Source organism: Ursus arctos, chromosome X, assembly GCF_023065955.2.
Source record: "Ursus arctos isolate Adak ecotype North America chromosome X, UrsArc2.0, whole genome shotgun sequence".
Taxonomy (NCBI): Eukaryota; Metazoa; Chordata; class Mammalia; order Carnivora; family Ursidae; genus Ursus; species Ursus arctos.
The window spans coordinates 79,412,666-79,556,844 of NC_079873.1; the positions used below are offsets into that span (position 1 = coordinate 79,412,666).

At 42.6% G+C, this 144,179-nt stretch overlaps 2 protein-coding genes, 1 long non-coding RNA gene and 1 other non-coding gene across 9 annotated transcripts in view; 2 read left to right on the plus strand and 2 right to left on the minus strand.

Annotated features, from left to right (window-relative positions):
* Window positions 1-32,294: 32,294 nt before the first annotated feature.
* Window positions 32,295-92,573, minus strand: NXF3 (nuclear RNA export factor 3). Its single transcript, XM_048213802.1, has 24 exons — window positions 92,526-92,573; window positions 92,146-92,249; window positions 89,852-89,992; window positions 59,955-60,134; window positions 58,475-58,550; window positions 46,742-46,897; window positions 42,540-42,693; window positions 39,279-39,453; window positions 38,904-39,057; window positions 38,145-38,228; window positions 37,946-38,050; window positions 37,753-37,833; window positions 37,563-37,632; window positions 37,319-37,407; window positions 36,814-36,923; window positions 34,983-35,019; window positions 34,593-34,661; window positions 34,452-34,507; window positions 34,205-34,312; window positions 34,026-34,084; window positions 33,800-33,915; window positions 33,662-33,704; window positions 33,027-33,099; window positions 32,295-32,481 (listed from the first exon to the last, which is right to left on the minus strand). Exons 1-24 carry the CDS (start codon window positions 92,571-92,573, stop codon window positions 32,295-32,297), a joined length of 2,475 nt encoding a protein of 824 aa, XP_048069759.1.
* A 17,652-nt stretch (window positions 92,574-110,225) lies between these two features.
* On the minus strand, window positions 110,226-119,440 carry LOC113248121 (uncharacterized). 6 transcript variants are annotated; one of them, XR_008959806.1, is made up of 6 exons: window positions 118,604-119,440; window positions 117,909-117,989; window positions 117,716-117,784; window positions 113,658-117,361; window positions 113,198-113,271; window positions 110,226-113,112 (listed from the first exon to the last, which is right to left on the minus strand). It is a non-coding gene; the product is annotated as an uncharacterized LOC113248121 (long non-coding RNA). The 6 variants fall into 6 exon arrangements; XR_006408484.3 differs by having other exon boundaries at window positions 113,222-113,271; window positions 113,658-117,569; XR_008959808.1 differs by having other exon boundaries at window positions 113,222-113,271; window positions 117,480-117,784.
* A 3,633-nt stretch (window positions 119,441-123,073) lies between these two features.
* Window positions 123,074-123,180, plus strand: LOC125281697 (U6 spliceosomal RNA). Its single transcript, XR_007188848.1, has one exon. It is a non-coding gene; the product is annotated as a U6 spliceosomal RNA (small nuclear RNA).
* Window positions 123,181-142,753: 19,573 nt separating this feature from the next.
* LOC113248108 (60S ribosomal protein L39-like) overlaps window positions 142,754-144,179 on the plus strand; it is a 3,093-nt gene continuing 1,667 nt past the window's right edge. The window contains exon 1 of the mRNA XM_026489504.1: window positions 142,754-142,901. Coding sequence (XP_026345289.1) covers window positions 142,754-142,901 — 148 coding nt within the window. The remainder of the gene's footprint in view (window positions 142,902-144,179) is intronic.

The following is a 144,179-nucleotide window of genomic DNA, read 5'->3' on the forward strand; positions in this document are numbered from 1 at the left end:
GGCTCTTGACCGTGCTTAATTCAAAGATACAGATGGACAAGTGACCAAAGTAGTGACAAGTAAATTCCTTTACTTTCTTCCCTCCGTTTCTCCCCCAGATTCCCACCTAGTGACTCGCCTCCCAGACAGATGGGGGAGATGTCTGTTGTCATACCTCTTCTACACCTCTGTGGTAGAAGATTTCAAGAATAGTAGAGAATTGATTGCTGTGGGGAGAGCCTCCCAAGTCAGCCTGTTGTCTCCTCTTTGTTACCTTGTCCAGATGGAAGCCTTGGTGGGACATTTCTGCTATCTCTCACCTGGGTTAGGAAGTGCAGGCTGCTGGGATCCTCACCCTATCCTCCCCACCTCCAGGGCACTCAGGAAGAACCCAGCCTTGCTGCAGGGTCACTAATCTGGCAGTCCATACTCACCCTCATTTATGTTGGGGCCCAAGGAACACTATCTACTGACCATCCTGAGTAAACTTAGATTAGTTATTCTTAACACAGAAATCTGTGGAACAGATATTCAAATATTATCTGTATATGTGAAAAGGTAGTAATATATTCACATTTTTGTGGGGAGAAGGGCCAAACTTCTTAGCTGATTCTCAAAAGAGGCCATGATTCCTTGCCCCTAAAAAAGTTTAAAAATCTCTATATATGCTGTCTCACTCTCTCTTTAGCCCTTTACTTTCACCTTAGACCCGCTTCTTTTTCAATTGTTTTCTGCCTTAGTATTCACCCATTGGCAAACCCAGAATCTGGGCATCATCCTTGAATCCCTCATCATTGTCCCTCATATTCAGTTAATAGCCAAATCTAGCTAAGACTGTCATATCTTTTAAAAACAGCAGTATGGAACTATAGTTTACATATCATAAGATTTGCCAACTTAAAGTGTACACTTTAATGGGTTTTAGTATATTTACAGATATGTGCAACCATCCCATAGTCAATTTAGAACATTTCATCTCTTCAAAAAGTACACTTTTGCTATCATTCCCCATCCTCCAGTTCTCTCCAGAACAAAGCACCACTAACATAATTTGTCTCTATCAATTTCCCTGTTCTGGATGTTGCATATAAATGAAATCATACAATATGTATTCTTTCAGGATTGACTTCTTCATTTAGCACAACGTTTTCAGAGTTCATGGCAACAATACAATAATCATTTGAGGAACTGCTAAACTTTTTTTCAGAAGTGGTTGATCATTTTAAACATTTCTACCAGCAGTAAATGAAGGTTTTGATATCTCCACATCCTTATCAGCCTTTGTTTTTTTCTGAAATTGTGATGCTAGTCATATTAGTGAAGATGAAGAAATACCTCATGATAGTTTTGATTAGCATTTCTTAGATGATTAATGATGTTGAGCATCTTTTCATGTTATAGTTCTGCTCCCATTCCAATGTGTGTTTTGTCCCCAAACCACCAAACAATTATCTGGTCTCAGCTGGGTGTCCTACAGTTAACTCAATTCTGACACTTTGGAGATAGTATCAGATTCCAGAGATTAAGTGTTCAGTTCTACGAGATTGCCCTCTAGTTCAGATGCCAATCACAAGTCCAGGTTGTTACTTGTGCTTCTGACTTACTGACTATAAATCAGAAATTCCTACACCCCCCTCCTTAGGTTTGATTAATTTGTTTGACAGGCTCACAGAACTCCAGAAACCAATTTACTCACTAGATTACTTGTTTATTACAAAGGATATAAATCAACAGGCAGATGAAGAAATACCTAGAGTGAGATCCTGAACAAAGGAGCTTCTGTCACCATGGAGTTTTCAATGCTGCATGGCAGCATGGGGAAGCATTCTGGCTCACCAACCTGGAAACTCTCTGAATCCCATCTTTTTTGGGTTTTTATTAGGCTGCATTACACAGGCATAATTGATTAAATCATTGGCTATTGAGGATTGATTCAATCTCCTGCCCATCTCCTCTCCTTGGAAATCAGGGAGTGGGACTGAAAGTTCCAACACTCTAATCATGGTTGTTTCTCCTGGCAGCCAGCCCCGCCCCGCCCCCATCTTTAGGGGATTTCCAAAGTCAGCTTATTAATAAATTCAGTTGTGGTTGAAAGAGACTTGTTATGTATAACAATGACACCCATTTTACCTTTTTCGCTCTGAAGTGACAAAAGACCAAGTATTATGACAAAAGATACTCTTATTGCTCATATCTCTTAGGAAATTCCATGGGTTTTGTGGCAGAGGCAAAGATCAAATATATTTCTTATTATAAAGCACAGTATCACATATGTGCTTCTCAGTCACTTGTATATATTTTTTGGAGAAATGTCCATTCTGACCTTTTGCTCATTACTTTTACAATTCTGCATCTTAAAAGTGTTCATTTTCCTACATCCTCACCAACCCAAGCATTATCAATCTTTTTCATCTTTTCAAATCTGGTAAATTAAATTAATTAATTAAATTAATTTAAAAATAAATAAATAAAAATCTCACCTTACTTTTCATTTCTTTGTTAATATACTTGAGACTCTTTTTTCACGGTTATTAGATATTCTTTTGGCGTGTGACTTGATTGTTTTTGTGTTCTTTGTTCATTGTTCTAGTAGTGTGTTTAGCATAATTTGAGTCCTTTTAGCTACACAATGGTTGGTGAAAGAATGCAAGAACCAAAAGATAGGGTTTGTATAATAAAAATCAAGTGGCCATCTTGGGTTTCTTATACATCCAATTATTCATTGAATTTACAACCATTGTTGCACACTGATTTCTCTGAACCAGGAGAAGACTGTTGCCATGTCACAGGACATCAGGATGATAAAAGTCTGGCAACAAGAGGTTATTTTTTGCAGAAGAAAAATGAACTTTATCTACATATGCCAAAACATTATAGTTTCTGTTCTTGCTGCCTTTGCATAAAAGTCATCCAGGATATTTCCCTCATACTCAATTTCAGTCCTTTTACTGTGAGCCTCAATTTTGGTCACAGCAATTTCAGAAGGTAAGAGAATAGGAGCATGAAGGTCATTTACTCACTGTCCATTTTTGATTGAAGTCCCAGTGGATGTAAGGAAACCCCTTGGTTTCTATAACATCCCCAAATCACAGAAGGCCCCAAAGGCATACTGGCTGTCAATATAAATATTAACAATTTGTCTTTTGATAATTGGCATTTTCTGGTAAGGGTGTAGAGCTCTGGTTGTTAAGCTGATTTAGCTTATGGAAGGTTTACCCTCTCAAGTGGTATATACTGGGGAGTAGCAGTATAGTCTGCCTGGAAATTCCAATTTTCATTTTTACAGTATGATCCATCAACAAACAAAATTACATCAGGATTAGTCAAAGGAGCATCTCAAAAACCAGGATGCAGTGTCATAAAATGCGACATTATTGCCTCAAAGTCATGGGCTTTGCCCTTGTCAGGTAGTAACAAGATTAAGAATGTTGCAGTGTTTAAGATAGAGGTTAGGTGGTAAAAGCAGGAGATTCTCATAGGAAGTTAGCTTGCTTGCAGAGAACTGCTGTATCAATTCAGAATTAAGAAGATATTGGAGAGCACGTGGAGTTTGTAAATAAATGCCATTTCTGGAGTTTGGGAAGATGGCAGAGTAGGAGGACCTAAGCTCACCCCATCCCATGTTTACAACTAGATATCACTCACAGCCAAGTAAATAAACTGGAGAGCAATGTGAAGACTGGCAGAACAAACTCCGCAACTAAATGTAGAGAAGAAGCCATATCTGGGAGGTTAGGAAGGGCAGAAATGGTGGTAGGGAGCTGCCTGCAGGAAGGAAGGAACTGCGGGCACGAGAGGAGAAAACACCAGGGAACCCATGGAGGTGGGGATGGAAAAGAAATCTCCATAATATCTGGCCTTGAAAACCAGAAGGGATGAATTCCATGAGTTTGTGTAACCAGTGGAACTTGGAGCCTGGAGTTTTAAAAGTAGGTGACTCAGCACTTGGGAGAGTCCAGAGGGCCCTCTGAGAGGCAACATAGAAGTGAGAGTTTGCAGAATATTTGGGGCAAACAGGAGAAAGATCTGTTTATACTGATTTCAGAGCTTGTTGAGGGACTTTTCCAGGAACAAAGGAGCTGGCAGACACCATTTTCCTTTCCTGCCCAATAGCATAAACACAGAGCCTCCTGCCGGAAGCAGCACTGCAGAGACACTCTCTACCTAACCTGCTAGCAGTGCACCCCACCCATGAGCTCTCCTGAGGACTCACCAGCCCTCTGGCCTCAGCCCTGGGCTCAGCGGAAATTTTGGTAATGCCTTGCACACCCCACCCAGCTGCTGTCTCCTGCATGGTGCCCATGGTGGTCACTGGGCTTCAGCTCCATGCAAATTTGCTACCTCCGCATGTACCCCACCTAACTGCTGCATATACAGACACCACCTGCTGTACTCAGCTGCCACACGCATGGATGCTGGGCACCCCCAGTCACTACCACTGTTGTGCACCTCACCCGTGGCTGCTGCTTTGCTTTGGGGGATCCGGCCTAGGACTAGTGGCTCAGCATAAAGTTTGCTAACACTGCTGTTCTGCCCCCAAGTCCTTCTGTGGTCATACCCCCTCAGAGCCTTCCTGCCTGGGTCCCAGTAACATCGCACAATGCAAGCAGATCCCACCTCAGGCAGAGAGTCAGTGCAGATGTCTGGACTGAAAGGCAAAGCTACTCAGACACAATAGCAGGACTCAAACAGCATGCATAGGAGACTCCCTTGAATTGTCAGGTTCTGGTGAACAGGGGACACTGCACTTCAGGGCACTATTGAACCTCTTCTCCGTAAACCCACTACTTTCAAGAGCAAAAGATGTAGCTGACATTCCTAACACACAGAAACAGACACAGAGAGGTAGACAAAATGAGGAGACAGAAAATATGTCCCAAATGAAAGAACAGGACAAAGTTACAGCAAGAGATCTAAGCAAAACAGAAATAAGCAATATGCCTGATAGAGAATTTAATGATCATAAAGATACTCACTGGACTTCAGAAAAGGGTGGAAAACATCAGTGAGAGCCTTGACAAAGAGATAAAAATAGCATATCAGATATGAAGAACTCAATATATAAAATTAAAAGTACAAAAGATGGAATAAAGAGCAACACAAGAAGCAGAGGAATGTTTCAGTGACCTGGAGAATAGAGAAATGGAAAGCAATCAAGCTGAAGAGGTAAGAGACAGACAAATACTGCATAATGAGAATAGAGTTAGAGAACTCAGTGACTTCATCAAGCATGATAACATGTGCACTATAGGTATTCCAGAAGGAGAAGAGAGAGAAGGGGAGCAGAAAATGTATTCAAAGAAATAATATCTGAAATCTTCCTGAATCTGGGGAGGGAAACACAGATCCAGATTCAGGAGGCACAGAGATTCCCCAACAAATTCAACCCAAGGAGGTCCACACCAAGACACATAGTAATTAAAATGTCAAAAAATAGTGATAAAGAATTTTAAAGTTTGCAAGAGGAAAGAAGACAGTTACATAAAAGGAAAACCCCATAAGGCTATCAGCTGATTTTTCAGCAGAAATTTTACAGCCAGAAGAGAGTGACACACTATATTCAAAGTGTTGAAAGGGGAAAATCTGCAGCCATGAATATTCAATCCAGCAAGGCTATCATTCAGAACAGAAGGAGAGAAGTTTCCCAGACAAACAGAAATTAAAAGAATTCATTAACACTAAGCCAGCCCTACAAGAAATGTTAAGGGGAACTCTGACTGGAAAACAAAAAAGATTAGTAAGAGTAAGAAAAATAGGAAGCACAAAAACAATAAATGAGCAAACAAACAAACATATCTGTAAAAATCAGTCAAGAGAAGAACAAAATAAAAGGATGGAAAATATGATACCAAATATCTGAAATGTGAAGGGTAGAGGAGTATAGAATGGATTCAAAACTGAACGACCATAAACAATATAGATTGCTATATACAGAAAATATATATAAACAAAATGGTAATCACAAGTAAAAAAAAAACAGTGATACATATGCAAAAAATAGAGTAAGGAATCCAAGTATATCGATAAAATAAAATCAGCAAACCATGAAAGAAAGAGAAGAAAAGATCAGAGAAAAACTACAAAACAACCACAAAACAAGTAATAAAATGACAATAAATACATATCTATCAATAATCACTTTGAATATAAATGGACCAAATACTTCAATCAAAAGACACGGGATGACAGAATGGATTGAAAAAACCCAAGACCAATCTATGCTGTCTACAAGAGACTCATTTGAGACCTAAAGACACCTGTAGATTGAAAGTGAGGGGATGGAGAAATATTTATCATGCAAATGGATGTCAAAACAAAGCCAGAGTAGCAATACTTATATTGCACAAAATAGACATTTAAACAAAGTCTGTAAGAAGAGACAAAGAAGGACACTATATCATAATAAAGGGGACAATTCAACAAGAAGCTATAAGAGCTGTAAATATTTATACATCCAACATGGAAGCACCCAAATACCTAAAACAGTTAATAACAAACCGAAATGATAGTAGCACAATAATAGTAGGGGCTCTGATACCTACTTACATTGATGGACAGATCATCCAAAGAGAAAATCAACAAGAAGACGGTGCTTTTAAATGACACACGGGACTAGATGGATTTAACAGAAATATTCAGAACATTTCACCCTAAAACAGCAGAATACACATTCTTCTTTTTTAAAAAGTTTTTATTATGTTATGTTTGTCACCATACAGTACATCATTAGTTTTTGATGTAGTGTTCCATGATTCATTGTTTGCGCATAACACCCAGTGCTCCATGCAGTATGTGCCCTCCTTAATACCCATCACCGGAATAACCCATCCTCCACCCCCCTCCTCTAAAAGCCTCAGTTTGTTTCCCAGAGTCCATAGTCTGTCATGGTCCGCCTCCCCTTCTGATTTTCCCCCCTTCATTTTTCCCTTCCTTCTCCTACTGATCTCCCTGCTATTCCTTATGTTCCACAAATGAGTGAAACCATATAATAATTGTCTTTCTCTGCTTGACTTATTTCACTTAGCATAATCTCCTCCAGTTCCATCCATGTTGTTGCAAATGTTGGGTAATCGTTCTTTCTGACGGCTGAGTAAGATTCCATTGTATATATGGACCACATCTTCTTTATCCATTCGTCTGTTGAAGGGCATCTCGGCCCCTTCCACAGTTTGACTATTGTGGCCATTGCTGCTATGAACATTGAGGTGCAGGTGCCACTTCTTTTCACTACCTCTGTATCTTTGGGGTAAATACCCAATAGTGCAATTGCTGGGTCATAGGGTAGCTCTATTTTTAACTTTTTGAGGGACCTCAACACTGTTTTCCAAAGTGGCTGTACCAACTTGCATTCCTACCAACAGTAGAATACACATTCTTCTCAAGTGCACACAAAACATTCTCCAGAATAGATCACATACTAGGTCACAAACCAGGCCTCAAGAAATACAAAAAGATTGAGCACGTACCATGCATCTTTTCTGACGACAACACTATGAAACCTATCATGATAAAGACTGAGTAATGCATAGAATTGTTGAATTACACCTGAAATTAATAGAACAGAACACTGTATATTAACAATGCTGGAATTAAAATAAAATTCAGAAAGGGAGACAAACCATAAGAGACTCTTAACTCTGGGAAACAAACTGAGGGTTGTGGAAAGGGAGGTGGGTGGGGGGATGGGGTAAACGGGTGATGGGCATTAAGAAGGCCACGTGGTGTGATGAGCACTGGTTATACACAACTAACGAATCATTCAACACTGCGTCAAAAACTAATGATGTACTATATGTTGGCTAATTGAATTGAAATAAGATTAAAAAAATAAATGCCATTTCCTAGGATTAAACCTGCTGAGATTTCTACTAACTTTGCAGCTACAGCTATACCATTAAAGCAGTTGGGATCCACATGAACTACTGAATCAAGTTGTATGCTATAGTAAGAAACAGCCCTATGTCCCTGCTCAGTGGGAAGCCTGCTTCTCCTTCTCCCACTCCCCCTGCTTGTGTTCCCTTTCTCGCTGCCTCTCTCTCTGTCAAGTAAGTAAATAAAATCTTAAAAAAAAAAAGAAATAGCCCTATGTTTATTGCCATGTTCTTGTGTGAGCATTCCCAGGGCCTGCTTACTCTCATGAACAAGTAAGGTGAAGGGGTTTCAATAGCCAGGTAATCCTACTTCAGGCAGTTCTTTCAGCACTTGTTTTAATCCTATAAATTCCTGCTTACATTTACATTCCCAAGGAAAGGGTATAACCTTCCAAATTTTCTTTGCCAGCTCATAATAGTATTTGTTTTATCCAAATGAAAAACCAGAAGAGCAATAAAAAACACTATTGAATGATGAAGAAAGAAACTACATACCCTGGGTAGATTGAAACATTAGAATGGAGTATATTTGAGGTATTGGAGACACCTAAAGAAGTATCTTTGAGGTGTTGGAGAGAACCTAAAGGATTTCAGGGCTGCTTCCACTTCACACTCCCATTTTTCCTTCCCTCTCCTATCCAGGGGACAACAAGTACAGCAATGATGTGACCCTTGATTCATCAGCAGTGTAACTGGGGAGGGGGTTACAGAATCTACCAGGGAAATTAGGAGTTGAAAAAAGGTGGAAAATTACTGTCTTAAGTGAAAAAATAAAAAAAAAATCAGGATTTAGAACAAATTCCTGGGTGTCTCAAAAATACTGAACACAGTTCCAAGAAGATCTAATGTCGGGGTCTTGATTTGGGCTACCAGTATTTGATACGCAGTAGGTGCTGCATAAATGCACAGTAAATAGATGAATGAGTGAATGGTTTCAGGATACACCAGCCAATGAAAAACATTAAAGTATAACCTCCCACAGTTTTTTTTTTAATTCCCTCTGTGTGTGTATAGTTCAAACAGAAGTAGGTTCATTTGGTATATACTGTGTCAAAATCTTCCAATATGAATTAAGCAGATTGTTGTGTTGTTGATGACGTTGTTTTTCGTCTTCCCAGAATAAAAGTACACCTTTCAACTTTGGGTTTCCAGTTCAGTATGTAAGGAGCTTGGAAGTCATCACGACCATTCTCATAGCAACAACAACAACAAAAAGCTGACCGACCAAAAATCAACAATTCTTAGACCACTGGACAATTGAAGTCACAGAGCAAACTACTGCCCTCACAAACTGGAGAGAGCGACTGTTGTATATAGAGAATCACAGCTTACTGGAGCAGAAATTCAGGAGCAAATCACTGCTGAAGCCAGTACCATCGTAGGAAAATAAACTATAATTGATGAATTATTAGAGGCTTACTGTGTACAAGCTTAAGAATTAAAAATTCTAGGTGGATCCAGTCCTAAGAGGCACTCCACGTTTTCATGAGTTTTGCCTCCAAGAGCCCCACCAGCTTCTCACAATGAAGATCAGAGTATAATATCCTTCTGTTTCCAGCAAGAAGAAGGAAAATGTACCCATTTAAAAATACACCCAGAGCATTCTGTTCTTTTTAAAAAGAGCTACCCTCAGAAGAACATAACCAACTGGATGAAAGAAGATACTCAACTCCAGCTACTCTAGACTTCCATGTGGGGGAAGAGAAATGCTCCGCTCCAGTTGTCTCCAGTCTACGAGGTAGAGAAATGAAAATATCCATCTCTAGTCTTCCTGGTTCACCTAATCATGGAGGGAGAACTGAGAAGCACTTTTGAAGGTCACAGCCTATTGCACAAGCTCAAAATGGATCAAAGACCTAAATGTGAGCTCTAAAACAATAAAACTCTCAAAAGAAAACAAAATCTTCACAACATTGGATTTGGCAATGGTTTCCTGGATCTGACACCAAAGACCCAGGTAACAAAAAAAATTAAACAAATTGGACTTCATAAACATTTAAAAAATGTGTACGTCAAAGACACTAAAAAGGCAACTCACAGAATGAGAGAAAATATTTGCAAATCATATTTTAATAAAGGATTAATATCCAGATTATATAGAGGACTCCTAAAACTCAACAACAAAAAACAAACAACTTGATCCAAAATTGAGTGAATAGACATTTCTCCAAAGAAGATATACAAATGGCCAACAAGCTCATAAAAAATGCTCAACATCACTATTCACTAGGGAAGTGCAAATTAAAACTATTATGAGATACCACCTCTCACCTTTCAGGATAGCTACTATTAGAAAAATAAAACAAAAGAAAACAACATATCAGAAAAATAAAACAAAAGAAAACAACACATGATGGTGAGGTTGTGGACCCTTGTGCACTGTCGATGAGAATGTAAAATGATACAGCCTCTGTGGAAAGCAGTATGGTGGCTCCGTAAAATTTTTGAAATAGAATTACCATACTATTCATTAATTATATTTCTGGGTATATACTCAAAAGAATATAAAGCAGGGTCTCAGAGAGATATTTGTACCCCATATTTATAGCGGTATTATTCACGATAGCTAAAATGTGGAAGCAACCTAAGTGTTCCTTGACAAATGAATGGATAAGCAAACTGTGCTATATACATACAATGGAATGTTATTCAGCCTTAAAAAGGAAGGAAATTCTGGGATGCCTGGGTGGCTCAGTCGGTTAAGCATTCAACTCTTGATTTTGACTCAGGTCGTGATCTCAGGGTTGTGAGATGGAGCCCCACATGGGGCTCCATGCTCAGCGGGAAGTCTGCTTGAGATTTTCTCTCTCCCTCTCCCTCTGCCCCTCCCCGCTCTCTAAAATAAATAAATAAATATTTTTTAAAAATAAAAAAATACAAAGGAAGGAAACTCTGACATGTACTACAGCATAGATGAATCCAGAGGATATTATGCTAAGTGAAGTAAGCCAGTCACAGAAGGACAAATACTGTATGAGTCCACTTATATGAAGCACTTAGAATAGTCAAAATTATACAGACAACAAGTAGAATGGTGGTTGCTGGGGGCTGGTGTGAGGAGAAAATGGGAAGTTATTATTTAATGGGGATAGGGTTTCAGTCATATAAGAAGAAAAGAATTCTGGAGTTGAAGGTGGTGATGATTGTACAACATTATGAATGTATTTAATACCACTGAAGTGTACACTTAAAAATGATGATGGTAAATTTTATGTTCTTTGTGTTTTACCACAATAAAAAAAATTAAAATTCATTTAAAAATATGGGTACACAAATATAGGGCATGGAAAGTAAAATCCTTTGGTATTCCACTCATCCTATGACAACTGTTGTTAAAGTTCTCATGTCGTGCTTATATTTTGTCTGTACATATTTTAGTACTCGTTATGTAGTAATTATTCTTTTAAAAAAGATGTCACAATATACATAAAGTCGTTCAATCTGCTTTATTTAATTAAAATTAGTATACACAAATATGCCCACCCAATGCTCTAAATTTGTCCCTCTCCATAGAAATGTACAGCAAAACAAGACAAAAACTGGAGCATAAAGCATAAAGATGCTAAAACAAATATCTATTAAAACGCCACAAAAATGTTCTGGAAAAAGTAGTCTATAGTTTTCCACCCTGGTGAAATCCATCTTCTTAGCCATATAATTGTACATAAAAGGTATATTCTTGCTGGTAAGCTTACTCTCAATCTCCCTGCACCTCTCATCTGTTGTCTGAATAATTTCCTAATCAACATTACCTCAGAGCACAGCCTGCCTCATTTCTGTCCTTTTGGCTCCCATTTATAATTTATGAACATTGTATACACGTACAAATATAATGAAAGCACCAGATCACCAATAGCCCAACCACCTGCTGACAGCTACTGTTAACATTGTGCAGTGTTTCCCCCTGTAGGTTTTTCTATAGGAGATAGAAGAGACAGAAATAGTGCTTGTTTCTCAACCACTTCACCTTTAGGACTGGAAGGGTGTCTGTGTATTGGGAGAACTTTGTCATGTGACAAACAAGCCAGATTTTGAAGGGCAGGGGTAAGGGGATATAAGAATTTAGTCCCACCACTCTTTGATAAGGACCACAGTCGCATTTCCTTGAAAATGAGGTAAGACCAACTTGTGCGTTCTGGGTTCAGAGGAGACAGAACTATTCTCATGAAGTCTGAAGACAGGTGTTGGGGTGGAGCATGCCTCCAAGGATGGACACAAACGTACCTATCCCAGAAAATGTTGACGCCTTACCACCCTCTCACAGAGGATCTGTGGGGAAGATGGTTGTAAAGGGCACCATTTGAAAGATCAGGGTACAGTCTGACAGCCCTGTGGCCCATGAATGACTGGCCTGGGTGGAAGAAAGGGAAACTTTCTCAGCTTGATAAATAACATCTCACCAAAACTGCCCTCAACTAGGTTACTATCCTTTCCCCTTATCCATCCCCCCAAAGTGGAAAATTGTCTGGCTCCTTCCCCAGCAGGAGGCTGGCCATGCAGTATTTCGAATTAAAATCCAACTGGGTCTTCAAACACCCTCTCCCCAGTCTCAGACATATTTTTTGGTCATCCCTCCTAAAAGCAATTTTATTTTATTTTATTTATTTTATTTTATTTTGTTTAAGATTTTTATTTATTTGACAGAGATAGAGACAGCCAGCAGAGAGGGAACACAAGCAGGGGGAGTGGGAGAGGAAGAAGCCGGCTTCCAGCGGAGGAGCCCGATGTGGGACTCGATCCCAGAACGCCGGGATCACGCCCTGAGCCGAAGGCAGACGCTTAATGACTGAGCCACCCAGGTGCCCCCTAAAAGCAATTTTAGTGCTGGAACTTAAGATAAATTTTTTTTACCTTTTTACATACGGAAAATATAGTCAGATATAAGTAATCAAATGCAAATAATAATTCTACCACTCACTGATAACCGTTGTACTATATATATATATGTCATATTAATATTTCTGTCCCTTTATTGTTTAAAAAAATCTCCTGCCATATAGGATGGTTGTGAGCATACATATTTAACATAAGCACATCATCGTCATCATCATAATGCATAAACATATGTATATCAAGTATATAAGCCTATATATTAATATAGAAAGATATAGATAACTACATTAAATATCACATATGTGTGTATATGATTGGCAAGGAGAAAATGCTTCAATAGTTACTATCATTATCTTTGACTATTATTCAGTTGCATTGTTTCTCTATATATGTGCATAGATACACATACGTATGTATTACACATCCGATAAAAAAAATTAAATGGAACTATACTGCAGATGCTTTAACATACAACTTTGTTCTTTTCTAAATACTTTACCAGATGACCCAGGACCATTTATCTCTTCACTCATCTCAGATGACATCTTTATGACCCAGTCATGAAAAGAATTTTAGTAACCATTGGGAAGATAACGTATTCTCCCCTTTACATGGAGAAGGAGGCTTCTGGGGATGCTGGTAGTGTGTATATTTCAATCAAGTATAAGGAAGAAAGTGCATATAATCAGGGATTCCCACTAACCACTGACAACTAGTATAATAAATAGGTGTGATATCAATATTTCTGCATTTTGGTTTCTTCATTGGCTTGAAAAAAAGGTACCCTATAAGGCTTTTATAAGGATTGAATGAGTTTATATAAATGAGGCACTTTAGAAGTGTGTCTGGCATAGAGCAAGTGCTCAATCAATATTGCCACTACTAACAGGTCCATATTCCTTATATATATGCGTATATATGCACACATACATAAATTGCCTATAAATTTTTGGCCAAATTGAATCATACTGCATATGCTGTGAGAAAAAAGATAGCATCTTACTTTATCCAAATGGCTACATAGCATATAAAAATGCTGCTCAACATCATTGTTCATTGGGAAAATCCAAACTAAAACCATAATACAATGTCCTCAGCAATGGCTGAAACTAAAACTAACAAAACCAGCTGTTGATGAGGATGTGAAGTAGGTGGAAACTCTACACTGCTGATAGGGTATGAATTGATACAAGCCCTTTGTTAAACAGTCAGTGTCTACTAAGGCTGAACTTGCACACATCTGATAGCCTACCAACAACTACACCCATAGGTATATTCTCAATGACAAATAATTTTTTGTGCACCAAAAATATATGCAGAAAAAATGTTCATAGCAGCACCATTCACAATAACCCAAGGCTGAAAACAACCTACTGCCCATCAACAAGAATGGATAAATTAAATTTTGTGAAGTCAAAGAATGGACTACTGTAGAGCAATGAAAATAAACTATTGCAAAATGTGATAATTTTAATAACTCTAACAGACCTAAAGAAGCCAGACACAAAAGAGTTCATACTGCATGATTTACTTTTTGTAAAGATCGAAAACAGGCAAACTAATCTATGACATTAGCAACCAGGATAGTAGTGAACTTTGCATAGAGGCAAAGTAGTAATGGCAATAATGGCTTGGAGGAGGACGTGGAGGAGCCCTGTGGGGGTACGGATAATGTTCTGTATCCGGATTGGAGTGGTGGTTATATGGTGGTGTTTATGAAAACTAATGCTGTTGGACTCAGGCCCTGTACAGCCCTGATACCCTATGTTTCTGAGATTAAGGGTTTGACTAAGGATTTTTATTTTATAGAGTGAGTGGAAACTTCCTCGTGTTAATGGTGTGCATCTTCAGCAGACATCTGTGGAGATTTCAGGTAAAACCTGTAGATCCTCTCCACATTTAGATCCTAAGTTTGACGGACAGAGTTAATCATCTCAAGACAAAAACTGTAGGCATTGACTGTCCAGGCCTAATGGTAGGTTAAGAAGTTAACTTGGAGGAATCCAGCTCAGATCTGGATGTTTGTTCCCCTTACCTATCCCCAACACCAAAATTAAACAACAAACGAGCAAACAAAGATACAGAGGTTCTGTTGCTCAGTCAGGCTTGGAAACAAACAGCCTATAGGGAAGTATCCTGATTCTGTGGCCACAGTGTTTGAGGCTCTCAGAGACTTGGCTGGCCTTATCTTTCCATAATTTCTCCATTTATCCATCCGAGTGTCTTACACTGAAGCAATACTGGATTGTCTATGTAACCACCAAGTGTACCTTTGCACATTCTTTCATCTGTACCATGGATCAGACCTGGAATGCCCCCTTGGAGGACTTCCCTTGACTATTTATCCTTTCTCAGCTCAAACGGCACCTCTTTCTTGATGCTTCACTGACAATCCCATCTCACCATTTGAAGGTACCACCCCCACAGCATGCCACTTGTCCTTCTAGTATGTTGCTCTGATGCAGGTAGCGTGAGGACTACCAGGAAAGAATGCTAAATATCAGAAGGTGGTAAATTTAGGTAGTGAGTACTTTCGTGTCTGTAAAGTTATTCTTTGTACTTCATTGCACATGTATAGATATTTGCCCTATTACATTTTTAAATAACTGTTCGTGAAAGTGTGGGCATTATTTTTAATACACCATGTATGAGAATCTAAATTTCACAATCTTTCTGGAGAGCAAATGACATTCACAGAGCTTCATGGAAGTGATGTGATGATTGTAAAACTTTGTAAAGAATCCAAAATTTGCAGTGCTTTTCAACAGGAGCTATGTTGGTGCTTTGTGGGTGAAGCAATCTTCTGTGTGAGGCATCAACCACACTTGTCATTTGACAACTTTTGGTACACCAGTACACTGGAATTTTGTGGACCCTAAAATGTTCCTATATGTACATATAACTTACGTGTGATTCTGTGCGATGGAGGTATAAATAAAGCAGACAATCTTTTGCATTTTATTTAAGACTTAGGGAAACTATCCCACTCGTGTTGATTTCTGTCTCAATTGGCATTTTTAAAACTAATTCTTTCTGACATCATCAGGATGAACTGGCTTTTGTAGAGGAGGAACAAAGGTCTTTTAAAAAAAATCTTATCAAGCTCTGAACTGGATATGTTACATTAACTGTCACATATCTTCTTTAACTGTTACATATTTTAAAACGTCAATAATTTTCACAATCAGTATTGTCCTGTGACTTGTGTTATCATATTGAAAAATGTTTTGATTTGAAACAAATGCAACAAAAAGTCTTTAATGACCATGAACAGAACAGTAACACAACTTTCAGCATTAGGACAATTCTTATCTATCACATAAGGGTTACGTGGTCAGGGAAGAATGGTTTCTTGTATAAGGGATACTTTACTTAGAAGTTATGTACCGTTCTAGGGGTGCCTGGGTGGCTCAGTTGGGTGTTAGACTCTTGACCTCAGCTTAGGTCTTGATCTCAGGGTTGTGAGTTCAAGCCCCCCATTGGGCTCCTCGCTGAGTATGGAGTTACCAAAAAAGAAGAAGGAGAAGGAGAAGGAGAAGGAGAAGGAGAAGGAGAAGGAGAAGGAGAAGGAGAAGGAGAAGGAGAAGGAGAAAGAGAAGAAGAAGAAGAAGAGGAAGAAGAAATGTACCATTCCAAACGATTATTGTATTTTTGCTTGGGCTATTAAAGTTGTCTTTTCTGTATATACTTGCATAGTAAAAATCAATAAGGATGTTTATCAAATTTGTTAAATTGCTACATTATGCAGGTCTATATTTTTAAATTTTTAACCTGATCATTAAAGACAATGGAGATCTAAAAACACAAGTCAAACTAAAAATTTAAAAAAAGCAACCTAAGAATTTAATGAGGTGATTTCTTGTTAACTGATCAAAGAGCTTCCCCGACTTAGCCTGATGTTTGGAAATGCTTGAGGCTCTACTGAAAAACAGAAGCTTCTAGACCCCTTAACTGACCTGATGAATTAGAAATTTGAGGACGTGGAGCTGGGATCCTGTTTGTTTAGCAAACACCTTGAACGATGGTTATGTAATGGCAGATTTGAGAAAACAGGGCCAGACAAGATTGATAAAACATTGAAACATTTGTTGGGACAGGGAGGGAAAGAACTAGGAACAATGATACCCATTCACTCTAATACTCTATAAAACAAAAATAATTATGAGAAATAAAGGTAAAAATAATAGCAACAAACAGACATAAAAAACCTCGCATTCCCATCAATAGGAAAACAGACGGATTGTGGTGCATTTATACAATGGGACACTATGCTTCAGTTAAAATAAAAGACCTATAGGGGCACCTGGGTGGCTCAGTTGGTTAAGTGTCTGACTCTCGGTTTTGGCTCAGGTCATGATCTCAGGATCCCCATGTAGGGCTCCCCGCTCAGTGGGGAGTCTGCTTCCCCTTCCTCTCTCCCTCTGCGACCCCCCCCACTCGTGCACTCTCTCTCTCTAAAATAAATAAGTAAATCTTTTTTTAAAAGATTTTATTTATTTATTTGACAGAGAGACAGCCATCGAGAGAGGGAACACAAGCAGGGGGACTGGGAGAGGAAGAAGCAGGCTCCTAGCAGAGAAGCCTGATGTGGGGCTTGATCCCAGAACGCCGGGATCATGCGCTGAGCCGAAGGCAGATGCTTAAGGACTGCGCCACCCAGGTGCCCCAAATAAGTAAATCTTTAATAAAAAATAAAATAAAAGACCTATAACTCTATATATCAATATGTATGAATAACAAAACATAATATTATGCACAAAAAGTGTGTTTCAAAAGCAAACATTTCTTATAGGACCATTCTCAACCATTCTTACGTCTCCAAATTGATGTTGTATATTACCTATGGCTATAAAAATATCTAGTAAAAGTATAAAAACATACATAAGGGCACATCAGCCTTAAATTGCAGTTGCCTCTGGGGAGAGAATGGAATGAAAGAAAAGTGAGATGGGGGGCGCCTGGGTGGCTCAGTCGTTAAGCGTCCACCTTCGGCTCAGGGTGTGATCCCAGGGTCCTGGCCTTCTGGGATCGAGCCCCACATCAGGCTCCTTCACTGGGAGCCTGCTTCTTCCTCTCCCACTCCCCCTGCTTGTGTTCCCTCTCTCGCTGGCTGTCTCTCTCTCTCTCTCTCTGTTAAATAAAGAAATAAAATCTTAAAAAAAAAAAAAAGTGAGGTGGACTGAGGCATATCCATAACGTTTAAAAAAAATATATAGATCACACACAATAAAATGCCAATATGTTATAAATGGGTTGATGAGTACATTTGTGTCTGTTATGTATTTCTATCTACATTTTTGTATGTTTAGGTATTTAGAAATGATTGTGTCTCGGGGCGCCTGGGTGGCTCAGTCGTTAAGCGTCTGCCTTCGGCTCAGGTCGTGATCCCAGCGTTCTGGGATCGAGCCCCGCATTGGGCTCCTTGCTCAGCGGGAAGCCTGCTTCTCCCTCTCCCATTCCCCCTGCTTGTGTTCCCTCTCTCGCTGTCTCTCTCTGTCAAACAAATACATAAAATCTTAAAAAAAAAAAAAAAAGAAATGATTATGTCTTGTGTTCATCAGAGTCAAATATCGTGATATAATCAGTGTAGGTGGGAGTATAAATTGGCACATATTTTATGGAAGACTATATGCATAAGGTGTTACTGGTGCAACATTGGTAATAAACAAAGTTTGGAAAAAATTAGAATATGTCAACTAGGGATTGATTGAATAAACTATAGTATAACTTCAAAAGATGTGTTTTCAGGAATTTCAAAGAATGAATACTTGTAGAACTGAACATCAGCATCATGGCAGCATAAGACGTCCTTCCTTTTGCTCCCCCCTTTTTGACAACTAACTAGAAATCCATCCACAAACACATGTACCTCTGTGTGAGTTGTGGGACCTAGCACCAAACACCGAGGGACCTGGGAGGGGTCTTGCCCACATCTGGATCTGGTAATAGGCTAATAGGCTGACAAACCTCTGAACAGGCTGTGAAATCAGCAGGAACCTACAAACCTGTTCTAACCCCTCTTCGCCATAATAGGGAAAAACCTGGAGAATACCGGCTTTGGCAGACACACCCACAGACATGGGAGACTTTGTAGAAGTGCAGCTTTCCTGAGCAGAGATTTCACCTCTCTGTTGGAACAACAACAACAAAATATGAGTCTGGATGCATTGAAGAGGGTAAGAGGAACTTTGCCAGTGCTGCCCATCCAAGGCAAAACAGCATGATGCTGAACTAGCTGGCAGTGACCTCTCATGCAGAAAAAGGAGAAAGTGAATGAGTGCTTGGCTACCTCAGCTTTGTTGGATGCTGCTGGACAAACTCATTCCTCTCCAGCAGCACCCAGAGCACTAAGGCAGGACTTCCATGGCTTGGGTGAGGGTAGGGGCGGCGGAAGATACTGGGAAAGAGGCAGATAAGAATATCAAGGGGCATTAAAGGGACGTGATACTTGCTGACTATGCACAGGACTTTAGCAGGAAGTTGGCCCACAAGCCACTGGGAGAACTTCACTAAAGGATCCCCCACAGTGGGCCTGCAGGCACTCCCAACACCCTGAGGGCTAAACCCACACCCCCCCCCACTGTTGGGCAGGCTCCCAGTGTGCACTCCCAGGTGCAGCGGTAAGAGAAAGCTCCAATAAACAGAATGCTTCCAGAAACCAGACCAGATCTCTGGGCAGGCAAGAAAACACAAACGTGAACTATAGTGCCACCTCACGGAAAACAAAAGAGGTTTTTGGCAACCCGCCTGGGGAGTTGTAAGAACCAGAGAAGAAATAAAAGCTTAAGAATTCCACAACAACACAGGCAGTAATTTCCCTGACGTCAGCCATAGCAACATTCTTCTAGATATGTCTCCTAAGGCAAGGGAAACAAAAGCAAAAGTAAACTCTTGGGACTACATCGAAATAAAAAGCTTTTGCACAGCAAAGGAAACAATCAACAAAACTAACAGACAACCTACTGCTGGAGGGAACATACCTGAACATAATAAAGGCCATATCTGAAAAACCCACAGCTAATATCATCTTCAATGGGCAAAAACTGAGAGCTTTTTCCCTAAGGTCAGGAACGAGACAAGGATGTCCACTCTTAACCACTGTTATTCAACACAGTTCTGGAAGTCCTAGCCACAAAAATCAGATGACGACAACAACAACAACAACAAGGCATCCAAAACAACAAGGAAGAAATCAAACTTCCACTCTTTACAGGTAACATGATACTGTATACATAAAACCTTACAGAGTCCACTGAAAAACTACTAAAACTACCCAGAGCAATCTACACATTTAGTGTAATCCTTATCAAAACACCAACAGCATTTTTCACAGAAATCGAACAAACAATCCTAGAATTTGTATGGAATCACAAAAGACCCTGAATAGCAAAAGCAATCTTGAAAAAGAAAAAACAAAAAAAAACGGGGGTATCACAATTCCAGACTTCAAGTTATATTAATAAGCTGTGGTAATCAAGAGTATGGTACCGGCACAAGTATAGATGCATAGGTCAATAAAACACAACAGAAAGTCCAAAAATAAACCCACCATTATATGGTCAATTAATCTTTGACAAAGGAAGAAAGAATATGCAGTGGGGAAAAGACAGTCTCTTCAACAAAAGGTGCTGGGAAAACTGGACCACTTTTGTATACCATACACCAAGATGAACTCAAAATGGGTTAAGGATTTAAATGTGAGACTAGAAACCATAAAAATTCTAGAAGAGAGCACAGGCAATAATTTCTCTGACATTGGCCATAACAACATCTTTCTTAGAGAGGTCTCCTGAGGCAAGGGAAACAAAAGCAAAACTGACTATGGGGACTACATCAAAATAAAAAGCTTCTGAACAGCATAGGAAACAACCAACAAAACTAAAAGACGGCCTACTGAATGGGAGAAGATATTTGCAAATGACATGTCTGATAAAGGCTTGGTATCCAAAAAATATAAAGAACTTATACAACTCAACACCAAAAAGTCCCAAATAATCCAAATAAAAATGGGCAGAAGACATGAACAGACATTTCTCCAAAGAAGACATCCAGATGGCTAACAGACACATGAAAAGATGCTCATCATCACTTACCATCAGGGAAATGCAAATCAAAACCACAATGAAATGTCACCTGAAACCTGTCAGAATGGTTAAAATAAAAAACACAAGAAATGACAACTGTTGGTGAGGATGTGGAGAAAAAGGAACCCTCCTGCACTGCTGGTGGGGATGCAGTCTGGTGCAGCCACTGTAAAAAACAATATGGAGTTTCCTCAAAAAGTTAAAAATAGAACTACTCTATGATTCAGCAACTGCACTACTGGGTATTTACACAAAGAATACAAAAACACTAATTCGAATGGATACATGCACTCCTATTTTTATTGCTGCATCATTTACAGTAGCCAAATTATGGAAGGAGCCCCAGTGTCCATGGATAAAGGAACGGATTAAGAAGAAGTGATATGTAGATATAGAGATAGAGATAGATACAGAGATAGAGATATATATTATTCAGCCATAAAAAAAGAACAAAATCTTACCATTTGCAACAACGTGGATGGAGCTAGAAGGTGTAATGCTAAGTGAAGTAAGTCAGAGAGAGACAGATACCAGGTGATTTCACTCACATGTGGAATTCAAGAAGGAAAACAAACGAAGAGGGAAAAAAGAGACAAACAAAAAAAGAAACTCTTAACTATAGTGAACAAACAGATGGTTATTAGAGAGAAGGTGGATGGGGGCATTGGTGAAATAGGTGAAGGGAATTAAAAGTACCCTTATCTTGATGAACACTGAGGAATATACGGAATTGTTGAATCATTATATTATATGCCTGAAATGAAAATAACACTGTATGTCAACTACACTGGAATGAAAATTAAAAATAAATAAATAAACAAATCAACAAGCAAAAGCAAAATAATACAAAAACATGTAGTGTATTTCTAGAGGTGCAGTTACATTCAATTGGCCTATATGTCTGGCATTACGCCAATACCCTTAGCTTTGTAGTAATTTTTGAAATTGAAAAATGTGAGTCATTCAACTTTGTTTTGCTTTCTCAAGATTGATTTGGCTATTCTGGGCCCCTTGCATTTCCATATGGATTTTTTAAATCAGCTTTTCATTTCCGTAAAAAAGCAGCTTGGATTTTAATGGGATTATGCTGAATCTGTATGTACATTTGAATAGTATTGCTATCTTTTTTTTTTTTTAAAGGTTTTATTTATTTATTTGACAGAGATAGAGACAGCCAGCGAGAGAGGGAACACAAGCAGGGGGAGTGGGAGAGGAAGAAGCAGGCTCATAGCGGAGGAGCCTGATGTGGGGCTCGATCCCATAACGCCGGGATCACGCCCTGAGCCGAAGGCAGACGCTTAACCGCTGTGCCACCCAGGCGCCCCTGAATAGTATTGCTATCTTAACAATAGTAAGTACTCCAGTTCATGACCACAGATGTCTCTCCATTTATTTTTTCTTATTTAAATTCAATTAGCCAACACATAGTACATCAATAGTTTCAGACGTAGTGTTCAAGAATTCATCAGTTGCCTGTAATACCCAGTGTTCTTCACACCATGTGCCCTCCTTAATGCCCATCACCCAGTTACCCAATCCCCCCCCACCGACCTCCCCCTTCAGCAGCCCTCAGTTTGTTTCCCATAGTTAAGAATCTCTCATAGTTTGTCTCCCTCTTTGATTTCTCCCCATTCAGTTTTCCCTCCCTTCCCTTATGGTCCTCTGCACTGTTTCTTATATTCCACATATGAGTGAAACCATATGATAATTGTCTTTCTCCGACTGACTTACTTCACTTAGCACAATACCCTCCAGTTCCCTCCATGTGGACGTAAATGGTTAAGTATCCGTCCATCTCGGCTCCTTCCAGAGTTTGGCTATTGTGGACATTGCTGCTATGAACCCTGGGGTGCGGGTGCCCCTTCATTTCACTACATCTGTACCTTTGGGGTAAATACCTAGTAGTGCAATTGCTGGGTCGTAGGGTAGCTCTATTTTTGACTTTTTGAGGAACCTCCACACTGTTTTCCAGAGTGGCTGTACCAGCTTGCATTCCCACCAACAGGGTAAGAGGGTTCCCCTTTCTCCACATTCTTGCCAACATTTGTTTTTTCCTGTCTTGTTAATTTTCGCCATTCTGACTGGTGTAAGGTGGTATTCCATTGTGGTTTTGACTTGTATTTCCCTGATGTCAAGTAATGCTGAGCATTTTTTCATGTGTCTTAGCCATTTGTATGTGCGCTTTGGAGAAATGTCTGTTCATGTCTTCTGCCCATTTCTTGACTGGATTATTTGTTCTTCGGGGTGTTGCATTTGATAAGTTCTTTATAGATTTTGGACACTAGCCCTTTATCTGATATGTCATTTGCAAATATCTTCTCCCATTCCATAGGTTGCCTTTTAGTTTGGTTGACTGCTTCCTTTGCTGTGCAGAAGCTTTTTATCTTGAGGAAGTCCCAATAGTTCATTTTTGCTTTTGCTTCCTTCGCCTTTGGGGGCATGTCTACCAAGAAGTTGCTGCGGCCGAGGTCCAAGAGCTTGCTGCCTGTGTTCTCCTCTAAGATGTTGATGGATTCCTGTCTCACATTAAGGTCTTTCATCCGTTTTGAGTTTATCTTTGTGTATGGTGTAAGAGAATGGTCCCGTTTCATTCTTCTGCATGTGGCTGTCCAATTTTCCAGCACCAATTTATCCATGTGCTTTTCCACTAGATATCCTTTCTTGCTTTGTCAAAGACTAGTTGACCATAGAGTTGAGGGTCCATTTCTGGATTCCTTTTTGTTCCATTGATCTATGTGTCTGTTTTTGTGCTGGTACCATGCTGTCTTGAAGATCACAACTTTGTAGTATAGTCTAAAGTTTGGAATTGTGATGCTGCCAGCTTTGGCTTTCTTTTTCAATAACCCCCTGATTATTTGGGGTCTTTTCTGGTTCCATACAAATTTTAGGATTATTTGTTCCAGCTCTGTGAAAAAATGTCGATGGTATTTTGATAGGGATTGCATTGAATGTGTAAATTGCTCTGGGTAGCAAAGACATTTTAAAAATATTTATTCTTCCAATCCAAGGGCATGGAATGTTTTTCCATCTCTTTGCGTCTTCCTCAATTTCTTTCATAAGTGCTCTATAGTTTTTAGAGTACAGGTCTTTTACCTCTCTGGTTAGGTTTATTCCCAGGCATCTTATGGCTTTTGGTGCAATTGTAAATGGCTTCGATTCCTTAATTTCTCTTTCTTCTGTCTCATTGTTAGTGTATAGAAATACAACTGATTTCTGTGCATTGATTTTGTATCCTGCCACGTTGCTGAATTGCTGTTTGAGTTCTAGCAATTTTGGGGTAGAGTCTTCTGGGTTTTCCACATAAAGTATCATATCATCTGCAAAGAGTGAGAGTTTGACTTCTTCATTGCCAACTTGAATGCCTTTTATTTCTTTTTGTTGTTTGATTGCTGAGGCTAGGACTTCTAGTATTTTGTGGAACAACAGTGGTGAGGGTGGGCATCCCTGTCATGTTCTTGACCTTAGGGGAAAGGCTCTCGGTTTTTCCCCATTGAGAATGATATTCACTGTGGGCTTTTTGTAGATGGCTTTTATGATTTTTGAGATATGTTCCCTCTATCCCTACAGTGTGGAGAGTTTTAATCAAGAAAGGATGTTGTGTTTTGTCAAATGCCTTTTCTGCAGCAGTTGAGAAGATCATATGATTCTTGTCCTTTCTTTTATTAATGTGATGTATCACGTTGATTGATTTGTGAATGTCGAACCACCCTTGCAGTCCAGGAATAAATCCCACTTGGTCCTGGTGAATAATCCTTTTAATGTACTCTTGGATCCTATTGGCTAGTATCTTGGTGAGTGTTTTGGCATCCATATTCATCTGTAATTCTCCTTGTCGGTGGGGTCTTTGTCTGGTTTGGGGAACAAGATAATGCTGGCCTCATCAAGTGAGTTTGGAAGTTTTCCCTTCCATTTCTGTTTTTTGAAACAGCTTCAGTAGAATAGGTATTATTTCTTCTTTAAATGTTTGGTAGAAATCCCCTGGGAAGCCTTTCGGCCCTGGACTCTTGTTTTGGGGGAGGTTTTTGATTAACGCTTCAATTTACTTGCTGGTTATTGGTCTGTTCAGGTTGTCTATTTCTTCCTGTTTCCGTTTTGGTAGTTTATACGTCTCTAGGAATGCATCCATTTCTTCCAGATTGCCTAATTTCTCGGCATATAGTTACTCATAATATGTCCTTAAAACTTTTTGTCTTTCCTCGGTGTGGGTCGTGTTCTCTCCCCTTTCCTTCACGATTTTATTAATTTGGGTCCTTTCTCTTTTCTTTTCAATAAGTCTGATGAGGGGTTTATCGATCTTATTAATTCTTTAGAAGAACCAGCTTCTAGTTTCGTTGATCTGGTCTACTGGTCTGGTTTCTAGTTCATTGATTTCTGCTCTCATTTACCCCAGTTGTTAGAGCACCCAATTTAGACTGCATCTCATTTAGAACATTTTTTAATTTTGGCCTGATTAGATCTCATTTCTGCCCTAAGAGATTCTCTAGTGTCTTTTAGGCTTTTTTCAAGTCCAACTAGTAACTTTTTAATTGTTGCCCTGAATTCCAGCTCTGGCATTTTACTTATAACTGTATTGATTAGATCTGTGTCAGAGCTTTTCCAATGAAGACATACAAATGGCTAACAGACACATGAAAAAATGTTCAAAATCATTAGCCATCAGGGAAATTCAAATCAAAACCACACTGAGATACCACCTTATGCCAGTTAGAATGGCAAAAATTGACAAGGCAAGAAATAACAATTGTTGGAGAGGATGTGGAGAAAGGGGATCCCTTCTACATTGTTGATGGAAATGCAAGTTGGTACAGCCACTCTGGAAAACAGTGTGGAGGTCCCTTAAAAAGTTAAAAATTGAGCCATCCTATGATCCAGCCATTGCACTACTGGGTGTTTACCCCAAAGATACAGACATAGTGAAGAGAAGGGCTATATGCACCCCAGTGTTCATAGCAGCATTGTCCACAATAGCTAAATCGTGTAAGGAGCCGAGATGCCCTTCAACAGATGACTGGATTAAGAAGCTGTGGTCCATATATACAATGGAATATTACTCAGCTATCAGAAAGAACGAGTTCTCAACATTTGCTGCAACATGGACGGCACTGGAGAAGATAATGCCAAGTGAAATAAGTCAAGCAGAGAAAGACAACTATCATATGATTTCTCTCATCTATGGAACATAAGAACTAGGATGATCAGTAGGGGAAGAAAGGGATAAAGAAAGGGGGGGTAATCAGAAGGGGGAATGAAGCATGAGAGACTATGGACTATGAGAAACAAACTGAGGGCCTCAGAGGGCAGGGGGGTGGGGGAATGGGATAGACCGGTGATGGGTAGTAAGGAGGGCACGTATTGCATGGTGCACTGGGTGTTATACGCAACTAACGAATCATCGAGCCTTACATCGGAAACCAGGGATGTACTGTATGGTGACTAACATAATATAATAAAAAATCATTAAAAAAAAAAAAAGATCTGTGTCAGAGAGTATTACCTCTGGTTCTTTCTTTTGTTGTGAAGTCCTCTGTCTAGTCATTTTGTCCAGAGAAGCATGGACGATTGAGTGAGCAGAATCAAAAATATCAACCACGAGCTAAGCAAAATGCACACTAGACAAATCTGAAGAGATCAGACACCAAAAACGAAAAGCAAAAGCAAAAGACAAAGAACAAAAAGGAGGGAGGGAGGGAATATACTCTCACAGGGTGGACAAAACCGGGTGATCTAGCTGGTCCTGCGTGTATTTTGGTCTGTGTGTTAGAAGACACTAAATCCCGAAATTGTAAAGAAAACAGAACTTATATATATATATATATATATACAAAAATAAAATTGAATAGAGTGAAAGGAAGCCAAATATGAAAAATGTATCCATAAAATGTAAATGTAAAAAATGGAAGTTAACAAAAGACTTAAAAACAAGGGTTGATAAAATAAGTAGTTTAAAAGGGAAAAAAGAAGAAAAACGGAAAAATTTAAACTGAAAGATGAACGAATCATGAGGAAACACCTCAAATTCTACATACGATTTTCCCCTAGTGCTGGAGTTTACAGTCTTGTGTGGTCCATAAATTTGCTGCGCACCTGTTCTTCTGGTTGGTCTTCTGGGGGAGGGGCTTGCCACGCTGTTTCTCAGGTGCCTTTGCTTGGGCAGAGTTGCTCCCCCCCCCCCTAGCAGGGGCAGGGGGGGCCAGGCTCGGTGTAAGCTGGTCCTCTGTGTGGCTTTTGTTCCTGGAAGGCTCTCTGCACTTCTTCACAGAATCAAAATAAAAATGGCCACGCCCGATCTCCAGCCCGAGAGCCGAAAGATCGTGATCCCCTCTCTTCAGTAAACCCTCAGGGATAAATGGTCTTCACTTTTGTGTGTGCCAAACTCTGCAGACTTGTACAGTGCGTGTCCACACTGATCCTCCTGGGGGGCAGGTGGAGGTCCCTGCACATTGTAGGGCCCTGGCACAGAGAGTGGTCTCCAAAGCCTTCACGCACCTGCTCTGTCCCTCCGGGGGGGGGGGGGGCGGTAAGCAGAGGGTTGCCTGCTACTGTCTTTTACAGGGTTCCTGCCCTGAGAGCTGTTGCCCTGCCATGCGCACACCCACTCAGCCCCTGGTGGGGGGGGGGAGGTGCAGGGCCGCCACATTCCTGTTTATTGCAGGGCACTGCGAGCTGTCCCCAGGGTCTGCGCGCACCCACCCCGCCCCTCCCAAGGGAAGGCAGAGGGGGTCCCAAGTTCTTGTCACTTGCATGGTCCCCACACGGAGAGCACTCGCCCAATCCAGCTGTAGCTCGCAGTTTATGGTAAACTGAGCTGAGAGCCCCCTCCCAGGCTCACTGACCCTGACCAGTTTCCCTGCTCCAATGCTTGGGAACTCTACTGGCTCAGGCACCCCGGTTATTTCTGTGACTCCAGGGATCCTGAGACCACACACAGTCCCATCTAGAAATTTGCCCCTTTTCACCACCCGAGCTCCATTCAGTCAGGGTTGTCTCTCACTGGAGCAGATTTCTAAGGGTTCTGTTTTTGCCCACTTGTGCTATATCACTTTCTGGTAGCCAGCTTACTGAGGTTCCCTCCCCCCACTGTTTATCTTCCCATATATCCCCTCAGATTCACTTCTCTGCAGCTCCTACCTTGCAGAAAGTGGTCGCTTTTCTACTTGTAGAGTCCCAGATTTTTTTTTCTCTTACATCTCAGGTTGAATTCGTGGGTGTTCAGAATGATTTGATAGTTATCTAGCTAAATTCAAGGGACCAGATGAAACTAGGTCCCCTATTCCTCCGCCACCTTGCCTCCTCCTCCATCTTTCCGTTTAAGTAGGTCTTGATTGATTTCTTTCAATGAAACTTTGTGGCTTTCAGAATATAAGTTTTGCATTTTCCCAGTTAAATTTATTCATGTGTTTTCTTCTCTTTGATGCTACTGTAGTTGAAATTGTCTTCCTAATTTCATTTTGAGATTGTTCTGTGATGACGCATAAAAATGCATTTTTTTGGTATTTTGGTATTGTATCCTGCAACATTGCTAAATTCACTTTTGTATTTTGATATTGTATCCTGCAACATTGCTAAATTCAGTTATTAGCTCTAATAGATTTTCTCTTTTGAAATAAAGGCAAACTTCTTCAACTTAATAAAGAGCATCTACAAAAAACCTACAGCAAAATTATATTTAATGATGGTAGACTGAATGGCTTCCTACCTACTAATATCTGGAAAAAGGGGAAAATGTACACTCTCACTACTTTTATTGAACATGACGTGGACATTTCAGCAGGGACAACGGGTGAAAAAGAAAGAAAGAAAGAAGAAAGAAAGAAAGAAAGAAAGAAAGAAAGAAAGAAAGAAAGAAAGAAGAAAGAAAGAAAGAAAAAGAAAGAAGAAAGAAAGAAAGAAAGAAAAAGAAAAGAAAAAAGAAAAAAGAAAAGAAAGGAAGGAAGGAAGGAAGGAAGGAAGGAAGGAAGGAAGGAAATTAAAAAAAAAACAGAAATAAAAGGCATACAGATTTGAGAGGAACGAAAAAAAGTCTCCTTATTTGCAGTTGACATAATTATCTAGGTAGAAAATCCCAAGGATGGGGCGCCTGGGTGGCTCAGCTGTTAAGCGTCTGCCTTCGGCTCAGGGTCCTGGGATCAAGCCTGGCATCGGGCTCCCTGCTCGACAAGAAGCCTGCTTCTCCCTCTCCCACTCCCCTTGCTTGTGTTCCCTCTCTCGCTGTCTCTCTCTGTCAAATAAATAAATAAAATCTTTAAAAAAAGAAAATCCCAAGGAACACACACACACACACACACACACACACACACTTCCTAAAACTAGTAAGTGAGTTCAACAAGGTAATAGGATACAAGATGAGTGGAAAAATCAATTGCATGCCTATAAAGTAGCAATGAACACATAGACATTCTAATTTGAACCGGAAAGCACAATGTAATTTGGAACCACTCAAAAATATTTGGGTGTAATTTTAAGGACTTGTGTGCTGAAAACTACAAAACAGTGATGAAATCTAAATACATGATGAGACATGCCATGTTCGTTGATGAGAACATACATATACACACATAGAGATATCGAGTGGTGGAAAGAAAGCTAACTGAATCACACAGAAAATTCTAACATCAAATGTGGATGGCTGTGGCTGATAACACTTAACTGTGAACTGAGGGAGCTGGCAGATATTTGAGGTTTGTGGCTTGGTTCAGTTGGGTCTAAGAATCCTCTGTTATCTAGTGTTTCCCTCAGATAAACTCAATAGAATTCGAACAAATTTGCATTTTCAAAATCAAGTGTGTTTTCAAAACAATGTGAGCATAACAGCCTCATTGTTAAAATTACTATAGTAATTTCTATTTTAGTAATTTTAAAAAAATGATAGTTATTGACTTGATAAGATTAGGTGTGGAAATATATATGTATACACATACATATTTATAATATTTATATTGTTAATATATATTTGTCACTGGCTTTCAAAAGGAAGGTGATTTTGTCACTACACCCATTCAGAAATCTTCCTTAAGTCCCCATTACATACAAAATTAAGCTTAGGGGAACATTCCTACTTCTCAACCATAGACAGCCGCAACCTAGAGGCTGCCCAGGAGGTGCAGGTCTGAAGGGCTGTTTACTTATCTGCTCATGAAGGCACACAAGGTCTGCCCCTACATTTGAACCCCCTCCTTCCACTATGCTCCTAGGCCTCAAGGGAGGGTCCACCTGTGAACACCTTCCAGAACTGACTCTGAGGGGCCGTCCTCATATCAATAATTCTCCATCTCCTCCAGACCCCAATAGGTACCCTACACACCAAAGGTGGGGGGATCTCTGACCTAAAGAAAAAAAATCCTGCCTCTAAGAGATTATGTCTTTTCCAAGTATTTTTACCTGGCACAATGTACTTTTATAATTAATGAGTTTTCTACATATCCTATACAGTATATCATTACAGACAGATACACACACACACACACACACACACACACACACACACACACAATGTATTTTCCTGGAAATAAAAGTCTTTAGCTTTCTTTTCTCATTTAGTATCTCATCTCAATGTTTGCAAATGTGTTTTTATTATTACGATGTTTGGATAAACTTTCCTAGGCTTTTTGCACATTACCATTCTTTTAATAAGAATTTTAGGTTGATCTCAGTATCTGATCTCTCCACTGATTTTTTTTTTATATATATATCAAGGACATTTTATATCAGTTTTACATGAGGACAATTTTTTATCCCAAGATTTTCATGTGCTTTTTAATGCTGTTTTTCTTCAAACAGGTTGCTTTTCAATAGATGTAGATGGCTAAGAAGGTAACAGTATTCTATGTGTAAAAATATCTGACTAGAACCCTGGGGACAGAGAACACCAGCCTCCAGGTCAGCTTTATTTTCTCATTTAGTAGCTTGTCTAAACATTTGCAGTTGTGTTTTTGTAGGTTATTATGGTTGGATGGATTTCATACATATCTTGGGTATCCCTATTGATTTTAGTAACAATTCTTTTTTTTTTAAAGGTTTTATTTATTTATTCAACAGAGATAGAGATAGCCAGCGAGAGAGGGAACACAAGCAGGGGGAGTGGGAGAGGAAGAAGCAGGCTCATAGCGGAGGAGCCTGAAGTGGGGCTGGATCCCATAACGCCGGGATCACGCCCTGAGCCGAAGGCAGACGCTTAACCTCTGTGCCACCCAGGCGCCCCCTTTAATAACAATTCTTGATTGATATCTATTTCCCCTCTTTCTAGTGATTCCTTTATATGTCAAGGATATTAATACAATGTAAGTCGTATATGAGGGCAATTTATTCTTCCCAGGTTCTCTTGTGCTCTTTAATGCTGTTTTTCCCTAAATGGATTGCTTTTAAATTTGAATGGATTTGTATGGCTAAGAAAGAACACGGTTCTCTGCCTACAAATATTTGACAAATACGCTAGGGGCACAGAACACTATCCCCAAGGTATAACAGAATAAGAGAACAACAGCCACACAGCCATGGGGCACACACACAGCCTGGGAGTGGTCTAGTATTTGAGTCTCTACCCTGCTGTTCTCCAAGAGTCACTGACCCTCTTTGGCTCTCCTTTTCTTTCTCTGTAAACCAGGGATCACAATACAGGCCTTGAAGGGATTTTGCACAGATTCAACATAACATGCAATGTCACTATTTATTAAGAAGAGAATCAGGGATCCTGCGTGGGAAAATACACAATTGGTCTTGGAGCGGATTAGTGTCAGTTAAAAGTTGGCTACCCAGCTCCCAGCAAACCTCTCGCTCAGGCAGAAATGAACTCAGGCTAGAGAAAAAAGACAACAAAGATGATGAAGGTGAAGATGGCCACAAAAACAGTTTCTTGTCAGGGCTGTGTTCTCAGGACCCTGGATGAGTCTGGATGAAGGTCTCCTCTGGGATCATGTGCTTGGCCTGAAGGAAGTGAAGAGAGGGAGTTGGGAGATCAGCAGAGTCAGGAGCCCTGAGTCTCCTTCCCAGGCCACCCAGTTTCCGCTCATTTGGCCTAAATTCCTGAACCTCACCTTGGGCCAAGTGAGAACCAATGTAGTCCCACTGGCTGTCATGAAGTCACCTAGTGTGGAGAAAGCACAGGTGATATCTGTTAAAACTAAAGCCAGAGACAATCTGACTGCACAGTACCATTTCCCAATCTATGGAAAAGAAACACGCCACCACATTTATCACAACTTAGGCAATGGAATGAGCCCTGTGGCACAATGTGTACTGGGAAAAACTCCTGAAACCAAAATGTCTGTCACTAAAGGTACAAGTCCATGGACTTAGGGAAGTAATGAACAACTGTTTAAAAAACCAGGCTAGCTAAAAATAAGTAAGTAAGTAAGTAAGTAAGTAAATAAATAAATAAATAATAAAAAACTGCTTAGCTTATAAGTAATGAAAGGATAATGTTCAGGGTGATAATGAGTGAAGTAAGTAAGCAAAACAAATTACCTGCAAGTTAACATGATTCAATCTTGGTTCCTCCCAGCTCCCTCCTATCCCCATGCACCCCCAGCACTCACTTCTGAAACCACTGGAGATTCATCCCAGACTGGGTGGAGAAAGTCTGCCCCATTTCCTGCCGCTTCTGGCAAAGGGTGGGCCAGGAGCTGCAGGAGGGTGTAGGCACTGGGATAGAGACTGTGCTCGGGGTCTCCTTGGGGCTGGCGTCCCTCACAAACAAATCATCGTTCACGATGCATAGACTGAAGGGAAAAAATGGGACCTCGGAAACTGGACAGAGAGACAACCCCACGCCTCAACAACGATCCGGCTCCCACTGCCACTCAGCAACCAAGTTGTCTCCATACCCCTACTGTGCCTGCCACCCAGGTTCCTTGGCTGGTACCTCTACTTGCCCTTCACCCCTCACAGAGCCAAACTTTGGAGAGACTGTCTAACCAATTTCACTCCATTTAAAGGTTTGTCCCCAAACCACGGACAATTTTACATCCATATTCACACTGCCAAGGAGTGGACAGTCTAATCTGCATTTTCAGAGGAAGTCACTGTGTCACAAAGAGATCATGTGACTTGACAAAGGTCACAAAGCTAGTGAGTGTTGGGATCAGGGAAAGAACCCATTATCTGATTCCAGAGCCGAAGCTCTTAATCACTACGAAACATGATTTCTTGGATGTACCTGTTGGCTTTTCACAATATTGAGAACACCCCAAAGACTGTACCTCCCCATTCCCATACCCCTGAACTCATACTGAACTGCGTGCTCCACCCACAACAAAGCACTCACCTGTACTTGCTGACAGGGGTAGTGATGAAGGTCCGGGTGAAGGCACGAACAGAATCCTGAGACATGCCTACCGCTGCAACAACGAGCAACAAACAACAATACCCCCTCAGCATTCCACACGCTTTCCGTACCCACACAGCATTCCCCAGTCAGGGTCTGACTTGATATTCATGCTGAAGGGGACAGTTGTTCTCTGGGGAGTCAAGGTGTTCTGAATGGGAAAGGCAATCTGTTCCCAGTGGCAGGGACCCTACCACGTGCTGGGACCAGTAAAAAACACTTCAGAAGTGCATTTGATGCATTTTTCACAGCTGCTCAAGAGATGGACATCATTAGCTCCATTAGCAAATGAGGAAACTTACAGGTTAAGAGCCCGAGGTCACAGAGTAAGGATCTAGGGTGAGAGCTGTCCAACTCCACAGACTGCATCCCTAATGCCCAAGCTGTGTGGGGCAGGCAGGCATAGCCCTAGTTCAGACCAGGATGATCTGAGGGCAGAGTAGAGATGGGAGAACACAGGGGGAATAGGAAGAGAAGGGAAGGCACCAGGGAAGCTGGGACAGTTCTGAGAGGGAGCCCAGCTAGCAGGGAGAGAGCAGAGGAGCATCTGGGGAGGAGGCTCTACACACACGCACCTTCCTTGAACACCCCGTTGACAGAGAAGCAGAGCATCATCTCCTGAAAGGGAAGAGCCCAGGTGCTACGTCACCTAAACTTCTTCCTACCCACCCGTGGCTTCCCGGGTCTGCCTGAGGGAGGAAGCCAGTGCTCACCGTCTGGAACCACATGTCCACCACGAAGGAGCTGAGGTCATGCTGAGTTTTGGGCAGCACACAGAGGGAGCGCATGATGTCACATTTTGTACGCTTCAGCAGCTGAACACGCAGGGCTATGGGGGGAGGAGAAGCAAGCGAAGGTTGGGGGTTGCCACACCCTGGGCCCTGTAATTACCCCTGCACACCCCCTTTCCCTGCCCAGTCTTCTCCATCACACACGCACAGGGGTCCTTGAGCTTCTTCATATTCCTGTTTTCCTTGAAGTATTCGCACAAGCTGCTTCTAGGAGAGACAGAGGAACAGGAGGTGGTGGTCTGGGCAGTGGGGGTGTTTCCAGGAGCTGCCCTGTGTCTGCTGGGGAGCCACAGGGCCCAGGAGCAGAGTCTGAGCTTTGCTACTCACGCGGCTGGCTCCCCGGGGTTGAAGGGAATGGCCAGGGAGAAGCAGGCCTCATTGTGGTAGGCACCGAGGAGACCCTGACGGTCTCCAGAGTCGTAGATCAAGTAGTACCTGTGGGAGAGCAATGAGGTCAGTCTGTCTCTGTGATCTGGACCCCAAATGAGGTTTCAAGACACAGTCAGCGGTCTTGAGCTCAGGTGGCCTCACCCATCCTAGGCATCCCCTTCCCCAGATTCCCTGGAGCACTTACTGCTGCAGGAATCGCAGGACTAGACTCTTCAGCGCATCAGATCCAAAGAAGCTTCCCTGAAATCACAAAAGTCCCCAAGACCACGGCGGATACCCCCTCCTCACGCACCACCCAAAGCCCTGCTTGATCCGCCCTCCTCACCTTGCAGGTTGGTAACCTCTTGTGGGCAGCAATACCAACGCTCGTTGGCGAGGGTGACTCCTGGCTGTCCTGGGGAGAGGAAAAGGCAGTGGGCAGTGCAGACCAGGAGCTGGTGCTGGACAATCAGGGAAAGGATGGGCCCCGGAGAGGGTGAGGGTCAGAGGCCAGGTGCAAAAGGGCCCTGGAAATTACATGGCCAAGACTGATGCCCCTGGAGAACGTGGCTGGAGGACATCTGGAGCCCTTGTTGGGTTTCCACGTGGATTTGGACCTCCATGAGTTTTAAGGGTCATGAAAATTTTAACTTCTGCAAGACCTAAATGGCTTCAGGGCAGGTTTGGGGCAGCATCAGTGCCAGGAGAGGAGTCAGTGATCAAGGAATACACCTACCAGGCGTAATAACTTGGGAAACAGTTCCAGGATGGAGCTGCAGAAATCCAGACAAAACAGAAAAGTCAGCGAAATTTTGCAGGTGTCCTTCATCATGGGAGCAAGCACACTTACACCTGACACACAGCCCAGTATGTCCCACCTACACTACAGTGTCCCAGCCTCCTGGGGCCCTTGGCACCTCCCTTGTGGATGGACCTAGAGGGAAAGCACGCACTCCCTTCCCCTCCTCTCTCTATCTGATTCCACTCCTCCGCCCCACCCCCTCTTCCCTCTCCCCCTGCGTGGATCCCACCTAGACTGCCCTGACTCCCATCTCCAGTGCCACCAGAAGCAACATTTGGAGCCCAGGCTCCAGGGCTGCCTTCCCCTTCCAGCCTCCCTTCCTTCCTTCAGGTCCCCACCAAAGGCTCCAGACAGAAGAGGGAATGGGGTGGGAGCCCAGGGCTCTGCTACCTCACTAGGGGTCCAGCACTCTGCAGGACCATGACACCCCTCAGGAGTGGTCCAGGATGCTGGGGCAGGGAGGTGAGTGAGGCAAGACCCAGGAGGCAGGGAGGGAGAGGGAGGCGGATGAAGACAGAAGAGGGGTTGACGGTAGGAAGGGAGAGGTGAGGGAGACATAGGGGAATAGAGACAAAGGAGGGAGAGAACGCAAAGCAAAGGGAAGGGAAAGAAGCTCTACCATGGTGGTGGGGGTCAGGCAGGAAGAGAGAAGAAGGGGGAAACGGCCCTCTGCCTGCAGTCCTTTCCTTCATCTCCCTGGCTGGCCCTGGCACCCGAGGTAGGAATGGAAAACATGCAGGTGTTAGGGCTGGGGGCCCACTGCCTGCCGGTTGAACCTTTGTCACCTGTGTGAGCTCAGTCTGAGCCCGACATGGGGAACGAGGCAGCCACGGGGGCAGGAGACCTACCCCAGAAGGAGTAGTGGGCCAAACCCCAGGTCAGCGTGGAGCCGAGGGTCTGTGGTCCCCTCCTATGATCACCGCCTTCCCTCCTGATGGCCCCAGTGCACCTGTGCCCGTCTCAGTCGGTTCCTTGCCTGAGGGATTATACCCGTGTCGGGCTACCCAGGGCTCCGCCGAAGGACCATTCGGGATGATGTGACGTGTGGAGGGAGGGGAGGGGGCGGAGCCTCTGAGAGGCCTGTCCTTCTGTCCTCTCAGGCACCTCTGCCCTCTGTCCTCCATTCCTGCCTCAGGAAGCCCTCTGCTCACTGGCGGTCACCCACTTCTGGCCCCCCGACTCAGGGAACCCTGGTTTCTCCCAGGGAGGGCCCAGCTCCTGGCAGCGGGTCAAAGGAATGGATGTCATGTTGGCAGTCCCCCAGGACCTCGGCCCTCAACGTGGGGCAGGAAAGCCGCCAAGGCAGCCTGGAATTGGAGTGGGGATACATTTGGTTCAAGGAAAGGAGGGTCCCTCTCAGAACAAGGGAGGGAAGCCCTGTTTCGGCAGGGAGGCAGGAAGGCCTGTCTCAGCATGAGGCCCTGGGCTGGAGGACCCTTGTCAGTCCAGGTCACAGCATGTGGTTCAAGGTGGTCACTCTGGCCCTAGTGAGGAAGGGGAGCCCTGCTTCGTGGATCACACTTTGGGCAGGGCACGCTAGAGAAGGCTGGGTGCAGAGAGCCTGCAAACGGACCTCAGACCAGACAAACGGGTGAGCAGGTCAGAGGAAGGGAAGGAGACGTCTAAGCACAGGCGAGGGACACGGAGAGGAGAGCATAGAGCCTCTGGTCCCCCCCCGCCAAAGGCACAGAGCTGCTGCCTCCTCCAAACAGGCACCGTCAGGCAGAGTTCAGAGTCCCACGGGGTGACACAGTGTACAACTGACCTTATGTTGGTTGATTTATCAGGGAAGGCGGTGCATGGGGGGCTTCCGCCGGCACTCATCTCTTCTGGCTGCAGACTTTTGCCCTGGTCCAACTCCCCTGCAGACTTCACCTACAATTACGGGGAGGAAACACACGGAGCAGAGAAAGATGGCCCGGATGACCCTGCACCCCCAGCCCTTCCCTTTTCCAACAAATCCACTTCCCTGACTCTTGTCACCACCCCGTGAGCTCTCCCCACCTTCCTTTCAAAGAAGGACCTGGGTACCACACCTCACCTCACTGTTGGAGAGGTTCAAGTTCTTGATGCTGGCGGCATTCTGCAGAGTGTTGCACAGGCTGTCCAGCTGGCAGGGGGTCTTGTTGCTCGGGTTCGAGGGCAAAAGCTATGATGAGGGAAGAGTTACAGTGAGGACCCCAACAGGGGATATCTGAGACCAATCTGCCTCTGCTACCTAATCTCTCCCACCTTCACCATCAGTCTCAGCACTGGGCCTGAGTCCTCACCTCGGGCATGTTCTTTTCATGGGTCTGCAGGGTGGCAGCCATGCTGTTTCTAAGACTCGGTACCATTTCAATATCATGGGTGATCAAGTCTCCGAGAAGGCGAGAGGAAGGAATCAGAAGGCTGAGAGAGGCCCGGCTGGCACAGCTCCAGCACCAACCCCTCCCCACGTTAGCATCCGTAAGGCTCCTTCCCAGACAGGCTCCTCTGCCCTCACCTGCCCTAGAATTACTGATGGAGACATACCAGGGCCAAAGTGGACTCTCTGGATGTTAAGAGCTTGCTGGGAGACTACATATCGTTTGTTCATGGGCAGCTGCAGAGTTAGAGATGGGGTCAGTGGCTCTGAGTTTGAGGTGGAGATGGGGGGCAATAGGTGTGGGAAGAAGGTGCGGGCCTGGATGTGGATGCACAACCAGTCTTGAGTCTGCATTACCTTTGTCTGCTCCACCTTTTCTGACTTCAGCTCCTTCTGCACAGAGTGGGGTGTGCCAGAGGGGTAGATAAAGATAGAGATCTGTAGGGAACACAAGAGGGGCTGGGTAAGTACCAGGAAATCTGACACAAGACCTTGCCCCTGTCCTGCCCTCTTGCCCCTAACTAGCCCCAGCCATGCCCTTGACACGCACCCTTTCGTTAGCCTCATCCCAGATCTTGCCGTTGACACCCTTCAATGCAAAGGCAACGCTGGCATCCTCAACAAAGAACTGGGCCTGCATTCTCTCATAGTGAAACTGTAGGGAGAATGGCAAGAGAAAGAGAATATGAGACCCGAGCCACTGCTCATCTGCCCTGTTTCTTCTCATCTGCTTCACTGTTTTCTCTTACCTCGATGGGGGTGAATGGGACACTGCATTGTCCCTGAATCAGATCCAGCAGCCACTTCTCATCATATTTGATGCCGAATGGAATCTAGGAGGCAGGGAGGTGGGAGAGATGGGAGAAGAGATTGACACAATGGAATCCAAGGTTAAGATAAGACCCAACCATGTCTTCCTTTCATACCCTTAGGTGGGTGGGTGGGGGGCTTTAAAATAATTTCTTATGAGAAGACATTATCCATTATTGCAAACTTTTGTACCAGACATGGATTTCCCAAATAACCTTTCCTTCCATTCAAACACTTTTCTTCAAATAATCGACTTAAGATGTTTAACATGTACTTCCTTTTATAAAGGTCCAAGTGATCCTAGCTCAGGGCAGGGTGCCTTAGCCCGCTTCTCCAACAGACCCCAGAGACTCAACCTCCTCCCACAGTCGGCTAGAGCTAAACTGAGCCTTCCGGTGTGGAGTTGCTCCATTTCCTTGGCTGTAGTTTCCTCTGCTCTTAGACGACTTACCTGATTCTCCCTGTAGTCAGTCTGTCCCCTTTGTATTGCTTCTCTGAGTCTGCCCTTACCTGATCTAGGATGTTAACTAGGATGTTAACATATGTAATGTAGCAAATGTGATGATGCTAGTAATAAAAAGACCGATTACTCACTCCTCTGCCCCCCAAAAAGTACCTAGCATCTCTACGCGAGTCCAACACAGTTCCCTCTGTTCACTTTCTTCTACCTATTAGGTCCATTTTGCCAGGACACTCACAATGATCTTGTACCATTTCCCCATGGTCTCATCCTGCCTCTCCTGCTCCACTCTTCTCTCTGGAGGCTTTTGCTTTCCCTCCACGTTAGCTTGGGTTTGGTCTTGTTTCTGAAAATTGCCTCTCCGATGACGCGGTGGAATGGCATAGGGAGCGCTGTGGGGAAGTGGAGAGAAGGAAGTAGTCCACACGTGCTCAGAAAGTCTTCCATTACACGTTTGCCCACTGATACCAGGGTACAATAAAGTTTGCTCAACCATTAACCTGATTCTATCACTCTTCACTCTTCCAGGTTGGAGAAGGGAATGACATATTCAACTACAGGGCTATGTATTCCACTGGCTGGTACACTTCAGCTATGCTGACTGGTCACTTACTATCTCACTCGGGTGCTTGTGTGAGCGCCATTTGTTGCTGGATCTCCATCTTGTTGCTGGTGGGACGAAGAATGACCGCCAGAACTGACTTGTTCAGACCAGTTGTTGTATCTCCTTCGGTAAATACCCCAGCATCTTGTTCTTCTTTGTAAGGAGTTACCTACGTCATTATGCCCTGAAATTGAGAACAACACATCAGTGGTCCCAATACCACAAACGGTTCTGGGGAAAGATCATGGCTAATGAAGAACTATCACTGGCTTTATCATCTACAATGAAATAGAGCACGGTGCCAAAAAGGTTGAAAAACTTCGCTGTGTTTCCATTTCCCGGGAGATGAGAGGTGGGGCTCGCTTGCAGCCAAGAAGAAAACGAGCGCAAAGGAAAGGGTTTGGGCCTAGGGTTTAATCTGTGATGTTAGCCCTTGCTCTGCCCTTTTCGGGCTGGGTGACCTGGGGCAAGTTGCCTGTCATCTCTAACTCACAGCTCCCTCCTCTGCCCTGGGGGGGGGGATAACAAAATCCACCCTGAAAGTTTGGTGTTATGGTTCAAGGGTCAAAGGTGAGTTCCCGCCTGAAGAAAGAATTAGAGAAGTGAAAGTTAGATCTGATGACAATATCCAGAAAAGCCCGGAGAGACAAAATATGGAAGATACCAAAAGAGAGAGGGAGAGAATTAAGGGAGATGTTGTGAGCATATCTAACACATGCTTCATTTGAGTCCCAGAATGAAAGAGAGGGAAACGTGGAGAAGTGGCATTTGAAGAGCTCTTGCTTGAGAACTTTCCCAAAGTAACAGGATAATCAAGTCAGTATGACAATACTAATAGGAGACAAAGTATGCTTTAAGGAAAAACATTCCTAAAGAAAAGATGTACATTTCACAGCGATGTTAATGTAGCAAAACTGGGGAAATTTGTGACCCGAAGACTCAAACTAAAGGAAATATTAAAGGTTCTTCTTCAGGCAGAAGAAATACAATCCCAGATGGAGGCACAAAGATGCAGGAAAGAAAGACTAATGGCATTTGTGAATATGTAGGCAAGTCTAACTAAGTATTGACTATATAGCACCAGGACACTAATTTCTTCTAGGGGTTTAAATATACATAGAATTAAAATTCATGGCAATACACTGGGAGAGTGTGAGTGGAATCATGGAACATTGCATCTAAAACTGGGGATGTACTATATGGTGACTAATATAACAAAATAAAAATTATTAAAAAAAAAAGGAATCAAAGTGTTCCAAAGTTCTTTCACCGTCTGAAGAGCTTTAAAGAAGGAATTTACATAAGACCATGAAAAGGTAAAAAAAAGTATATCATAGTCTTAAGGGTCAATGCTACAAGAATGGCTAAAGAATGTTTAACTGTCCAGCCAAATGAGGTAACAATTTTTTTTTAAAGATTTTATTTATTTATTTGACAGAGATAGAGACAGCCAGCGAGAGAGGGAACACAAGCAGGGGGAGTGGGAGAGGATGAAACAGGCTCACAGCGGAGGAGCCTGATGTGGGGCTCGATCCCGTAACGCCGGGATCACGCCCTGAGCCGAAGGCAGACGCCTAACGACTGCGCCACCCAGGCGCCCCATGAGGTAACAATTTAATACTAAAGAAAAAAAAAAAAAATATATATATATATATATATATATATATATATTTGGGCGCCTGGGTGGCTTAGTCGATTAGGTGTCCAACTTTCTTTTAAAGATTTTATTTATCTATTTATTTGAGAGAGAGAGAGACAGAGAGGCAGAGAGATGGAGGAGGGGGAGGGGAGGGCAGAGTAGGAGGGGGAGGGGAGGGCAGAGTAGGAGGGGGAGGGGAGGGCAGAGTAGGAGGGAGAGGGAGAGGGAGAGGGAGATAATCTCAAGCTGACTCCACGCTGAGCAAGGAGCCCAACTCTGGGCTCTGTCTCACAATCCCGAGGCCATGACCCCGAGATCATGACCTGAGCCAAAACCAAGAGCTGCCGCTTAACTGACTGAGCCACCCAGGCACCCCAAGGGTCCGACTCTTGGTTTCGGCTCAGGTCATGATCTCAGGGTTGTGAGATCAAGCCATTCTCTCTCTCCCTCTCCCCCTGCCCCTCCCCACCCCTCTCTCCCTCTAAAAGAAAATATTAAATCATTTCAGGGAAAGGAGAGGAAAGGGGCCTAACAACAGGCAGAAATAAATGTGCAGTTAATATGGTATACAGAAACCAAGTTGTATCTGTATTTACATTGAAAGTTTCAGACTGGATATTCCAAAGAGAAAGACGGATATTACGAGACTGGAATGAAACCATTCCATCAAATGCTCCTTAAAGGAGACACATGCAAGATTTAAATGATTTAGAAAATTTGAAAATAAAAATAAAATTTGGCAAAATGTATACCATTTACACGTTAACCTACTGAAACCTGGTATACCCATATTACTAAAGGGAAAGGTAGTCCTTCAAGAAAAAACAAAACAAAACAAAAAACCGTTACTAGAGAAAAGAGGGAGATTTCTTTATGATAAAAGGTTCAATGGAAAAAGAAGCCATTAATACAAAATGCTAAATTTGTGTGCATATCTTAACACAGAGCCAAAACATGCAAAGCAAACAATGACAGCAAAAGGAGAAATGGATAAACTCACGATTACAGTGGGAACACACCTCCTTGAGTGACACACAAAATGGCAGACATAAGTTCCACTAGGTGGAGATTTTAAAATGAGAATTAAGTAAATTAACAAATTTACTTAATTGGCATGGAACAGTGCACATAGCCACTACACATGGAACATTCCAGAATCGGTCATATGCTGGGCTGTAAGGCCAACCTCAAGAAACGTCTATGGGGGTAATGCAATATACCCTGAGTAGTTGATGTAAGCGTCAAGGGTAATGGTGGGGTCTCTGCCCCTCCCCCACCTCTAGTAGGCATCCAAAGAATGTTAATTTACACCAACCCCCTTCCCTTTGCCTCCCACCCAGCCAACCTTGGGGACCCTCCCCACTCTCCAAAGTCTGGACCTGTGAGGACCACATAAGTCAGGTCTATCCCCTCAACCAGTGAAAAAAAATTCTCCTCAGCCTTGACCACTTCCATAGGAGAGGAGGTTTTCCCTGTGGAACCAGGATGGGAATGTCAGGGCCCACTTGGCCCATTTCCTCCAGAGAGTGCAGAAGTAGTCAGCCTGGGTCCTCTCCCCCGCTCCTCTAAACGGGGGTTGGCTGGGTGGCCGGTGGGGTGGGGTGGGGGAAGGGACCCAGAACCCCTCATACCTTCTGGGGATCTGAGGCCAAGGCCTCGTGCTGACCAACTCACCCATGGTGTGGACTGAAGGCAGTGACCTGTCACCAGTGTCCTCCCAGGTTGCTTGTGAAGAGAATCCGTGGGGTCTGGAGCTGGAGGTTTGGAGACAACCAGGGACAGCTGCTGAGGAAGGTGAGAGCAGGCCACAAACCACTTTGTCAGCGTCACACAAACAAGATGGAATCCTTACAGGAAGTCCCTTCCTCAAAGGCATAGAGAAGAGAGCCTCAGCTGCCAGAGGAGACTTCACTTCGTACAAATACTGCCCCCTGAGTTTGTTACCAGCCTGCCAGGGAGCTGTTTCCAACTGGTTCAGCCCTGCAGAAAAGGCCAGCTAGAATCAAGAGGGGTGGGACCCAGGTATTTGCAGCTACAAACACAGGGAGCTCTGCATGCCTCTGTATCCACTGCAATACATCTTGTTCCCTCATTCTGCAAACCCAGAGAACTCTGAGTGCCAGCTATAGGCCAGGCTCTGGACTTGCTACATTGCATCTGCTCTGTCATGGATTCCTCACAAGGGGAGTCTGATATCACAGTCACCAGCTTTGCAAGGTTGCTGCAGCTTAATGAGGTGCTGGAGCTTGTTTGGAGTCATTCAGATGCTACCTGGAGAAACAGAGACTACAACTGAGCTCCATGGAACGGCGGTGACATGTCCATGCACATGTAGCCGAACTAAATTCTTGCTGCAATATGTGGGATTTTTTTAAGTTAGAGCAAAATAACAGAATGTTCTGAAAATAATCACACGGCTGGCATTATCTCCAGCTCCTTCCAGAGAGATAATAGCAAACAAACAAATTTACCCTCCCCCACCGAAACAAGCAAACAAAAACAGAAACAACACTCTCTCTCTTTCTCTCTCTCTCCACCCCATCCCGCTCTCTCTCTCTCGCTCTCTCTCTCTCTCTCTCTCTCTCACACACACACACACACACACACACACACACACACACACAGAGCAGACCTGGAAACTAAAAAGGAAATAGCAAACAGAGTTTGGTGGGTCACTGTAATGAGATAGAATAAAACAAATCATGCCTTTTTCTTCACCAAAAAATACAGTCAGCATAGGTAGATGCCCCTTAGTGGTCAGAGACAGAACTGTAGCTCTGAAAGTCTCAGACCAGAGGGCTTTACATGGGGAAAAGAAGGAGGGAGGCGCCTGGGCTCCAGTGCATTAGCCAGAACTTGCTGGAATTTTCCACTACTTTCTGGAATTTTCTACTCTTTGCCCACAATCCCTTCCTGGATCTCCATGCCCTGAGAGAGAAAATTCAGTCCCTGAGAGAGGTGAAGAAAACTCTGCACATGAGGGTGTGAACATTTGGGGGGAAGGGAAGTGTAAGACACACACACACACACACACACACACACACACACACAGTAAACTGTCAGGTCAAGAGCTGAAGTTTGTATTTGCTAATTAAACAGTATCATGTGAACATTTTCATAACATGGTAAGTATATGTGAACTTTGCTTGTGAATTGGCTATTAGATATTTTCAAGTGTTTCTCTCAGCAAATTAGCCTAATGGCAAAATGCTAAACATTAAAAACGTATACTTAGAAAATGAAATCATTCTGCACCTTTCATCTGTATGATCCCCTCACCCCAACTCACAGATATCCAAGATACCTGATGTGAATAGATTGGTGCACATTTTCCAGGGGGTGTTTCTCTTTAGGTAATGTGTACACTTACCTTAAAATATTTGTGTAGTTATGTGGTTATAGATACACACTTTCAAAAAAATTTGCAATCACATAAATAATTTTCCACAAATTGGTGTTTTCACTTACTTATTACAACATCTCCAGATTGCCATTTCTTCAGTTAATGCAGTGTGGCACCTTTCCAGATGTGTACTGGAGAAGCATTCTGCTTTTTATGTAAATTATTTGTTATCGTTTGCCCCTTTCTCCACTGATAAACAAAAGTCCTTCATCTTCTAGCCCAGTAGCACGAATTCTGTAATATTGTTTGCAAATATTTACTCCCTTCTTTTCAAACTTTTATTTTTTTTTTCTTTTGATAGTACAGAAATTGCTTTAATTTTCATGGGTTTTCTTCATTTAAAAATAATACAGCTACGACAGAAAACAAAACAAGAAACACCTAGGGTTGCATCAAATACTAGCCCAGTGAGAATTCGTCATTCAAAGCATTGAGGGCTTCAGGGCACAATGGAAAAGAGCTTTACACCTCATTCTACATGTGTAAATAATGGGCAAAATAACTGAATACTTGTAAGGTCATTGGAGATACCATGTAAAGTGCCTCTGGCTTAAAATAATTCTGTAAATGATCATTTCCTCCCCTCCTTGGAGGTTACTTTTCCTCTGCTCCTGGTTGGGCCACACACACCACCCCCAGGACAGTGCTATCCATGTGGCCCCCTATTCAGGCCTCCAGGCCTGAGGAATGGGATTTCATCTCCACCATCATCTCCAAGACAAAGACATTGAGGAAAAGGTTGTTTGAGTACCCTGCCAGCATGACATGAACACCTGGGGCATTCAAAACCAGATATGTGACCCAAGAAAAACTTTTAACTCTGTTGCAAACTTAATTGGACAAATTAAAGGGAAGTTAAAGAAAAAAAATAACTTTCTCTATCCCAAACAGAAATGTCACATATAAAGAAATGCAAATTATTGGGAAAAACGCATGGAATGTGTTTTAAAGGCAAATGTTTAGTATTCTATTATATAAATGAATCTGATTAATAAAAGATTGTCGCTCGAAGTCCACTGAAACAATTCAAATAAGAACTATACATTACAAACTTATAAGATTAAACATGTACAAAACAATTACACATGCATGTATGTATGTTTGTGTGTGCATGTATTTCCATATATGTATATACATACACACACACACATATATATATAACATATGGAGAATAGTATACACATATTGTGAGCAAAATTTGGAAGAATATATATGTCCATGTAAATGTACTTATATATTACTGTGCACAGGGAAGTATATCTGGGGGATATAAATGAAATTACCACGGAAATACATCTTGCTGTGTAACAAGATAAAAAATACAGACAAAAATATTTTTCTAATAAATACACATTCCTACACTGCATTTGATTTTGAAATAAATACATCAACTTGAAATCCAAAAAATAACCGATATAAGATTTTATAGCATTGTAGTATATACCTGGTTGGAAATTTCATTACGAAAATCATACGTATGTGTGTGGCTTAACTGTATATATCTAAATCTATATATTTTTTTCACATTATTTTTGTCTCTCAATCACACGCTTATTGGTTTCCTGTTATAGTTGGGAGGGGCTGAAGAAAAGTTCTTGCTACTGGATTTAATGTACACGGGCTCTGACTCACCCTTAATGCTTCATTTCCCACAAAATCTCCCAGAAGTTTCCCTCTGGGGAGGGACCTCCCTCCCTTCCTCCTTCCAAGGATCCCTGCTAAGTGATGTCTAAGCTGCCATTCTAGACATGTTCATCAGATGGCATGGACCTCCAATTCCTGAATTTTCTCCAGTGAAAAATATTATCTGGGATAAGGAGAGAAGCAGCAATTAAAAGTTATATTTTGCACTGCGAGTGATAAAACGGCATGCAAATTAAAATCATGCTCAAACGGCTTTACCAAACGATTTTCTTTCTTCTTTATAAGGATTTCACAGAGAGAAATCATAGTAATAAGATCACACACCCCTTAGAGGGCTGGTGGATATTATAGGCCTGAGGTGGGAGCAGAGAGGGCAGAAAGGGTTCAGGAACTTTCTATAGTCTTGTTAAGTATCACAAAGTTTTTCTCAGCATGCCAAACTGCTGGGTAAGGGATTTCCACACTGGGTCTCCCAAGAGATGAGCCAGGTTACCAGGTATTTCCTTCCTGCTATATCTGGTTAGTCTCCACCCTCTCTTTATTCTGCTGGTTAATTCCTCCTTGCCTCCAATCTCAGTTGAAGCATTCACTTCCTGTGAGAAGTCTCAGACACTCAAACCCTAACTGGTTTGATTACCTTTAGGCATCTACTCACCCCATCACCTTTACCATCTCCAGATACACTTTTCATGTGAAAGGGGACGAAAGACTGTGAGCTCAAACGTTCTGATGGGCTGTGGCTCCACAGGGTAGACTAAAGATTCTGAAGTTTTTCAAATATCTTACCTGAAGATTTGCCACAGATTTGCCTCTTCTACTTTTGAGGGGGATGTGCAGGACACAGGTCAGTTTAGAAATTGGACTGTAGAGCTGTTCCACAGACAACAATGAGGGCGTGTACTTCAGAGAAGCTGTTGCAGCTCCAGATTGATGCTTCCTTCTCTAAAGGATCCAATGAAAGTACTGTAATGACAGTCTGTGATTTTTAGGAGATACGGTTTTGCATCGCAGAGAACAAACGAAACTTCCAGAGGTAGAACTGTAAGTTAGAAAGTCATTCGTGGTGGTGGTGGTATTTTCTTCAAAGTGAAGCACAATTAGCATACAGCATTATATTAGATTCATGTGTACAATATAATGATTCGACAATTCTGTACATTACTTAGTGCTCCTCACAATAAGTGAACTCTTAATGCCCTTTATCTATTTCACCCATCCCTCCACCCATCTCCCCTCTGGTAACCACCAATTTGTTTTCTTTATTTAAGAGTCTGGGTTTTTTTCTTTCTTTTTCTTTCTTTCCTTCCTTCCTTCCTTCCTTCCTTCCTTCCTTTCCCTTCCTTTTCCTTCCTTCCTTCCTTCCTTCCTTCCTTCCTTCCTTCCTTCCTTTCCCTTTCTTTCTTTTCTTTCTTTTCTTTCTTTTCTTTCTTTCTTTCTTTCTTTCTTTCTTTCTTTCTTTCTTTCTTTCTCTTTCCTCTAGTCATTTGTTTTGTTTCTTAAGTTCCACCTATGAGTGAAATAATGTTATTTGTCTTTCTTTGACTGATTTATTTCACTTTGCATTGTAACCTCTAGGTCCGTCCATGTTGTTGCAAATGGCAAGATCTCACTCTTTTTTATGGCTGAGTGATATTCCATTACACACACACCCCACACACACACACACCATGTTATATATACCATATATACACTGTGTGTGTGTGTGTGTGTGTGTGTGTGCGTGTGTAACTTAGCTTTTGGAAATAATGCTGCAATAAATGTAGGGGTGCATATATCTATTCGAATTAGTGTCTTCATTTTCTTTGGCTTTTATTTTCTTTCTTCTCAAATTAGTGTTTTCGTTTTCTACTGGCTACCAGTAGTAGAATGACTGGATCATACGTGGTAATTCTATTTTTAATTTTCTGAGGAAGCTCCATACTGTTTTCCACAGTGGCTGCACCAGTTTGCATTCCTACCAACAGTGCCCTTTTTTCTCTACATCCTCGCCAACAAGTTTTGGGCGTTTTTAAATAATTCGCTTTATGGAATGCTCTTAAATATATTTCAGAATTTCAAAAGTCATTAAAAAAAACCTAAAAAAGGAAGCAAAAATTTCCATTAACCCCTGAGGAGATCTCAGCTTTCTTTATATTCTCACTAATTATATATGTAATATGACACCGACTTATATTTTAATCTACATAATAACATTTAATCCCTTTGATGTAACCACAAAGTCCACATGGTGATTCCTTCTTTACGGATGAGGAAACTGAGCCTCAGATTCCAGGCATGGCTGAGGCTAAAGCACCTGTGTGACCTTCACTGCCTTGTGATTCCAATAAATTCTGGCAAAGACCCTATGAGGAAGAGAATCCTCACTCCCTGAACAGGGAAGCTGGTGCCTGGGGCCTTAATGTCCCACACGGTCACATGTCATGCTCCTAGTCATTGGCTGAGCCCAGAATGGAATCCACATCTTCTGAAGCCAAAGCCTTTTCATGATTCCTACTGCTTCACCTGGTCTTGCATTAATTATCGGAGATACTTTTATAGGCTTTGTTTATGAACATAATGGGAATTCCCACTCAGTTTAGACAGTGTGGAAAATACATTCAAGGATGGAGGGAGAAATGCAAATAACTAGCAACGCCACAAAACACTCACATAGTAAACCTTTGGGGTTCCCTTCCTGACACCTGAAAACTATTTAAAATTTTAGCTTCAATTTACTGTGACTATTTGAGACAATTCTTTGTTTCTGTTTCTACCGTTTATCACCCAGACATCTGTTACCCAGATATTGCTTTTAACAGAGAAGGAAAGCTATATATCCTTTCCCAGTGAAAACGAATTAACAATTGTAAGAATGCCATTGGCAAGGCTTGAAGGAATATGTGTTTCTCAAAAAGAACTTGTTTTCTCGAAATTAAAGAGTTTCATTTTTAAGCATTACAATTAAAATCTGCATTACGACATGTTTGCTAATAGGTAACACAAACTACAGAATTTGAGGTTAAGATGAAGATGCCTTCATACATATTCATGGGCACTTTGAATGAAACCCTCGAATCTGACTAATTTGGCAGTGCACCAAAACCTAGTTTAAGTACCATCCATTACTTTCTCAAAACAAATATGGCTGAATACAAAGCAGTCCTTGACCGCCCATTGAGACAATCCATTTTCAGGAGCTGGGAAAAGAAATTATTAGGCAGAAGGCATGAGCATAGGGTGTTTGTTTAAAGTGTAGAGGTGAATGTCCACAATGGAAAGGAAATTGACTTTCTACTGGTGAAAGTGCAATGTACACATTAAACAGTATATTGAGCATCAAACTGAATATGAGAAGAAAATGGTTGAAAACCTCAAACATGACAAGCTTTCCCCTGTAGAAACGTCAAGGGTATATGATAGTGCATTGTATGAGAATAAACAGCCACACCTCACTTCTTTCAACCTGGTCTTCACCCTTAACTGGCTGCCACAGCGTAGGATCTGCCTGTTGCCTCACTTCCTTATGTGAAAATGGTCCCCAGGACAAGTTCGTCTCTTCCCCCGTGCTGGCCTCCTCTCTAAGAGAGGGTAGTACCAAATCTCACTGGTTATAGACCTGTGAACAGGAGTGAGGCAGATCTGGATTTGAGCCCCGTTTCCATTACCTTCTAGCATAGTGGTGCCCAAGTTTGCTCATCATGCACTCAGATGAAAAAAAAAAATGTAGAGCCTTTACCTCTGTATAACAGGTCTGGTTGTCTTCAGTGGTTCCGTCTATACCTGGCTTTGTCCACACCAGCAATCTCTATCTCTCTCATTGAGAATATGCAGTCTCTCAAATTTTTCTTGCTGTCTACCCAACCATTCTCCATCATGAAATCACCTGACACTCACAGCTAGGTTATATTGTCCTCCTGTTGATTGTCACCCATCACACAGAACACCAACATCAGACTAAGTCACTCTGTGATCATGATAAAATGAGATAAAAAAAAAAAAACCAACAAGATCACAGTGAATACAGTAAAGTTGCAGGATGCACATTCAGCATACAGAAATTAGTCACACATCTACACACTGACAGTGAACCACTGAAAAAAAAGATACCAAGAAAATAATCCCATTTACACTAGCATCAAAAACAATAAAATACTTACAAATCAATTTAACCAAGAAGGTGAAATATCTATATGCTGAACTGACGAGAGAACCTGGAGAAGACACAAATAAATGGAATGATACTCCATGTTCACGGATGGAAGGAATTAATATTGTTAAAGTATCCATACTACCGCCAAGTAATCTGTAGATTCAGTGCGATCCCTATCAAAACACCACTGCCATTTTCCACACAAGCAGAACCGAAAAAAGGCTTTACATTTATATGGAACCACAAAAGACCCAGAATTGCCAAAGCAATGTGAGAAAGAAGAACAAAGCTGGAGGCATCACGCCTCCTGCTTTTAAACTACATTACAAAGCCATCAATGATCAAACGGTATGGTACTGGCATAAAAACATACACGTGGACCAGTGGAACAGAGCAGAGAGCCCAGAAATAGACCCATGCATAACCCGTCAGCTAATACTTCCTAAGAGAGCCAAGAATATTCAACGGGGAAAGGATAGTCAGTTCAAGAAACGGTGCTAGGGGGGCACCTGGGTGGCACAGCGGTTGGGCGTCTGCCTTCGGCTCAGGGCGTGATCCCGGCGTTCTGGGATCGAGCCCCACATCAGGCTCCTCTGCTGGGAGCCTGCTTCTTCCTCTCCCACTCCCCCCGCTTGTGTTCCCTCTCTCGCTGGCTGTCTCTGTCTCTGTCGAATAAATAAATAAAATGTTTAAAAAAAAAAAAAGAAATGGTGCTAGGAAAACTGGACATTCACATGCAAAAGAATGAAACTGGACCCCTATCTTAACACCACTTACAAAAATTTACTCAAAATGAATCAAAGATTTAAATGTAAGTCCTGGAACCATAAAACTCCCAGAAGAAAATATAAGGGGAAAGCTCCTTGGCGATGTTCTTGGCAATGATTTTTTTGCATATGACACAAAGACACAGAAGCAATGAAAGCGAAAATCAGTAAGTGGGGCCACATGAACCTAAAAAGCTTTTGCACAGCAAGAGAAATAATCAACAAAATTAAAAGGCAACCTACGGAGTGGGAGAAAATATTTGCAAACCATCTATCTGCTAAAGGGTTAATGTCCAAACTATATAAGGAACTCATACACCTCAATAACATAAAAATAATAATCTGATCAAAAAATGGTCAAAGGACCTGAATAGACATTATTCCAAAGGTGATATACAAATGACCAACAGGTATATGAAAAGGTGCTCGGGGTGCCTGGGTGGCTCAGTCGTTAAGCGCCTGCCTTCGGCTCAGGTCATGATCCCAGGGTCCTGGGACTGAGCCCCAGTCAGTCTCACTGCTCAGGGGGGAGCCTGCTTCTCCCTCTCCCTCTGCCGTTTCCCCTGCTTGTGCTCTCTCCCTCGTGTGCTCTCTCTCTCTCTCTCTGTCAAAAAAATAAAATTAAAAAAAAAAAAAAAGAAAGAAAAGAAAAGGTGTTCAACATCATTAGCCATCAGGGAAATGCAAATCAAAACCACAATGAGATTGGGGCGCCTGGGTGGCTCAGCCATTAAGGGCCTGCCTTCAGCTCAGGTCCTGATCCCAGGGTCCTGGGATCGAGCCCCGTGTCTGGCTCCCTGCTCAGCGGGAAGCCTGCTTCTCCCTCTCCCACTCCCCCTGCTTGTGTTCCCTCTCCCGCTTGTGTCTCTCTCTGTCAAATAAATACAGTCTCTAAAAAAAAAAAAAAAACACAACGAGATATCATTTCACACGAGTCAGAATGGCTAAAATCAGAAACATAAGAAACAACAACTGTTGGCGGGGATGTGCAGTAAAGGGAACCCCGTTTATGGGAATGTAAACTTGTGCAGCCGCTCTGGAAAACAGTATAGAGGTTCCTCAAAAAGTCAAAAATACAACTACCCTACGATCCAGTAATCGCACCACAGGCTATGTACACACCGAAAAAATACAAAAACACAAATTCAAAGGGATATGCGAACCCCTATGTTTATGGCAGTATTATTTACAACAGCCAGAATACGGAAGCAGCCCAAGTGTCCATCAGTAGATGAATGGATAAAGAAGATGTGTTATATATACATATGTACGTGTGTGTGTGTGTGTGTGTGTGTGTGTGTGTGTGTGTGTGTTATGGAATATCACTCAGCCACAAAAAAGAATGAAATCTTATTTGCAATGACATGGATGGAGCTAGAGAGTATAGTTCTAAGTGAAATAAATCAATCAGAGAATGACAAATACCGTGTCATCCCGCTCATATGTGAAATTAGGAAACAAAACAAACAAGCAAGGGGAGAGAGAGAGAGAGAGAGAGAGAGAGAGGGAGATTGAGAGAAAGAGAGAAATGAAGAATCAGACTCTTAACTGTGGAGGACAAACAGATGGTTATGGGGGGGGGTTGAAAGAGGTGATGGGGATTAAGTAGTGCACTTGTCGTGATGAGCACCGGGTGATGTATGGAATTTTTGAATCGCTGTATCATATACCTGAAACTAACAGAACACTGTATGTTAACTATACTGGAATTAAACTAAAACTTAATTTTAAAAAGGAAACTACATAGCATATAAACCATCCCTCAAGCAACATCTTCTTTTATTAAGATAGAACTGTTTTTAAACTTATGTTTAGGATGCAGATTTTCCTATGTCTTTTATCGCTCCTTATTTCCACAGTCTCCATGCTGATCAAACATCTGTGACGGGCAGAGTCCACTGTAGATGCCTGTACCAAGGAACGGGTGGATTGTCTGTGATACGGTTATGGAGTATGAGGTGGAAAGACTGTTTAGGACGGAGGGTAGCAATGGGAGCCTGGACAGGAAGGTTCCAGCAGCAGCTGCTCTGTTCACTTCCCCATGCGCTGGCTCACTCTGCTTCAGGGGAGGGTGGCAGAGAGGCTGGGGCTGTGGAATTCCATGTGGGCTTAGCTCATGAAATAATAAAAGAGGCATTATTTCCCATAGGCTGCTTCTCTTCCTGCCCATCAAGCACAAAGGCATCAAGTACCCGGACCACCTCCAACGAGGTGTGTTTCTCACAAAGGCTGCTGCTGGTGGGGGTGGGGGGTGGACCCCTCCCTATCCCCCATCAGGGCCCAGGAGCCTCTGTGCGGAAGGAGGCCCAGAAGCAGCTGCAGGAACTCCAGGAGGGAGTGGCCTGGCGATGCCCTTTTCCATCCCTCATCTCCAACTAACTTGGGTGCCTTCACTCAGAATACCTCCAGATCCTGTGTGTTACTCTCTGCTCCCAATACTTTGTCTCAGAACCTATCCCTGACTGATCAGATACCCTTAGCCCTGGGATCCCTGCCTGTGGTCCCTAGCCCCAGTGCCAGCTCATAACTGCTACTTATCTTCTTCCTAAACGTGGATTCCATTGATCCCACGTGGCTTCTCATTTAGTGACATCGTGCCTTTAGTGATCCCAGAATCCCCCTCCATTCACAGCCCTTTGTCATACCGTCATCCTATAAGTCTTGTGCTGAAGAAAGCCGGTGGTTGGATGTGAATAGTTTATACCCCTTCAATGGCCATATCCAAAGGCAGGAACGTCAGACCTAGAGCAGACAAGGTTAGACACTGTCCGCACCCCTCCAGAATAGAATAAAGTGGGAAGAAGTGATGCCTGGCTGCTCTTAGTGCCCTAGCTTGCATCAGAAAAGGTGGTGGTGAGGTAGTGGTAGGAGGACACACCTCTAACCAAGTATCTTTTAGGTCAGGCAAGGCTGTGATCTCGCCCAGACTTCCTAGAAGATTGTGTAAGATCACAAAGAAGCAAATACGTAATAATCCTGCAATTGCTCCTGAGCCAGGATGGTCTCAGCCCCCTGGAGTGTGCAATCAGTTACCTCTGAGCCATGTCTGCTTCCCTGGGAGCCCCCACTCTTCACCAGTCAGGCTGGACTCCCCATCCCTTCCCTCTCATCCAGCCTCCATTAGCCCTGCCCACTGTGTCAGGCCCAGCTCATCTTCGGGGAGTCTCTGAGCGACTCCAGTGAGCCCTTCCTCCTCTTTACACATTAAGGAGGTTCTACAGAGGTTACCACAAGTTCCACAAGGACCTGGACCCTGTGAAACCACTACCATGACCTCTGCAGCCCCTGGGCCACCAAAGGTGTGAAGAGTGACAGATGCTCAGTGAACACCCATGGGACAGTGTAGGACATGCAGGGCAAGGAACTTACCCTGGGATGGCTCAGGCATTGAGTCCCAGGAAGAGCTCCTGACCCGCATTCCAGCGTCCCTCCCAGTAGATCCCCAGTCACCTCTTCCTGGGCGTCAAGGTCTTCCCAGAAGCCCAGGTCATGCGCAGTCCTGATGCGCACATAGAGGGTACCGACTGAGGACAGGAAAAGCAGAATTGTTCCACGGAAAGGATAAGGACTTTGCCCCAGCGCAGCTCCACAAAATGCTGCACGTCACAGAGATGGCACTGAAATACCTACGTTAAACAGATGAGTACGTGTGTTTCCCTTCCTCTTACATTGGCAAATACTCGCTAAAACGTGGTGCTGCTATTGAGGGAAGAAACTTCATCCCGGTCAAAGATTGGAGCAGTTGGGATGGGAAGGCAGCAAACATTGGCATTGTGGATGATGCACCAAATATCATGCTAGGATCCTTAGGGCGGTTTCCCCTTGAACTCCTCACAATGTCCCCTTCAGGTAGGAGTCAGGATTTCCATTTACACACCACAAAGGTGAGGCTCTAGGAGCTTAAGTGTTTCTAGGTTCACACAGCTACTGGGAGATAGAGCCAGTATCATCTGGCCTGTTTGTCTGACACCGACGAGGCCCGTGTTTAGAACCAGACATGCAACCTTCCCTTTAGATGCGTGATTTGGGCAAGGGGAACTGACAGGTGCCGCTGGTGAGTGTACAGCCACTCTGGAGAGCGGTACGGCAGCACTGAGTAAGTATGTAGTAGAGTTGAAAGCGACTAGCTTGCAATATGAAGCACATGTATTAACCAACAAAGAGATAGATATAGGACTGCTACAGAGAACTCACTGAAAAATGTACACACACAAAAACATTTTTAAATGCCAAAACCGCAGCAACCAGTGAAATGCATGTGATAACCGAGATGAATAACACTAATTGGGGAAGCAAGCTACAGATGTGTACATATAATGTAATTATGATTTTGAAAAACATGTGAATGGGAATATATATTTGTTTATCTGTAAATACAAGTTAATTCTCTACCTATAGATAACCGCATCTGGAGAAGAAGCACCAGTCTATTGACAGAGGCCCCTTTTGTTCAGAGGATGAGGATCAGAAAATGACAGATACCAAGTAACATTATTTTATAAATACACACTCACTCACTGTTTGAAATGTTACATCAGGAAAATCATCAAGGTCATAATTTGGAGAGAAGGAATTTGTAACTGGATTGACCAAAACGGACACATATACTTACTATTTTTGAAATATGTATGAAATAGACTGCTCGTGGGAGGAAAAGCAAGTTCAAAATTAATTGCTTACACGTGGTAGGGGTGTGTGTGTGTGTGTGTGTGTGTGTGTGTGTATGGCTGAAACACAACATTCTGCATGTCTGTGTTTTTATGTCTCAAGCTCTATCATTCCATATGCACGCTCCAAGTGCAGCTTTCTCTCCATCTCAGGCAGGCGTGGGCTTTCTGTCTTGGGACTTAGAGATGCCAAAAAGTGATGGATGCAGAGGGACTTCTGCCAGTGGGTAGAAACTTCCAGAAGGCTCTTTCTGGTCCCATCAAGCCCAGGTCCTTTCCTTCCTCCTTCCCACCACTCTCGCTGTGTCCCCATCCAAGATTTTTAGAACTGCAATTCTCCATGTGACCAGCAAAGGGACATCTATCCCCATTGTGCTTTCTGCTTTCTTTAATACTAAAATTCCTGATTTTTGAAATGAAAAAAAACATGTGTTATTCATTAGAATAATTCATGAAACAGTACGGAGAGTGTGTCCCCAATTCTGTTTGGAATAGTCCTGTGTATGTGGAAAGACTGAACATAAGCTTTCTTTGGCGTTCACCCCACATCCGTATTTGGCTCATTGATGCATCCCTTTTACTCACACTGTCTTCCCTCAGTGGTGTTACCTGATGTGTCCACACTGTGGAGTGGGCCCCTCTGAGAGAGCAGGCTGCTCCAGAACCCAGGATCCCACCCCTGCAAAGGCTTCCCAGACTTGCGCCCACCCCCTCCCCGTCTTCCCCTCTCCAGGACGCTATGGACACAGCTAACCAGAGCAGTGTCCCTGAGTCCTGCTGTGATCTCAGAAGCAGACTGTTGCATAGCAGCAGAGGCTGAGAGCCAAATATATCCCCTGGAAGGAATAGCAGTGCCTGTTAATGCTGGAGCTCCTAGGAAAGTGGATAAAGACAATCATTCCTTCAAAACACCCTCAAAGGCAGCCCACCTTCTCTTCCTGCCAAGGCTCCACATCCTATGGATCCAGCCTGTATTTCTAGCCCTGTGTGCCAAGCCCTCCGTGCCCTAGGCAAACTGCACCATTGGCTGATCCCTCTATGTTCCAGTCACCCCAGTGTCTCATTAACAGGAAGGGGTTATATTTGCACAGGCCTTGTTTAATGCACACACAGGATGGCGTTACGTCTTCAGATCTACCCAGCAAGGGAGTGGCGTCCATCCCCCCTTTTTGGTGAGGAAACTGTGTCTTCAAACCAGTAAGAACCAGGACTGGCCTTTGTATCTTTTTTTTTTTTCAATTTCTTTATATTTGACACATTAAAAACTATATGTATTTAGGGTGTGAAACCTGACGTTTTGGTACACGCGTGCACTGCGAAATGATTGCCACAATAAAACTAGTTAACCTATCCATCTATCCCATACTTACCACTTTTCCTGTGTGTTTGGTGATTACACTTGAGATCTACTCTCTCAGCAAATTTCAAGTATACGATATACTACTGTTAATTATAGTCGCTACGCTGTACATTAGATCTCCAGAATGTATTCATCTTATAACTGAAAGTTTGTACCCTCTGATCAGTGTCTCCCCTCTCCTCCCATTCCCAGACCCTGGTAATCACCATTCTACTCTCTGTTACTAATCGTTTGACCTTTTCAAAAAGTTTTCCACATATAAGTGAGTGTATGTGTATTTGTACGCATATATGGATATGTATATGTGTGTGTACACAACACACACACACACACACACACACACAACGGAATACTATTCAGCCTGAAGAAAAGAAGGAAACCTTGGAAATCTTGCATGTCCTTTGAAGGGCAGCTCTGCAGTACTTCATGAAGGGAGCACAGAGCTGGGAATCAGCAAACCTGAGCTCTAGTTCAAGTTTATGAAACATGTAAGAGTGCTCAAAAATCCTCAGGCCAGCACCTCACTCAGCCAGAGTTGATGATCCTGGTTCTCATTTTAACAGTGGTTGCTTTTTTCTTTAAGAGACACCTACCAAACAATACAAATATTCCTACAGCCATACTAAAGCAGTATTTTATTAAGCTATATTTTGTTTTACAAACTAGGAATAGGAGCGGGATATTATTCTGTCATCATCGTATCTCTGAAATTAATTGTGTGACTTTGGTCTCTTACTAGAATTATATATTAGATTTTTCTTTTCTTTTTATTTGTGTATAGGAGGTGCCCAGATTAATGTGTTGAGCAGTATTACTACATGAATATGCAAGTCTAATAAGAAAGAGATGAGCAACGAACCTTAGTTATCCTTAGGGAAAAGGGAGAGAGAGAGAGAGGGAGAGAGAGAGAGAGAGAGAAGGAGAGAGAGAGAGAGAGACCTATGTCCACCTAGCTTTCTCTCCTGTCCTCCTCTCGGCAGCTGGAAGAAGCTGTCCTGTCCACAGGCAGTGGGGTCTCAAAAATAGCTCTGACCGTCTGTGTCTTTCAGAGGAGTCCACCTCCCAACAGTGCCCCTACCGTGCCATTTGAGGACATACCAGGGACTGCCTTCAGAATTAGGTTCCAAGTCACACAAAGACAGAAGTATCATCCCCACACAGGGATTTCCCATGCCTCTGAGAAGGGAGCATGTGCCATTCTTATTATTAGGCACCACATTCATAGCCGGCCAACCTGATTTAGGGCCCTGATTTTCACTCATTTCTTACATCAGCATCCCCTATGCTCAGGGCTTCCCTAACAGCTGACACCTTTCTAGCACTCCTCCCTCTCCCTACTGCCCAGAAGCACATGCCCTCAGAGCCTCACAGAACACAGCCTCATCCACACAAAATAGATCAGGGAGTGAGAGAAGTAGAGGCAGCCCCTGGAGCCCACGCTGAAGTCACCGTCCCCAGTTGACGGCGTCTCTTTACAAGTAGGGCATCATCAGTCGTTTGCCATCTCTTCTCCTGACCCGTGAAATTTGGGATCACGGATTAAAATCAACACCCCATTTCCACTTAAGTAAGGTCTTTTGTGTCCTCTCATTTTACCTGCAGGTTAACATCAAAGAAGCACGTTTTCTCTTTGAGCTCTTGGAGATTCTGCAGAGGAACAAGAGCTGCGAATCTGTAAGTTTAACGACCATCTCAGAGGACTCTCCCATGAGGCACATCTAGGGAATATGAGCAGATCGGATGGGCAATAAGAACAAAAGCTGGTAATACCTGGCATTGCTGGAATGAAGGGGAGGGGCACTCCCATACGCCGTTGGTGCCAAATGGTGCTTTATTTGGTCTCCGGAGCCCATCCGGTTACGGCTTGTAACCTGAACGGCCTTCCATAGATATGTCCACCTTTTCGGGAGTTTCAGGCAAGGGTTGAGAAAAGAATCAGCAAAGTGATTCTGAAGCGTGCAGGTTAAGGGGCCCTGGCTGAGGGAGCAGGACAAGTTGCCCCAGGAATTCCCAGCTCCGGGGGGGAAAGACAGCTACTCTCTATGAAGGAAAATGCTTGCAAGGGATCCAACTCCTGTTTTTCATTCGGTGGCTGGATTGAATCACAGGATAACCCTGGTAGTGAGGTATGGCTATCCTCCCTTTGCAGGTGTGTGTGACTCCAAAGTACATGTTCCTGAGCACAGACACACATGGCAAAGAGATTACGCTTCTTTCTCCAGATCTCTGCAAAGAATGGATTTGACAACATTATTAATATTAATCCCTAATGTAATACCACCTCGTTAGAATGTTAAGATGATTTTCGTTTTTCCCTATCTCACTTCTCTCCTAATGACGTATTTTTCACACGCGTTTCCAAATGGCTAGCTAATGGTCCCATCGTATGCCTCACAATATGTCCTACAATAATTCTAGAGTTTGAAAAGCAAACCTGCTCAGTGAGTTTCTGTTCATGCAGCATCCTGTTTAAATGGAAATTGGTTGGATTGGGGCAACGAGAACTCCATATACTGCTGGAGAAGAACTAATTTGGTACAACCTCTTTGCAGAGACCTTAGGCAACACCTATCAGAGTGAAAAGTGGAGTCCTGTCAGCAGCCCCACCCTTATTTCTGGCCTGCAGAGAACTTCAGAACCAGTGCCCCAGGAAGCACATGTCAGAATGGCCATGGCAACATGGCTGGTCATATCAAAATGGCCCCAAAGTTACCTTATTAGAGAAATCTCAGAAACACTATTTTCAGAAAAAAAACAGGTTGTCAAGGGGCCCTTACACTACGATATCACTTATATGTTTATAGCTGAAACATGCACACAATTAGATATGTGCAGTGTTCTCTCTCACAGCATCTCTGTGAGGATGGCATCATTATACCCCTTTGACAGATGACAAACTCAGACTCATCACGATGGAAAATCCATCTTCCAGAGTCATCTAGGCAGGGACAGGAATGGGATTTACCTCTCACACTCCCCCAAAGGGCAACCAACGGTCTCCTTGATAGATGATAACCTTCTAGGACTTGAAAACGTGTAGGTTTACACATTTCTAGTATTGTGCCCATGTGGGTACAGAGCTCCCCAGCCCTTCTCTTTGAAGAAGCTGATGGTACAGATGAAATTCCCGTGCGTGGTCCTGTAGGGGGTAACGGGGTCTGGTGTCAGGGTCAAGGGCCTGTGATTCTTGCCTCCTTTTATCTGCACTCTCTCTTCATTTGGGAGCTCAATGGTAAACCGCTTTTCCAATACCGATCTAGAAGATAAACAAAGAAACAGGATAGGACAAGGAATTAAAGGACACGGTTTGATGATCCTCTTTTCTCACCCCAAATCCCTCACCAAAGCCATCCTGCGACACAGAAATGGCCCCAAAGCTTCATTCATTATGTGAGTAGGGGCTACTTCTAACTGCCACGTTTCTGGATGATCTCTGTGGCAGATATGCTGCTTGGTTTTAGGTACCAGTCATCACTCTCTGGGAAGGAGGAGAAAGGTGGGCCAGGACTCACATTTCTTGAAGTCTCCCTATGTGCTGTGTACTCTGCACTGGGTTTCCCATTTACCCCCTCCCTACGGTTTCATAAGGAAGGCGTCGTGGGTCCCCTTTTACAGACGACCAAGGGTACGCCAACAGAGCCTAAGGAAGAGTTCTACATATCATACACCATATTATTGGGTTCCAGCTTTTGTGCTCATCACGATATTCAATGCATTCTTAACAGACATTACCCCCAAATGGGCTAAAAATGAGTTCTTGAAGGTAGGGAGTTGGTAACCTTTATATTCCAATGGTTCGTGGCAGTACAAAGGGCCACAAAACAGAAACACTTACCATTTCAGCTGTGGTACTGAAATTTCATGTTCTAAGCAAAAAGAGATTGATAAGGGAAAAAGTCTAAAAACCCTCTCTGGGGGAGAAGGGGCGAAGTGAAAGAAGGGTCAGGGATATTTCATATACCCAGCAATCTCTTATGTAGATGATGGGTCACCGGGGATTTATGACTGGTCATTTTACATTCCCCCGTGGGTGCTCACTCAACAACCACTCTTGGAGGTGATGATAATGATGATGATGACAATAATGGTCGTCCACGTGAAATTCTGCCCCAGGGGCCAAGAGACCTGGGAATGGGAACCACGCGAACTGATTGTTTTTTAAGGCAGTAGGCAGACAGGGAGGAGTCAGAGGAACAAGAATTTCCTCCAGGAAAGATGATCTGGAAGGAGGGAAAATCAAATTGGCAAAACTACTGTAAACAAGTAGTACTCAAAATTGTATCTCCTTTCATCCAAACCTTTATTCAACTAAACTATTATTCAATCCATAGTTTAGGTCAAGGTATAGGAAGTTAAGAAAGGCTAAGGAAATTGGAGAATTATGCTATGTGAATGTCTGCTCAGTCATGAAACCTGGAATTACTCTAATTTCCTCACTGTGTCCTGAAGCCTCCAGGGCTCCAGTTGCCCTAACTTTATTTTGGCACTGACATTTAACGCTTCCCAAGCCAATGGTTAATTTTCTTATAGTGACCTGTAGTACTTCCTGTTTTTTAAGTTGACACCACAATGTTACGTTAGTTTCAGGTGTAAGACATAGTGATTCAACAACTCTTATGCTATGCTCACGACAAGTGTAGCTACCATCTGTCACCAAACGACACTTTTACAATACCATTGACTATATTCCCTATGCTGTGCCTTTTATTCCTGTGACTTAGTGACCTATAGTACTTTTAAAGTACGATGTTATTGACATTTTTATAAGCACCGTGAATGGCGATTTCTTTTTTTTAATAATAATTTTTTTATTATATTATGTTAGTCACCATACAGTACATCCCTAGTTTTTGATGTCAAGTTCCATGATTCATTACTTGCGTATAACACCCAGTGCACCATGCAATACATGCCCTCCTTAATACCCATCACCAGCCTATCCCATTCCCCCCCGCTGCCCGAAGCCCTCAGTTTGTTTCCCAGAGTCCATAGTCTCTCGTGGTTCATTCCCCCTTCTGTTTACCCCCCCCCTTTCTTCTTCCCTTTCTTCTCCTAGTGAATGGCGATTTCTTATTATTACTGCCTGGTGTCCCCATTTGGAACTCGGGGGCCGTAGGTAGTAGGTGGCTGTCAGGATAGGGCTGAATGCATCTTTGAATGTGTCGGGAATGTTGGAGACCCACAGCTCTAGAAGACCACACCTTCTGCAGTTCTGAAACAGCCCCAAACTTCTTCCCTAATGTAAACCGTTAGTATTGGGCTATTGCAAGGGCCTTGAGGGGTTGAATCAAGGAAATAGAACCACTGTCTCTGCTTAAGAGAAAGAAGGATGTGGGGTACTCAGGGACTGAAACTGTTTGTGAGAAGGTAGTATCTTAAGGACTGGGAAACATTCCGTAGAACTGGGGGATTTCCCTCTTCATCCATGACCAAGACATATTGTAATTAAATTTGCAAAACGTAGTGATAAAGAAAAAAATATTAAAAGCAGCCAGACAAAAGAAGACCTTGACTTACAAGGGAAAAACCCATAAGCCTAGCTGGAGATGTCTCAACAGAAACCTGTCTAGATGATAACTATCCTACTACAGTCAAATACCACAGAGGAAAATGCAGCTCCGCTCCCACCGGGCCAGTAAAGTCTGAGTGGAGTGCACGGATTCCACACTCACCTGACTAACCAGGCACCCCTCCCCAACCTCTGGGGTGGTATCAGAGACCACATGGGGAACCTAAACTTGCATCCCCACCTGGCTGTTATGAGCTGACAACCTCCCTTTTCCGTTGGAATGGTATCACAGAAGGTTTGCTAAAACATACAACTTAAATAAGACGCAAAATTGCACAACATAAAGTCCTAAAGTCTTGAATACAATAAAAATCCTTCTTCTATGTACCAAATGTCAACTTGAAAAATAAATGAAAATCAACAGACAAGAATATCAAGATGGCACAGACGTTGGAGTTCTCTGACAAAGATTTTAAAATATCATCATAAAAAGGTTTCAATTAGTGAACATAAACATGTTTGAAACGAATGAAAAAAGAACAGAAAGTCTCAGCAGAAATATAGAAAATAGAAAGAGGAATAAACAAATGTAAATTTTAGAACCAAAGTGTATTAGGGTTCTTAGGGGGAAAGATGCACACACACACACACACACACACACACACACACACACACACACGGAGAGGGAGAGAGAGAGAGAGAGAGAGAGAGAGAGAGAGAGAGAGAGAGAGAGGTTCTCTTTAGGAATTGCTCAAGTGACAATTGGAAAGTCCAAACTCTACAATGGGCTGCCAGGTTTGGGACCCGGGGAAGAGTTGCAGTTCAAGCCCAAAAACAGTTTGCTGGCAGAATTCCTTCTTGCTCAGTGGAGGCCAGTCTTTGTTCTATTAAGGCCTTCAACTGATTAGATGATGCTCACTCACATTAGGCAAGGTAATCCGGTTTACTCAAAGTCCACTAATTTAAGTGATAATTTCACCCCCCCCAAACCAAACAAATTCACTGAAACATCTAGAATAATTTCTGACCAAATATCTGGGTAGTAAGGCTCAGACAAGTTGACCCATAAAATTAACCATCACACAAATCTTACAATAACTAAAATAAAAATGGAATGGATAAACTCAACAGAAGAATGGAGAAGAAAGAGAAAAGATTCAGTGAGCCTGTTGATAGAACAGTAGAAATTACCCAACCTGAAACAACAGAGGAAATAAACTAAGCTAAACAAACAAACAAGTAAATAAAACGAAGCCTCAAAGACCTGTGGGACTCTAACAAAATATCTAATATTCGTGTCATTGTTGTCCTGAATGGAGAGGAGAAAGAGTGCATGGGAGAAAAAGTATTGGAACAGATAATGGCTGATAGCCTTCAAATCTGGCCAAAGACTTACAGAGGCTAAGCAAATCCCAAAGAGAATCCATGAAAGGACACATCATCAAACTTCAGAAATCTAAAGACAAAGAAAAAGCTCTTCAAAGCAGGAAGAGGGGGGAAAACGCATTATCTATAGGAGGAGAACTATAGAATGAATAGCAAATTTCTCATCAGCAGCCATGTCGACCAGAAGGAAGTGGCACATCGTTCAAGTGCTAAAAGAACTGTCAATCTCGAATCTATATGCAGATAGATTATCCTTCAGGAATTAACAGGGATATAAATACATTTTCAGGTGAGGGAAAATGGTAAGAATTTGTCGCCAATAGATGTATCCTAAAGGAATGGCTAAAGAAATGTCTTTAAACACATGGATATTGGTAAAAGAAGGAATCTAGGAATATCTGGAAGGAAGAAAGAACACAGAAAGAACACAAACATGATTAAACAGAGTAGATTTTCCTTCTCCTCTTGAAACTTCTTTTTAAAAAGATTTTGTTTATTTCTTTCAGAGAGAAAAAGAGAGAGAGAGAGAGAGTGTGAGAGAGAGAGAGAGCACTAGATGGGGGAGGATCAGAGGGAGAAGCAGACTCCCTGCTGAGCAGGGAGCCTGATGTGGGACTCAATCCCAGGACCCTGGGATCATGAACTGAGCCGAAGGCAGACGCTTAACCTACTGAGCCGCCCAGGGGCCCATCCTCTTAAAACCTCTAAGTGCTTCTTAACGGTTGAAGCAGAAAGTATAACACTATCTGATATGTTTCTCAGTGTATGTAGAAGAAATATCGAAGACCATTCTAGTATAAGTGGTCAATAGTAAAGGGAGTTTATTGACCATGTCAGTGGAAGGAGTTGGACATGCAGGCACTCACCACTGTTCAGGGTCATTACCATGCATATAGAATGAATGAATGAGTGAATGAATGGTGGATATCCTGGAATACGAACACACACAGTTTCCCTATTTTATGAATACCCAAGATCAGAAATCACCCTCTTGGAACCTCAGTTACTTTAGTCTCAATGCTCTCTCCTCTTCCCTTACAAAATATCTCTATTGTAATATACTGCTTTGTATAAGCTTCGCTCTGCCCTAACACCTCCAGTTGCATTTTGTTGGATCCTCTCCCTGGGTATTAAATGCCTCTGCTCCAAAACGGAAGATGCAAAGCAGCCTAGGAATCATGCTCTGCACAGAAAATATAAAGAACACAGTAGAATAAGTCAGATAGTGTGGATGATAGTAAATTTTAAATTTAAACAAAGTATGCCAAGCCCATGTGTCTACACCAGCACAGAGTTGCGCAACCATAAAGGGTTGTTTGGTCAACAAATGCAGATCTGTTCTGAGGTGGTGGTCAGATTTTAACACTGCATAAATGATAATTGCACAGAAGCAACGTATAAAAGATAGTGAAGGTAAGTCTATTTGTCACGGTTCTCCAGAGAGACAGAACCAATAGTGCGTATGAATATAAATTCTAGTGGGTGTTTATGTTGCCATCTCGAGTCCAAAGGCAGTCTGGAGGCAGAAATCTTTCCTCCTCAGGGTACTTCAGTCTTTCCTCTTAAGGCCTTCAACTTATTCAGTGAGGCCCAGCCACATCATGGAGGTAATCTGCTGTACTCAAAGTCTACTGGTTTAAATATTAATCATATCCTTAAAATAGCTTCACAGCAGCCTCTAGACTAGTATTCGACCAAAACAACTGGGTACCAAATCTTAGCCAAGTTGACACATAAAATTAACCATCATAGGACGCCCCCCCTTGTTAACTTGGTACCCATACACAGCTCCTTGAATCATACTTAGTTCCCCCCAAAACCCACAATAACAAGGTCATATTTCTGCCTAACATATACACCTGTCCTGTATGCAAGTGAAAATGCACTGACCCATTCCCCTGAAGATGATGCAAAGTCCTTGGGTGATGTTTACTGTTCTCCCTGTCATCATGTGTAACTTACGTAACTTGTTATTATGTAACTACCAGGTAAACTTAACACTTAAACACTATGATGCCAAGCTAATACATCTAATGTTACATGATAAGAGGATAAGAGAGGAAAGAAAACAAATATGATGCATATATTATCATATATAGTAAACATACATTTACACACACATTCAACACAATTAGGAAGAACTCTTCAAAACAATTACAGTTGCATCTGGTCACGTGGTCGTAGCTAGTAGTTTTAAGTGCCATCTTCCACTAACCATTTTGTATTCCCTTTGCCTTCAACTCTTCTGGTGCTTTACTGGGTCGGGTACCCAATCCTTCACTCCTGAAGGATCTGAGCCACTAGTAGTCATTCCTGAATTTTGTTTTCCATTGACTTGAATCAACAGGGCATGATAGTACTGAGAGACACCCTAAGGGAGCTCCTGTATTCCAAACACCCCCTTCCTTACCACCACTGTGGAGGTGGTAAAATTAAAAGGGGGTAAAATCCCCCCCCTTTTAATTGGAATCAATCACCCTATCCTGTATAGTAACTCCCTTCTTTGCCTGTTGATTAAGAGACATGAGGAGCCCATAGTGACTGGGTGGCGGTCTTAACTTTCAGTTCAATGGAATCATTGTGTGTCTCTTGGTGGAAGAAATCCTCCCTTTGGAACAAAGACCTCTAGACCAGCAGAACATAAGGTGGCAGGAACAGAAAGCAAAAAATTTGCTGGCAGATTGCTAGAGGTAATAGCGAGTGGTGTCACACCCAGTTCCAGCCCATGATCCCTAGACCCATGAATCCTAGCAACGGGAGGATGTATATGGGGTGCTGATGTAGAACACAAACAGATTCCCAAAGCACCTTGCCTCACACCTGCAATGTATTGCCACCTAGCTGGCACTGGAACTAAGTCGTCAAAAAGCCGTTCCACCATTCCATCAAACCAGCTACTGCATGACGGTGGGGAACATGGTAAGACCAGTGAATTTCATGAGCATAGGCCCGTTGCCCCACTTCATGTGCTGTGAAGAGAGTTCCTTGGTCAGAAGCCATGCTACGTGGAATGCCATGGCAGGCAGGTAAGGTATTCTGCAAGTCCAAGGATGGTAGCATTGGCAGAAGCGTTGCATGCGGGGAAGGGAAATCCATATCCAGAGAATTCTAGTAACGACGTACTCCAGTAAGAACTTAATACTGCCCCTTCCATGATGGAAGTGACCCACCGTAATCAACCTGCCCCTGGTTAGCTGGCTGTTTGACCTCCTCCATTTACCTGAGCCAAGCATAATCTCCTTCCCTGCCACCCTGGCACCCACGTTGTTCATGAACACATCAGGCAATGACAGCAGGGAACTGGAAAAGAAGCTGACTGATACCCAGATAAAGAGCCATCCTATCCCTTTGTTAAGTAAAATTTCCTCCTCTGATGAGGCCACCCCTTGCTGACCCTTTGCATTCACATGGAACAAAAATAACTGCATGTTTTTTCACTCATTTAGAGTCTATCCACCCTATCTCTTCCCCAGACTTCCTTGACACCAACTTTCTAATTATGTTCCTTGCATGTCCTTGAACTTCCAGCCAAACCACTGCCTGCAGCCCATGACTTCCACTCACCAAGGCCGACCTGGCTATAGTTACTGTTGAGTGCCCAATCTGCCAGCATCTGAGACCAACAATGAGTCGCTGGATATGGCACCATTCCCTCGGGGAGAACAGCTAGTTACCTGAGGGCAGGATGACTACAGCGGATCCCTTCTGTCATGCAAGGGGCAGCATTTTGTTCTCACTAGAATGTGTTTTTACTGGAATCCTCTGGCTGTGGGTTTGACTTCCCCACACACATAGCTACTGCCCAAATTACCATCCCTGGGTGCAGAGAATGCCCTATCCACTATCATGGTATTCCACACAGCATTTGCTTCTGAAAAAAAAGTGAACTCACTTCACAGCAGATGAAGTGCAGCAATGAGTCTATGCTCCTGGAATGTACTGGTCTCCCCGTGTCCCCCACCACCGTACAGGGGCTGGTTTGATAGAACAACACCTGAACAGGGGATTCGATGTTGTCTGGTAAAATTACTGAGGTATTCACTCTTGCAACCAGCAATCTCTCTCCCAAGAATCTATCCAAAAGAACCGATGGAAAATGACAAAAGGGCATAAGCATAAAGCCACCTCACGTAAAACAATTCCTAGCAGCAGAAGACCAGAAACAAGGCTAAGGTCCAACAATAGTTGAATAATCTAATGTACATCCATGCTAGAGAGTACTATGTCACTATAAATGCAATAGGGACTCCCTCTCTTTACTGCTATGGAGTGCTCTCTAGGATATATTGTTAAGTGAAAAGAGAAAGGTGCAGAAATGTGTGTAGAGCTGCTGCATTCGAATAGGGTATCTGCTAGCCATGCATGGCTATTTATATTTAAATCAATTAAATTTAAAACAAATTCAAAATTCAGTTACACCAGGGTTGGAGGAACAGCAAGGATGGAAGCTGATGATGTATATTTTCTGAAAAATAGAATACATATAGAATACAATCTGCTTCAGATTCTCTCTCCCTCTCGCTCTGCTTGCTTCTTCCCCTGCTGGCGCTCTCTCTCTCTCTCTCTCTCTCTGTCATAAATAAATAAATAAATAAATAAATAAATAAATAAATATCTTTTTTTAAAAGAGCAACATTCAGAGGCCAACCTAAAGAGGCTCCCACTGGCCAGACATAGAACAATTTGAACATCAAATAAAATAATGACTACAATGGATCAAAACGCATCACACACACAAATACCTACGAACCCCAGATGACAGTCTAAAAGCAAAGCAAAGCAAAACAAAATAACAAAGCAAAATGAGCTCACTGCTCATCTTTGGAGGCTCCTAGAGAAACCACTCATTATTTTGAAAAGTAGAAATGTTGCCAGAGAATTAAGCAGTCATCCTACCCTGTGCATACCATACTCAGTGTAATCTAATAGCTGATGGAAGGAAGTTTCTTGTATATACGGATTCCAGCTAAAAAAAATGAAGAAGTATTTATAGAATTAGAATAGCACCCTTTTGGAACCTTTAATGAAATGCAATTCTGGCAACTGTCTTCAGACTGCACAAAACATGAGATGAAAAGCAGACAGAAATTTCATACTGGATGGATCAGGCTGAGAACACCTACAATCAACTTTAACCTCAGAGAAGAGACAAGATACAGTGAATCTCCTGGTGTAACTCTTTAGGAAGTACAAGTTCACTGTCAGAGGGCAAGAGCTGTAGATTACCTTGCTGGGTCTCTGTGTACTGATAATACTCTCATAGTGTCTCTTTTGTTTCTTTTTCCCCAGTTTTATTGAGATATGATTGACATACCACACTGTATAGGTTTGAGGCGTGCAGCATAGTGACTTGACATACATATACACTACAAAATGATCATCACAATAAGGTAACATTCATCAACTCATATAGTCACACAAAAATGTGTTTCTTTGTGATGAAAACTTTTAGGATTTATTCTCTTAGCAACTTTCAAATATACCATACAGCATTGCAAACTATAGTCACTATGCTATACATCACAGCACAAGACTTCTTTATTTTATAGCTGGAAATTTGTAGTTTTTGACCATCTTTATCCAATTCCTTCCCCCCCCATTCCTCCTCCCCCCCCCACCCCCGCCAACGCCGCCACTGTTTCTGTTAACCACTAATCTGTTCTTTGTATCTACAAGTTCAGGGTTGTTATTTTTTTTTTAGATGCCACATGTAAGTAAAATCATATGGTATTCGTCTTTGACTTATTTCATTTAGCATATCATAGTGTCTCTTTTTAAAGCGCACAAAATCCTTGACGACAGGGACACGTTTTGTTTCAAAACACTGAGCAGAGTTCTGCCAATTGTCTGGGTCCAAATCTAGTGCCTCTAGTATGCTTTCTCAGCCAGTGGTCTGAAGAGCCAAGATGTTTTGTTTTTGGCAAAAGGGCAATGCCAAGGTACTTCTGATACAGAGGACAAGCCAGTGCATTATGGTTGCCATAGAAAGCTAATGTTCTGATGGTGAACATGATGACTTTTTATCATAGACTTTACAGATAGACATAGCCGGGGAGAAGAGCAGTTCCCGCCTTCAGTTATCTGGATCTCATCAGAAAGTGTGTGGCGTACTGTGGAGGCTAAATCAACCTGGGCCGTGGGGAGACAAAGGGATCCCAGGTCCATTCACCTCTTGGCTGCTTTGAGACACAGTGTCCCAGCCATCTCTTAGATGGATGGGATTTTGGGGTCCCACCTGACCCTAGTGAGTGCGGTGTCCTGTTCCAGGGGTGTCCTGGGGCTACTTTCTTTTAAAAGGCAGGGGTGGCTGACCTCTCTCTGAACCTCAGCTTCTCCTTCCACAGAACAGGGATGAGAATGCTTCACCCACAGGATCGCTGAGAACGGTCAGTGATACACAGGAGCAAGCCCATGGCCCTGTGCTTGTTGCGGGGTTATGAATGCCTGTAGGAATTCAGGCCACTTCTTACTCCTTTTCACCTTTGTTGTCAGGAGCTAGACAGGGGAAGGAGAAGAAAAAGGCCCTGTGAGAAGTCCATTATAACGTGGCTGCTATGTTGTAATCAGTGTCATTGTCACTAGACCAGTGTTTCACACGGCTCCCGGCACAAAGTTACATCAGTAAAGCGTGGTGATTGCTGGATATGTCACTCCCAGCGCAGCTCTTGGTGTGGGCGGCCAAGCTCATATCAAGAGCCCAGAGGAGGCAGGTGCTGAGGTTCTGTGTCCTGATGGCTGCTGAACTTTCTACTCCAGATTCCAGGGCGGCAGTCCTCAGGAGATCCCAACATTTCACATGTTTATTGGCATATGAATCCTGGCTCAAGTGAGTTCATAGATCTGAAAAAAGCATGTTGTGGAATAGCTCCTGTGAGGTTCACACACCAGCCTCAAAGTAGAGAAACTACTTCGATCTCATCATGGGAAAAGAGGTTTAGCGGGTGGAATCTCATGCCACCAGCAGCTACAGGCTGCGTAGTCACCCTTGAGCCCCATTTTAGAGACGCCATCTTTTGATGAAAGCAATGAATTGTCCTGCTTGAGGAAGGAACTTGACCTTCAATATACATTTGGAATAAATATACCTAAATTGTTCTCACTTTATAAATATTATTCAGAGATTCCCATGTTTCTCTCAGATGGATGTAGATTTCTGCAGTTGGTTAGAATTTCTTCCTGGCAATTTGAGATTTTAGCATGGCAGCCACATTTTATCCATTTTACAATCAGTTGTTTAAATCCAGAAATTTTGCAAGTGTTATTTTGTATCGTCGCGCACTGAAATAAAGCTCTCAGACACCAATCTGAGCTGCCATGCAGGGCTGCCTCTGCAAGGGAGAGCAGCAGCAGCTGAATCCTGCACATAGCTTTTATTTTGGTTTTGTTTTTTGTTTTTTGTTGTTTTTTTTTTTTTATCAGAAAAGCAAGGACAGATGGCTCCAAGCGTGGGACAGGAGTACAAAGGGACGGCAAATATCTTGAAGCAGGCTTGCATTCTCCCCTACGCATAGGCACGCAGGGAGTCAGTCATGGGATAAGGAAGGAGCGAGATGTTTGGGCTAGCAATCGCCAGGTGCAGAAAGGGGAGAAAGGGTTACATTCTTTCATAGCTCCTAACTTTATGCCCTGCCCCTGGGGATCGTGGGATCCTGCTCCTACCGGGCCATTGCATTCAACAGCCCGAGAACAGGAACGCTGCTGACGTTACAGCTGCTGCCACAGTTCACTCCTTAGGGTTTACAATATGTTTTCTCTTAACCTATGCCTGGTCCCACGAGATCATGGGAACCTCCTCCTACCGGGCCATTGCATTCAATAGCCCCAGAGCAGGAACGCTGCTGACGTTTCAGCTGCTGGCACAATCACTCCTTTAGGGTTTACGATATGTTTTCTAAGAATAACTCCACAACTTAGAAATTGTCAGTTACAAGAATTTAATAATTTCTAAAATAATAAGTACCATAGAACTTACCCTGCTGTAGTATAACTCAGCCACATTCCGTAAAACAACCGGGCAGTCTTAAGGAACATTACGATTATTTTCCCAGGATATAACATTTTCAGTCCTGTGCTGTTAGGCTTCCTCGCCTTACTCCTCCACCCCACCTCACCCCTTGCTCTGTCCCCAGGCAACCACTGATATTCTACCACTATAGATTATTTTTCATTTCCTAGAATTCTGTTTAATTGGAATCAGTGGAACCGTAAAGGCTGTGTTACTTTGTTAGAGGAGGTGTTCCTTCTTTCCTTCAGCCTATTTGTTTTTAGATTTGTCTGTATTATTGTATGTATCAGTAGTTCCTTCATTTTTTATAGCTGAGTAGTATTCGAGTATATGACTATACCACAAATTGTTATATCCATTCACTTGTTGATAGATATTTGGTGGTGTCCCATTTGGGGCTCTGGTAAAAAAAAAAAAAAAAAAAGCTACTAAGAAAAACGCTACTAGGATTTGTGTGTGGGTCTTTACACGGACACATGCTTTCTTTCTCCAGGATAAGTGCTAGAAGTGCAATGGCCTGATAATATGGTAGATGCAAAGCTAACATTGTAAGAAACTGCCAAACAGCTTTCCAAAGTGGCTCTACCATTTTTCATTCTACAAGCAGCCTATGAGAGGTCTGTCCTCCACAACTGTGCTGATGTTTCCTGTGGTCGGTCTTTTTAATTGTAGCCATTTACAAGAGGTTGTAATGGTATCTCATTGCAGTTTTAATTTGCATTTCCCTAATGACTAACAATGTTGCATATATTTTCATGCGCTTATTTGTTATTCCTATGTCTTCTTTGATGGAGTGTATGTTCAAATCTTTTGCCCATTTATTTATTGAACTGTCTCTTCCTTACAGACATTTGTTTAATTGTGGTATAAAAACATAGCTTAAAATTTACCGTCTTATCATTTTAATTGTACAGTGCAATACCGTTGACCATATGAATCTTGTTGCACAACAGGCCTCTTGAAGTTGTCATCTTGCAAGACTACAGCTCTATGGCCATTGAACAACAGCTTCTCTTTTCTCCGTCCCCAAGCCCCTGGCAACTGCCATTCTACTTTCTGTTTCTAAGAGTTTGACTAGATACATCATATCAATGGAACCATGCATTTGTCCTTTTGTGACTGACATATTTAACTTAACATAATGTCCTCAAGGTCCATCTGTGCTGTAGCATATGACACGACAGAACTTCCTTTTTTTAAGGCTGAATAATAATCCAATGTAGGTATATCTCACTTTTTTAATCCATTTGTCCTGTGATGGACATTTGGGTCACTCCCACCTCCTTGTTATTAGGAATAATGCCGTGAGGAACATGAGCGTGCAAATATCTGAGACCCCACTTTCAATTCTTTTGGGTATACACCGGAAGTGGGATTGCTGGATCACATGATCATTCTATTTGTAGTTTGTTGAGGCACCTCCATATGGTTTTGCATAGTGACTGCACCAGTTCCCATTCCCACCAACAGTGCACAAAGGTTCCATTTTCTTTGCATCCTCGCCTACACTTGCTATTTTCTGTTTTATTTGAGATTGGCCATCCTAACGGTTGTGAAGCGGTATCACATTCAGCTTTGATTTGCACTTCCCTGGTGGTCAGAGATGTTACACGTATTTTCATAGGCTTCTTATACGTTTGTACATTTGCATAAGAGAAATGTCTGTACAAATCCTTTGCCCATACTTTAATGGGACCATTAAGGTTGTTGTTGTTGTTCACTTGTAGGACATCATATATATATATATATATATATATATATATATATATATATATGATAATATGGTAGATGCATATTCACCTCTTATATACGGTTTGCCAATATTTTCTCTGGATATTCACCTCTTATATACGGTTTGCCAATATTTTCTCCCATTCCGTAGCTTGCCTCTTCAATCCCTTGATTGTTTCCTTCTGTGCACAAGTTTTTAATTTTGATGTAGCCTTATTTGATGACTTTTGCTTTTGTTGCCAATGACTTTGGTGTCATAGACAAGAAATCATCGCCAAATCAAATGTCATGAAGATTCTCCCCTATGTTTTCTTCTAAGACTTTTATAATTTCAAATCTTAGATTTCAGTCTTTGATCCATTTTAAGTTAATTTTTGTATATGGTGGAAGGAAGGTACAGGTCTAGCTTCAGTCTTTTGCCTGTCGATACTCAGTTTGCCCAACACTGTGCACTGAAGAGACGATCCTTTCTGCATTGTGTAGCCTTGGTAACCTTGTCAGAGATCATTTCATCATACACACGAGGGTTTCTTTCTGGGTTATGTATTTATAAGTTTGTCTTCATGCCGTTACCATACTATTTTGATTACTGTGCCTTTGTCATATGCTATGGATTCAGGAAGTGTGAGGCCTGCGGCTTTGTACATCTGTTTCAAGACTGTTTTAGCTATTGGGGGTCCTTTGAAACTCCATATAAATTTTAGGATGATTTTTTTTCTATTTCTGCAAAAACATGCTATTTGAAAACTTGACATATAATTATGATACAGTAGTCTAAGTTGTACAGTGCAATGATTTAACAATTCTATACATTTCTCAGTGCTCATTAAGGTAAGTGAACTCTTAATCCCCATGACCTAGTTCACCCATCCCCCCTCCCACCTCACCTCTGGCAACCATCTGTTTGTTCTCTGTACTTAAGGGTCTGGATTTTTGTCTTTTTTTTTTCTTTGTGTGTTCCTTTGTTCTGCTTCTTAAATTCCACCTATGAGTGAAATCATATGTTATTTGTCTTTCTCCAAATGACTTATTTCACTGAGCATTATGCCCTCTAGGTCCACCCATGTTGTTGGAAATGGCAATATCTCATTCTTTTTTATGGCTGAATAATATTCCAGTGTGTGTGTGTGTGTGTGTGTGTGTGTGTGTGTGTGTGTGTGTGACTTTTTCTTTATCCATTCGTCTATCAATGGACACTCGGGTTGCTTCTAAATCTTGGCTATTGTAAATAATGCTGCAATAAACATAGGGGTACATATATCTTTTCCAGTTCCTGTTTTTGTATTCCTTAGGTAAACACCCAGCAGTGGAATTGCTGGATCATATAGTAATTCTATTTTTAATTTTTTGAGGCATGTCCATACTGCTTTCCACAGTGGCTGCACCAGTTTGCATTCCCACCAACAGTGCACGAGGGTTCCTCTTTCTCCACATCCTCGCCAACACCTATTGTTTCTTGTGTTTTTGATTGTAGCCATTCTGACGCGTATAAAGGGGATATCTCATTCTGGTTTTAATTTGCATTTCCATGATAATTACTGATGTTGAGCATCTTTTCACACACATGGGTTGGAAGAATCAATGTTGTTCAAATGTCCATACTACCCAAAACAATCTACAGACTTAATGCAATTCCTACCAAAATATCAACAACATTTTTTTTGTTTTACAGAACTAGAACAAACAATCCTAAAATCTGTATGGAATCACAAAAGACCCCAATTAGCCAAAACAATCTTGAAAAAGAAGAACCAAGTTGGAGATATCACGATCCCAGTTTTGAAGGTATTCTTCAGAGCTGCAGTAATCAAAGGAGTACAGCCATAGGGCTTTTGATAAGGGTTGCACTGAATCTGTAGGTCACTTTGGGTAGTGAGGACATTTCAACAGTTCATGTCTTCCAATCCACGCACATGGGATGCCTTTTCCTTCGTTAATGTCTTCTTTAATTTCTTTCAGCATGCTTTGGTAGTTTTCACTGTACAAGTCTTTTGCCCACTTGGTTAAGTTTAGTTCTAAATATCTTATTCTTTTTGATGAGATATAAAACGAGGCTTTTTTTTCTTAGTTTACTTTTTGGATTGTTCACTGATAGTACATAGAAGCACAACTGAGTGTTGGTTTTCTACCAGGCAACTTAGCGGAATGTGTTTGGTAGTTGTGGAATGTTTACAGTTTTCTACATACAAGATAATGTCACCTGTGAACAGAGATAATTTCACTTCTTCCTTTCCAAACTGGATGTCTTTCATTTCATTTTCTTTCCTAATTGCTTGGGCTAGGACTCCCAGTCCTCAGTTGAATAGAAGTAGCAAAAGAGGGTATCCTTTCTTTGTTCTTTCTCTTACAAGGAACACTTTTAGTTTTTCACTATTGAGAATAATGTTAGCTGCAGTCATTTCATATATGGTCTTATGTTGAAATAACTTCCTCCTACTCATAATTTTAGCATGGAGTGTTTTTTGACATGAAAGAGTGTTGAAATTTGAAAATGCATTTTCTGTATCAAGAAGGTCACGACTTTGGTCCCTCATTCTGTTCATATGGTGTATCATATTGATTGGTTTTCCTACTTTATTGTTTCCTACTGTATTGTTCAGGAATAAATCCCACTTTGTCAAAAAGTATAATCTTTTTAATGTGTTGTTGAATTGAGTTTGCTAATATTTTGTTGAGGATTATTCCATTGATATTCCTCAGGTATATTGGTCTCTAGTTTTCTTTTCTTGTAGAATTTTTGTCTAATTTTGGTATCAGGATAATGCCAACCTCAAAAAATGAGTTTTGAAGTGTCCTTTCCTCTTCAGTTTCTGGGGAGAGTTTTAGAAGGACTGATGTAAATTCTCCTTTAAATGATTGGTACAATTCTCCAGCAAAGCCATCTGATTCTGGGCTTTTCTTTTTTGAGAGCTTTTGATTACTGCTACAATCTCTTCACTAGTTCTAGATCTGCTCAGATTTCTTGTTTCTTCATGACTCGGTCAAGGTGGGTTGTATGCTTCTAGGTATTTATTCATCTCTTCTAGATTATCCCATGTGCTTATAATTGTTCATAGTCATTTCCTTCAGCACTTTTTTTTTTATTTCTGTTACATCACTTGTAATGTCTCCACAGCTGCATACTTTCTTCTGATTGTGGTGAGCTGTACTGGCCTCCATCTGTGGCGCTGCCAGTTTTCTGGTGCAGCTGAGTTCACTTTTTCTTCTCGGGGGCCCCTAGGCATCCAAAGTGTGCCAGTGCCTCCATCGAAGCTCCAAGTCAGGTGAGATAGCAACCAGTCCCCTGGGCAGTCCCTCAAAATGTCTGAACGTTGGAAGCATGTTCTACTCTTCTCTTTACCTCTTAATGGAGAAGCCAGGAGGTGGGCTTTTCCTCTCACTTATGCCAACCTGTGCTGGTTTGAGGGAAAAGACTGTCATCTTTGATTTAACACATCCCCCACCCTCTCCCCACCCCCATCTCAATGTGACTGTTCTTAACTTTGAGACTTCCTGGGGTTAATGTGACTTACTAATGGGTTTCTGGGGTTTCCACTAAGCCTCCGTTGACCATGTATGTTTATTAAATCATTGCCTCTGTGGAGGATGGAGTTCTATGGCTTCCTACTCTGCCATCTTGCTGGCATCAATCTCTTCTTACTGATGTTAGACAGATTTTCTATATTCTAGGTACAAGGTCTTTATCCCTATGTGATTAGCCAATATTTTCTCTCAGCCCATGGCTTTTCACTTCATTATCTCAACATTATCTTAGAAAGTGCAGAGGTTTTTAATTTTGAAGAGGTCCATTTTACCAATTTGTTCACTCACAGATGGTGCTTTTGGTGTGTCATACCCAGGAAATCTTCACCTAACTCAAGGTCAAAAGGGTTTTCTTCTAAAAGTTTTACAGTTTTAGGTACTATACTTAGACCTACGAGCCCATTTTAACTAACTTTTGTATAAGGTGCAAGACATGGGTCAAAATCCATTCCGATACAAGTAAATATCCACTTGTTCCAGCACCAGTTTTTGAAGACTATTTGTTGCACACCATCGACTTACCTGTGAACCTTTATCAAAAATCAGCTTTTCGTGTATGTGCAGGCTTATTTCTGGGTTCTTTCACCTGAGCCACTGACCTACTTCTTTCTCTTGATGTCAATAGCACACTCTCTTTATTACTTTGTTACAATGACTCTCTAAACCAGGTAGTGTGCTTCCTCTAACTTTGGGTTCTTCGTTTTCAAAGTTGTTTTCCTTAGTCTAGTTCCTTTGCACTGCCTCAAGAATTCTAGAGACAGATTGTTCACTTCTTTACGAATGTCTAGTAAGATTTTGACTGAGACTGCATCAAATGTGTAGATCAGTTTGGTGAGAATTTTCATCCTAACAATACTGAGTGAATCTTCAGACCCCCCCCCAAATGGTATGTCTCACCACTTATGTAGGTCTTTTTAAATTTTTCTCAGAAATATTATTTAATATTTATTAATAATTAAACATTTAAATTTAATATTTAATTTTCAGTGTACAGATCTTGCATATCTTTGGACAGATTTTCCCTAAGTATTTCATACCCTCCCACCCTTTATTGTCCAAACGTGAGTACTGTTGAGGCTCAGTGACTGCTTTGGGATTTGGTACAGACCAAGCATGCATTTATGATTCTTTCACGAATCCCTTATTCCTGTGGTAATTGTTGAATGCTGCTTTTCTAATTGTTCATTCCTTTCATGTTTATTATTGAGCATATGACCGTAAGGTAGAGCTTTACCTTCTCCTTTATTTAGTTACGTATGTATGTATGTATGTATGTATGTGCTTATCAATATCACATGACCCATTGATTCCTAGTTTGCTTTAGAGGTTACTATCTTTACTCTCATTTATTTTGATGCTCTGAATGCCTCAAAATTGGCCAGCAGAAACCCATTCAAGTTGGCCTCTGTGTCCGTTTTGAAACCTTCTTAGACCTCAATGAGCATTTGCTTTCTTCTGTGAGCCCCATCTGCCGAAAGGAAGTAATGAAGCCCACCTCATAGTAACATTTGGTGATTTTAAGGAAGAAGGCTGAAAATAACAACCTGCAGCATGTGATGCCTGGTAGGCCCTCAGCCAGTATTAGCTCCCCATTCCAACTCTCCCACCTTTATCCTGTCATTGCAATGCCTTTGACTTTAATACAATAGCATAACTACCAAAAAGACTACTTGGAAAAATAACAACAAGCAGGAGTAAGTTCACATTTACATGATGTGTGACCTTCCATGTCGCAAGAGTATGCAGGAAGGGATTTTGGAATAGTGCTTTCTTATCCTCGTATACATACTTTTGGTGTAACATCAGAGAAGGATGTGGATTCTGTACCCCAGAAACAGGGAATGATAAAGAAAAAGCAAGTGTGGTGTTGAGTTTGCCAGACATGTTATTGAAGCAAGAATGAAGAGATCAGGGTGTCATCCTCGAAACATGTTAGGGAAGTCACTACCCTCCTACCAGTTGGCTTTAAAATGTTGGTTTTATTATTCTTCAGATATGATGAGGCCAACAGATCAAGAGATGATTGCCAATGGAAATATAGTTTGTAATTCACCTTTGTTAAGAGGAAGGGTCATGCCACGCCATGCAGAGACCAACCACATGGGGAAGCACCAGGTTCCCTCAGGGGCAGAGAGAGAAGAAGAAATGAAGGGCAAGAATTTTCACCATGGTTTCTCTAAGAAGGAATAGGCAAGGCAGGATAAGCATGGGATTAGCTGGTTTGAATAATTTCAGTGGGATCTGGGGCATAAGATTTTGTCCCCCGTTGTCCAGTACCTGGGCCATGTGGTGATTAGGGCAGGGGGGGATATCGTTGATGAGTTTGAGAGCCCAGCAGAGGAGGTGGGGGCGGGGGGTGGGCTCCAGATGGTTGGTTTGCATATGGCCCAGTTGTTTACTATTTAGAGGGATCAGCTAGCCCTAGGAGGGACAGCCCTTCCAGTGGCAACAAGGCCTCAGATGTCAGAGCATATAAATAAAAATTCATGTTTAATATACTGCTCCATCTATACAGTAGGATAACAATACCCAATCCTCCTGACCACCCAGGAATGTTGCGGAGCGTAAGTGCGATCCCATCTGGGAAAGCAATCTGTGTTCTTAGGTGGGAAAGAAGTACCAGAGCACTTTTGAGTCATTACATGAATTGTGACAACCCAGATATCACAGAATTCTGCGTGCTAGACATTGAACGAATGGTACACAAATGTGAACTATTTAGGTCAGGATTTTTCCAACTGTGGTCCATGGACCTGTTCATCAAAATCATCAGGGAGTGCCTACTAAACTTCTGGATTCCAGGCCCACCCTAGCTCTGCTGAGCGGACACCAGGGAGGTGGGATGGGAAGTGTTTGCCCTCTGAGTAATTTCTTCAATTGCTTCTGGTATTCAACCAAGTTCGAAAAGTGTTGCTGTTAGATTTGCAACAAAGACTTAAAGTTTTTTGAATCCTCTGGTATCTAATTTTGTCGTCAGCTATTCCTGCCACTCAACTTTAAATGCCTATCTGCTCCAGTGTGTCAAATAGACAAGAAGTCCTTCATTTCAGTAATATTTTACTAATGATTTATGTGTTGCTGGGGACGCATCACAGAGAAAGTGACAGGCCGGGTCTCTGGAGTTTTCATTCTAGTTTGGGGAAGCTGGCAGTTAGTAGGCAAAGAAATTAATGAGCAGATTAATTTCATATGAGGAATTGTGCTTTGAAGACAATAAATACATAAGTAGAGTAGAAAGTGACTGGAACAGAGATTACTATAGATGGGGTTTTCAGTGAAGCTCTTTCTCAGGAAGTGATATGTGAGCTGAGTCCTGAACAGCAAGAAGAAGCCAGGCACAGGCAGGCCCCCTTAACTGGGGGAGGAGTCCTTACATGTCGCAGGAATCTCATGTCCTCTCAGATGGACCCTTTCATGGACTACATGGGAGAAACCACCCTCCTAGGAATAACGCAGACAGATATACGGTACAGAAATCTACCACTGTGAATAACAAAAGGGTAACGGGGAAAGCAAAACCTCTAGTTCAGGCCCACGAGAAGAACCAAGAGTGAAACCACACAATGGCTGCCTTGTCCTTCACTCTCGATTAAGAGAGATCCCATCAGGAAAAGGCAATAGTCTGTTAGCTCTACGCAAGAGAACAAATGTTTGGGTTACAAGTTGCCTCAGTTTCCCAACTTTGCAACTTCTCCCAACTCAGCTGTGTCATTTTCCATTTTGATGCTGGGATTTCAGGAGTCAGGGTCAAGCTTGGACTAAACTCGTTTGGAATGGGGTCCATTTGAGGTCATGCTTCTTTATGCCATGAGGTGGGTGGGCGCTAACATCCATCTTGCTCCCTGTGAACATTTCCAGTTAGGCAGGTCTAGAGATCAAGAGAGGGAAGGCTGGAATGCAGATAAGGAATGGACAACAGTGCCTGGCAGACAGTAAAATAACCCAATACATGTTAACAAAATAATGAAATGTAGATGCAGGAGAAAGCAGGAAACAAAACTAAGTATCTGTCCTCTCCGACTTTTCATAAACATGTGACTTCTTCAAAGAGAGTTGGACCAGAGTGTACTTACCGTTTCACCATGTACCTTGAAAGGAAATTTTTTGTTTCTGTGTCTAAAATCCATGCCTTCTCCGTGGGAAAAAGAGAACCCTGAGAAAATGGAGATAGATGGCACCAAATGATCATAGGGGATGTGGGGGGAGTGTGGGAAACGCACTGATTTCATCGTATAGGCCAAAGCTCTCTGGACTCTTCCACACAGAGGCACTTATCCTGCCTTCTCTCTCTCTCTCTCTCTCTCTCTCTGTATATATATATATATATATATATATATATATATATATATATATATCCTGCCCCCCCCCTCTCTCTATATATATAATATATCCATCATGGGATCTTCAAGCCCTGGGGCTGGAAGTCCAGCCTCTAAGTGAACTGAAGAGAAAGCTGCATGAGTTAATGTGCACAATTACTGTAAAGAAGCTGGAGACATAGAAACATGCATACAGTCACATGCACACTGACGTGCGCGCACACACATGCACGCACGCAAGCGCTGTCAAATAAATTGTTCTAATCTGTGCCTTTACCCATGAAACCTATACTGGGAAGATATTTCCAAGGCGATGAATATAAAAGCATCATATCTATTATCAGTGCACAATCCTCTTATATTTCCAATCTTTTATTCAGTAAAGTTTTCATATTTTAAACACTACAGAAATTGAAAATAAAAATATCCTCTAACCCTCACCAGCATGCATACATTGAATTGTTTGAATTATTTTCAAAGAATTCTTTTAATGTGCTATTTTTTGCAACAGTATATGAACATATGTCTGAGTCAATAAATGTATTCCTGCACTACCATTTTGTGACTCAATTTACAGATTTTCCCATTTTACTAAGCTTTATCTCATTAACATTGTCAGATTACCAATTAATAGCTTTCATTGTTTATCGAGTATGAAACAACATATAGATGTTGATTTAGAAACTGAAATTATTCTGCCCTTCCCTTCTCTCCCACCTTCTGCTCACCGCAATACACAGTCTCTGTTAATTTATCTGTGCCTGTTTCCCAGAATTTTCCTCTGTGTGTAATGCACCTACTTACAATCACACACATACTTGTACACTCATGTTGATACATATTATTTTGCAGAGCGCAATCATATTCTACATAACACTTAACAACCTCTATTTGGCTTAATAGGATTCATTTTCATTTCATTTCATTTGTTTCTTGGGGCATATTTCCAAGTGTTTATTGGCGATCTATATGGCTTTATACGTACATTCCCCCTTGATATTATTGTCCCATCTCTACCGTTGAAGAGTATTTCATACGTTGAGGATATAAACACTGTATCTGAATAGAAGTTGTAAATAGTTTCTCAGTGCTTTCCACATGCCTTTTGATTTTTAATTTTTGCTGCACAGACGGCATTCTATACTTTGTAATGATTTCTAGCGTTTAAGAAAGTACTTTAGCACATTGTTTTAAAAAGAGCAACTGAATAATAATGCTTCGAGGAATATCAAATGTCAGCTTACAGGACAGAGTAGCGAAAAGCTTAGTCCGTGCAGTTCCAGGTTTTGAGTTCTGGAGCAGTAATTTATAAGGTTGTTTCTTAGGTCATGTTGCTTACTCTTTTAACTTTAGTTCCATTGTCTGAGTAACAGGCATAATTGTTGCTCTTGAATGAAGCTATTAGGATTACACGAGATTGAACAGGGAACAAAAACAAACCAACCAACCAACCAGCATATGATAGTTATGTCCATGTTAAAATCCTACCACTCAGGTTCCCGTTCCAAAGGGCAACAGTTCGTGCTGCTTCCTTGGGTCCAGTTCAGCATCTCAGGAATCAGCCAGTCTATGTGTCCCCATGCCAAGGCCTGTTGGCCCATGGGGCAGGATTTTGTGCCCATCATCATCTTCATGCCCAATGTCATGGCATGACACCATGTCATGGCATGACATCACCCAGTTTCCATTTCAAGGAAGTTCCCACTATGGGGACTTAAGGCCTGGAAATCCATCGTCTAAATGGGAGGCTGCCAGTTGGCCCGTTTGAGGAACATTTACATAGCTCTGTGAGTCTGAGGTTGGTCTTCTCTAAAATGGGACTTTAAGGGTGCCTTCTTCACGGATTTGTTGTAAGAAAAAAATGGAGAAACTCTCAAAGAATGTCCGGTACACAGTAGGGCTTTGATAAATGTTACTCCCAGCTCACCCTGCCCCTTCTGTCCCATAAGATAGCAGAGTTGAAACAAGACCACATCTGGAAATGTAGCGGCAAGAAGTAGCCTCAGTCCCATCTCATCATTTCCTTTTTCCCACGTGCTTTCCTGTCTCCCTATTTTCCTTCTAGCTTGACTAGAAGCAATTTCCTACTGTGCTCCAGGAAGAAGAAATAGTACGGAAGAGCACAGAATAGGAACAGGTCAGCTAGACAGAAGATGGGAGTCGTCAAACATGCTTCTCAGTTGCCTGACTCATTAACTGACCACAGGACATTGGGTGCGTCCCTTCCCCTGTGCTGGCCTCTAGCCTAACACAGAAGAACTCTCAGTTATGAACAGGGGTCAGGGGCATCGAGTGTGGGATCAGAAATGACCAGGATTTGACCCTGGGAATCATTACTCGCTGGTTGTCTGATGCTAACCAAGAGTTTTATCTGTTAATCTACTACGTGCTCTATAATTATTGGTGTCTTTTTGTGATTGTCTATTCTTATTATTCCTAACACCCATCCAAACGGTGAATAAATAGGGGTGGGGATCCCTTTGCCGGGTGTTCTTTCCCAAGAATTTCCCAAGAATCTATGATTTTAAAACTGTTGGATAAAGTGGTTGATGTACAATATGATAGAACTCTGGTATTTAATTTAATTTAACATTATTTCATATGTAATGAATTTGGCATTTCCGATCAAATTCAGTACTCAAGAGTTGGACCTCAGTCACCTAAGAGTTCATTAACAAGTACAGTTAGATCACCTCTTATACACTGTCATTTAATCACAACTTTTTTTTTTTGAAACAGCATCAGAAGAATGGGTATTAAATCTTCTTTAAATGTTTGGTAGAATTCCCCTGGGGAGTCATCCAGCCCTGGACTCTTGCCTGTTGGGAGATTTTTGGTTACTGCTCCAATTTCCTTGCTGGTTATGGGTCTGTTAGGTTTTCTACATCTCCACTTCTGGCTTCAGCTGAGATGGCTGATTAAATCCACAAGTAATCTCTTCCTGGAGTGATTTCCCAGCCATACCCTTGGTGTTCTCTCCTGAACACGCTATCTTGCCTTTTATAATATAGATAAGCTCAGAACGTTCCAAATCTTCAAGGCCCAATTCTTTTTCTTTTTTTCTTTTCTTTCTTTCTTTTTTTCTTTCTTTTTTTTTTTTTTTTTTTGCTTAACAGCTCATTGGATTTATCTCTTCTCTCACATTTTATTATAAGCAGTAAGGAGAAACCAGTCCACACACTTCAACGCTTTGCCTAGAACCCTCCTCTGCTAAATACCCAAGGTGGTTACTCACTAGGAAAAACACTACTGGTGGATTCTGGTATGATGATAATCGTAAGAATAGTTAATAATACTGCTGGCTCCCTGTGCACCCCACCGTGTTGTATGTGCTAAACCTATACTTACTCATTTCATCCTCAGCAGAGCCTATGAGGAAGAGCTATTGTTGCCTGATTTTAAACTTTGGGAAACTGAGGCACAGCGAGGGAAGGCTAGCAAATCACAAGACAGAGATCTGAACGGATTCTGTGTGGCTGCTGTGCCCCACATCTCTCCAGTGTACACTACTGCTTCTCATCTGATAAGACCCTCAACCTCACCGTTTATTAAGGCACAGCAAAAAAAAAAATAAATGAATAAATAAAATCAAACTGAAGTACAACTTTTTACCCCTAGTTTAATAGGCAGGAATTTAAAATATTGATAACAAGCATTGTGGTTTGAAATTTGGAGGGAAATTATCTTGTTATATTGAGAAAGCAGCTTCCCAGGCATCTTGCCTTCCTTACTGTCCCTCAACTACGTTCCTATTCTAAAGGTTTGATTTTTTTTTTTCTCAGTAAATCGATAGACGTTTGTTAAGCAAAGATACAGAAAAAGCTCTAAGGAGTGAGAGGGGTCCTAATAGGGTTGCCAAGGGGGGCCTTCAGGGTCGGTCTCTTGCAGAAAGCTAACCAGGGAACTTAAGTCCTTTTAACATCTCTATTGATAACACCTTCAATGGCTTACTTCCCTCTTAGGGTCTGTTTATTCTTTGTTGGTCACAGGTGATTATCATAAAGACACCCACCCCACACGACCCTCCCCACACGCCTAGGGCAGGGGGGGTCATTCTGGAGGTTTCCCTGTGGGTGGGCTAAGAATGCACTTGCTTCCCTGTCGTTTTATTTATTTATTTTTCTAAATATGTAGTTGCAAGAGCAATTGGTATTTATTTTAGGTAAAGTAGATAATATAGAAGTGAGGGGGAGAAAACATCACCCCAAAACATACAACCCAAAGACAGCCTCTGAATGTTTCATTCTACATTATATTCTTCCCGAGCGCATTATCGTCTTTCTTACACAGGTATTTATGTGTTTATGCACATATGCATGTATTTGCATATTTCTTTTTTTTTTAATTCTTTTTTTTTAAGATTTTATTTACTTATTCGACAGAGATAGAGACAGCCAGCGAGAGAGGGAACACAAGCAGGGGGAGTGGGAGAGGAAGAAGCAGGCTCATAGCGGAGGAGCCTGACGTGGGGCTCGATCCCATAACGCCGGGATCACGCCCTGAGCCGAAGGCAGACGCTTAACCGCTGTGCCACCCAGGCGCCCCTTGCATATTTCTATACACAAGGTAATAGCTCATGTTAGTTGTTTTAACCTGCGTATCGCTGTAGTTGATTGATTTATGTCCAGAACAAGATATGTCCAAACCCCAAGCCCTGAACATATGGTGAGACCTTATTTGGAAACAAGGTCTGTGCGCATGTAGTTAAGGATCTTGAGATGAAATCATCTTGGGTTTAGAGTGGTCCCTAAATCCAATGACTGTCGTCCTTAGAAACAAGAGACAGGTTTCACACACAGGGAAGAAGGCCATGTGAAGACGGGGCAGAGGTTGGAGTTATGCTGCCACAGACCACAGAAAGCCAGGAGCCACCAGACACTGGAAGAGTTGAGAATGAATTTTGCCCTAGAGCCTTCAGAGGGAGGGCGTATGGCCCTGCCTGACACCTTGATTTTGGACTTCTGTTCTTCAGAACTATGAGAGGATACATTTTTGACATCTCAAACCACAGAATTTGTGGAGATTTGTTATGGGGTCCTAGGCAACTACCACACTCAGTACACCACACCCCATATGTCATTGTGAATAATCCTCAGACAATATCCTATCTTTTCTTCATGCCTGTGGATACAGTAATGTCAATAAAGATACGCGAAATGGAACAAATACAGCTAAAATTTCTTATCACCAAGATTTTTTTAATGTATTGTCAAATTCAGTGCTCACAGCACCATTATGAGGAGGTCAGTAAAATTAATAGTCAGTATGTTGATATATTTATACAATAATCTGGACCTAGTGAGAATAAGGTGGCTTGTGGCCTTAGTGAGAGTGAGTCATTGCAATCATGAGGACAGAAGTAGTCAGATAAGGATTCAGTGGGAAGTGAAGAATGTTACCAGGGAATGTAAAAATCTCTTTCTGGAACTTTGATTTTGAAGGGGAAGAGAGAGAGTGTGAGAGAGAGAGATGAAGAGAGAGAGAGATGGAGAGACAGAGAGATGGAGAGACAGAGTGAGCGGCTTATGCCTGCATGGGAATTAGGGGTCAGAGGAGGGATTATTTTTTAATCTTCAACGCCCTGAAGTCTGAGCAAGTTTAAAAGTTAATGTGAAGGAGTTATTTTGTCTCAGATTTAACCCTTGAATTTTCCAGATTTACGCTCTTTCCTTCTTACCCTCTTATTTACACTACAAAATTAGTGAAACGCTTTTCGATGGACGGTGTGGGTTCTAAGCCCAAATATATACGTACTTATTAGTGAATGAAAGAACGGGCAATTGTATGTTGAAGAAATGCTAGTAAATCTTGGTTTTCTCCCTCTCAGGGAGACAGCAGTTGGCTGAAATTCTGGTGTGACACGGTTGGATAATGCATGATCTGAAGACTCTTGCAGTGGTGACTCCAGGACTAGTCCAGAATACTCCTGTAAAATGTATTAACCTATGGAGCAGTCCAGGAGCAGCAGTTAGGCAAACACCACAACTTGCTGCCCTGATGTGCCCTATCGTTGAGGTCACCAGGTGAGTTAAAAACAGGCCTGTCTTACTGCATCATTAATTGTTAACAGGCAAGATATGGAAGCAACCCAAGTGTCCAGCGATAGATAAATGGATAAAGAAGATGTGACATACATGTGTGGGGGTGTATTACATGTATTGTGTATACACACACACACACACACACACACACGCGCACAATGGAATATTACTCAGCCACAAAAAGAGGATGAAATCTTGCCATTCACAATAACATGGGTGGACTTAGAGGGCATTATGCTAAGTACAACAAGTCAGACAAACAGACAGATGCCATACGATTTCACTTATATTTGGAATCTGAAAAATGAAAACAAATGAACAAACAAAGCAAGAGAGAAACAGACTCATAAATACAGAGAATAAACTGGTGGTTGCCAGAGGGGAGGGGTGGGAGGATGGGCAAAATACAGGAAGAGGATTAAGAGATACAAATTGGCAGTTATAAAACAAACAAGCCCTGGGGATGAAAAGTGTGGCACAGGGAACAGAGTCAATAATATTGTAATAACTGTGTATGGTGACAGAGGGTGACTACACTTACAGCGCTGAGCATTTTGTAATGTGCATAGTTGTTGAATCACTATGTTGTACACCTAAAACTACTGTAATATTGGGTGTCACTTGCACTTCAATAAAAAACAAAGGAACAAACACACAATAAACGAATAAGCAGGCCCGTCTTCCCAGCACAGGGAGCTGGTTTGGGGTCTGCCGAGAAGCTTGATGTTGAGCATTGCTTATAAGCTTCTGATTCACCCAAGAAACCAGGGATCCTTCTGTCTTTAAGACTTTAAACGCAAGGCATATCAGAGAAATATTTGCGTCCTTCCTAAAGATATCTATATTTTCATTAGGAGAAACGATGAGAAATACCTTTTCACCATGCCTGCCTTAGCCCTGAAGCTCAGCCAGCCCCTACTGCTACGTTTCAACTTCTAAAGGGCCCTTGAAGTCCCACTACATGCCACAGACCCTGAGCAGGTTCTCTCATTTTCCCCTTGGGACAGCTGTGTGACAAAGGTCTCCTGAGTCCCACGGCACAGGTGGCAAAGCTCAGGTTCACAGAACCTACATCACCTCTCCAGATAAATGGCAGGATGGGAATGAGGTTGCATCCTTCGCCCTCTCTAGAGGACACAGAGCAGGACTGCTTTTAGAAGACGAGTGTCTAGGGTCCCTGGGTAGCGCAGTCGTTAAAGCGTCTGCCTTTGGCTCAGGGTGTGATCCTGGCGTTCCGGGATCAAGTCCCACATCGGGCTCCTCTGCTGGGAGCCTGCTTCTTCCTCTCCCACTCTCCCTGCTGTGTTCCCTCTCTCGCTGGCTGTCTCTCTGTCACATAAATAAATAAAATCTTAAAAAAAAAAAAAAGAAAGAAGATGAGTTTCTAAGGCTTGAGAATTGAGCATTTTACACTCCCCTGATCCTGTAGCACCATGGGTATTCACCCAAAAGTCCCTTTTGACAATGAAGACAAGAGTGCACATGGATGTGCACATACATTCTTCACTTCATAGGCACTCATTATATTCAATGTTATAGGAGAACAAAGTAGATTTCAAAATTGAATTACTCTGTGTCTGTGTGTGTGTGTGTGTGTGTGTGTGTGTGTGTGTGTGTGTGTGTCTATGCCTCCTCTGGCTCAATCACCCCACCTCAAAAGTGTAGCTCTATCCTCAGTTCACACAGGGGATGGATTCTGATCTCAGATTTAGAGATCCCAGAAAATGATGCACACCGAGGAATTACTGCCACGAAGCGAAACATTCCCGAAAACTCTGGCTGAAACCACTCAACCAAGATCACAAACTTCGTCTTTCCCTCCTCCTTGCGGAGACCCCTGGTCCATGCCTCGGAGCTGCAATCCCAGCTCTGGCCACCAAGTGGCATCCATCTCCATTTTTCTTTCTCAGAGGAACCCAGCGCAGTTTGCAAAGAATAAGAAAATTTTTGGAATCGTTGGTTTACTGAGATACAGATTCTGTTGGGAAAATTCATATGTGCATTAAAGCAGTTCCAATTGCTGTTGGCCCCAAATCTATATCGCGTTTTTTATCGATGTATTTCTTCCTTCCTCATTGCAGGTTGACGTGTCCACACTGTGGGGAGTCCCTCCCAGAGATCAGGGCTTTCACCCTCCACCACCCCACGCCTGTACAGGCTGCCCAGACACTGCTCCTGCTCCCCATTCTCTCTCAGACACCTCCCACCTGTCCTGCCCTGCCCTTAGCCCACCTGCCGCCTACTGCCATAGTGCACCACTGTCACCCGTGTTTCATCTTATGCATGTCCTGGGGTATAGGTGTTGTTGTTGTTGTTGTTGTTGTAGTTGTTGTTGTTTTTACAGTCTTCTTTCACACCCATCAGTTCTATCAGACAGAATTTAAAATATTCTATTCGTTGGTTCACAGGCTGGGTCTTAAGGGTAGGTGTTGTGTTTTCTTGCTCCTTGAATAAACAAACCTCTTTGCAGAGAAATTGACGGTGGAAGTACGTCGATGCCACCTGGTGACAAAAGCCTGAACTGCAGCTTGAACATCGTTGAGCAGGAAGGCGGGAGGGAGGGGCTGTGGTGAAAACCCACCCAGGCAGCTTTCAGGACATCTGGGTAGAAAGCGGGAAGAAATCAGAAAGGGAGACAAACCATGAGAGACTCTGGATTCCGGGAAACAAACTGAGGGTTACAGGGGAGGGGGGGGTAACCAGGTGATGTGTATTAAGGAGGGCAGGTGTTGTGATGAGCGCTGGGTGGGATACGCAACTAATGAATCCTTGAACACTACTACATCAAAAACTAATGGTGTACTATGTGCTGGCTAACTGAACATAACAAAAAATTAAAAACGAATACATTTCGCTATATAAAAGAAATAGGCGACACCCTGGACAGCATGAAATATGAGGACTTAGGAGAGATTAGAACATTCAGAGCCCTGGTGGCTTCAGGACACAATGGGAGAAAGCTCTAGTGAAATGCAGGTTACCTTACTGAGCAGGCATTAACAAAGCAGTTTCCCCAATTTGCCCAGCTTCTCCTAACTTCCTACACCCTGCTGTGAACTATGATTTTAATTATAGGCAACTCAAATAAATGTGAAGATTAAAGGTGATACAATTTAGAGTACCACTTGCATACATCACTTTTCTGAACATTAACATCCTACCCTCCAGATTATCTGTCCCAGAAGAATCACCTGCTCAGACTGAGCCCCTACCTGCCGGCTTGAAAAATAATCAATTCAGAAGGTCCCCATACCCAGGTACCTTCACTGCAGGGGCAGGATTTCATTTCTGCCATCACTGACCTCCTCATCATCATTACCTCATCATGATCATGATCACTATCATCACCATCATTATTATCACCAAGAGGGGTTGTTGAGTGAGTGTCCCACTTGTGGGATCTAGATACAGCCGGGGGAGGCCCCTGCCATCATCACTCATCTGTCCACACTGTTTAGGGTTGAGCTGACCATCAACACAGCTGACTCAGGGGCGCCTGGGTGGCTCAGTCGGTTAAGCATCTGCCTTCGGCTCAGGTCATGATCCGGGGGTCCAGGGACCGAGCCCTCCGTCGGGCTCTCTGCTCAGTGGGGAGCCTGCTACTCCTCCTCTCTCTGCCTGCCTCTCTGCCTACTTGTGCGTGCTCTCTCTCTCTCTCTCTCTCCCTCCCTCACTCTCTCTGTCCAATAAATAAATAAAATCTTTAAAAAAGACACGCACATAGCTGACTCAGGGTCTTCAGGCCCCCTGACGCCTTGATACAAAGAGGAAACTCTGCCTCACCACTGGTTGCCCAGCCTCAGTGGACCATCCATGGAAGCACCACAAGCGTTCATACGGAGCAGTGCTAGGTCCTTGCTCTTGGAGGGACATGTAGATCTCTGACCTCATTTCTGTGTGGGAGAAATCTCCCTTCCTCTCCTTCCCTGTGCCCTCGGAAGCCTTCCCCGCCATAACAGGTACAAATAGTCCAATGCTTACCGTAAGTTTAAGTTTTCTTGTGGAGGGGGCAGGATTTCCTTCTTTTCTTTTTATTGAAGTATGGTCGACACATGATGTTACATTAGTTTCACGTGTACCACATAGTGATTCACAAGTCTGTACCTTACGCTATGCTGACCACAAGGATAGCTACCATCTGTCACCGTACAATGCTATTACAATATCACTGGTTATATTCCCCATGCTGTACCTTCCACCCCTGTGGCTTATTCATTCCATAACTGGAAGCATGCACCTCTCACTCCCCTTCACCCACTTGCCCATCCCCCCACCGTCTCTGCCCTGGCAACCATCAGTTTGTTCTCTGTATTTATGAGTCTGTTTCTGCATTGTGTTTGTTTCCTCGTTTGCTTTGTTTTTTAGATTCTGCATGTAAGTGAAATCACATGGTAGTTGACTTTCTCTGACTTACTTCACTTAGCATACTATCCTCTGGTCCATCCACGTTGTTGCAAATGGCAAGACCTCATCCTTTTTTATGGGTGAGTAATAATTCTATATAGACAGATAGATATAGATATGATACAGATACAGATGATACAGATATAGCTGATGATATAGATGATATAGATAGATAGATACCACAACTTCTTTACAAAGGATGGAAGAAACACAGGCTTCAGGCAGCTTCTGCTCTCAGCCCTGACCCAATCCTCCCTGGAGGCAAGGGAAAGGGGCACCAAGCCTGGCTTCCTGCTGCAGGGAGGGTAAGCACAGAGAGACCAGAGATTAACCACCTCAGCAGTAGGTACCCTGATACGTTTTCTAAAGATCTGTCACCAGCAACTAATGGTGCCAAGGCTTCCGGGTCCCATCCATGGAAGTGGGGGTGCTGAGCAACTTCTTCGCCATCCATCTGTGTACTCAGGAGCATGTGACTTAGAGTCACAGACATCCATGAAGAGGGGGCAGTAATACCTCACTACCAAGGCTGTCTTGAGGATTAAATCTGGCCACTAACATGAAGAACGTTCCACTGGGTGTGGTGATGCAATCTGCTCCATAAGCATTAGCTATATTTCCTCGCTAGAGCAAGAAATGTATGGGGCACCTCACCTGCCCCTTTAGCCAGGGCCCCCTTAGGCAGATGGCAGGTCAGAATCACCCTGGTATCATTTTCCTAAAGCCTCACCTGAACTTCCCTTTTTGGTGGAAATAGGACGTCTGTATCAAACGCCATTCGCGTTATTAAGCCATGATAATACGGGCCTCGGAAAATGGATGTGCCCGTTTGGCACCGATGTGTACGCTCGCGTCTGTTTCCCCTTTATTCCACCAACACCAGGTATGACCAGCTTTGTCTTTATTGCCAGGCTGATCTCATTTTCCCCAGCCCTGCCCTGTTGGGAGCGTCATCTCCAATGGTCATTAACTCACAGGTTCTTCCCCCCGGGCGTTTCCCGATTTAGCAAATAAAAACAAAGGACACCAAATTGAATTTCAATTCCAGATAAACAGTCACATTGCATGTGACACACTTAGACTAAAAATTGTCCGTTAGTTCTCTGGAATTCAAATATAACTGGCTATCCTGATTCTATCTGGCAACCCTGTACAGGGAGAGTTCTGTAAGGAGAACCAAGGTGCTCTGGTGAACGGCCCCAACTGAGCCCCCAGGCGACAACCAGCACCAACCATCCATGTGAGTGAGCTCTCCCGGACGGCACGCACTACCCCTGAGTGGAGCCTCCAGATGACTGTAGCCCCAGGTGACAGAAACCGCTTGGAACACAAAAACACCCATCTGAGCGCAGTCAACACACCGACTCCTGAGAGATGATAAATGACCATTGTTTGGGGGACTTTGTTAAGCAGGAATATATATCCAAGACATGTGTTTTGGGTGTACGTTTCCTCTTTCTCTGTGGTCAGTAATCACCGGATAAAATAGGGATTTGCTGATCATTGAAGGCTTTGTAGAACTTCGTTTCAGTTTTGGCTACGGTCTGCAGGTGGGTTTATGTGTGGGTATCGTTTTCTGAACATCTCTTCAGTTCCTTCCTGAGGGGATTCCCAGAGGAGATTTCCATGGTATATGAATTTTCACCCCACTCTTGGAATTTTGAACCTAACCCCAATCCCCCTTCGTAAGATGAGTTTCCACTGCGATCTCCTGTGTTGAGGAGCTGAGAGTCTGTTGCTACAGTTGGCTCCACGAACCACATGGAATGCCATATCTTCAGAACATCCCTTGGTGAGTATGCGATCAGAACAAGGGCTATTTATTCACTTTGAAATGCGATTCTCAAGGATTGTTTCCTGGTACACTCTCCTGCCGCAGGGATAGCCTTTGGCAAGGAAGGTACTTTCTTCAAGCACATACAGACAGGGCTCCTTCACCAGAGAGCAGGGAGATCTGCATTGCAGTCTTTGGCCTTTGTGACTACCTCATGCAGCGCTGCTGGGTGGCCAAGTCAGTATAATTCTGGGGTTCATGAAAAGGAAGCCCAGTTGCCTGCATATCTAAGCCACTTTCTGCAATATCACCTTTATAAGCAATGGAGTCGATGCATTGTTCTTTTCACTCTTTTGTCCTACTTCTTAGTTGGTTCAGAGCTCAGATGGGGAGAAGAAGTGTGCTTTGGGAGACCCTTCAAGACAAAAGAATCTTTTAAACCTTTAAGTTTTTATTTTAATTCCGGTACAGTTAACGTACGGTGCCGTATTAGTTTCACGTGTACAATACAGTGATTCGACAACTCCATACGTCACCCGGTGAGCATCACTGACAAGTGCACTCCTTAATCCCCATCACCTATCTCACCCATCACCCCCACCCACCTCCCCTCTGGTAGTCATCAGTTTGTTCTCTATAGTCAAGAGTCTGTTTCTTGGTTAAGACAAAAGCATTTTGAAACAGACCATAGGTATAGTTGAGGGGCCAGCAAGACACAGAAAACAGGAGAAGAGCTGTGATTCTATTACCCACCCCTGAGAGCAGAGCAAACCGGTGCTCTATAAAGACAGCTTGCTACAAGAATTTTGAAGGGAGAGGGCCTGGGATGTGGGTTTCCCACTGCAAAGTCACAAATGAGGTAAGTGATTCCCACACTAGAGAAGAAGTGGATTATAAAGACTGTAGAGCTGCTTTCATCATGGGTGTCCCTCCACATGGAAGACAATACCAGGAATGGAGGATAAGAATTTCCACCACAATGGAATATTACTCAGCCATCAAAAAGAATGATTTCACAACATTTGCAGCAACATGGACGGGACTGGAGGAGATAATGCTAAGCGAAATAAGTCAAGCAGAGAAAGACAATTATCATATGGTTTCACTCACTTATGGAACATAAGAAGTAGGAAGATCGGTAGAAGAAGAAAGGGAAGAAGGAAGGGGGGGTAAACAGAAGGGGGAATGAGCCATGAGAGACTATGGACTCTGGGAAACAAACTGAGGGCTTTAGAGGGGAGGGGGGTGGGGGATCGGGATAGGCTGGTGATGGGTAGTAAGGAGGGCACATATTGCATGGTGCACTGGGTGTTATACGCAAGTAATGAATCATCGAACTTTACATCAAAAACTTGGGATGTACTGTATGGTGACTAACATAACATAATAAAAAATTAAAAAAAAAAAAAAGAATTTCCACCACAGAGACTGTTGTATGGTTCAGAAAGTAGGTTTCTGCCTATTGAATAATTGTATCATTCTAGGGCTGCTGCCCTGAAGCACCTCTGAATGTTTCTTTAAATGACATTTTTCTGTGTTCCTAGGTCATTCCATCATGTGATTATAAACAATCTCTTGGTTTTCTGCCACAGAGACTGCTTCACATGGCCTTGATTTCACATGCTCACCCTCCTAGGGCTAGCTCATCTCCAAGAACCCTGGGGCACCTCCCTGGGTTTCTGTGTACTGATAATTCTCCCCTCCTGTCTCACTGTAAACCAGTTGCCCAGGTCCCAGGCTAGAGCCTCTAATTGCCATGCTTTCTCATGTGGTGTCCTGAAGAGTTATGGTGTTTTCCTTTCAAGGGAAAGCGGGGCGGGGAAGGGGGGGGTACGTGGGGGGGGGTAAGGAGGGCTGCAAATACGTTTCCGCTGTAAAGGACCAGCCTGCATCACGGTTGCCATAGAAACCCAACATCAATGTGGTGACCCCTGACGACTTTTCTGTAGAAGCAGACAGAGCCTTTCCAGAAGAGCAGGTCCCACCTTCAGGTGTTTGGGACTCCGCTGAGGGCGTGGGTCCCGCAGTGGGGGCTGAACTGCCCTGGGGTGTGGGGAGACAAAGGCATCCAGATCCAAGTCGCCTCTTTCCCGCTTTGGGGACTGGTGACCTGGCTGTCTTGTAGGTAAAGCCACTGGGGTCTCCCGTTGACCCCAGTGAGTGTGGGTCCTGCCCCAGAGGTGCCTGGAGCTGCTTTCCTTCTAAAGCCAGCAGGCACTAGAGGTATTACAGCTAACGACCTTCTCTGAGCCCCAGCTTCCTCCTCTGTACAATGGGGATGAGAATGCTTCACCACAAGATCCCCGAGAACAGTCAGTGATACAAATGAGCAAGCCCATTGCCCTGTGCTTACTGCCGGATCGTGAATGCCTGTATGAATTCAGGACGCCTGTTACTGTTTTCAACTTTGTTGTCGGAGGAGGGAGGAAGAAGAAAGGAGAAGTAAAAGGCGCTGTGAGAAGTCCATTATAACATGAAGTTGTATTGATCAGGACCCAACTGAATCAGTGTCATTGTCACTAACCTAGAGCCTAGCATGGTGCTGGGCACATAGTTACTTACACCAGTAAAGCACGGTGATTGCTGGATCCATCTCTCTCTGCGCAGCTCTTCCTGCTGGTGGCTGAGCTCATATCAGGTGCCCCAAGGAGGCAGGTTCTGAGAATCTGTGGCCTGATGGCTGCAGAACCATCTGCTCCAGATTCAAGGGCAGCAGTCTTCAGGAGACCCCAACACTTCACTCTCCTGGTGGAATATGACGTCTGGCACGAGTGAGTGCATAGACCTGAACAAATGCAGGCTGTGCAATAGCTCCTGTGAGGTTCACGAGCTAGCCCAAACGTAGAGATGCTACTTTGGTCTTCATCATGGGAGAAGAGGTTTAGCAGGTGGAATTTCTTTCCATCAGCAGCTATGGGCTATGTAGTAGGCCTGACGCCCATCATGGAAATGCCCTACTTGTGCAAAAGCAATGAATTCTATAGCCTGAGGAAAGAAATTGCCTAATGTGCATTTACGATAAATTTACATATATTTTGCTGGATGTGCAAATAATAACCAGTGATTCCCATGTGTCTCTCAGATAGGTCTTGAAATAAGCATTTGGATAGATTGTTTTTCTAGCCATTTGTGATTGTAGCATGGATTCTTCCCTGCTCACCACGTTTTTATCCATTGTATAATGAAACATTTTAAATGCCAGAGTTTCCCAGTGTTAGTTTAAAATGTCAGTTACAAGAATCTAGTATTTTCAAAAATAATAATTACTCTAGAGCTCGCCCTATTATAATGATACTCAGCCATGTTCCCTAAAATAACCAGGTATTCTAAAATGTCACGATTATTTCCCAAGAAACAATAATTTTCAGTTCTGTACTGCAGAAGAACATGTGCATCAACTCTCATTAAATATTTCTGTGTACCCCATTGCAAATGATAACTTCTATTTTGGTCGTATGTGGTGCAGACCAATTTGGTAAGACGTAGTGTGGAGGTGTTAATACGACAAGAACGTATTAATGGGAATCACGCTCCTGGTTAATTTAACCGCATTAAAGACTTGGAAATATTCAAATATATTCCAAATGCTTTACTGGCATATGATTGACATGCAATGCCCTACACGCGTTTGAAGTACCTTCTTTAATAAAGTTTCCCATACGTATGCATCGTGAAACCAATACTGCAGTCGAGATAGTAAACATACCCATCACCCCAAAAAGCTTCCCCATGACCATCTGTAATCTCCTCACCCACCCTCCTCTGGCCTCCAGCTCCCTCCCCTGGACCTCTCCCTGGTCCCAGGCAACCACTGAACTTCTGTCACCATCAATTTCTTTTTCTTTTTTAATAACTTAATGTCAATAAAATTGTACAGAATGTGCTCTTGTTTTCTGGCTTCTTTCATTCAGCCTATTTGTAGATCTATCCTTTTGTTGCATGTGCGGATAGTTCCTTTTTGTTGCTGAATGATAGTCCATTATATGTATATATCACAACTCGTTTCAACCGTTCGCCTGGTGATGGACATGTGGGTTGTTTTCAGCTTGAAGCTCTTTTCAGTAAAACTGGTATGAACATTTGTGTGCAAATCTTTACATGGACACATGCTTTCTTTCTGTAGGGTAAATACTTGGGGGCTCAATGGCTGGGTCATATGGTAGATGTAAGATGAACAAGGTAAGAAGCTACCAAACTAACTCCAAAGCGGTTGTATCCTTTTTCATTCCCACCGGCAGTGTATGAAGGTTCCATCCTCCACGATGCTTAGTATGGTCAGTATTTTTAATGTTGGTCATTCTCACAGGGCTGTGGTGATAGTTAACTGTAGTTTTAATTTACATTTCCTTACTAACTAATGATGTTGACCATCTTCTCATGGGCCTATTTGCCATTTGTATAATTTTTTGGGTGAAGTATTTGTTCAAATTGTTTGCCCATTTATTTATTGGAGGGTCTCTTATTGACTCTTGAGGGATTTTCCATATTTTGGATACAGGTCCTTTATCAGATAAATGATTTACAAATACTCTTCTCCCAGTCAGTGGCTTGTCTCTTCATTCTCTCAACAGTGTCTTTGGAAGAACAGACGTTTGTTGTTGTTGTTGTTGTTGTTGTTGTTGTTGTTGTTGTTGTTGTTTTGTGGGGTTTTTTTCCATTTTGAGGCAGTCCAACTTATCAATTTGTTCATTTATGTATTGCGGTTTCAGTGTGGCATCTAATAAATCTTCACCTAAGCCAAGGTCACAAGGATTTTCTCCCATGGTTTCCTCTTCTGTGTTTTCTACTATGTTTTATAGCTTTAGGTCTTATACTGAGATCTATGATCCATTTTCAGTAGGCTTTTGTATATGGCGTGATCATATGGATCACGGTTTCTATTTGTTTTTATAGACTACATCTTTTTGCCATTTCTACATGAATTTTAGATTCAGCTGTAAATTTTCAAAAAAAATACTGATAAAGTACACTAGGATTTTGATTTGGATTGTGTTGAATCTATAGGTGAGTGTGGGGATTTTTCATCCTAACAATTTTCATCTTAGCAATACTGAGCTTTCCAACCCAAGGATATGGAAAAATGTCCCAGAGGCGATCTTTAGGTCATCTACAGAAAAATCAGCCACTAAAAGAAAGTACTTATAGAACTTTCCACTTGATAGGTGTGATTAGAATTGAGTTTGTTGAATTCTGGGTGTTTTCTTCATTACCCTTCTGTGAATCCACTTCAATGAATTCCTGGGAACTTGGACAGTGAAAAAGAGGGTGGGACAGAGCATGCATGTATTTGGGTCTGTATGCACATTCGTAAGTATGTTTTTTGCATGTATGTATGTGTATGTCGGTAAAGCGGCTAGGAGGATCTATTTTGAGAAATAGGTGGGGTTAATCACTGCACATCATGCCTGTGCTATACAGATCGTAATACATACGAGCAATGAAAACAAAGTGATGGTGGCTTATTGTTTTTCCAGCGCTCCTGGGCAGGCATGGCTGTCGTGGTGACTGTGCCTGCCGTGGGATTTAGTGCTGACTGAGCTTCCATTCAGGCCTCTTGCCTGAATCACTTGTTACTGTGATAGTGGTCAAATGTTGCTTTTCTAATTCTGTCATTCCTTCTAGATTTATTTGTTGGCATTTGACTGTATGGTAGACTTTCCCTTCTCCTCTAAGGCTTACTGAGCTATGCGTTTATTCAAGTAGTTATGTCAGTATGACCCATAGACTCCTATTTGTCCCAAAGTGTTAGCATCTGTGACTCTAACTATGTATTTTGATGCTCAAATTGGGCAGCTCTTCAAGTTGGCCTCTGTGTCCGTTCGACGCCTGCCTGGACTTCTTTGAATATGTACTTTGCTCTCTGAGCCTGCCTATTTCTCCCTGTGTAGAGAGGAAGTAATGATGCCACCTCAGAGGATTACTTTGAGGATGTGAAGTGAGAAAGTCTGAGAAATAACAACTCTGCAATGTGTGGCTTCTAGAAAGCCCTCGGCAAATATTATTAGGTGCCCCTCCCCAGCTTTGGCGCCTTCATTCTGTCAATGTGATGCCTCTGATATTAACACCCTACCAGGACTGCTAGAGAGACTACTTGGACATGGAACAGCAAGCAGGGATGAGCCCACATTTCCATGATGTGAGAGCTTCGGTGTCACTGCTGTGTGCAGGAGGGGGCTGTGGGATGGAGCTGGGGAGGAGCACAGTGTCACTGCACAGCTTCCAGTGACCTGAGTGGGGACAGGCAAGCACATCCTCGCCCCTTTCCCCTGCCTTTCGTGTGCTCTCCCTTCCTCTCCCTTCCTTCTCTATTCCATGTGCTCTCTGATCCCCTGCCTCTCCCTTCTAGTGGAACAGCAGAGAAGTGTGTGGACTCTGAGCCCCAGAAACAGGAAGCAATAGAGAAGAACCAGGTGCGATGCCCAGTGTGCTAGAAAAGTTGCTGGAGCAAGAGTGACGAGATCAGGATCCCATCATTGGGGCGCTTTAGTTAAGTCATGACCCTTCCACCAGCCTCATCTGTACAACAAGATAACAATACCCAATGTTCCAACCACTCAGGCATATTGTGGACTTTAAGTGTGATCCCCTGTGGGAAAGGAATCTGTGGTCATAGGTGGGAGGGAAAGACCGGTGCCCTTTTGAGTAATTATACTAACAGACACTCCCCAGATACCACAGAACTCTGCATGGTAGCCATCACATTACCGCCACACAAATGTCAGCTGTTTAGGTCAGGATTTCTCCAAGTGTGGTTCTCAGACCACTTCATTAATCACCAGAGAGCGTTAAATCGCAAGATTCCTGGGCCCACCCTAAGTCTGCTGAATCAAAAACAGGGAGGTGGAATGGGAAGTGTCTACATTTTGAGTGATCTCTATAGTTGTTTCTGGTGCCCCTCCAAGTCTGAAATGTACTACTGTGGATCTGCAACAAACACTCATTAAAAATTTGAATTCTTTGATGTTAATTTCCTTGTCAACTTCTCCCGCCCTTCTTTCCGTTCTAAATACCTGTGTCTTCTCCAGTGTGTCTCATAGGTATCAATTCCTTCTTGTAAGTAATATATAGTCAGTGATTTATATGTGAGGCACTGAACAAGAAACAGGGGACACAGCACAGAGAACAAGATAGGAAAGGTTCCAGGAACTTTCGTTCCAGTTTGGGAACACTGACAATAAGCAGAAAAATCAAGAAGTGGGGAAATTCCATATGGGGATTTGTGCCTTAAGAAAAACGAACACATGAATAACATAGAAAATGACTGGTCAGGGATGACTATAAATGGAGTTGTCAATGAGGCTCTTTCTCAGGAAGTGCCTTTGAGCTGAGTCCTGAACAATGAGAAAAAGCCGGGCCCAGGCAGGCCTTTTTGTGTACACACAGCATTGTGTGTGAGTACCAGTTGTTCCAGGAGCAGACAAAAACCACAGGGGGCTGGAGCTTGGCAGACACAGTGCAGACGGTAGGAGATGAAGTGGAATGGGAAGGCAGGAGCCAATCCAGTGACTGTAAGGAGAAGTAAGGTATTCACACTTACGCGGTTTATAAGTGGCAGAACTAGGGTTTAGACCTAGTCTACCTTCAGAGCCCACATTCCTAACCAGTACACTTAGCAAGAAGAAAAAGACATGTGTTGAACTATGTCAACCCATGGTGGTTCATATTAGGCCGGGATCTCTTGGCACTCTAAAAAAAACCCCAACAAACAAAATTAACTCCCTGCGGTGACTCACAGAATCTGTTGAAAACTCAACATAGTTTTTTGGGTGAAAACTATGCTTCAGAAGCATTTTGCCATGTGCTAGGTGGTGATTATTTAATAAAAACAGCAAGGGTAATAATTATAAAAATAGAAGAGTTAATAACCATCTCAGTTAATACGCATTAGACAACTTGGCTGTTAAGATAATTCCTTGGACTTCCATGGTGAATTTTTTTTTCCCTTTTATTAACTCAGAGTGCCTTTCCAGATGGGATTCACACTTCCCTATGCCTGCAGCCTCCCTAGTTGGCAGACAGGGCTGGCCTGATCCCCTTTGGCAAGTGTGGTCCGATGGAGTGTCGTCTAGAATTAGTGGGTTAGGTCTGCCACTGTGGCCAGGCATGTCTCCTGTCATGCACTCAGCTGCCGGTCCATCAGACATAGCATCAGCTTTGTTTCTACGTTTAGTAAGTCACTTTTCAAGGGCTCAGAGGATGCATATTTGTCTGAGGTTACCCTGCAGGTCCTATAAGAAGACACTGTATTAGTCAGCATTCCCCAGAGAAATAGAGCCCATAGGATGTGTTGTGTGTGTATGTGTAGATAGATACATAGATAATATATAGAGACCACAGATAGATGATAGATAGAGATAGAGATAGACAGATAGATAGATACAGGTATAGACAGATTCGAAGAAATTGGCTCACACAATTATGGAGGTGGAAGGCCGTCTGCTGCCTACCCAGTTCATCCTTGCTCGAGGGAGGTCAATCTTTTGTTCTCTTCAGTCTTTCAACCATCAGTGGATGAGGCCCACCCACATTATGATCTATGCAAAGTCATCAATTTAAACGTTATTCTCATTCAAAAATACTGACAGAAACATCCACAATAATGTCTGAGCAAATACCTGGGTACTGTGGAAAGTCAGGCTGACACTTATAATAACCATCATAGATGCTAAGTACCTTAAAATAAAAGGAAAGGAAGTGCTGATTTTCCTCTCTCTCTCCATCCATCTAGAATAAACACTTTCCAGCTGTATGACACAGCTAATAGCACAACAACCAGGTAAGGAACTAGGCCACCTCCACCCATGAAGATCCCTCTTTCAGAAAGCCCTGGGTAACCTAGATAACTGAGCCCTTGAGTGACCCCACTTCTCCCTTCCCATGTCCTAATTCCTGCTGTTATGCTTTAAATTAGCCAATAAAGACTCAGCCCACAAGACCCTAAACACCCCGGTCTCAAACCCTAATAAAGGCACATCCCAGGTCCATACTTGCTCTCTCTCTCTCTCTCTCTCTCTCTCTCTTTCTCTCTGCTCCCCCAACAATCACATTCTGTGTACCCTCGGGTGTTGCATGTACCATCCCAGATCTGTGAGTAATAAATCTTGTTCCTCAAAGTTCCCTGGTGGTCTTTTGCTAAAGCACATCCTGCAATAATAATGCAATCATAATAAACCACAAGGAAGAACCACAAGGGCCAGTCCAGCCACAAGATTGGCCCCTGTGGGGGAAATGTCTCTGGGGTCCATGAGTAATATGGGTGCAGACGAGTGCCTCAGGCATTCCTAGCCACTATCAATAGGCTGGCCCTTGCGGTATCGACAGCGATAGCATCACTATCAATAGGCTGGGACTGACACAGCAGTAGAGTACTGCATTGTGTGGCTATTTCACAACCTATGTATGTGGCATGGGATTTGGGTATTTTCCCTATTAGGACTTATTATGATAATGGGGCTCTGAACATTCTCGTACATATCCTTTGGGTGGACATTTCTTTCCTTTCTCTCGGGCAGGTACCAAAGAGTGGCATTTCCAAGTCATAAGGTGTGTGCATGTTGAGTTCAGAAGATACTGAGAAGCAGTTTTTCAAAGTGTTTGTTCTAACCTGCATTCTCACCAGCAGCGTGTGAGAGCTGCCCTGCTCCACATCCTCGCCAACACTTGGTATTTTCCATCTTTTTTCGTTTTTGTTGTTTTGGTGGTATCCCATTGTGGTGTTAATTTCAATTTCTCTGTTTTCATTTCTCTTAAACTTAACTCCTTCTGAAGTGTTTAGTCTCTTTCAGTCCTTTTTAGAACCTTCCAATTCATTTACTTAAGAAACTGGATCTTTGTCCTGTGGAGTTTGCGTTCTGGATTTTGCCAATCGTAACCTTATTGTGTTTATTACATTCCTATGGCTTCCCTCTTTCCTTTAAAGCACTAATTAGGGGCGCCTGGGTGGCTCAGTCAGTTGAGCGGCTGCCTTCGGTTCAGGTCATGATCCCAGAGTCCTGGGATCGAGTCCCGTGTCAGGCTCCTTGCCCACTGAGCAAGGAGCCTGCTTCTCCCTCTGCCTGCAGCTTCCCCTGCTTGTGCTCTCTCTCTCTCTCTCTCTCTCTCTGACAAATAAATAAATAAATAAAATCTTTAAAAAATAAATAAAGCACTAATTAGATTTAGAGGCTTGCTCAGATTTGGGTCTTTGGGAAAGAGTACCTCAGATGTGGTGGTGGACTTCTCATAGCCTTACACCAGGAGCCTAGTAGTGTCTGGTTATTTCTCTTCCTCTGATGATGACATTGATCACTGGGCTCAGTTGTTGTCAGCCTGATCCAGCCAGTACAAAATCTTCCATCTGCTTTTCACTTCACATTTTTCACAGCCTCTGATGGTTGTTGCCTAGAACTGCATTTCAGTAAGGTTACAAAAGTGTGATGTACTACTTCTTTGATTTCTTCTGCATGTTCCGCTATAAAAGAAACTTCTCCTCATCGACTATTAGGTTATGCTTAAGTAGAGTAAGCACGGGAGGGTAAGGTGAATGCTTAGTTCTTTTGCAATATTTCCACTGTCTAAAATAATGAGTTGTTTCCCTAGGATCCTCAGAGGTGACAATGAGTTGGCTTTGTTGTTGTTGTTGTTGTTCTTCTTCTTCTTCCTGTTTTTTTAGATTCTCATCATGAATTCGGGGATGTTCCTGTATTTGATGTGTTTTAGTGTATTGTAGTCATTAATGTTTTCAATAATTGCTCTATCGTTGGCCAGTGGGAGCCCCTTCAGGTTGGCTTCTGACTCTTTTTGCTTTCTGGTATGAGAGTTCAGTCCACACTCACCTGGAACAACCCCAACCTAGACCTGGAATCAGCATTTAGTGGGAAATGTGCTTGGAGGATTCAGTCTGGGGACTAGAGTTGCTCATTGCTACTGGGTTGGGTCATTGTTTCTTGCCTTTTCCAGTGCATGGAGTCTGTGAATCTGTGTTTTGTTTTTTAGAGAATATACATCATCGGCTTGGATGCTGGGCTGCTCCTCTGTCCCTTTATAGGCAAGCATCTTTATCATCTTGAGTTTTAACCATATAGTTTTTTTTTAATACAAGGAAATGTATCTCGTGTGTTTTCGTTTTCCACACCCTTCCTGGATAAAAGTTGTCATATTCTACACCAGTGCCCTGTGTTAGAAATTTCTGCAAAGAGAGAAATGTTCTATATCTGCACTGTCTGATACAGTGGCAACTAGCTACCTGAACGTTTTATTCAGGAATTAAACATTTAGCACCCAAAATGTGGCAACTGAGACTCAGCAACTGATTTTTTTAATTCCATGTACTTTAATGTAAATAGCTACTCGTGACTGGTGGCTACCATATTGGGCAGCAACCGCTCTATACACTTTTCTTTCTTTTTTTTAAAGATTTTATTTATTTATTTATTTATTTATTTATTTATTTATTTATTTGACAGAGAGAGAGACAGCCAGCGAGAGAGGGAACACAAGCAGGGGAGTGGGAGAGGAAGAAGCAGGCTCCCAGTGGAGCAGGGAGCCCGATGTGGGGCTCCATCCCAAGACCCCGGGATCACGTCCTGAGCCGAAGGCAGGCACTTAACGACTGAGCCACCCAGGCGCCCCGCTCTATACACTTTTCTGCACCTAGCCTTTTTCAGTTAACAATGTATCTTGGAGATTACTTCATAGCTGTATAGATAGAGTCATTGCTGGTGTTTATGGTTGCATAGTACTCCAGGGTGTAGATGTACCATGGCTTATTCAACCAGCCTCCTATTGGTGGACATGCCTTTTTTCTTGTTTTCTCCTGCCTCCAAAAGTAAGTACCCTAGTAATTTGATAAGATAATATCCAATCCCCTGAGTAGGGCTTGTACCATGTTACATTACTACCAGCAATGCGTGTGACTGCCTATTTCTTCATAGACTAGGTAAATAGTGAAAGAGGCATCTCAGTTTCATTTCCTATGCATCTCTTATCAAGAGTTAAGTTTACAAGGAGTGGAAAGACCTGTATTCTGAAAACTATAAAACACCGACGAAAGAAATTGAAGATGACACAAAGAAATCGAAAGACATTCCATGCCCATGGATTGGAAGAACAAATATTGTTAAAATGCCTATACTACCTAAAGCAAGCTACACATTTAATGCAATCCTACCAAAATACCAACAGCATTTTTCACACACCTCAAACAAACAATCCTAAAATTTGTATGGAACCACAAAAGACCCCGAATAGCCAAAGCAATCTTGAAAAGGAAAGGCAAAGCTGGAGTCATCACAATTCCGCACTTCAAGCTGTATTACAAAGCTGTAGTGATCAAAACAGTATGGTACTGGCACAAAAGTCAACACACATCAATGGAACAGAATAGAAAACACAGAAATAAACCCACAAGTACAGGGTCAATTAACCTTTGAGAGAGCAGAAAAGAATATGCAATGGGAAAAAGACCATCTCTTCAACAAATGGTGTTGGGAAAACTGGTCACCTACATGCAAAAGAATGAAACTGGAGCCACTTTCTTTCACCAAACCAAAAATAAGTTCAAAATGGGTTAAAGACTGAAATGCAGGAACTGAAACCATAAAAATCCTAGAAGACAGCACAGGTACTAATTTCTCTAACATCAGCTGTAGCAATTTTTTCTAGATAGGTCACCTGAGGCAAGGGAAACAAAAGCAAAAATAAAATTATTAGGACTACCTCAAAATAAAAAGCTTCTGCACAGTGAAGGAAACAATTAACAAAACTAAAAGGCAACCTAATGAATGGGAGATGATATTTCCAAACGACATGGGTGATAAAGGGTTAGTATCCAAAATCTGTAAAGAACTCATACAACTCAAAGCCCAAAAGTCAAATAACCCAATTAAAAAATGGGCAGAAGACATGAGCAGACATTTCTCCAAAGAAGACATCCAGATGGCCAATAGACACATGAAAAGATGCTCAACATCACTCATCATCAGGGACATGCAAATCAAAATTACATTGAGATATCACCTCACACCTGTCAGAATGGCTAAAATCAAAAACACAAGAGGGGCACCTGGGTGGCTCAGTTTGTTGAGTGTCTGACTCTTGATTTCGGCTCTGGTCATGATCTCAGGGTCCCGAGATTGAGCCCTGCCATGAACTCCACGCGTGGAGAGGGGGTGTGCTTGAATATTCTCTCTCTCCCTCTCTCACTGACCCTCCCACTGCTCACGCTCTCTAAATAAATAAATAAATAAAATCTAAAAAAAAAAAAACCCACAAGAGATGACAAGTGTTGGGGAGAATGTGGAGAAAAATGAACCTTCCTGCACTGTTGGTAGGAATGCAAATGGTGCAGCCATTGTGGAAGACAGTATGGAGGGTCCTCCAAAGTTAAAAATAGAACAATACTACAATCCAGTAATCACACTGCCGGGTATCTACCCAACGTATACAAGAACACTAATTCAAAGGGATACATGCATCCCTATGCTTATTGCAGCATTATTTACAATAGCGAAATTATGGAAGCACCCCAAGTGTTCACTGATTGATGAACGGATAAAGAAGAATTGGGACATATATACAGTGGAATATTATTCAACCATAAAAGAATGAAATCTTGCCATATGACATAGATGAAGCTAGAGAGTATTCTGCTAAGCAAAACAGGACAGAGAAAGACAAATACCATATGATTTCATTCATATGCGGAATTTAAGAAACAAAACAAATGAGCAAAGGGAGAGGAAGACAGGGATACACCAAGAAACAGGCTCTTTAGAGAATAAACTGATGGTGAAGTTGGGTGGGGGGAATGGGTGAAATAGGTGATAGGGATTAAGGAGTGTCCCTGTTGTGATGAGCACTGGATGATTAAAACAAAAACTCAACAACAACAAAAGGTTAGGTTTTGTATTCTTTTATATGTTTAAGGAAATTTTTTTCAGTAAAATAGCTGTTTGTATTTACTGCCCTTGCTCCCTTACCTGTTGTATTTTGCCTTTGTTTCATAATCTCCGTTAGAAGGTATATAATAAACCTTTTGACCTCAGTTGTAAGTACTTTTCCCCGTTTGTAATTTTTCACTTTAGTTTGCTTATGGGCTTTTTTTTTTTTTTTTTTTTGCCAAGCAATTTTCAATGAAATCAAGTGTATTGCTGTTTTCCCTTAGGGCTTCTGGATTTGAAATCACGTTTAGAAAAGCTTTCTCCACTGCTCGCTTATAGAGGAATTTCACTGTGGGTGTACTTTTGTGGAGAGGAGAGAGAGGAGATAGAAAAGGGTCATGTGAGTGTCAGGTGTAATAGGAATCCTGATGAATCCTCCTGTGAGAAATCTGTAAAAACCGTTTCACTAAATCAAGAGAATTAGATGTTCAGACCAGAGTTATAGGTCTGTGCTTGTCTTTGAGAACTCGGTCTCTATTATTTTCTGCGTTGTGCGGATAAGGATCCAGGCGCCCCCTAACTGAAAGAGAAGGTCTTACATGAAGCAGAAACCCCATGTCGCCTCAGATTGCCTTGTCAGATGACTAAATGGGTAGAATCACCCTCCTAGGGATATGACAGACATAAAACCAATTCTGAAATGTACCACTCTAACAGAGCAAAGGACTAAAGCGCGAGTAAAACCTCTAGCTCAAGCCCATGAGGAAAAGCAAGACTGAAATCGACACTCTTTGTCTCATCCTTTACCCTCCATGAGTGAGGTTAATCAGGAGCAGGTGATAGTCTGCTAGTCCTATGCAAGAGGACAGAGGTTACAAGGTGGCACCTTTGTCAAGTTACGACCTCTTCCACTCAACCCTATCATTTCTTGCTTCGATGCTGGGATTCTAGGACTTGGGGGTCAAGCTTGGACTAATCTTCCTCGGATTGAAGGTCATACCTCATGGGGGTGGGGGGGGCGCTAACATCCGTGTTGCTTCCCGTGGGCTTTTCCAGTTATGCAGGTCTGGAGATGAAGAGAGGGAAGGTTGCAATGCAGAGGTAGAATTAGACTGATAGTGTCTGGCACACGGTAGACAACCAATATGTATTTAATTAATTAATCAGATGTTGATGTAGGCATAAACAGGAAACGAAGCTATGCCTGTGTCCCTTCGGTCTTTTTATACAAATGAATTTTTCATAAAGTAATTCTAGAAATCCAGAAAACAGACCTTAAATTTTGTTGTTGTTTTCTGTGTTTGTTTTTGCATTAAATTTAAGATCTTTAAAAAAAAGAATTTGGATCACACTGTACTTCCTGTTTTGTAATGTGCTTTGAAGAAACATTTTGTTTCTGTTTATAAAAAGTATGCCTTTTCATCAGGGCGCGGGGTGGTGGGGGAGGGGAGCAGTAGATTATGGAGAACAATGCTACCTGGTGACCAGAGTCAGAACTGCAGGCGTGAAAGACTCAACTATGGGGCTTGGCAAAGGGTAGGGGATGGAAAGGCCTGTGGTGTTGGTGGTGAGGGAGGGAGGTGAATAGATTCCATATTTTGGGCCAGGATTTCTAGACTTTTCTACACGCTGGCAGCAATCCTTCTACATTCATGCCCATCCTGGGATCTTCAAGCCCTGGACTAGAAATCCTCAGTGACCTACGTAGAAAGTTGCATGAGTTAGTGTATGAATAATTGGTGTGCAGAAGTTTGAGACAGAGAAACATACACAAACACATATGCATACAGAAAACTGTCAAATAAATAGTTTTGATCTGCTTCCAAGGCTGTGAATATGTAGGTATCATATTTGTAATCAGCTTGCACTTATTTTTTCAATATTTTATTCAATGCTTCCATATTTAAAACACTGTAGAAATGCAGATTTATAAACTAAAAATATCTCTATCTCGGACAATGCATACACAGTGAATTATTATCAGAGACATCTATATAGCGTGCTATTTTCACACTGCAGGATATGAACACGTTTCTAAGTTGCTAAATAGACATATTTCCAGGAGCGCCTGGGTGGCTCAGTCAGTTAAGCGGCTGCCTTTAGTTCAGGTCATGATCTCAGGGTCCTGGGATCGAGTTCTGCATTGGGTTCCCTGCTCAGTGGGGAGTCTGCTCCTCTCTCTCTCTCTGCCCCTCCCCTCTGTGTGCTCCCTCACGTGCCCGCGCGCTCTCTCTCTAATAAATAAAATCTTTTAAAAAAAATAAACACATTTCTACTCTATTATTTTGTGACTCAGTTCCTGATTTACCTGTTTTAGAAAACTTCATCTCAGTACTTTGTCAGATTGCCAATTAATACTTCTCTTTGTCTAATGCATATATAAAAACTGCAGAAATGCATATTTAAAAGCTGAAATTATGCCACTTCCGTCTGTCCCTACCTTTTGCCAACACCATAATACAAAGACAGTCTCTGTGAACTTAAGGTGCCTAGTTCTCAAATTTTTCTCTGTATGTAATACACTAACAATATTTAATCACATACACACCCATGTTGATATATATATATATAAATCTTTTTGCAGAAATGGGGTCATATTTTGCTTTATACATTATGGTATCCCTGTTTCACTTGATACAGTTTATTTTCTGTTTATTTATTTAGACAGGTATGTTTTCACATGTTTATTAGGGATTTATATTCCTTGTTACGTGCATCCACTCTCGATATCTATGACCTATATCTATTGTTTAAAATATTTTGTACATTAAATACATAAACAGGTGTCTGAATATACGTTGGAAATGATTTCTCCCAGCTTTTCACACACCCTTTAATATGCAGTTGGTATTTGATTCTTTTTAATGAGCGGTTTGAAAAAGAACAAGTGAATAATAATAATGTCTTCAGAGATATGGAATGACAGCTCATAGGACAAACAGGGAACAGCTTAATCTTTGGTGTAACTCCTGGGGCAGTAATTTACAAGGTTGTTTCCTGGATTTTGTTACTTCACTTTTAACTTCTGTTCCCTGATCTGGGTCTTGCATAGAGTACTTGGAATTTAATGAGCTGAACTGTAAAACACCCTTCATATAGTAGTTGCCCATGTTGATATCCTACCACTCAGGTTCCCTTTTCCAAGGGCAAGAGTTTGTGCTGCTTTCTGGGTCCACTTCGACACCCCAGGAATCAGCCAGTCTATGTGGCAACCCCATACCCAGGCCTCTTGGCTCATGACTCATGGGGCAGGATTTCATCCCCACCGTCATCTTCATGCCAGATGAGGACATGACACCACCCAGTTTCCATATCAGGGGAGTTTCCCACTATCAGTCCTTAAGCCCTGGAAATCCATCATCCAAAGGGGAGGCTGCCGCTTGGCCTGTGCAGATGGCAAGGGGTAGATGTTTGACTCTGGAAAACTTACACAACTCTGTGAGTCTGAGGTTGGTCATCTGTAAAATGGGACTAAGGGTGCCTGCTTCCAGACTTGTAAGAAGAAAAGGAGAAAACCTCAAAGAATGTCTGGCCTGTAGTAGGACTTGACGTATATCACTCCTGGCCCACCCTGCCTCTTCTGTCTCCTTATTTTCCTTCTACTTTGACATGGATGAAGCATTTTTTTTTTTTTACCAAGCCCCAGGAAGAAGAAACAGTATAGAAGAACAAATAGTAGTAACAGGTCAGCTAAACGGAAGATGGGAGTCATCAAACCTGGGTCCCAGTTGCCAGACCCATCGCTCACCACAGGACCTCAGGTGAGTCTCCTCCCCTGTGCTGGCCTCCACCTGAACACAGAAGAACACTCAATGGGTACACAGGGGTTGGGGCAGGGGCTTTGGGGTCAGAAGGACCTGGGTTTGATGCTGGGAACCGGTACTTGCATGATTCTGACCAAGTAATTTATCTACTATGTGTGCTATAAGTGTTGGTATCTTTTACTATTGTTGTTGTCAATGTTGCTGCTTTCAGTTTTATTACTATTATTAATTATTCCTGCCACCCAGCCAAAGTGTGAATGATGGAAGTGAGGACTAACTGCCAGATGGTACAAAGTAACAGATGAACCCAGCTGAAGGTGGGGAATACAGAAAGAGAAAACAGAGAATAAAGGTGAAGTAAGCAGAGAAGTACTGGGCTCTAGCTGGGTACCAGTCTCTGTGCCCATCTTCTCATGACTCTGGGAAGGTTCTGAGCCAAGAGCACTCCTGGTTTTCAACTGCAAGACAGCAGCAACCTGGGGACTGCCCTGGAGCTATGGGGCTGAAGGGCCATGTCCTCATCAGCTCCCTCCTCTTCAAGGGCCACCAGCTCTGACCCTCCATCTAAACCCATCTCCTTCCCCTTCGCTCCTGGGTATCAGGAAGGTCTACCTGTGGAACCTCCCAGAACTGTCCTTGAAGGGCTTTCCTCATACAAATGATTTTCTATCCCCTGCAGTCTCTGAGACCTGCCCTGTACACCAGCAAACGGGGAGGGGGCTCTGAAGTAAAGACAGAAATGCCTACCTCTCAGAGGTATGTCATCTCCACATGTTTTTACCTGACATATTATACTTTTACAAGTAATGACTTTATACATTTCCTATACACAATATATCAATATAGACACACACACACACACACACACACACACACTTCTCTCTCCTCTCCCTCCCTCGCCCTTTCCTTCTCTCCCTCTCTCTCTATTTTCCTGAAAATAACAATCTTCAGCTTTCTTCTCTCATTTTGTATCTCATCTCAGTGTTTGCAGTTACATTTTTGTAGTTATTGCGGTTGGATAGCTTTTCATAGATTAGTTGGGCATTCCTATTGCTTTTAATAACAATTCTAGGTTAATATCGGTTTCGCATCTCGCTACTGATTTCTTTATATATCAAGGACATTTATCCTATGTCATCCATATATGTGGGTAATTTTTACTTCCCAGGTTTTCATGTGCTCTTTAATGCTATTCCCCCCCCAAAGTTGTTTTTAAATTTAAGTAGATTTGTATGACTAAGCAATTATACTGTTCTCTGTATAAAAACATTTTAATAAAAGGCTAGGGGCACAGAACACCATCTCCGTGTTTACCAGGGGAACAGAGCATTCCCCACCTCGACAGCCACATGGTTCTGGGGAGCACACACACAGCCTGGTCTTTAAGGGGTCCAGGATTTGAGACTCTACCCCGCTGTTCCCAAAGGGTCTCTGACCCTCTCTGAGTTTACCTGTCTCCATCTGTAGTACAAAACTACCTGCCTCAAATGGGTTTTGCAGGGATTTGACACGACATGCAATGCCATTCTTTATTATCAAAAGAATCAGGGGGTGCCTGGCTAGCTCCGTCTGTAGAGCACGGGACTCTTGATCTCGGGGTTGTGAGTTCGAGCCCCATATTGGGTGTAGAGGTTGCTTAAAAATAAAATCTTAAAAAAAAAAAAAAGAATCAGGGATTCTGAGTGAGACAAATACACAGAACAACTAGACCTCTGGGCGGATTAGTGTCAGTTAAACGTTGGCCTCCCAGCCTCAAGCAAACTCCTGCTCAGTCACAAGGATATACTCAGACTGGAGGAAAAACACAACAAAGATGATGAGGATGAAGAGGACCACACCCGAGGTGTTTTTGTCAGGGCTGTGTTGTCAGGATCCTGGATCAGAGTGGGTGAGGGCCTCCTCTGGGATCCTGTGATTGGCCTGGAGGAAATGAAGTGGGTAGTTGGGAGATCAGCAAAGCCAGGAGCCCTGAGTCTCATCCACAGGTCACCCAGTCTCCACTCACTTGTCCTGAATTCCTGAACCTCACCTTGGGCCAAGTGGGAACCAGTGTAGCCCCAGTGGCTGTCATGAAGTCACCTGGGATAGAGAAAGGACAGGTGACATCCATTACGACCAAAGTGGAGACAGTCTGACTGCAGTGCCATTTCCCAATCTGCGCAAAGAAAACATGGCTCCACATTTATTGCAACATATGCCGTGGAGTGAGCCCTGTGGCACGGTGTGTACTGGGAAAACTCCTGAAACCAAAATGTCTGTCAATAAAGGAACGAGGTCCGAAGAATTCATAAAAGTAATATACACCTGTTCAAAACAACTAGGTAACTTAATGTGTACAGAGACAGAAATGTTCAGGGTGATAATGAGTGAGATAAACAAGCAAAACAAATTATCTTCAAGTTCTCATTATTCCCTCCTCGGCTCCTCCCAGCTCCCTCCTATCTCCACGCACCCCCGGCACTCACTTCAGAGACCACTGGAGGTTCATCCCAGACTCGGTGTAGAAAACCTCCATCATTTCTGCTGCTCCTGGGAGACGGTGGGCGGTGGGCAAGAGGCTGCAGGAGGGTGTGGGCACTGGGATAGAGAATACACTCTGGGTCTCCTTGGGGCTGGCGTCCCTCACAACAATGTGTCATTCATGATGTCTACACTGGAGAAACTTGAGCCCCAGGACAGCTAGACAGATGGACAACCCCACTCCCCCAACAACAATCCTGCTGCCACTGCCACTCAGCAACCAGATTCCTTCCATACCCTTACTGTGCCTGCCCCCCAGATTGCTTGGTTGCTACCTCTACCCCTCCCGCAGAGACCACCTCTGGAGAGATTATCTACCAGGTTCCCTAGGTCAGGAAGTTTACCTGCACCCCAGGGATGGTTTAAGAGTCTCATTTGCTCCATAAAATGGCCCAAGGAGTAGACTGTCTAACCCCCATTTTCAGAGGCAGACACTGAGTCACAGCAGGTCATGTGATTTGACCAAGGTCACACAGCTGGTGCATGTTGGGGTCTGGAAGAGAACCCATATTCTGGTTCCATACCCCATGCTCTTAACCACTAGGCTAGACTCCTTGGATCCACCTGTTGGCTTTCCACAATATTGAGAAAACCTTGAGGACCACATAACCACATTCCCATACCCTTAAACCCAGGCTGGGCTGGGAGTTCCACCCACAACAGAGCACTCACCTGGAATTGCTGGCAGGGGAAGCAGTGAAGGTCTGGGTGAAGGTACAGATAAACTTACAAAAAATTGAATGTCACTTATATATCAATGAAACTGGGTGGGAGGTACGGGAAGAAGGTATGAACGGAACCCTGAGGCTTTCTTTCCACTTCCACAACAAACAACAACAGTCCCTTAGAATTACTCATGCTTGACACAATCACACAGCGTTCCCCAGTCAGGGTCTTATGTGATATTCATGCTGAAGGGGACAATTGTTCTCTGGGAATCAGGGTGTCAAGAATGGGGACGGCGACCATCAGAACGATCTGCTCCCAGTGACAGGCATCGTGACTATATACAGACCCTGTGACAGCCACTTCACAAGTTCGTTTGACTCCATTTTTACAGCTGCCCGAGAGATGGATATTATTAGGCTCCTTTTGCAAATGAGGGAAATGAGAGGTTAAGCAATGCAAGTTCGGAAAGTAAGGATATGGGGTGAGAGCCATCAAACCCCACAACCTCTGTCCCTAACACCCAGGATGTCCAGGTCAGACAGGGTTGGGCACCCAGCCCAGTGTGTCCCACCTACACTACTTGTCCCAGCCACCAGGGCCCTCTCTGCACACCTCCCCTGTGGACTGACCCAAAGGGAAAGTGCATTTTCTCTTTCTCTCCCTCCCTCCCTTGTCCTCTACACCGCTCATATTCTTCCCCTCTCTCCTCCATTTCCTTCCCAATGGGCAAATCCCACCTAGACTGTCCTGATTCCCGTCTCCAGTGCCACCAGAAGCAACAGTTGGAGCCCAGGCTCCAGGGCTGCCTTCCCCTTCCTGCCTCCCTTCCTTCCTTCAGGTCCCCACCAAAGGCTCCAGACGGAAGAGGGAATGGGGTGGGAGCCCAGGGCTCTGCTACCTCACTAGGGGTCCAGCACTCTGCAGGACCATGACACCCCCCAGGGGTGGCCCAGGATGCTGGGGCAGGGAGGCGAGTGAGGCAAGACCCAGGAGGCAGGGAGGGAGAGGGAGGCGGATGAAGACAGAAGAGGGGTTGACGGTAGGAAGGGAGAGGTGAGGGAGACATAGGGGAGTAGAGACAAAGGAGGGAGAGAACGCAAAGCAAAGGGAAGGGAAAGAAACTCTGCCATGGTGGTGGGGGTCAGGGAGGAAGAGAGGAGAAGGGACAAATGGCTCCCTGCCTGCAGTCCTTTCCTTCATCTGCCCTGGCTGGCCCTGGCACCTGAGGTAGAAATGGAAAACATGCAGGTATTGGGCCGGGGACATGCTGGTTGAACCTTTGTCACCTGTGTGAGCTCGGTCTGAGCCAGACATGGGGAACGAGGCAGCCACGGGGGCAGGAGACCTACCCCAGAAGGAGTAGTGGGTCAAGCCCCAGGTCAGCGTGGAGCTGAGGGTCTGTGGTCCCCTCCTATGATCACCGCCGTCCCTCCTGATGGCCCCAGTGCACCTGTGCTTGTCTCAGTCGGTTCCTTGCCTGAGGGGTTATACCCGTGCCCGGCTACCCAGGGCTCCTCTGAAGGACCAGTCAGGATGATGTGACCTGCGGAGGGAGGGGAGGGGGCGGTGCCTCTGAGAGGCCTGTCCTTCTGTGCTCTCAAGCACCTCTGCCCTCTGCCTTCCACTGCTGCCTCAGGAAGCCCTCTGCTCACTGGCAGTCACCCACTACCGGCCCCCTGACTCAGGGAACCCTGGTTTCTCCCAAGGAGGGCCCAGCTCCTGGCATTGGGCCAGGGCAACAGGACCTTGGGGAACAGCCCCCCAGGACCTCGGCCCTCAGCATGGGACAGGAAAGCCATCGTGACAGCCTGAGATTAGAAGGAGGGTACATTTGGTTCAAAGAAAGGAGGGTCCTCTCAGAACCAGGGAGGGGAGCCCTGTTTCAGCAGGGCGTAGGAAGGCCTGTCTCAGCATGAGGCCCTGGGCAGGAAGGCCCTTCCCAGTCCAGGGCACCAGCACCGGGCTCAAGGTGGTCACTCTGCTCCTGAGCAGGAGGGCAATGCCTGCTTCCTAGAACACACTCACGGGAAGGCATGAGTCTCAGTCTGTTTGGGCTGCTATAACAAAATACTACCAACTAGGTATCTGATAAATGACAGAAATTTACTGCTATCCATTCTGTAGGCTTAAGTCTAGATCAAGGCACCAGCATGGCCGCTTTCTGGTGAGGGCCCTCTTCCTGGTTCATGCCTGGCACCTTCTTGCTATGTCCTCACATGGTAGAAAGGGTTAGGGATCTCTCTGCAGCCTCTTATATAAGGGTACTCATCCCATTCAGGAGGGTTACACCCTCATGACCTAAGCACCTCCCCCAAACCCACTTTCTGACACTATCATCTTTGGGTGTCAGGCTTTCAACAAATGAGGAGTGTGGGGTGGGGAACACGAACATCCAGGACATAGCGTCATGTTAGAGAAAGCTGAGTGCAGAAAGGTAAAAAACAGACCCCAGACCAGGCAAACAGGTGAGCAGGTCAGAGGAAGGAAAGGAGACCTCTAAGCACAGGTGAGGGACACAGACAGAAGAGAAGGCAGAGCATGTGGTCTTCCCCATGGCTGCCACCTCCCGCAGAGGGGCACTGCTGGGTAGCTCAGGCTCCTAGGGTCAGAGGTCCCCAGGAAAGTTGACATGGATTCCCTTCTGGCCACAGCTCTACAACCCCTTCACCTTGTGCAACTCTCAGGCTGACTTCCGCTGAGAAATACGAGGAGGAAATTGTAAAAGGAGTCCCAGGGAAAGAGACACACTCGGGCCCCTGTGCCCCAGCCCCTACCTTTCCACCCAGGTACCTTCTCCTGCCTCCTGTCATCTCTCAGATGAGCACTACCACCCACTGTCAACCCCGACTTTGAGCTGGCTCCCTCTTCCCACCTCGTTTTTGGAGAGGTTCAGGATCTTGACTGTGGAGACCACCTGTATAATGTCAGACAGGCCATCCAGCCCATATGGCTTGTTGTTGCTCAAGTTCAAGGACAGCAGCTTTTGGCGAAGAAGAGTTAGAGTGACAGTTACTGTCTAGGGCCTCAGAGACAAATCTCCCCACAGCCCATGGGTTCCACCCTCTACCGTAATATCAGCACCGGGCCTAAGGCCTCACCTCAGGGAAATTCTCTTCAGCGATCTGCAGGGTGGCAGCCATGCAATTCCCTCGATTCAGGATTATATCTATATCATGGCCCAGCAAGTGCTTGGGAAGCCAAGAAGAGGCAACCAGAAGGCTGAGAGGGGTCCAGGGCCAGCACCAACTCCTCCCCACATCACCATCCCTCAGTCTTCCTTCCAGGCAGATCCCTGTGCCCTCACCTGCCCTAGAATTACTGCTGTCAAGTGTACCTGGGTCAAAGTGGAGCCTCTGGAGGCAAGAACTTGTTGGGAAACATCATAATGTTTGTTCATGGTCAGCTGCAGAGAGAGGTGGAGAGAGCCACTGGGAGGCTGTGGTGGGGACAGGGAAACAAACCAGGGGCTGGAGGAAGAAGAGGTGGGTCTCGGTGTGGGCACACAATGGGCCTTGAGCCTGCATTACCTTTAGCGGCTCCATTTCTTCTGGCTCCAACTTATACCGCACAGAGTAGGGTACAGTACAGCGACTGACATAGATAGATATCTGCAGGAAGGAGAGGTGGGGTAAGCACCAGGAACTCTCATTCTAAAGAAGACAACCAACCCCTGGCCTGTCGTCCTTCCCCAGGACTAGGTACAGGTAATGTCCTCGGCATGCACCCTCTGGTTCTCTTTTGTTACACATGTTATCGCTGACACCCTTCGATGCACAGTCAGTGTCAGCATCCTGGTCCAAGTACTAGGCCTGTGTTTTCACGTAGTTCCTGTCTCTATGATCTTCCTTTTATGAATTTCCAGGAGATCCCACCTCGTGAAGACCCTGCTTGCCCCTCAGACAAGGTCTCCAGAGACTTGACCCCCATCTGCCGCACTCACCTTGAGCCAAACTGAGGCATCCAGCGGAAAGTTGTTCCACCTCCTTGGGTGTGGTTTTCAGCTTTGCCTTTAGCCATCCTCTACTCTAATCCCTTTATATCCCTTCTCTGAACCTGCCTTAGATGACCGAGGCTGATAGCTACCAGTACAAGAGGAAAAAAAGGACACATTACAAAGCCCACCCGTCCCAGCAGAGTAACCTAGCCCCTCTGCACAAGACCAACACAACTGCCCCTGACCTGTCTCTCCTGCACGTTCCGTACATTTTGCCAGGACACTCACTGTGATCCTGAACCAGCTCCCAGGGTTCCATCCTTTCATTTCTCCCCCATTTCTCTCCGTGGAGGAATTCTCTCTTTCTGTATGTCCACATCAGCATAGACAAGGCCTTAATAATGCCATCGGCTTCTCCTATGGTAGAGTCGGTTGGCCTAGTGGGTGCTGTGGGCAAGTGGAGAGAAAGGAGTCCATGAACTTCAAAAAAGATGTCTACATTTTTGCCCCACAGATACCAGGACTACCATTATGATTGCTCGACTGGTCATCAATTCCTAGGTTCTGTCATGTTGTAGGAAAAAAAAGATACAGTTAACGATAAGGTTATGTATGCCACTGGTTAGAGCATGTCAACCGTGGGGACTGATCACTTCACATTGCTAAAAAAGAGACAACAGGCCCCAAATGGAGTCACTCGTGCTAAGCCCATGTCACCAAACAGAGACTTAACACCTAACCTAACTGCAGTTTCAGCCTCGCCCACAAATGTAATCTTAACTAGTCGGTCTAGAATCTCCTGGTCAGTATAACGAGGTAATCTGCCTAATAGACCCCTTCCATCCCCCAAAAGGGAGGTGACCTTGTCTTAAACAATCCACTACTTGCTAGTAATTTCCTCATCCTGCCTCCTTCTGCCTATGCAAGTCTTCCATTTTGTACAGCCCTTAGGAGCTTCTTTCTTTTTCTTTTCTTTTCTTTTTTTTTTTTAAAGATTTTATTTATTTATTTGACACAGAGAGAGACAGCCAGTGAGAGACGGAACACAAGCAGGGGGAGTGGGAGAGGAAGAAGCAGGCTCCCAGCGGAGCAGGGAGCCTGATGTGGCGCTCCATCCCAGGACCCTTTCTATTTGCTAGATGGGATGCTGCCCCCAATTCATGGGTAGTTGAATAAACCCAATAAGACCTTTAAAATTTACTTAGTTGATTCTTTTTTCTTAACACTATCTTATTTGGGGGTCCACATAAGCACCATTCATTGCTGCTTCTCCATCTTGTTCACGGATGCATGAAGGATGAATGCCAGAAATGCCACGTTTATACCCGTTTTCATATTTCCTAGGGAAACACCCAGGTATCTAGCTCCTCTTTGAAAGGAAGTATGTCTATCAATGTACTCTGAAATCAGGAAGGACAGTATAAAAGAAACAAAATTAAAACCAAATCAAGGTAGAAAACACATCAATGACCTGAATAACAGAGCAAAGTCCTGTGATAGCGTTTACAGATAATGAAGAAATATCATTGACTTTTTTAATCTAAAAGGAAATATAGCCAGCAGCATGCTTCAAAGTTTGGAAAACTCCACTGTGGATCTGCCTCCTGGGAGATGAGAGGTAGGGAGCATTCTCAGCCCAGGAGAGAACAAGCACAGGAGGAAGGGTTGGGCAGAGGGCCCGTTCTGAAATCTTAGTTCCTTCTCTGCCATTTCCAGGCTGGGTGACCCGGCACAAGTTAATTAATGACTATAACCCCCTCCTCCAACCTGAGCTCGAAGCTCATAATAGAATCTGTCCTGACTGTGTGGTGTTAAGTTTCAAGAGTCAAAGGCAAGTTCCCCCACCTAAATGGAGAAGTACAAAAACAGACAGCAAGTCTGAAGAAATATGCAGCATGAAGCCTGGTGAGACAACATGGTGGAGGATCCTGAAAGAGAAGGGGCGAGAGTTGAAGGTGTTAGAGCGAATAACACTAACGCATGTTCAGTTGGTCCCAGAAAAAAAGGAAGGGCGTGGTGCAGATGATATATTTAAAGAAATGATAGTCGGCAAGTTTAAAAAGCGACAAAAGACATCAAGTTGCAGATTCATGAAGCTCCCTGTTTGTCAAACCTGGAGGGGTATGAGGAAAACCAAATGTAGGTCTATCACGGTAATACTGTTGACACCCAGAGGTAGAGAGCAGATACTCAAAGCTGAGAGAGGAAGAAAAGACAGATATCCCCACAGAAGCAGCAATCAGACTGGAATCTAATCTGTCAACAGAAACAATGGTATCTTGAAGGGAGTGAGTTTCTATCTTCCAAGCCCAGAAGGAAAATAATTGCAAACCTAGAATTCCATACCCAGAAAGAAATGTCTTTCAAAAATGGAGAACAGCCATTTTAATGTAGCAAACTGGGCAAATCTGGCCCTCAAAGCCTCAAGTTAAAAGAAATACTAAAGTTGCTTCTTCAGGCAGAGAAAATATGAGCCCAGGTGGAAAGACAGATGCATAAAAGAAAGAAAATGACATTGGCGAAGATGTAAACGAGTTTAAGTGAGTGTTAACTGTGTAATACGTGACAATAATGTTTTCTGGGATTTAAATATATAGATAATTAAAATGCATAAGAGCAACTTGGGAAGGTTAAAATGAAGTCAAGGTATTCTATGGTTCCTGCGTTTTCTCATAATATAGAAATAAAGTAATTGACAGTTAAGCGTGTATATTGTAATCTCAAGGGTAAACACTACAAGAATGACAATGACAAAAGAATGTGCCACTAACTTGCCAAATGAGGTAAAAATCAAATAGTCAAATACAGATTATTTCAAGAGAAAGGAAAGGAAAAGGAAATTAGAGCAGGTAAAAATAAATGTAAAGCAAATATTAGGATGGCGTGGTTAAGCCAAATTATGCCTGTTAATTTCATTCCGTGTAAACAGATGAAATATTGCAGGTGGAAAGGCAAACACCACACTAGATAAAAATTCCATCAAATGCACCTTAAAAGAGACACATGTGAAATTTAATGACGTACAAAATTGGGGGGAAATGGCAATTTGAACACTAACCAACAGAAAGCTAGTGTACCCACATTAATAAGATAAACGTATAATTTCAAACAAAAGCATTACTAGAGGTAAGAGGGAGATTTCATAACAATAAAAGATTCAATTGAACAAGAAGATATTGATAAAACAATTCTAAATTTATTTGCACCTCTTATATAGAGCCAAAATACACCAAGCTGTGATATCGTGATTCACAGTAAGAAATGTACGCAGTGGGGTGCCTGCGTGGCTCAGTGGGTTGTCTGACTCTTGGTCTCGACTCAGGTCGTGATCTCATGCGTCATGGGATCGGCCCGGTGTGTGGGCTCCATGCTCAGTGGGAAGTCTGCTTGGGATTCCCTCCGTCTGCCCCTCCCCTCCTCCCCGGTGCACTCACACTCCGGGGCGCACTCTCTCTCTCTCAAATAAATAAATATATCTTTAAAAAAAAAAAAAAAGAAAGAAATATATGCAGTTTTTGGTCTTTGTCCCTCCTGATACAAAGCTCCTGAAATTCTTGGAATTTTCTGTGCTGAGAGTGATCATGTCTGTCTTTTGTCATGTTAGTGTGATGACTTTTGGAAAACACCAGAGGTTAGGGGCTGGTTGCCAGGAGAACCAACCATGAGATTAGAGGGTTAGAACTTTTGGTCCCACCTCCTTGACCTCTGGGGAGGGGAGAGGGACTGGAGATTTGAGTCCAATGGCCAATGATTTAATCATGACTATCTAAGGAAGCCTCCATGGTGATTGTTCACCTGCAGTGGTGTGGACTTTTAACATTTTGTCCACTCTTCAGTGAACCAGAGTCAAAATATTCATTGAGCATTACTATTATTTGCTGATTTTTTATGGTAATATTCTATCCTTATGACACTATTGCAACCAAATTGGCTTTACCAGCTTGGCTTTAGTAGGTAAAGAAGACAATGGATTACCATCTTTATTGCTGTAAGGTGTTCAGCATTATATGCTAGGAGACTCTAGTTTAATTGTTTCAGGTGGAAAAGTATTCTCTGAGTTTCCACTTTGAATGTGTTTGGACTAAACAAACAATAAACTACTGATGTCTGGAGGGGGGTTAAAAAAAAAACAACAAAGGACTGAGTTCAGAGCTTCCAGGTTGGTAAACCCGAATACATCCACGTGCCACCGTGTCATGCCCCGGACTCCACGGGGACAGAAGCCTCTGTGTTTGGGGCCTCACCCCAAGTATCTCTTCATCTGGCTGTTGATTCCTATTCTTTAATATCCTTCGTAATCTAGTGAGGAAATGGGTTTCCTGAGTTCTGTGAGCCACCCTAGCAAATTAATCGAACCCAAGGAAGGGGTTTTGGGAACCTCTGACTTATAGCCAGTCAGTCAGAAGCACAGGTAACAACTTGGACTCGAGACTGACATCGAAAGTAGAGGGCGATCATGTGGGACTGAGCCCTCAACCTGAGGAATCCGATGCTATCTCCGGGTAGGTAGTGTGAAACCTGAGTTAAATTACAGGACACCCAGCTTGTGTAGGAGACTTGCTTGAATGTGTGGGGGGAAAGCCCACACATCGGAATTGCGTATAGGATAGTAAAAGCTAAAACTGGCAGAAGTAAATGGAGAAGTGGACAGATCCACTATCACAACTGGAGATTTTAACACATCTCACTGAGTGATAGCTCAAACAGGCACATGAAAATTCAGTTAGATGCATTACATTTAAACAATGTTAGTAACAAGTGCTCACTTCAGTAGCACATATACTAAAATTGGAACAATACGGAGAAGATTAGCATGGCCCCCGTGCAAGGACGACACGCAAGTTTGTGAAGCATTCCGCATTTAAAAAATAAATGTTACTAACAAATGTATTCACTTAATTGACATGGAACAATGCACATAATAACTACACATGGAACATTGCAGAGTAAGTCACATGTTGGGCCATACAGGAAAACTTGAGGAACTCCCATGAACATAATACAATCTAGCCTGAAGAGTTGGGTGACGATTCAAAGGTAATGTTGGGTTCTCTGTCCCTCTCCTACCTTTACATGATTCCCAAGAATGTTAATCTCCAACAACCCCCACCAGCTTCAAATGACCCTCTCCACGTGCCAAACCCCTGACCTGGGAGAACCATGTGACTCAGGCCTTTCCCCTCAACTAGCTGTCTGAAAATACACCTGAGGTTCGCTTGACTTGGGTACGGTAAGATGACAGACATGGAAACAATGTCCTTGAAAGAGGAGTTTACTACCTACAGCTCCCAAGAGGAGGGGACACGCCATAACACTCAGGGCCACATAAGGAAACACCTGCGTTGGTCAGGAGGCAGAGAGAATGAGGGGGAAACATGAGCCAGAGTCATTATTCTGGCTTAATGGGAAGGACTGGGAGAGGCGGGATCAGGATCCCGAGTTAAGCTTTGGATTGAATAGTTTGAATAATTTTGGTGGACACTGGGCTAGGCGGGGGGCCCCTAGTGGTCCAGTATCTGGACTTGGGATGATTTAGGGCAAGGAGAATACTGAACTGGGGTGTGAGAATTTGATAAAGGAGGTGGTGGGAGGTGTGGACTCTGGATTGGTTGGTTTGCGTATCAAAAGTGTTGACTGCTATCTCAAGGAATTAGCTCACCCTAGGAGAGGCAGTCCCTGCACCAGGTCCACAAGGCCCCTATTTTGTCAAAGCATCATACAATATAGTTAATAGAAAACATGCAGAATATGCCGAGGGAAAGATTTCACCTCAGTCGTGACCATAGCCATAGGAGGAGAGGTTTTCCATGTAGAACTAGGATAGGCGTGTCATGGCCCATTGGGGTCATGTCTCAGGAGAATAGAAAACACTCAGCCCTGGCCCTTGCGACCCTCCATCTAAAGGGGGACTGCCGGGTGTCTTGTTGGATGGGGTTGGAGAGGGGGGCCCAGAAACCTCCTGGCCTGGGGGCGTCCTGACACGGAGGACCAGCACTGACCAACCCATCCATGGGGTGACCTGCAGGAAGTGACCCGTCACCAGTGTCCTCGCAGGGTGCTCATGAGGTGAATCTGTGGGGTCTGTAGCTGGAGGTTTGGAGAAGATCCAGGAGGGCTGCCGAGGAAGGCAAGAGCAGACCCCAAACCATGTTGTCAGGGCCACACAAATAAGATGGAGTCCTAATAGGAAAACCCTTTCCCAAAGGCATAGAGAGGAGAGCCCTGGCAGACAGAAAAAAAAAAAAAAAAAAAAAAAAAAAAGCAAAACAAAACAAACGCAAAAAGCAAAAGAAAAAAGAAAAAGGAAAAACAAAACACGTAACTTCCCTGAGTTTTGCCACCAGCCTAATGCCGCAGGAGCCATTTCGAACTGCACCACTCTTGCACAGGAGGCTGGCAAGAGTCAGGAGGCCTGGGACCCAGAATCCAGAAGATTCTGCGGCCTACTGCATCACATGGTGTCCCTTCATTTTTCCTCGAAAAGGGACTCTGACCACACAGTCACCAGCTCCTTGCCTTCTCTGAGGTTGCTGAGTCTCAGATAAAGGAGTCTCTCTGGGGTCATTCAGATACTACATAGTATCTCCAGAAATGGAGACCGGAACTGAGCTTCATGAGAGAGGAAGGCGTGGCCATGCACAGCTGCAGTGAACTCTTTCTGCAATACAGCTGACCCTTGAGCAACACGGGTTTGAACCGCACGGGTCCATTTTTAAGGAGGTTTTTTTGTTTTGTTTTGTTTACAATACACTATTGTAAATGTATTTTCTCTTCCTTATGATTTTCTTCATAACATTTTCTTTTCTCTAGCTTACTTTCTTGTAAGAATACAGTACATAATACACATGACATAGGAAGTAGGTGTTAATTGACTGGTTATGTTATCGCTACGGCTTCCAGTCAACAGTAAGCTATTAGCAGTTAAGTTTTTCGAGAGTCAAAAATTATAGATGGACTTTTGACCCAGCTGGGGGGAGTCGGTGCCCCTAAACCCCACGTTGTTCAAGGGACAACCGTACATGAGGTCTGAAATAAGGGTAAAGTAACAGAAACATTTGAAAACAGCCACGTGGCAGGAAATAACTCCAGCACATTCCACAGAGGTTACACACAAAACAGCTGGGAAGTGTAAAGGAAACAGCAAAGAGTTGGTGGGTCGCTATGAGGAGAGCAGGGGGGAAAAGCATGGTTTTTCCTTTTAATAACGCAGTCAATGTGGATAGATGCCCTCTGGCGGTCAGATCCAGAATTGTAGCTCTGAAAGTCTTGGCTCGAGGGGCGCAGCCAAAGAAAGGGAGGGAGGAAAAGGCCTGGGCTCTGGTGCATTAGCCAGAACTCTCTGCAATCCCTCCCCCCCCACCCCCCCACCCCCCGCCAGCAATCGTTTCCCAGTCTTTAGGCCCTGAGAGGGCAAGTCCAGCCAGAGTGAGCCAAAAAGAAATCTGCTAACGAGAGTGCGTGAACGTTTGGAGTGTGGGAAGTGTAAGACACACACACAGACACAGATAAACTGTCCAAGTCAAGCATGGAAATTTTTAAAATTTTACAAAACAGTGTCAGGTGAACGTTTTTATAAACTGGTAAAAATATATGTGAACTTTTTTGCCCGTTAGTTATTAGATATTTTAAGTGTTTCTTTCACAAACTTACCTAACGTCAAAATATTAAACCCTACAAATACACATTCAGGAAATGAAATTATCCTGCACCTTCCATCTCAATGATCCCCTCATTGTAACCCACAGGTACCCACTATAGACAGATTGGTGCTCATTTTCCAGATGTGTTCTCTTTAGGTAATGTGACTACGTACCTTAAAACACGAGTATTCCGTATGGACACATATTACTTTTAAATGATCAACCACGTAAGTAGTTTTATGCAAATTGGCCTTTTCACTTCTTTTGACTTCTCCAGATTTTCATTTCTTCAGCTAATGTGCTTTGGCATCTGTCCAGTGTTTATTAGAGTAAGCACTTTGGCTTCTCAGTGAATTATTTATTCATATCTTTTGGCTCTTTTTCTGCATCGACTGGTTAGCAACAGACCTTTATGTTCACGCATATTAGCACAAGGTCTGTAATAACATTTGCACAGATTTACTCCCAGCTTTTCATTTTTTTATTTTGACAGTACATAAGTTGGCGTTAAGTTTTTGTTGACTTTATGTTTTAAAAATAATATAGCAAAAGTGAATAATACACAGGGTTTCATCAATTACCAGACCCCTGGGGATTCAGTCATTCAGAGCCTTAAAGGCGTCAGGACACAGTGGAAAAAGCTTTATATCTAATTCTACATTTGTGAAAAACCGGGATGATACCTGAACACTTGTTTAGCTTAAAGGGGATATGTAATGTGCCTCTGGCTTAAAGTAATTCTGTAAATGATGATTTCGTTCCCGCCATGGAGGTCACGTACCCTGTGCTTCGGCCTGGGCCGCACACCTGGCTTCAGACAGGCCAGCTGATGGGGCGCTGTATCCGTGCCTCTAGGCGGAGGGGCCGGCGTCGCGTCTCCACAATCACCTTCACCAACGGTGGGTTGGTGGGTTGTCTGAGCACAAAGTGGCCGTGACATACACAGCAGAGAAATTTAAATCTAGATATGCGACCCTGGGACCACGTTAACTATGTTACAAATTTAGTTAGAAAAATTAAAGGGAAGTTATAAAAAGACCTTGTCTATCCCAAGCAAAAATGTTAAATATAAAGAAATGTGAATTATTGGGAAAATATTTGGAACCTTTTATAAACAAATGTTTATTGTTACCCTATGTAAATAAATCCGATTACCTAGAAGAGTGTTGTTCAAAGTCCACAGTGAAGTAATCCCAACTATGCATCACAGTCAAATATATAAAGATTAAAGTATAAAACCACGGGATGACTGGCTGGCTCAGTCAGTAGCGCACACGACCCTTGATCTCAGGGTCTTGAGTTCAAGCCCCACGCTGGGCATAGAGCTTACTTTTAAAAAAATAATAAAGTATAAAACAAATTACATATGTATATGTCTGTGTATGTGTGTATAAAGCATACTGAAGAGCAGTAGATGTATTGCTATCCAAATTTTGAAGAAATATATATGTTCGTGCGAGTCTACCTCTATACTACTCTACATACAAAAATATAGCTGGAGAACACAAATTCTCTACACACAAAAATATAGCTGGAAAATAGAAATTTAATTACAAAGTCTGGACACCTTGCTGTGTAGCAGGATGAAGGAAACAGACAAGAAAAAATTCCCTAATAAATATTCATTCTGAACCGCATTTGTTTTCAGGACAAATATATTAATTTTGAAATCAGAAAAATAACGAGGGAAAAATACCTAAGATTGTAGTAGATTCTTTGCTGGGAATTTCATTACAAAAATAATGCAGGCAAACATAGGCACACGTTCTAAATAATTTTGGGTGGTGAAATTGGTGGCAACAGGGGAGGCAGGAACCCAATCTCTAGTGGCAGCTCTCATCCGCTTTCCGAGTCTTTCCTTCAAATGGCTTCACAAAGACATATTTCTATGAACACTGTAGTTTTTTGGCTCTAACATGCAAATACTGGCTTTTCCACTTTTACAAATTGTTGGACAATATTCAATAACTATCCCTTGACATTTCTTTAAAATGGGTTATTGATCTATTTCAGTTGATAAACATGTCCCTAATAAACTGGATATTTCAATATCAGTAAAGAAGCAAAAGAAAATGTCTCACATTCACATGTGACCAGTTACATTTGCTAGTCAGCTTCAAAATACATAATGATGCAATTAAAAGTGCATTTGCACTTCACTGGCTCTTTTAAGCTTTATAGAGTTACCCTGTGAGATGATTTTTGGAAACGAAGTCACTTTTAAATAAAGAAAACATATTTAAAATGTCTGATATATAGAGTCTGGATGCAGTAAATACTTGTAGAATAAACGAAAAAATCATAATAATGTTTGGGGCGCCTGGGTGACTCAGTCAGCTAAGCATCCACTCTTGATTTCGGCTCAGGATCTCAGGGTCATGAGATCGAGCCCCTTGTAGGGCTCCGCACTCCGCACAGGGTCTGCTTGAGATTCTCTCTCCCCGTCTCCCTTTGCCCCTCCCCTGGCCTGAGAGCACACTCCCTCTCACTCTCTCAAAATAAATGAACATTGGAAAAGTGTCCATTCATATCTTCTGCCCATTTTTTTTCTTTGATTATTTGTTTCTCGTGTATTGAGTTTGAGAAGTTCTTTGTAGATCTTGGATACCAGTCTTTTATCTGTAGTGTCATTTGCAAATATCTTCTCCCATTCCGTGGGCTGCCTCCAATGAAGACATATGAATGGCTAACAGACACATGAAAAAATGTTCAAAATCATTAGCCATCAGGGAAATTCAAATCAAAACCACATTGAGATACCACCTTACTCCAGTTAGCATGGCAATAATTGACCAGGCAAGAAACAACAAATGTTGGAGAGGATGTGGAGAAAGGGGATCCCTCTTACGCTGTTGGTGGGAATCCAAGTTGGTACAGCCACTTTGGAAAACAGTGTGGAGGTCCCTTAAAAAGTTAAAAATTGAGCTACCCTATGACCCAGCCATTGCACTACTGGGTGTTTACCCCAAAGATACAGACGTAGTGAAGAGAAGGGCCATATGCACCCCAATGTTCATAGCAGCAATGTCCACAATAGCTAAATCGTGGAAGGAGCCGAGATGCCCTTCAACAGATGACTGGATTAAGAAGATGTGGTCCATATATACAATGGAATATTACTCAGCCATCAGAAAGAACGAGTTCTCAACATTTGCAGCAAAGTGGATGGGACTGGAGATTATGCTAAGTGAAATAAGTCAAGCAGAGAAAGACAATTCTCATATGGTTTCACTCATTTATGGAACATAAGAAATAGCCGGAAGATCGGTAGGAGAAGGAAGGGAAGAGTGAAGGGGGGTAAGCAGAAGGGGGAATGAACCATGAGAGATTATGCACTCTGGGAAACAAACTGAGGGCTTCAGAGGGGAGGGGGTGTGGGGGACTGGGATAGGCCGGCGATGGGTACTAAGGAGGGCACGTATTGCATGGTGCACTGGGTGTTATACGCAAATAATGAATCCTGGAACACTACATACATCAAAAACTAAGGATATACTGTATGGTGACTAACATAACACAATAAAAAAGTATTGTATAAAAAATAAATAAAAAAATAAATGAACAAAATCTTTAAAAAGATGTTTGAATGCATCTCAACTACATATACATGTGTATGTATATGTATGTCTATATGTGTGCGTACGTCTATGTCTACATGTGTGTACGTATGTGTACACGTTTATATATTTCACACTCTCACAGACACACACGTGCAGATTTCTAGGAATCGTTGGTGGGAGGGGCTGAAGAAAACTTCCTGACATGGGGTTTAATGTCCTCGGGCTCTGTCTGAGTCACCCTTTAATGCTTTATTTGTCACATAAACTTCCAGAAAATTCCCTGTAATGGGGCTCTTCTCTCCCTCTTTCCAAGGTTTCCTGCTAAAGGATGGTCCAAGCCGCCCTTCTGGGTCTGGTCACTAGATGGCAGTGACCACCAATTTCTGAATTTTCTCCAAAGAAAACAATTATTTGAGAAAACGAAACAAAAAATCTACGAAACGTTCTTTTGCATTGCAAGTGGTGAAAGTGTATGTAAAACAATCATAGCCAAAGCCCTTTACCCAGCAGTGTTCTCCTCTAGGGTTCCACAGATGTGAAACATCGGGCTAGCATCCCACTCGCTGGTGGATACTACAGACCTGGGGATGAGAGCAAAGAGAGAAGGGGTTCATGCACCTCTACAATTGTGCTGTGAAGGTACGCACAATTTTCCAGAGATGCCCAATTGCCGGGTAGTGGATTTCCACACAGGATTTCCTCAGGAACAAACTGGTTGGGGTCTCAGATTAGCTCTCCGCTCCCCTCTTTCCCTGGTTAGTTTCCCTGGTTAGGCTCCCTCAGGTCTCACTTTAAACCTCATGTGGGAAGTTTCGTCAGACACAGATAATGCTTTGATTATCCTTAACCATCCAGTGACTCCACCAGCTCACCATTTCCAGATACACTTTTTCATTTGCAAGGAGTCCGACGAGAGTGAGTTCCAAAAGTCTCATGGGCTGTGTGGCCTCATACAATGCACTGAAGACTCCAGAGCTTTCAAATGTCCTGTCTGAAGCTGTGCCCCAGGATTCACCTCTTGTACTTTTTAAAAAAGATTTTATTTATTTATCTCCCAGAGAGAGAGGGAGAGAGAGAGAGAGGGAGGCTGAGCACAAGCAAGGAGAGCAGCAGGCAGAGGGAGAAGCAAGCTCCCTTCTGAGCAAGGAACCCGAAGCGAGACTCAAACCCAGGACTTGGGATCCTGATCTGAGCTGAAGGCAGATGCTTAACTGACTGAGCCACCCAGATGTCCCAACCTCTTGCACTTTTGAGAGGGATGCCCAGGACATGGGCCAGGTGAGCAATGGAACCACAGAGTTGTTCCATGGAGAGCAGCGGGGGCGGGTACTGTAGAGAAGCTGTGCAGCCTGTGGATTGATGTTCCCTCCTCTAAAAGATCCCATGAGAACTCCTAAATGAGTCTCTTCTTTTTACCAGACACCGTACTCCATGGCAAGGGCCACATCAACCTTCCAGAGGTAGAATTGCGGGTTTGAAAGTTTTAAACGATCTACTTTGTGGAATACTGTTGAAAATATATTTCCAAAATATATAAATGAACTTGGAAAAGATGGAAAATTCAAGAGGCAAGCGAAACTCTCTATTAAATTCTGGTGATACATAATCATTCTCTATATTCTTATTCACTGTGTGCACAACAGGACACTGACTTAGCTTTTAATCTACATAATAATATTGAATCTCTTGGCATAACTATAGGGTCCACACGGTGTTTCCCTCTACGGATGAGAAAGCTGAGCCTCACATCCCAGGCGTGGCTGAGGCCAAAACACCTGTGTGACCTACACTGCCCTTGTGATCTCATCAAACGCCCACAAGGACCCTATGAGGGAGGGTCCTCTGTTCAATCCCTGGATTGTGGGGGGAGGGCTGAGGCTTGGGGAGCTTAGTGACCCATCCTGTCATATGACATTGGCAGAGCCCAGACTGGAACCCACATCTTTCTGACCCCAAAGCCCTTACTCTTCCCATTGACTGTACCGTTGTGGGCTTTGTTTCTGACCATGATAGGAATCCCCGCTCAGTTTGGACAGTGTGGAAAATACATTCAAGTATGGAGGGGAAAGTATAAATAACCACCAACTCTGCAACCCACTGGCAAATGGTTCACTTTGGGGTCCCTTTCCTGACACCTGAACACTGTTTAAAATCTAATTTTAGTTTACTGTGGCTATTTGGGGCAACTCTTTTGTCTTTATCCCTACTCTTCTAAACCGTATCACACAAATACTGTTCCTCACAAGGAAGGAAAGCTATGTATTATCTTTGAAAATGAATTAACTGCTGCAAGAATACGAAAGGCAAAACCTGACAGAAACATTCAGAGAACATAATTCCTTGTTTCTCAAAGAATTTTGTCTTAAAGCAAATTACACCTGACCTGGGTTTGAGCCCTGGTTCCACTACCTACTAGCACAGTGGTGCTCAAGCTTGGTCACCATGCACCCGGCTCAGACGACCAAGGGCCTTCGTAAGCGGGCTGGTTGTCCTCATTGGTTCCATCTCTACCTGGCTTTGTCTAGCCCCTAGTACTCTGTCCCACTGAGAATACACACAGTCTTACACATTTGCCTCAGCCTTTGACCCTCATCCGATAGGGCCGTGTCTCCCCCCCCCCGACCCGCCACGTTCCCGCTGAAATTAACCTTAACAAGGTCAACAACCACCTTTCTCACATTTCTAGATCATGAGTGTTGACGGGTCAAATGAAGACAAAGATTTCCCTCTCCAAGACAGAATTCATTTGCTTGTGTCTAGACCAATATTATATTGCAATGCTATCATTTTCCTAAAAGCTAGAGTTTAAAATACCTTCTATAGAGTCAGAGTCAGATAACAGGGAAATGTGTGCTCTAGACAATGGGCTTTCAAATACAGGAAACATCTTCCTCTACCTCCCATACTTTGGCTCCATCATAATGAATTTTGCTAATAGGTTTACTGAATGGTAGCAATAAATGTTCACGGTCCTTTCAATAACCTTTATCCTATTTGGTTTTATTTTTTTCTCAAGGCATTCCAGGTATGCAATGAAATCATCTAAAATTATAATGTTGTTTTATACTATATCGTGGCTAAATGTCTCATCTAAAAACATTCTCTGATACACCATAATTAGACAATGTAATAGTGCTTGGTATGATCTGGATGGTTGTGTCCCCGCACAAATGCATACACCATAACCCCCAACTGATGGTGTTGGGAAATGGGGTCTTTGCAAGGTGATCAGGACACAAGGACAGAGCCCTTATTAAAAAGGCCCCAGAGAGCGTGCTTGTCCCTTCTATCATGTGAGGACACAGCGAGAAGTTGGCAGTCTGCAACCCAGAAGAGGGACCTCACTAGAACCCAACCATGCTGTCAGTGTGAACTTGGACTTCCAGCCCCCAGAATTATGAGAATAATTTCTGTCATTATAAGCCACCCAGGCTGTGGTTTTTGCTATAGCAGCCTGAATGGACTAAGACAGTACTGAAATACACGGTGGTGACAGGGAACTCCTCTGCAGGTTCTGGAATCTTAAGCCAAAATACTTATACTTCACAACAGAAATCATAGTGCTGGACTTTTGGGATGTAGTCCATTCAGTAAAATAACTCAGCCTATATAATAAATACCCATGTATCCACGTTAATTAAGCAAATGTTTGAATTAATGAAGAGATGGGTGAGAGGTGTCGAGTTGTCTTCTTTCAATAATTTCAGATAGTATATGTGGATATGCTCCCTCCACGTGGTGTATGTCTTATTTTACGTGTCAACTTGACTGGGCCATGGGATGCCCTGATATCTGGTTCAACATTATTTCTGGGTGTTCTGTGAGGGTGTTTCTGGATGCAACTAGCATTTGAATTGGAAGACTAAGTAAACCAGATCACCCTCCCCAATGTGAGTGGGCATCACCCAATCCACTGAGGGCCTGAACAGAACACAAAGGTGGAGAAAGGGAGGATTTGCTCTCTCCTCCTGACTCACTGAGCTGGACATTGGTTTTCTCCTGCCCTCAGACTGGGAATCACACCATCTGTGCTTGGTTGCTCAGGCCTTCGGACTTGGACTGGAGCCACATCATCAGCTTTCCTGGGTCTCAAGCTAACAGACGCCAAATCACGGGACCGCTTATTCTCCATAATGGCATGAGCTAATTCCTCATAATCAATCCATCTCAGCCTCTCTCTGTCTCTCTGTCTCCCTTCCGTCCCTCCCTCCCTCTCTCCCTATACATATATATAGGGCAGGGCAAACTTAATGCCTCACTGCTAAAGAATAAGAGTAGGCAAATGGAAAACAGAGAAATTCAGCAAGCACCACCTTAACCCAGCAATGAATATCAACATCTCCAGGGATGTTATGTGGGTATCAAGTCCCCCCAGGTAGGTTGTGACGAGAAGGGCTCTGCAACTGTGTGGTATTCTTCCAGAAAACCCTTAATCCTCATCCAATTATGAGAGGGAAAAAAAAACAGACTAAACCTTTATTCCTTAACGCTGTCAGGGTCGTGAAAATAGTACGGCAGTCCCTCAGAGAGTTAAACACAGCTACCGTATGACCAACAAATTCCACTCCTAGGTACATACCCAGGAGAAATAAAAACACACGTCAACATAAAAATTTGTAAACAAACGTAACATATCACCATCACTCATAGTAGCCAAAAAGTAGAAAAAACCTACATGACTATCAGGAGATGAACAGATAAACAAATGTGGTATATCCATGCAGTAGCATATTATTCATTCAAAAAAAGTAATGAACTACCGGCACATGATACGATAGGCATGAACCGTAAAAACACTACGTGAAGTAGCCAAACATGCAAAAGACCACATTTTGTATGACTCCATTTAAATGAAATGTCCCGAATAGGCAAATCCATGGAGACAGAAAACACATCTCTGGTTCCTTGGGTTGAGGGTGGGTGCGAGATTTAATGGAATTCAAGCATAATGGGACTTTGGGGGGTGATGGAAAAGCCTACAGCTCACTTATGCTAATGACTGCACAACTCCATGCATTTACTAAAATCATTAAATTGTACCCTTAAAATGTGTGAGCTTCATTGTCTAAATTATATCCCAATAAAGTTGTTTACAATGTGATGTTGGCCTGGTCTCCTGTTGTACCTCAGTGAACACCAGCCTTTTAATAAAAAAGTCTTGGGGCGCCTGGGTGGCTCAGTCAGTTAAGCGTCTGCCTTTGGCTGAGGTCATGATCCCAGGGTTCTGGGATCGAGTCCTGCATTGGACTCCCTGCTCAGCGGGGCGCCTGCTTCTCCCTCTGTCCCTCCCTCCGCGCCTGCTTTCCTCACACTCTCTCTCTCAAATAAATAAATAAAAATCGTTCAAAGACCAATGTACTGTACGGTGACTAACATGACACAATAAAAAAATAAAATAATAAAAATAAAATAAAAAAGGTCCTGATGCATGTGTTTTGTATAAAAATGGATCTATATAAAACTGTCATTGTATCTCGGGCCTGCTGATGTCCTGGGTTCCTCCAAGCAATGACCTTCCCCCCACACATGCCACCGCGGGCTGCTCTTGTGTGCCAAGTGTGATTTATTACTTCCACATCTTCCGACTGTGGTGGTGGCTTGAGAGTTGGTCCAGGACAGAGTCCAGGGCCTGGCCTGTGTGACATGACCTTAACATGACTACTTTCCTCTCTGCTCTGCGGCCTTTCTCAGGGGACTCCACTTTGGGGGGACAAAACTGTAACTGGCTTTCCAGGTGTCGGTGTGGCAGGACTTCTCACAGGGCTACATAGGTGCACACTCTTTGCACCAACCATTTCCCTGTTACAGGTTTATCTTCAGGACATAGTTAAGGATGGCAGTGAAGTATTGGCTATATGGATTGCCCTCCCGATATTTTCTCAGTTTCACTCTGGGCCTGGATTCAGGAAGGAAGACCAAATGGGAAGCAACACCATGAAGGGGCAGAAGGAAACAGAGGGAAATGTAATGATAAGGAATATAAGAAACACTCGGAATTCCAAAAAACATGGGTTGTGACAATTGGTTATGTGACATCCATAGGATGGAACTCTAGTCAAACATTCAAAAACAATGATAATGAAAACACTGATGAGAAGTGATTTATTGCCTATCAGATTAGCAATCATACATGTTCTTTCAAAGTGTGGAAAAATGGAAACGCTCATGCCATTTTGTTAGCAATGCGCGTTAGTGGTAGTATTCTGAATATATTGCGTAATATGCAATTTTCTAGATTTCATAGTTTGGAAAGAATCATTTCAGGAACTGAATAAAGAGATGCTCACAAAGATACTTACATATATGTCAGCAAAGTTTCTAAGTATAGTATAGTTTATAACAGAAAAAAATGGTAAAGATAAAAACAAAATTTTTGTCACTAGGATACTGGTGAATTCAATTTTGTGCCTTCCGTAAGATGAAACACGCAGGGGATGTAAATAAATAAACAAATAAATAAAATAAAGATAAAAAATTTTGTTGTAAAGTAATTTAAAATGTCATCTTAGAAATGCATTTACATGGAAAGATGGTCATAATAAGAGCAAAGGTGGGTTATAAAGATAGTAAGTGGAAAGGATCCCTTTTTGCTTATACAGGTCTCAGCTATTTATCTAGAAGTCTCAAAAGATAAAAATGGACATCATCTTTTTCTTCTTCTCACATACAGCTTTCTCTTGAGCAAAGAAGGAGTTAGTCAGTATCCCTGGACCTTGGGTACGCTGCTTTTCCACCAGACTTCCAGAAAGCTCTGTCTTGTGGGTTTGGGCCACAGCCCCTCGCTCCCACCCTCCGGCTCCCTGATGTCCAAGCTGCAGTTCAGGCTTCTGTCAGGAGGTGGCACCAACGTACCACCTCATTCAAATTTCTCTACAAAGACGTAGTCAAAGAACCAAAAAAAAAAAAGAAAAAAAGAAAAAGAAAAAAAAAATACCCTTTCTGAAATTTCAACTTATGTACCTATGTACAGAATGATTCTAATTCTGTCCGAAAAAACTGCTGGGTCTACAAGAAGACTGGAAAAACATTTACGCGGGGGGATCTAAATCTCATGAAACACCAGGTGGTGATAGTATGACTTGGCAGTCAGCAAGGGCTGGCAACTGGCAACACAGGGCAGACAGGTGACAAGAGAGGCTGGGGCGTCAGAGCAGAGCCTGGGCAGCTGTGCCCTGTGTCATAGACAGGGGATGACAGACAGGGGGTGGGAAAAGGACTGGACAGCCCGGAGAGCGGTGGGGTAATGGAGGGTGAACAAACGCCTTGGCCACTAGGAGGGAAACTCCACAGTGATGTCAACCTACACTGATGAGGGAAGAGAGAGATCCCTGAACAGGGATGAAGATGTGGGGACAACAGCAAATGGAACTGCTTTTCAATACATAATGAGTTTTCCAAACAGGACTGGTATCATATTAAACAAACCATCCCTAGACATTTGTTATCCTTTGCCAAACATACTCTTTTCCCTAGGAAGAAAAATGGAGATGGATGCCACCCGGTAGCCAGATTCGGGATGTTAGCTGAGAGTCTCAGACCTGGGGGCTCGGCAAGGGAAGAGACAGATGGAAGTCTGGATATTGGCTCCACGGCCCCAGCGAGAGATAGACAGAAGTTGTTTCATTTAATTTCAAGTTACTTAACATACAGCGTGACTCTGGTTTCAGGAGCGAAATCAGTTTCATCACTCACATACAACACACAGTGCTCACCCCAGCATGTGCCCTCCTTCATGCTCGTCATCCATTTATCTCATCCCCCCACCCACCTTCCCTCCAGCAACCCTCTTTGTTCTTTACAGTTAGGAGTCTCTTATGGTTTGCCTCCCTCCCTGTTTTTATATTTTTCCTTCCCTTCTATGTTCCTTTGTTTTGTTTCTTAAATTCTACATATGAGTGAAATCATATGATGTTTGTCTTTCTCTGTCTGAATTATTTCTGATTTTAGGTTGATGTTTGCCTTGAATCTATGGATTCAAAAAACTTGTGAAGTTGCAGATTGTCTTTTGTCATAAGGGTGAGAGGTACATTCTTTCCAACTTTCTATCCTAAGTGGAAGCCAGCAGCTCTAATTTGTTTTTAATTTGTTATACTTAATTTGAAGTATAATTAACATCAGTGTTATATTAGTTTCAGGTATACAACGTAAAGATTCAACAATTCTATACATTTCTCAGTACTCACCATGCTAAATGTACTCTTAATCCCCTCTATGTATTTCCCCCATCCCCCCTCCCCCCCTCCCCTCTGGTAACTATCTCTTTGTTGTCTGTAGTTAAGCGTCTATTTCTTGGTTTGTTTCTTTCTTCTATTTTCCTTTGCTCATTTTTTCCCTCAAATTCCACATACAAGTGAAATCATATGTTATTTGTCTTTCACTGACTGACTCACTTCACTTAGCATAATACCCTCTAGGTCCATCCATGCTGTTGCAAATGGCAAGATTTCATTCCTTTTTTATGGCTGAGTAATTTCCATGGTATATATACACCACTTTTTCTTTATCCATTCTTCTATAGATGGATACTTGGGTTGTTTCCCTATCTTTGCTATCGTAAATCATGCTGCAATAAACATAGGGTTGAATATATCTTTTCAAATTAGTGTTTTTGTTTTCTTTGGGTATATACCCAGCAGTACATTACTGTACCATATGGTAATTCTATTCTTAATTTTTTGAGGAATGTCGTTACTATTTTCCACAGTGGCTGCACCAATTTGCATTCCCACTACTAGTACACAAGGGTTCCTGTTTCTCCACATTCTCACCAACACTTGTCATTTCTTGTGCTTTTTATTTTAGTCATTCTGATAGATGTAAAGTGATATCTCATTGTGATTTTAATTTGCATTTTCCTGATGATGAGTGATGTTGAGCATCTTTTCATGTGTCTGTTGGTCAGCTGTATGTCTTCTTTGAAGAAAATGTTTATTCAGATCCTCTGCCTATTTTTTTAATTGGATTGTTTTTTGGTGTTGAGTTGTATAAGTTCTTTATATATTTTGGATATTAGCCCCTTGTTGCATATGTCATTTGCAAGTATCTTATCCCATTCAGTAGAATACCTAGCTCTAATTTTTTAAATTGAAATTTCAATTAAAGTAATTATAGATTCCCATGCAGTTGTAGCAAAATAAAACAGAGACGTTCCACTTACATTTTTCCCATATTCCCCCAATGGTAACATTTTGTAAAACTATAGTATAGTATGTTGACCCAAATATGAACATTAATTCACCTATCTTTTCATATTTCCCCAATATTACTTGTACTTATTTATGTGTGTATGTGTGTGTGTATTAACTTCTATACAATTTTATCACCTCTGTACGTTCGTGTATCCACCACTATATTCAAGATAGTAAATGTTCCAAAACCACAGTGATTCCTCTTGTTGCCCTTTAACCCCACCCACCTCCTCCCACCCCCACACCCTTATCACTAACAACTGGCAACCACTGAGATAACCTTCATTTCTAAAATTTTGTCATTTCAAAATGTTTATATGAGTGGTATCATATAGTATGTAACTTTTTGGGGATTGTCTTTTTTCACTCAGTATAATTACCTGGACTTCCTCCAAGTTGTTGCATGCATTAATAGTTCATACCCTTTTATTACTCAGTAGAATTCTGTAATGTATATTTTCTACAGATTGTTTATTCACCTGTTTAAGAACATCTGGGCTAATTCCACGTTTTGGCTAAGATAAATAAAGCTTCTATGAATTTTAGTATACAAGTTTTTGTGCGAACATAAGTTTCCTTTTCTCTGAGATACCCAAGATGCCCGAGAGTACAATTGCCGAGTGGTATGGCAATGTATTGCAATTACCTATTTAGTTTTATAAAAAAAACCGCTCAACTGTTTTCCAGTGTGCCTGTACCAGTTCCACACCAGCAATATATGAATGATTGAGTTTCTCTACATCCTTGCCAGCATAGGTGTTGTCACTACTTTTTTTTTATTTTAGCCATTCTGATAAATATGTAGTAATGACGCAGAGTGACTTTAACTTACATTTCCCTGATGTTTAATGATGTTAAGAATCTTCCTGTTTGCACACCATTTGCATATATTTTTCAGTGACATGTCTGTTCACATTTTTTGCTCATTTTCTAATTGGATTATGTGCTTTTATTTAAATTTTGAGTATTTTTATGTATTTTAGATATTATTCCTTGTTAGACGTATGTTGTCCAAATACTTTCTCCCACTCTGTAACTTTCTTTTCATCCTTTTTACGTGATCTTTTATTGAACAAAAGTTGTTAAGTTTGATAACGCCCAGTTTTTAAAATTTTTCCTTATATAGATCATCCTTTTGCTGTAAAGTGAATTTGGTGAATTTTTTGCCTAGACGTTGATACAAAATTTTACTTCTATTTTTCCAAACGTTTTTTAGTTTTAGATTTAATGTCCATGATACATTTTCAGTTAATTTTTAATATGAAGTGTGAGGTTTAGGTCAAGGTTCATTTTTTTCTTATGATGTCCAATTGCTCCAGGACCATTTGTTGAAAAGGCTATTTTTCTCCATTGAATTACTTCTGCGCCTTTGTCAAAAACCAGTTGAGCATATTCGTGTGGGTCTGTTTAGGGGTTCTTTGTTCTGTTCTTCATTCTGTTGATCTATGGGTCTTTCCCACTACTAATATCACACTGTCTTGATTACCGTAGCTATACAGTAAGCCTTAATATCATGTGGAACTCCCACTTTCTTCTTCCCTGTCAAGATCATTTTAAGTATTTCAAGGGCCTATGCCTCACCGTATAAATTTTAGAATAAGCTTGTCTATGCCCATTAAAACATTGCTGACATTTTATCATATCATATTAAACGTGTAGATTAATATCGGGAGAACTGACATCTTTACTATGTTGAATCTTCCAATCCACGAACAAAGTATGCCTCCATTTGTTTAGGTCTACTTTGAATTATCAGTATTTTGTAATTTTCATCATATGGATCCTGTACATGTTTACTAATTGTATACCTAGGGGCGCCTGGGTGGCACAGCGGTTGAGCATCTGCCTTCGGCTCAGGGCGTTATTCCAGCGTTGTGGGATCAAGCCCCACATCAGGCTCTTCCGCTATGAGCCTGCTTCTTCCTCTCCCACTCCCCCTGCTTGTGTTCCTCTCTCGCTGGCTGTCTCTATCTCTGTCAAATAAATAAATAAAATCTTTTTTAAAAAATTGTATACCTAAATACTTTATTTTCTTTGTAGTGATTATAACTGGTATGGTGTTTTTAAGTTTGGTTTCTTCATGTTCATTGTTAGTATGTGATTTTTGTGCATTGATTATGTATTCTGGGAGCTTGCTCAACTAATTTAATAGTTCTAGGAGTTTTGTTCTAGATTCCTTGGGATTTTCTACAAGACAATCATGTCATCTGCAAATAGGGACAGATGTTTTACTTCCTTTCTAATCTGTATGCTTTTATTTCTTTCTCTTGCCTTACTGCATTGACTAAACCTCCCAGGACTATATTGCATTAGAGAGGTGAGACTGGGCATCCTTGCCTTGTTCCTGATCTTAGAAGAAAAGCATTCAGTTTTCCACCATTGAATATGATGTTAATTGCAGTTTTTTCTAAATACCCTTTATTCCTTGAGGAAGTTTCCCTTTATTTCAATTTTTTAAGGTTTATTGTTATGAATGGGTGTTTGATATTGACAATTGCTTTTTGTACATGAATTGATATAATCATATGATTTTATTATTTGGCCTGCTGATATGGTGGATTTTAGTGATTGATTTTTGAAAAGTTGAACAAGGTTTGCATACGCAGAATGAAGCTCACTTCACCATGATATATAATTTTTAATACATTTTTGGATTAGGTTTACTAATATTTTGTTAAGGATGTTTGGATCTCTGTTTATGAGAGATACTGAGCTGAAAGTTTCTATAATTTCACTGTGCCTTTTTCTGGGTTTTTTTAAAAATTGGATTAACACTGGTCTCATAAAATGACTTAGGAAGTGTGCCCTCCTTTTCTATTTTCTAGGAAAGATTATGTAAAGTTGGTGTTAATTCTTCAAGTGTTTGGGTAGAATTCTACAAGGAAACCATCCAGACCTCGAGATTTCCATTTTGAAAGCTTTTAAATTATGAATTCATTTTCTTACATGGTTATAGAATTATTCAGATTGCCTGTTTCCTTTTGGTTGTGTTATGATAGTTGGTGTTTTTTAAGGAATCAGTCTGTTTCATCTAAATTGTCATATTTATTTGTATAGAGTTATTTGTAGTATTTCTATTTTTTTATCCTTTTACTGACTGCAATAAATAGGGGATATCTGTAGTGATATCCCACTTCCATTTCTGATTGGTGATTTGTGTGTTCTCTTATCTTTGTCAGTCTTGCTAGAAGTTTATCAATTTTATTGAATTTTGTTAGAACCAACCTCTGTTTGCTTGAACTTCTCTAGGGTTTTCTTGCTTTCAATTTGATCAATTACTGCTCTTATCTTTATTACTTTCCCCCTTATGCTTACCTTAGGTTTATTTTACTCTTTCTTTTTCTAGTTTCTTAAATTTGGAACTTAGATTATTGGCTTTAGAAGTTTTCCCCTTTCTTTTTAAAATTGAAATGTAATTGACATTGTGTAAGCTTAAGGTGTATAACATGTTGATTTGATGCATTTATATATTGCAATATGATTCCCGCCATAGCATTAGCTAAAACCTCAATCGTGTTGCATAATTATCATTTCTTTTTTTGTGGTGGGAACAATTAAGACTAGTTTCTTAGCAACTTTGAAGTTTATAGTACAGTATTGTTGGTTATAATCACAATGCTGTGGATTACCTCTCCAGAACTTATTTATCTACTAGTTCCAAGTTTGCACCCTTAAACAATACCTCTCCAGATCTCCAACCTCCTTTTCTCTTTTCTTTCTTTTTCTAATTTTAGATTTTTTATTATATTAAATAAAATTACGATTTTTATTTACTTTATCACAAGGTATATTTTTCTTTATTATGTATTTTTATAGAAAACTAGTAACATTCCTGTGGATTGATAGATTAATTTTACATATGTCAGTCTGGAAAAAAGAATACTACTGTAAGATATGAGTGAAATTTATAAAATATATATTGCAGTTACTATGCTAATTACTTAAATGCCAGGTTAGGGAGTATATATTCTATATAGAGTTTTAAATCAAACAGGAGAGGCTCTCTCCTTTTCTCCACCATTGTGGTATATGTGGTCGACTGTTCCTGCCATGTGTTCCCACAAGACTTTCAGGATCAAGCAGTTCCTGGCCAAGAAACAAAAGCAGAATTGTCCCATTCCCCAGTGGATTCAGCTGAAAAATGGTCATAAAATCAGGCACTACTCCAAGAGGAGGCATTGGAGAAGAACTATGCTGGGTCGATAAGAGATCACACGTGAGATGGCACATATATTTATGCTGTATGAAGGTCACATGCTCATATCCTATCACTTTGTAACATCACTACTACTTGAACGATGACATGTTTTATCGGGGAAATGATTTTTCTGTTACTGTACTTCTGTGCCAGTTGGTTGTTGAGTAATAAATATGTGAGACCTTTTGTTTAAAAAAAAAAAAAGGTGAAGAGGGGCGCCTGGGTGGCACAGCGGTTAAGCGTCTGCCTTCGGCTCAGGGTGTGATCCTGGCGTTATGGGATCAAGCCCCGCATCGAGCCCCACATCGAGCCCCACATCGAGCCCCACATCGAGCCCCACATCGAGCCCCACATCGAGCCCCACATCGAGCCCCACATTGGGCTCCTCCGCTGTGAGCCTGCTTCTTCCTCTCCCACTCCCCCTGCTTGTGTTCCCTCTCTCGCTGGCTGTCTCTATCTCTGTCGAATAAATAAATAAAATCTTTAAAAAAAAAGGAGAAGAAAAGAGTCATAAATAAAAATACGTTTATACTTTCATATTTATCTATGCAGTTACCTTTACTGGTTCTCTTTATTTTGTGTGTGTGTGGGTTTTAGTTACTGTGTGGTATTCTTTTATTTCACCCCAAAGGAGTTCCTTTGTTTTCTCACAGGGCAGGTCTGTTAGGAATGAATTCTCTCCTTTTGTATTTACCTAAGGATACCTTGATTTCTTCTTTATTTTTGAAGGACAGTTTTCCTGGATATCAAATTCTTGGTTCATAGTCTTTCTTTCAGCACTTTGACTATGTCATACTATGTCTGACTTCCGTGCTTTCTGATAAGAAGTCAACAGTTACTCTTATTAAGGATCACCTTACGTGATGCATCACTTTCTTCTTGGTACTTTCAAGATTCTCTCTTTGTTTTGGGTTTTTGAAAGTGTCTATGATGTATCTAGGTGTGCGTATCTAGGTGGTTTACCCTACTTGGAATTTTGTGAACTTCTTGGATGCTCATATTGATGGTTTCCATCGAATTCAGGAAGTTTGGAGCCATTATTTCCTTAACTATTCTTTCTACCCCTTTGTCTTCTCTCCTTCTGGGACGCTCATTATGTAGCTGTTGGTACAATTGACTGTGTCCCATAAGTGTCTTGAGGCTCTGTTGATTTTTTCATCATTCCTCTTTTCTTCATGTTCCTCACACTGGAGAATCCCAATTAACCTATCTTTAATTCAACAGATTCTTTCTTCTGCCAGCTCATTTCTGTAGCTGAACTCCTCTAACATATTTTTT

Excerpts from the sequence above, each read along its gene's own strand:
- NXF3 (XM_048213802.1), bottom strand. The coding sequence starts at position 92,573 with ATGGCGTTTGATACAGACGTCCTATTTCCACCAAAAAGGGAAGTTCAG. Across the intron at positions 37,633-37,752 it reads AAAAGGTGGAGCAGACAAAG|CTGCCCATGAACAAACGATA; the intron begins GTAATGCAGACT and ends CTAACTCTGCAG. Across the intron at positions 36,924-37,318 it reads ATGAAAAGAACATGCCCGAG|GTGAAGTCTGCAGGGGAGTT; the intron begins GTGAGGACTCAG and ends CCGTAATTGTAG.